Here is a 117,569-nt window from a genome sequence, read left to right as displayed (position 1 = left end):
ACAGCAAAAGCAAACCGCCTGGTCTTTTTTCTCCTCCTGGACCTGAGCATGTACTTTAGACAAGCGGTTTGCTCTCCACGGTCTTATTTTACCACCACATGACAAGTACCAAGCATATCAAATACAGTATTAGCATCGCATCATACAATCAAAGCATGAGTTAGAATTTACAAACTGTGATAAAAGTTATAAATGTAATAGAAATGCCACTCAGGCAATGCCAGAGTAAAATCTAAACCCTAATTAGCTTTAACTCCTGAGGGATCAAAAGGACAACACTGCCAAGCTATAGTATTTTATTTTATGCTAAGTTATGCTTTATTAATTGTAATAAAGGCTTGATAAAGATGATAATTAATATGGATAGACATCAAACATAAATCTGTGCTTATGAAATTACAATTACACTTTCTATGTATATGTCTATGTTCAGGGAACACCTGTAAACTGAAACGCTGTTAACTTCTCAGCAAAGTTTCTAAAGTTGTTTTGTCTTTAATGATCCTGGATAAGGTTAAGCAGGTCAGGTGGTCAAATAAACACTTAGTAACTAGTTCACCCTGCTGGCCTCACAAAGCTTTCACTGGCTTTATTGTAATGCTTGAGTCAACATATGCCTTTTATTGTTGCTGAGGTTTCAACTTTCAAGACCATCAGTCTCAGGTCACAGGGTGACACTTACTGGTATGTTTATTCCCATCTCACACTCAGAGGGTCTCTCCCTGTTCAGGCCTTGCCCATTTCAGGGTTATGAGGGAAAGCTGTCTGGGCTTGTCAATGTGAAATGTAATTTAACCCTATTGCAGGAAAGTTTAATCACCAGTAGACCAAAATATTTAGGCTTTTCCAATCTGCAGCAAGAAGATGAGTCAACAGATTGTATACCAGTTTAAATTATTCTTGTTTCGATGTTTGTTTATGCTTTAGATCAACACATATAGTGTCATTGGCAAAGACCTGCCACCTACAAGGATTAGGTTTAAATCCTGTGCTGTCAACTAGTGATTCAAATTCCACAGGCCACAATTTCAGATATCTTTTAATTGTCCAATAAATGCTAGATACCATTGGTCATATTACTTAAGGTCATCATTTTATTTAAAATGGCACAGCTCACTAAACTATGGGCAGAAAAGGAACGTGTGATCTTGCTGTAAAACTGCAAGAAATGGTGTATGTCTATGTTTTTTTTATTCTATATTTCTTTTTTTATTTAGCGGGATATGGTGTTAGTGCTCTAGTATTTGATAAATAAAAAAACACAATGTCTGGACAAAATATTGGTCTACATGTCCATTTATTGCTTCTTCTGAAATAAAGAGAATTAAAAAAAAAAGAGTTTATCTTGTTTTTATTGGAGAAGACTGTCTTTACTGTCCAGGGAAGGACAGTTTTTCAAAAATTTGGAACACAGTTGCAAGAATTTGATTGCATTTAGCATCAAGAGCCTTAGAGAGGCCAGGATGCTGCTCCACAGCTCAATACTAAGGGTTTTAAACCCCTTTAAGCCCATGCCTGGCATTAGGCATGGTGCCAATAGGTTATAATCTGATGGCAATATTTCTGCACAAGGACTAGACAAGCTGTATGTGCAAATGCACTTATGTGTCAACAATAGATGCAACATAAAGGAGCTGACTGCATTCATTAGAAGAGATCTTCACAAACATTTGGACCTGTAGTGCATCTGTATGATCATCTCTGGCAGCTCAAATTTTGCTTGCGTCTATTATTATGAAATATGAATATAGCTATGTGCAGGACCACCTCCCTAACGTAAGCCTCAACCAAATAAAATCCTTAAATGTTGCAGCTGATCGGCTCCACCGCCTATAGGGTTTCCATGCAGCCCACCAATATTTTATTCCTGTACAAGGAAGAGTCGCACTATACTCTGGAGTCCAGAGACGACAACCAAACAAAGAAGAATAGGATTTTAGGGTGAGTTATTTAAATAAATAATTTATTGTCTTTTAATTGTAGCATCCAGTGACAACTAGATAAATTAATCGTTTGTTCCTTCTCAGCTCTAAAAACTAAAATCTAAGAATATCTTTGTCATATATTCAGGAATATGGGGCATGTTAGGTGTTAGATAAGAGGTAAAGAAGAGAGTATAATACCTTAAGTGGCTTTAATACAACATGAGTAATGTTATGCCAAACTGAAATTATTGTAAATAAAATAAAACACTAATGTGACTATTCTGCATTTGACACATCATTTAATTGGGAAGTCTTTTCTTTTTCTTTTTACAAAACACCCAAGATAATATTCAGCATTAAGGGTTTGACATGCATTACGCAAGTTGTGGAGATACAATAACTGGTCTTTATGCTAAAAAAAAAAAAAAAAAAAGAAAACAAACCTTCATCGTATATTGTAGCATTTTCCACTGTTTATGTGATTTGCATTACTTTTTCTTTTCTTCACACACTACCAGAAGCTGTTGGATACAACCTATTTGCATGTTCAGGAATGTAAATTCATATTCACACAGAAGATGCCCAGTTTCAGTATATACTGTATATCAATTTTAATTTATTCTCTCATTGACGTCCATTTAGAATTTTCATTTATCTATAAATAAATCATAATCTGTAGATGACTTGTGATCGCTCTCCAGGCATATCTCGAATAGTTTTATGAGGTATGTGACCTATCAAAAGCAGAGGATAAGTAGCTGCCCCCCTACAGACTGAAAAACATTGCAAAGGATCCTATGAACCCTAGAATGCAATTAAAAGCTTTATTATCAGTCTTATATTACTCCACATGCAACATGTATCAAATCAAAAGCTTAAAATATCTTTACTGGCTCATTTTTTGAAGGTCACAGCTGAGAAAAGGCGCTACTTTCTGTTACTCATTAGGTTGTGGTTATAACAACAAGATGTTTCCATTTTTGGACCGTTTCACATAAATTATCTAAATCTCAGAAGGTGACACAAACACATGTTAACATTAACTTCCTGCAGAAGACAGATAGTCTTTAATTCATAATCTGGAGGCAGAAGAAGAAGCAGTTCATGATGTTATGTTAACATGGCTACTGAAGAAATATGGCCATCAGATTGAGTGTCATATTTCATGTCTTCGTACACAAGAGTCTGCCAACCCACAGGCAGCTCTTCTCTAAAGTGGCACAGACTTGCCATTGAGGTTTTAGACACATTGTCACTTAATGTGATTCACAAAAAAAAACATCTAAAATCTCCCTGCATCTCCCTGGTGTTTAGCTAAAATGTGGGGTTTTGTTTCATAGTCATAGTCATCCTGTAAACCACAATGACCAATTTAAGATTTCTCATAAACATGTTCAATTATACTTTAAAAATATTTTACTATTAACCAGACTTCTTCAGTTTCCCGGAAGTTGTTGGAGTCTACCGAATATCGATAACGGCTGCATGATGCCTACTAGTCACATAAAATCTCTCAGAATCTAGAACGAGCCACAAACACACAAGCAGGCAACACAGACTTCTTTACCCAATCGCATTTGTGAAAGAGAGGGAGAGCGAGAGAGGCGCATACAAAACAAAAAGGGTTCTGATTGGCCTGTTCTTTGCAAAGAGTTTGTAAGTCAGCCAATCAGTTTTTACTGTGGGTGGGCAATGTTTTTTCCCCTTCTGGATGGGATGCATTCAGGAGCATCATGGCTCCCATAAAAACTTATTTTACATCTCAATCAGGGGTGGGCGATATGGCTCTAAAATAATATCACAATATTTCAGGGTATTTTTGCGATAACGATACACTTGGCGATATAGGAAAACTAAAATAATTCATTCATTTCAGAAATATAGTATAATAGTATAACAGAATAATCAATGTGGGAAAATAAATAATATAGCATAAAATAATATATAATATTATAATATATATATAATATATAATAATATATAATGCAGCAAATAATATTGCAGAATATTTAGTGCATGCATATAAACTGCAAACTAAAACAATTATACAATAAATACACCTAAAGCTTCACAGTAAATAATAGACTACTTTTAAGACCGAACAGCCCTATTATCACGATATGCATTTTTAATATCATGATATTTCTGTGTCACGATATATTGTATACGATATAATATTGCCCACCCCTAATCTCAATATCCATGTCTGGTAAAAAATACAAAAACAAGGAAAGTCTTGCCCACTGTACAGTTTGTAATAGTGATTTCAGCATTGCCCGCGGGGAACTAAATGATTGCACTGAACATTGCTGTGAGGATTTGAGTGCATTCAGCAACAAGAATGTTAGTGAGTTCAGAATCCCTGACTCCCCAACTCAAACTCAAAAGTACTGAAATAGTGCTGTGTTCCATTCCAGAGAAGACAGGTCCACTGCTCCTTAGCTCAATGCTCAGGGGGTTTGTATGCCTGTAGCCCATTCATAGCTTTAGGCATGCTCCAGACAGCCCCATTCTATTGGAAATGTTACTTAACAGGGTCTGGACAGGCTGTGTGTGTGTGTGTGTGTGTGTGTGTCTTTGCACATCTGTGTCAGCAATTGGTGCAACTTAAAGTAGCCGAATATATTAATTTTAAAGTATGTCCACAACGATTTGGATGTATAGTGTATATCTAGACATGGACTTCTTAGTAATACCTATTCTGAACTCAGCAATGCTTAAAATATACATATGTTTTCTTACAGATCTAAAACACTTTGTGAATTGTGAAAAAAGGAAGGACTTTTCAAGATGCCCAAAGAAGGTGCTCCTATGGGGGAGGGTAAGTCTGTTATATTCGGCCAAACTCAGTTGATATGAACCAATACTATGGTAAAATACATTGAAAACAGTACCATCATCACAGTAATAAATGAAAATGTGTATTAATAAGCTGCTAACACATACACTTTACCTTGCTGACAAATGTTTAAAAGGATTTGGATATGATTAGTGATGAGGAAATAATCACAACATATTGAAAACCTTTTTAAAGAAATCAAGAACTTTACAGGGAATCATCCAGAGCTTTGAACATACTAAGTAGTTCAATAGGGGTTACAACATTGATACGTTTAATTTTTTCTATTATTTCTATTTCTTTTTTATTTATTTTCTTTTTGATTTTCTTTCAATTGTTATAGCCATTCTCATTTTATTTACCGTTTTTTTACTCATGGCATGGGAGCTAATGTTTCAGTTGTTACTGTTGTTGCATTAGGATGTTTTATTTTGTAGAAACTTTTACTTTTCATTCGGTGTGTGCTTATGTGTATAGTGATCACAAGAGATGTGCAATGCCTGTACTGCACTCAACTAATTCAACTGATACCAAACTATACCATAACACTGTCTGACTGTTGAGGTTGCAAAAATTTACATATAAAAAAAAAAAAAAAAATACAAATGCAAATAAAAAAAAATGCACTCAATATGATCATTAAGACAGTCATTTTATCTTACGTTGCTCAACACTTTTTTACTATTATTTTATTTATTTATTTATTTTTTCTATTAGTTTATTTATTGTTTTTTATATATTAATTTTATTTATTGTTTTTGTTGTTTTTTTATTAAAATTATTATTGTTGCTGCATATATACACACTGCCTGGGCAAAAAAAAAAAAAGTCGCCACCCAAGAAAAAGTCACACACACTACTATTTCACTGGACCGCCTTTAGCTTTGATTGCCACTCACATTCACTGTGGTATTGTTTCAATAAGCTTCTGCGATGTTACAAGATTTACTTCAATCCAGTGTTGCATTAAATTTTCACCAAGATCTTGTAGCAGCATTGATGATAGTAGGGTCTGACCTCTGCACAAAGCTTTCTCCAAAAAGATCAAATCCATTGATGGAATAACCTGGTCTATATTCAATATATTCAGGTAGTCAGTTGACCTCATTCTTTCAGCACATACTGTTGCTGAACCTAGACCTGCAGACCAACTGCAGCATCAACCCCACATCATTTACTTAATAAATCCAGGTGGCGACTTTTTTTTGGCCATGCAGTGTATTATACTACTGTATAAGACCTTATTTTTTCAGTCATATGAAAAACTATAATTTATAAGCATTTCTCTGTCAGTCTGTGTGTGTCTGTTTTCATCGTTTTGCAACTTTAACCTGTCGACATGTCTTTATTCAGCTTGCAGTGTCTCTATAGAAATGTTTGAATGTTTGTGAATTCTGTCTTCCCTGTCTCTGTTCACCATGTGCACCATGCCAAACATTTAGGTGATGATGACTTGCCACCTGGTTCAGGTAGGAGAAACCCTGATTTCTTTTTTTTTTTGCTTGTTTCTTTTAGATGACATACACTTGCAAAGGTCTGCACTCCTAGTCACATGATCACACATTTTTTCAATAGAAATAACTCAACAAATCTATAACAGAGAACCTGTCTCAACACAGTTTTATGCAAAATTACATTTTGTTTATTAACATACCAGAAACAATGAAACAACTTACTAATTATTATCAAATTACTTATTATTTGTTTTCACTTATTTGTTATACGCAGAGGTGAAAAGTAATGAATTACATTTACTCAAGTTACTGTGATTGAGTAGATTTTATGAGTAATTTGTAGTTTTTAAAATAGGTAATTTTACTCAAGTGCATTTTGACACAAGTAATTTACTTCGCTACATTGAAAAACTCCCAATTACTGAGTAAAAAAAAATGCTGAGGGGAAAAAAAAACAATTGTCTGAATTAAAAAAAAAAAATTGGCACGGATGCTCGCACGTGGAATAACGAGGCAATAACGTCCTCATGCAACGCAAAATGTGTCCCGCCGGACAGAGCTGTCAGCTTTCAAAACTTCCACACCAAACCTACTTTTATCATTAAACAATCTGCTTGAATGTTAAAAAAACCTGTAAGTAGCAGTTAAAGCATAGCAATGGCAAGTTAAAAAATAATAATGACCTGTAAAACTATCAAATTACAGTTTATAGTTTCCTATATTACCATAACTTTTTAATAGTAAAGAAAAAAAAATGGATCATAGAAACCTATACCACTTGTTTTATGGGGTGGTCTGAACAAATACTGCCTGAAAGGTCCAAATTATTATGTGGAGTAATAGTTTTTTTACATCAAATAATTAAAAGTAACTATGTAACTTTTACTCAAAGTACATTTTAAATTGAGTACTTTTTACTTTTACTCGAGTAGAGTTTTAGATGGGTACTTTTACTTTTACTTAAGTAGAATTTTAGCAAAGTAAAAGGTATTAATTACAATTTTCAGTACTTTTTCCACCTCTGGTTATACTTTTACTTGTACAACAGACATTTGAATGCTCCATTAAGGTTGTATGTACTTAGGTCTGCCTCTGTAGTGAGGTGCTGCTCTCTTGTGGCAGCAGTAAGTTATAATTTTTAATATGATACTGATGTCATTATGTGGTACAAAACTGTGAGAAAAAAAATAAAATGTGCGCCATAGATGAAGTGTAAACGTTGCAACATAATACAAATAATATGTTTAATTCATTATAATTTTTTTCCCTGATGTTACAAGTGGCAATCAAGAAGCGATCCAGAGTGCCAGGTGTTATGATCACACAGTATGTCAAAAACCTCCCACCTGGAAAAACTACCCCAGATTTCAGCAGAAAACCCATGGCCACGACTACACAGGAGGGTATTTATTAGCTCTTTCTGTTTGCATGACTCTGCAGCATAACATTAAAAACATTTTACCTAATAAATTAAACTTTTTATTCAATGAAATGTAACTCTCCAAAATATTATGGATATGCAGTACACTCTGATTATAATAAAAATTTAAATAGCATTTTATATAGAAGTACTGCATGGGAATTATGTTAAAGAAACTAGTTTTGGGTACACCAACAGCATAAAAAAAAAGTTCTAAACACAACATCAGCTCAAATATTTTCACAAATCAGGAATATAGCTTCCACATTAATAAAGCTATATTATATGCATGGTTTAATCCACCTTCAAGAAAAAAAAAATGTCCTACCTGATTGCAGGAAAATTGGCCTTCTTCAAAGCAGTACCAACAGGAGAGCCAACACCCACCGTAACCTGGGCACGAAACAAAGGGGACACCTCAGATCCAGAGAAATATAAAACAAGATTCGATGAAAAAACTGGAGAACATATTTTGGAGGTAAAAAAAATACAAATAATTATTTTTATAGACATACATACAGACATACTTATAAGGACATTTAATGACAATTTTTGATTTAAAATGTTATTCTCTCACAGCGGCTTTACTAGACAGTCACAAAATGTCTAAAATAATAGAAAAGCAACACATCTACATCCCACACCTCCCACAACCACAGCAACATTACCTCAGTAACGGACAGTAAATGTAAATGTACCCACACTTATCTAAACAGCCTGTGGTCTTTACTGGGCCTGTTTCCAAGAGCAGATTAAGTCTAATCTCACACTAAAAAAGCACTTCAGATAGAGCTATACCATTTGTACAGGACACTGGGCCTTTTAGTAGAGAGACTGATTGACCAATTAAGAAACTTGGAATTCTAAAACCTTCCCAGCTGGCACACAACTGAATTTCAATGTTGAAATGAGGTTAAAGTAGGGTTGAAATATGATCAAAGTAATGTCTGCTGTTGTTTCAGCGTTGAAACAACATTTATTGTAGAATGGTTGTGCAATTTGTTTTTATTTTAACATTGAATCAACATAAAGTCCTCAACCTTCAGCCTTTTGAATCAGTATTTTACACTTAATCACATGCAATTAAAAAAAAAACATGGTTGGATAGAGGGATAAAAAACGTGGTTTTGCTTCATTTGCAGTAATTGCTCTTAATTTGGCACCAATTATTCTGGGGGTATGTTCATGTGCTATGTGTTATACTGTTGTGTATTTAGGATCAAATGTTGAATTCATACTGTTTAGTAGGGGTGTGACAAGACACTAATATCACGAGACGAGCAACAATACTGGGTTCACGAGAACGAGACGAGACGAGATTTAAAAATAGAAAACGTTAAAAATGAAAAATTGAAAACTATATATATATATATATATTTTTTTTTTTTACAAAATCATATTACTCAAACTTAACAGACTGGCTTCTCTCACACATTGATTATATAAGAAATAGAAATAAAAATATGAATAAAAAATAACAATACAACTTTTCTAGGTCTTATATAGTGCAAACAATAAGTGCAAACCACAACCAGTCATATTAAGCCTATGGTTTGTGTGTTTTTTTTTTCTCCTAAATCTTTTGTAATTTAACGACGCATAACCACAACCAGTCATATTAAGACTATGCTTGAAGTGCAAATAGAGACAGAGTATAAAAATAAAATTGTTAGTTTTTCTTCATGGCATACACTTTTCCAGCAGGTGATGGTTTATTAAAGGTTGAACCTACGAAGTTGAAACAACGTTGCCATATCAATGTTGATTTTATTTTTCAGCATTAAACACCAAATCCAACATTGATTCAACATTGAAATGCCAGCTGGTTTAAATTAAGAGCAAAACATTGCATTCATCGTGCAGCAGGTGTGATAGATTAGCTTGTTCCCTCTTTGTTTTTAAGTAACTTAATGTCTACCATTGGTTAGACTTAGACAATAACACAAACGTTAAATTTGTGTGTGTGCGTGTCAACCAAATACAGTGTTTATAGCACAAATATCAGTGAAGTCAAAACATATTAAAGTCAAAACATATTAAATCCAATACATTCAAACTGCCTCCGAATCGAAATACCACACAGATATCAGGGGTCACTCTGCTCAAAGGTGGCAGACTGCTTCTTATAAACATTTTCTTTACAATATGGAACATTTTTAGATTAAGTATTGCACAGTTTCTTACCGTGAAAAAAACGCAGACTCACCTGGCTGCTTTCTAAAAACACGTTTTGCCACAGGAGCACGCCAAAACTAAACACAGGAGAACTAGCAATTCAATGCCAGAGAAACTCTACAGAGGAGAATACCCACTTGAAGAGAGTCCTGAATTTGATTAAGAAAAAAAAAACATTTTTGTTTTTATGGATTTTTGTATTATTTATTTTTTTGGAAAACCACAGCAATAAATACACATATATACATACATGTACATAAATATATATGATAACTGTAGTTTATTTTGAGTTAATACAGCTCTCTTTAAAACATGCTTTGTTACTGAAACTGTTAAAACATATTTACTTTTTAATATGTAATCAGAGTTTATAAATGCCTGGTGATTTTTTATACTGAAATATATACTTATGAACACAAGTCCCGTTATAAACCTTCAAAAAACTACAGCTGATACTTGATACCAGTGCTGTGCACCAACCAATCAGCTCACAGCATCAGTAATGCCAGCGTGTTTAATGCCCAAAATCTGAATATTGTAGAAAAATATAAATTTACAGGTAGGCTTTCTTTAGTTTTTAGGAAAAATACATAATTGTAATTTCTAAAATTAAAGGAATACTGGGAACAATTAGTTAATTACTATTTTTAATTAGAATTTTTAGCTTTCAGCTTCATTTGCCTACATTCATACAGGACTCACTCGCGAGCTCCCTCTAGAGTTATAGTAGCGGAAATTTTCTGATATTACATGGGAAACAGGAAGTGGTAAGACTCGCCATAAACAGCTCTGGCCATGCTAAAGATGCGTGATTTCATTGGCTGAGGTAGTTAAACCTGCTAAGTAGCATTAATTAAACTGTGCTAACTATATAATTTCTCTGTAAAGTTCCCAGGAGGCATAATTATTTTAATTTATCTATTTTCCTAGTGGACAGGTTTAAAAGGAGTTTTTTTCTCCAGATTGAGTTAATACTACTTGAATTGTCATTTATAAGGTAAAGCAGATTCTGTAAAGGTTATTGTAACTTAATCCTATACAAAAAATGAAATGTATAATTTTGTGAATGTATATGCCATTGTATATATATTTTTGTAATACTTGGATATACTAAAAATGTACATTTTGTGAACATGTTTTTTGTTACAAAATAACCATAGTAACCATAACAAACCATACATTAAGATGAACAGTGACACTACTGCAAGTTACTGTCACTCACACTCTCCACAAATCACTTCCAGTGTGTTGTTGGTCAGCACAGGCCGCTTTTAGCTGTTTTTTTAGAGCTGGGTGCTGCTTTATCCTCTGAGCGCTTTGGCTACCCAGTGATGTTACATCAGCTTCCTTTCTTTTTTTCTTTCTTTTAACTCACGACAGATACCAAATGTAACTGTAGACCACGCAGACACCTACAAATGTTTTGCCACAAACCAGTTTGGAAAAGCTGTTTCCACAGCTACTCTGAATGTTATTGAGGGTAAGAAATAAATTGCATTCACAGCAATAATAAAACAAAGTCTCACACCTGGTGTTTCCAAACGTATTATCATTCTCTTTTCTTTCAGTTGGATTCAAGAAAAAGAAACCAGGTACACCCAAATCACTGACATATAATTGAGCTGATTAGGTATTCAATCTTTGTTTATTAGCTTATTCTTTTTTTCAGCTCCACAGCAAAAAGAGCCTGAAGACTTCAGAAAGATGCTGAAGAAAACTGTGTACAGTATAACATATATTACCTTTAAGGGATCAATATGTTATGATGTTGTGTAATGTAGATAAATCTAATTCAGATTGTCTGTGTTTGTATATTGGATATATTTATTATCTTTATGCAGAATTGTGAAGAAGAGAAAAGAAAAACCCAAGAAAGAGGGAGAGGTTAACCCAAAGTTCTGGGAGGTGATGTTGAGCGCCCAGAAAAAGGACTATGAACGGATCTGCCGTGATTTTGGAGTGTTTGATTATCGTTGGATGTTAAAGAAACTTAACCAGATGAAAAAGGAGTTAGAGGAAGAACAGACAAAGGTATCAGCAGCTTTATATATAACGATTTTTAAAGAGCCATGGTTTCCATCATTGTTATACAGTTGCAGATTGTAGACTCTCTTTTATTGAAGGTTGTTGAAAAAGTAGAAAACGTGAAACAGATTGAAGTGAGGACCAGTGGAAATGCTGAATTTGAACTCGACATGAAGCTTAAGGATCCAAACAGCAAGATTTTTCTCTACAAGGTAAAGCTGTCCAGTGTCTCCAATGTACAAAATACAGTATTAAGTATGAAGCATACACTGTCTGAATAGATGTTAATGGCCATTTTAGCAAAGTGTTTCATATCCTTCAAAATATGCATTAATGCACATTGTGGGTATTTGTAGTGAGAAACCAAACCAGGTAAACCAAACCAGCTGCTATCAGATCATATCATATTATAGAAGATCCTTCTACCTGGAAGACAATACTGGCACCTAGGGGTCAATAGTCAGTCAATAGTCAGTGCATTCTGGGACAAAAGTGACCCAAATATGGCAGCCAGATTTAACAATTTTCCAGAGCTATTATATTTTAGTCATCATCAAGTGTAAGCATGGGCTAGAACTGGACAGGTACGTGTTGGGTACAGCACTTTCCACAAGCTTATACCAGCTCTACTGAAGCTAATATCACAAACAGCGGTGAAGTCATATGTTTCAAACATATGGTGCCTTAAAATTAATGGATGAATGAATGTAAAGTGGTGTAATTTTTAAATGACTAAACTAAAGCACCCTAAACATGTGGATTCTACCTATATATCAATTAAGTTTCTTAAATTAAAACTGTACCGAGGCAAGAAAAAAAGGAAAATTATATCTTATATGTCAGAGGGCCTCTAAACACAATTTACACGCACTGTTGTGGAAGGGTGTCTGTTGTCAATACCATTGTTTTTCTTTGAAATTGGGATGCATTTTGAAAGGGATGCATTTATTTTCCTTTTTATTCCATTTTTTACCCCAATTTAAGAGTTCAATTGTCCCACCCATTCAGCTGCTAGCCAGCTGTATATCCCCCATCACTAGTGATGCCACAGCACAAGGAGGGTGAGGAGTGGCACATGCCTCCTCCAACACGTGTGAAGTCAGGCAAAATGCTTCTGATGCAGCATTGCCAAGTAGCATTACAGCGCACTCGGAGTAAAGCGCAGCGACTCGGCTCCGATACATCAGCTCACAGATGCCTTGGGCTGATCAACATCACCCTAAGAGTGATGTGAGGAAAGAGGGCCATCTACCCACCGAGAGAGAGCAAGACAATCATGCTCTTTTGGGGCCTCAGCAGCTGATTGCAAGCTCTGCGCCAAGAGAAGTATTATTGTTATACACCAAATGTACTGATGAACAAATCTTAATATACTATTCTGTGATATTTTGCAGGATGGTGAAATGCTCGACTATGGTGATGGTGCTGACGATTCTTCCAAACACAATATGACGAAAGTTGGCGATAAATACAAATTCAGCATCAATAATGTTGGCCCAGATGATGCTGGCTTGTATCAGGTGGACGTTGAGGATACTAACATGTTCTCAACTGGCCTAGAAAGTAAGAATTCACCTAAAATGTACAGTCATGTCAGAATATTATGACCAGAATACTGTATTGTGACAGATACAGGACTACAGTCTGTAATTATAGAACTACTGTAAGTGCTTGCTATGCTTAGTGGAGCTGATAAGATAATAATATAATATAAATATATTATAATTGTGGAAAAAATAGGTGGTCATAATATTCTGACTGCATGGACAGTGTTCAAAGGTTCATATTTATCTTGTCTGAACACTTATTTGCTAAAATGTTAATTATAATACTGGTCAACATGTACCCCTCATATCTCTCCTCAGTTCCTGATGTGGAATTTAATGGTATGCTGAAAGACGCTAAAGCTGTTGAAGGAGAGGACGCTTCATTTGAGTGTGTTCTCTCTGGTCCTGTGTCAAAAATCACCTGGTATGCCAATGATGTCTCTGTTGAGCATGGAGATAAATATGACATCATTGTATCAGAGGACATGCTTACTCACAGATTGGTGGTGAAGAACTGTAAACCAGAAGACAAGGGCGTCTATGCAGCTATTGCTGGTGTCAAGTTAAGCAAAGCTTCTCTCTCTGTTAAAGGTAAAGGTTAAAGATTTATTTTTTTTAGGGTTCCAGTCATTCATAGCATTGTACACACAAATATGAAAAGTTAAATATATGAACACTATTAATCTTCTTTATTTTCTTTATACTTTTCTGTGTACCTACTGTAGATGATCCAAATGCCCGTGGGAAAGGACGCAGTGGTGCAGGTGATGCTGATGGCTTGGCTGCAGAACAGGCCAGACTGCAGAAGGAGAGGGAGGAGGCAGCTAGGAGAGCCAAAGCTAAAAAGGACAATGAAGCCAAATTAGCTGGAGGGGATGGTAGTTTAAGAGATGGAATCAATGGAGATGGAAGTGGACTGGATGGGAGTGGAAGAGATGGCTCAGGCCTAGGTAAAGATGGCTCAGGAAAAGATGGCTCAGGTAAAAATGGATTGGGAAAAGATGGCTCAGGCATGTATGGATCAGGTGTAGATGGATCAGGAAGAGATGGATCAGGAAAAGATGGATTAGGAAAAGATGGCCTAGGAGGAGATGGAAGTGGTGGAGATGGAACAGGTGGAGACGGGTCAGGTGGAGCTGGAGCTGGAGACAGTAAGCAAAAGAAGAGCATTAGAGATGGTCCACTGGTCCCGGACACTGTCAAAGGTGTGTAAAACCCCAGCAAAACTCAAGCCAAGCTCAACCAAGAATCATACACTGGGCAAGGTTCATCCAAAGCAGTCACCTCGTATTATGTTTTTTTTTTTTTTTTTTGTCCAGAGGCTGGAGTCTATTTTGTCGGTGGCTTGTCAGATACTACTGCAAACGTTGGGGAGTCTGCAGAACTGTCCTGCAAACTCAGCAATAAGGACTGTGTTGGAAATTGGTTCAAAGATGGTAAAAAGGTAAAGAATGATACATTTTAATATCCATATGTTGATTGCTACATCTGAATTGCTGTGAGTTACTGTGAGTCTATGTATGAGTCTGTTTTCATGCACGTTCATAATTGGAAACAGAATGCTCTTGACTGATACTTCTTAAACTGGAGTAAGGTCTAAAAATCTGGTTAAAAAATCAAGAGATAAAGAGATTGGGGTTTTAGATGAGTAATGGTATTTTTCAGTGAATGTAAACCCTTAACTGGAGTATTTTAATTTCTCAGTGTGCACATGAGTGAAAACAAACCATGGTACAAGAAATAAATGAGCAGAGTTTAACACATTACATACAAGATAGCGAGAAAACACTTTTGGTGCAACACAGAGACCTAAAATAACTGATAATATCTTCTATAGCTAATACTACAGAAGATGAATGCTATAGCTATGCCCAGCTATATCTATTGCTGTTTGGTGTGTTTAAATATACAAATTGGTGGCATTTGGTTTTTACATATTTTTTAAATGGTCTTATTCTGAGTTTATTGGCTGGTTGCAAAACAAAAATATGATAAATACTTGATTTATATAACTTATATATAATATATAAGGTATATAATGTAATATAAATGTATTGATTGGATTACAGAGGAACCCTGGTATTCTGCAGTAAGTGAAGGTGAACACACTCTATGCAGCACAACAAACAATATTGCTGTAACACTGTAACACCATAACTGAAACATGACTCTGAATATTGAATATGTTTTCTATGCTCATTCTTAGTTGGATTCTCAGAATGGGATTAACATTGTAAAAGATGGAGCCACTCATAAACTAATCATCGAGAAGTGTGAGGAGGAAAATTCAGGGACGTATAAATTTGAAGCAGATGGTCGTAAATCAGAAGCAACTTTAAGTGTGGAAGGTAAAAACACAGTAATCATTGTATTTAACTTTAAATCTAACCCTCCAAATCCTTTTGTTGTGTGATTTATTGGTACTCATCTCATTTAGGACTGTGATTGGTTTAATTCTGTCATTGTTTCAGATCCACCAAAAATCAATGCTGATGACCTGGGTAAGTTCTCAGAACCTGTCGTTGTGAAAGCGGGAGAAAATGCAGCTTTCAAGCTTCCGTTCTGTGGTAAAGAGCCAATCAAAATTCAGTGGTTCAAAGATGACGAGGAGCTTTTGCAAGGCCCTAATGTCAAGATCGAGAGCTCCTCAACGCACAGTCGGTTGCGTCTCACCAAATGCCAGCGTAAAAATACTGGTGAAATTAAAATTAAAATCAAGAACCAATTTGCCACCATAGAGGCAACATCAAAGCTCATCGTACTTGGTAAGTCTAGCGCTTTATTTCTAAAACATAGATAAACAGGATTTGATTTCCCTTTTTTATATGGAATTAAATTTCTTTAGATGTCATGTGGATTACTTCAATGCACTTCATAGATGCAGATATCAAAAGCAGTTTAATAAATAGGCTGCCTGATGCCTGAGATACTGTTTTACCATTGTTTTGTTGTCACATCAGTATAGCCCAAAACATATTTAGGCTATGTTCAGACTGCTTACCCTAGTCCCAATTTTAGTGTTTAACTAGATTATTCCCAGAATGATTTTTGAAAGTCTGGACAGCAAGAAACAACATGGAATTTAAATCTAAATGTGGTTACAGTTAATGCATTATTTCAGTCTGGACACTCCAGATTTCAAATTTGCACATCTCTTAAAATACCAAAAACCATGACTTTAACAAATCCAGAGTGGCAGAAGTGCAGGGGCTAAGATAGGCAGCAAAACATGAATAATGATGCTGACTAGATATGTTTGTGATGTCTAGACATGCAAATCCAATCTGATCACTTGCAAGTAACTAATGTATGCTGGAGAGGTAGATGTGAGGTGTTTCAGACAAAAAATACGCAGTGAACCTACCACACTACCACAATTTTACATTCATTAGAAAACAATAAATCAGCTACACTTGCACTGTAGACATTTGCAAATTCCTGTTTCCTGTCACCACCACAAATTAATTTTCTCAATGAACAAAAAAATAAATTATTAGACTTCCCTTTTAAACACTAAAAAATATAAAAATGTAATCTTGTTAAACTCTTCTTCTTTACTAACAGTATGAACGTTTGTTATTTTTAAGACAAACCAGCTCCTCCACAAGGGCCTGTAGAAGTAGTAGAGAGTTCCTTGTCTGCTATTGAGTTTAAATGGCGTCCACCAAAAGATGACGGTGGGTGTTCCGTGACGAACTACAACCTGGAGCGCCAGCAGCTGGGACGCAACACCTGGAATAAAATCGGAGATATCCCTGGGCAGCCCACCTACAGGGACACAGACATAGACCGTGGAAGGAAGTACTGCTACAGGATCAGAGCAAAGAACTCAGAAGGAATCAGTGACATGATGGAGACTGATGACATCGCAGCTGGAACATTAGGTGAATTTTTCATAGACACTTTGCTGATGATACAGTATTTCCTTCTACATTAAGCAGATAAAGCAGTGTTTTGTATACCTTTTGTTTTATTATTTGAGGCATCAAGCAGAATTTAGAATTAATTCCACTGAAAATGTGCATTAAGCATTTGTAAGTTATATTAAATGGTCTACCCTGGTGGAAAAAATTATATTTAATTGTAATTAAAACATATTGAAAAATGTCTAAGTATGCTGTAAATATACTAACAGATTTGTGTACTTATTCAAAATACATTAAAAGTACATTAATATTATGCTCAAATCAAATATTTATTATATTTATATTTATTATTTTTGAAAGTAAATTAAATTACTACTGCTGTTTTAAAAAATAAAATAAAGTAAATTTGTAAGACATTGTATTGTAGTACAGTATATTAAAATATATTTTTATACCCAATGAAGTATACTAAAAGTGTGCTACTTACAAAAGACAGGAAAAAAGCATATATGTACTCTAATGTAAATCAATTCTTAGTACATTTCTAATATACCTGGTGTTTATTAATAGTGATACAGTTGTAATACACATTAAATGTATTATAATTTTACTGTAAGCATATTTAAAATGTGGTTACGTACATGAAGTAGTATGTTTAAATGTTACTTAAGTAAATTTAAAATAGTTCAATTTTAGTACAGTTAAGTACACTGAGCACAGTTTAAGTAAGACTTTTGTACTATTTTTATACAATTAAAATATAATATGTTCAAAAAGTTGGCTAGGGTAATAGGCCTGTCACGATAATTACATTTTTAATTTATCATATATATATATATATATATATATATATATATATATATATATATTTCAAATCCAATGTCCAATATGAGTACTCTTAATAATTAACAGTTAATTGCTGTTTAAAGTGTGTAGCTACACTATTGTGCTAATATATTATCATTTTTATATTTATTTATATATTAACATAACAATTTTTTTTCAGCATTCCCTGGTCAGCCTGCTTCTCCAAAGGTGGTTAGTGCCTTCAAGGACTGCATTAATTTAACGTGGCTCCCACCCACAAATACCGGAGGGGGCAGTATCATAGGCTACAATGTGGAGAAACGCAAGAAGGGAAGCAACCTGTGGAGCCAAGTGAATCCTCCAGATGAACCCATCAAAGGTTAATGGGTAGCCTTACTCTTATGGACTCTTATCCTTCAGAGTAACTCAGATCTTACTCTGCTCTAAGCTTCACTGATACTGACAGTTTTCTGTTGTCCTTAGAGAAAAAGTATGCAGTGAAAGATGTAATGGAGGGAGCGGAGTATGAGTTCAGAGTGGTTGCCATCAGCACCTGTGGTCCCGGAGAACCAAGTGCCCCCTCTGACTGTGTGTTTGCAAGAGATCCAAAGAGTAAGAAAGAATTTCTTTCAAAATGTCAGAATAACTACGACAGTGTTTTAGAGCAACACCATAAAAAAAGGAAAAAGGCTGATTTTGAGAATAAAGTGCCATTATGACTATAAATTACTTTGTTCTTAATATATTATGACTTTAATCAGGAAATATTATGACTTTATTCTTTAAATAATTTGATTTTAAAACGAATAAAGCTTTTATTCGTGAAATATGAGTTTTTTTCTTAAAGTCAACTGTTTTTATTTTTTTAGAGTGATAATTGGTGTTGATCAAAAAAAAACCTTAATAAAAAGTTGATTTTGAGAATAGAGTGCCATTACAACTATAAATTACTTTGTCTTTAATATATTACAAATGTATTTACAAAATATTACAACTTTATACTTAAAATGTTATGACCTTATTCTAAAAAAATTTAATGCTTTTATTCATGATATATGAGTTTTCTTCTTGAAGTTTTTTTTAAAGAGTAATATATGGTGTTTACTTTATATAATTGTTTTTACAATACAGGATGGATTATGTGCTCAAAAATAATTTTGCATTGCTTTATCATGCTAAATTATTACTATAACTATAACTGTCCCGAGAAAATGTTTAAAGTTTGGAGAAATAGAAAGATTTAAAAGTGAGAAACTACCTAAAACAATTAGGTTTCTTACAAAGACCACTATGAGTTAAATGGGTGAACAACATGCTTTTAAAAGTTAAAATAAAATAAATAATTAAGTAAAAATTTTAAAAATTAAATGGTTAGCTAACATAAACATCTGCTCTACACAAAACAATAGCACAACACAAACTGCACACTACAGTCATTGTAAACATTATTTAAAATGCATTTTGTTCTGGGTTAATCTCAACTAGACATGGTTATGTGGATTCTGATGGTACTGTAGATGACACACTGTTATCTATAAAACATGAACAAAACAGAGAACATGCATTATGACTGCCTGTTGCTGCTTTAGCTAACATACTTTTGTTCTTTTTTTATAGAAGCAATACCTCATAAAGTGCCAGGCACACATAAGCTAGCTCAGCTTGATCCTATACGTGGTTTGTGGCAAGTGTGTAATGATTTAGGCATGCTAGCTGCTAGTCTTTATCAGTGAGGTAAGCTTCTATTACTACTAAGCAACATTAGACTGTTAAACTATGGATGGAAACTTCAGACACGTCCAAAACTCGTCCTGGATAACTGCCTATATTTGAGATTAAAAATAAAAAAATAGATTTTCCTGAAATATTATTATTGTTATTAAATATTAACACCATATTGTTATTGTTACCGCAGAGCCTCCTGGGAAGGTTAAAGATCTCAAAGTAACTGGCTCTAGTTACACCACACTATGTTTGGCTTGGACCAAGCCAAAGGTGCAGTATGGAGTGGAAGACGATGCAAAAGGATATTTTGTGGAAATCAGACCCACAGACCAGCTGGAGTGGAGTCAATGTAATATGAGCGCCGTCGTCCAGACGTCCTTCACCGTAGTGGGTCTGAAGTCTTTAGCCACGTACTGGGTAAGAGTTATTGCCACCAATGAAGGAGGAGAGGGTCTCCCACAAGGGTTCGACAACTACATCATCGCCATGCCTCCACCTGGTAAGAATCAACTTTTTAATGCATTTCTGTTAGTTAGATATTGTTGTTCATCTTTATTTAAACTGAAAACTAATCAAATAACTTGGCTTTTGTCTCTACAGTGAAACCAAAGTTCACTGACAAGAAGATGAAAAGTTTCATCGTTGTTAAATCTGGAAATACAGTGCGGGTCAACATACGATTTGAGGTACTGCTCTTCATAAACTGCTACCTATCATTACTTTAAGCTGATTAAGATGTTAATATAACCCACAACAGTCATTTTTATACTTATATTAATTATACAAACACCAACAACTTGCATGGCTTACATCAAATAGGCATCCATATGGAAATGTATTTAACTTCCTACTATTTTAGGACTTACTTTTTACATACAGTATATGAGACCAGAGACCCTTTCAGTTCAATCACAGTTTCTCTGATTTTGCTATTTATAGGTATATGTTTGAGTAAAATTAATATTGATGTTTTATTCTATAAACTACAAACAATATTTCTCCCAAATTTCAAATAGAAATATTGTCATTTAGAGCATTTATTTGCAGAAAATGAGAAATGGCTGAAATAACAAAAAAAAAATTATGCAAAAAAAAAAGTTTTTAAGAATTCGGAAATCAATATTTGGTAGAATAACCCTGTTTTTAATCACAGTTTTCATGCATCTTGGCATGTCTTGTCTTACACACTGCTTTTAGATAACTTTATGCCACTCCTAGTGCAAACAATTCAAGCAGTTCAGCTTGGTTTGATGGCTTATGATCAAAGTTTAAATTTGGTAAAATCAAAGAAACTGATGATTTTTAAGTGGTCTCAGTTTTTCTCCAGAGCTGTATTTGAAGATACAAGTAAAAGTTCATTACATTGCAGATTTTACATACAATATACAGACTTTACCTCTTTCTTTTTTTTTGCTTATATTGGCCATTTTTTTACTTGTATGTTTGTCTGCATAAGAATATTTATTTATTTAGTGACACGTTTTTAAAAAAATACAACATTTAAAAATATGTAACAAACCTTCGACCTTAAGTAAGAATTTACTAAACAATACAGATCTCCCAAACTATTACTAATCATATAGTACGTTAATAGCTTCTTTAAAAGGTATAATTATTTAATGATGCTTTTATTTTATTTATATATATATCAATGGCCTAATATGGTCTTAAAATGACAATAATATTAATTATTGCAATTCTTTATTGAGCAATACTGTATCTCACCCAAAGAAATGCAATTATTGTGACAGGACTATCTGAAAAAGTTTCTGGTTTTGTTCCGGCTCCAGTCTTCCTTTGTTTGCTGATCAAACTGTGATTGAACACTTAACTATATGTCATTTTTACCCGCAGGCTTCTCCTTTACCAGACATCACTTGGCTGAAGGACGGTACACCCGTGGCCAAACATGTGACAATTACCAATTCTGAAAAAGGCTCCCAGTTACTGATTCCATCATCTCAATGGTCAGATACTGGCATTTACACCATTATTGTAAAGAATGTGGTGGGTCAGGAGAGCTACAATGTTGAAATCAGAGTCACAGGTAATTGAAATAAGCATGCATTGGTAAAATTTATAATTTCTCTATACAACAATCTAATGCATGGATCAAACAACATGATGTTTACAAATCCACATTGATGCATTAATTTAATTCATGAATGAAACACCACATACTTTCAGATGATGCATACAAACAAGAGACAAGTCAGTGGTTCTGATCCACAAATCTCACTGCCACATCACACAGAAAAGGCCATGAAGAAGAAAAGAATGTGGGAATATGGTCTTAAAAGTTACAGGGTACTTTTGCGCTAAAAATATTCTTGTCAATATGAGAAAACTGTTTTATTTAATTAATATAAAATCCATATTACTGCAACGAAACAAATAATAAACTTTTATTTATAAATATAACAGTTCCATACATTAAATCTATAAACATTTTTCTAATTAGTAAATAACAGTAACTTACCAAGACCTGTGAAAAAAAGATTCTGTGAAAAATAATAATAGTGTGTCAAAATAAATAATGCAACAAAAATAAAGTATTGTAACAACAAAGAACGTCATATTTAATGCATACATATAAACTGCAAACTAACAATTAAAAGTAAATACAGTAAACAGCAAAACAAATACAAAATAAACTGCTTTAAATTGAAATTGAAATTGTAGAGTCAAAAATGTTTGCAATATTATCGTGTACATTACGATATGGCACATCCCTAATTCATGCATAAATATCTTAAAAGTACTCAGATTCAGTTAATATTAAACACGTCTCATATTTAAGATTCACAGTTGGGCTGGCCCCAACTGCTCTGGCGGAAGATTGGATGAGTAAAGATTGGATTATATCTGGGAAAATGAATGGGTTTAAAAATTAGCCTGATTATGCTGTATTGTGGGCCAGGTATAGCTAAGGACTTTTCAGATGGGTTCATTTGGTTTTAGGATCGTATATTAATTTGGCTTTACAGATATAAATGGTCATAATTCATTGACTGATTTGTTAACAGAGTTATCTGCAGAGTGATTTAGTGTAAAATGGGTCAATGAGAGATACTCATCAACTCAATAGAGCCTGGTGGTAAACACGAAGAGCATTCTAAAGATCTAAATATAAGAGCTATAATGAGACAAAGATGATTATAAAACACTTTAGCTTTTACAGGCATCATCTGACTGTTCAGGCATTTGGTTTCAAATTGGAGCAAATCCGTCAAATCCATCTTAAAATTTTTAATGATTAAATTAACAGACATTATGCTGTAAAAAGAGGGAATGGCCCATTTGGTATGCTCTTAAAATGATGATTGCAAAGAAGTACCTATACTATTCTAAGTAATTTAGTGGCTTACAATTTTCCAGATGATCCTAAGCCCCCAGGTGTTGTCCAACTTGAGAAGAATGTTGAGGGCACTGTAACTGTAACATGGACTCCATCTCCTGATGAGAAACGAGATGACCGGCTGCACTACATGGTGATGAAGCGGGATTCTTTCAAGCGTAACTGGCGGACAGTAGGAGACCGCCTGTTCAACCACAAATTTACTGTTGTTAACATCATGCCGGGGAGAGAGTACTACTTCCGTGTGTTCGCTAAGAATGATATGGGGCTCTCTGATCCATCTGAGTCTCCAGCATGGGGAAGCATTAAAAAGAAAGGTTTGGAATTCATATATTTTTATTATTATTATTATTATTATTATTTAGATTTTCTAAAGTGTTTTTGAGTGTTTATATTTTTGGTCCAATGAAAAACAAACACTTTATTGCCAAAATTATCCGCTCACCAGCCTTACGTTTGGTGATACAAGTCTTGAAAGCAGCAAACCCATTCTATTGAACTCTCTACACTTAATTTTTCTTAATCTAATCTCTAACTGCATGAAGTGTGTAGTGGAGGTGTGTAGTGATGAACTCTGAAGCTACATGAAGTTTGGAGGTGTTTAGTGATGAACTCTGAAGCTACATGAAGTTTGGAGGTGTGTAGTGATGAACTCTGAAGCTACATGAAGTTTGGAGGTGTGTAGTGATGAACTCTGAAGCTACATGAAGTTTGGAGGTGTGTAGTGATGATGAACTCTGAAGCTACATGAAGTTTGGAGGTGTGTAGTGATGAACTCTGAAGCTACATGAAGTTTGGAGGTGTGTAGTGATGAACTCTGAAGCTACATGAAGTTTGGAGGTGTGTAGTGATGAACTCTGAAGCTACATGAAGTTTGGAGGTGTGTAGTGATGAACTCTGAAGATACATGAAGTTTGGAGGTGTGTAGTGATGATGAACTCTGAAGCTACATGAAGTTTGGAGGTGTGTAGTGATGAACTCTGAAGCTACATGAAGTTTGCAGGTGTGTAGTGATTAACTCTGAAGCTACATGAAGTTTGGAGGTGTGTAGTGACTCTGCAGAAAGTTGGTGAACTCTGTGCACTATGCTCCTCAGCATCCGCTGACCCCGCTCTGTTATTTTACACTGACAGAGCACAGAGTCGCTGTCGTTCCCAGTCTCTTCCACTGTGTTATAATATCACTGACAGAGCACAGAGTCGCTGTCATTTCCAGTCTCTTCCACTCTGTTATAATATCACTGACAGTTGGCTGTGGAATATTTAGTAGTGAGTAAATTTCACGACTGGACTTGTTGTACAGGTGCTGCATTCTGTCACGGTACCACAGTGCACAGTTAACTGAGCTCCTGACAGCCTGAGACCCATTCTTTCACTAATGTTTGTAGAAGCAGTCTACATGACCAGGTACTTGGTTTTGTACACCTGTTTTCATGGAAGTGATTGGAACCTGAGTTCAGTGATTTGGATGGGCAATAAAGTATATTCCATTTTTAGTTTCCTCCACCAATTAAAGCATGTAGCTTCTCTCTACACCATATTAATAATCTGGATGCATGGACCAATAGAAATGCACTAAAATTATGTTGAAAAATCTTTATCTTACATTGACCTCCATATATGATATCCCTTTCATTTTAAAAAGTAACATTAAAGTATTTTTTTCCTAAACAACCAAATAAATCTTGATTGCTGAGACATCTGATATGGTTCTTTGTTGAGAAAATGAGTACATTCTTGTATGGAAATTGTTAAGCTCAGATTTGCTTCATTATCACTTGATGATATGAAAATGATACAATTACTGCAAAACCTTCATTTACCCAAGTTTATGTATTATCGTGCATTTTCCTTGTTACATAAATAACTGAAGTTTGTAACATTACCAGATATGTATTAGGCAGACACAGATAATGTTGATTTAAATAAAAAAATGATTAATGAACATTTATAAAAAATATCAACATAAAAATATTAATATTAAGTCATCCCATTTGACCCATAATTTCCTTTAATTCACCCTTAATTCCCTACCTCTATTTCTTTGGATAGCAACAATATACCCTTGATCATCAATAGTTTTCATATAGCATTTTCATCCACAAATGCTCAAAAGTTTCCTAATTTCTTACCATAAACCTCAGAAGAGCAATGAACAAAGCATGTACAGTACAATGTGCATAAATTCTGTATTTGTTCTGATCATCTGATATGGCACTAAATTAAATCCTGTTTTTCTCCTCAGAGAAATTTGTAGTGAATCTGCCAGAACCAAGGATCCTCAACCTTCAGTCACCCCCAAAATTTACCATCCCTCTGAAACTACACACAGCTCCAACGGGCTACGAGTGCTACATGAGCTGTGCTGTGGGAGGCAACCCCAAACCCCATGTCACCTGGTACCGCAACAACGTCAGCCTCAACACAGACACCAACTACTACATCACCAACACCTGTGGGGTCTGCTCCATGCTCATCCTGATGGTGGAGCCCAAAGACACAGGAGAATACAAAGTAGTGGCGGAGAACTGTCTGGGCAAGGCTGAATGTTCCACCAAGCTCATTGTCAGAGGTCTGTTCCTGCATTAAAGAACATGAAGAAAATCACAGCAAATGTGTTGTAATTGAGAGAGATGTCCACCAAAATATAAAATCTCATTATAAGAAATATAAACACTTGCTAAACTATAATATTGCACTGTGTAAGTAATGATATACCCATCTGATTTATTTTTACTTTCTTTTTTATTAAATTACAGAATAGTGGAAGCTTAGAAAAGATACTGGTGCTTCCCAAGAAGACAACTGGCTCCGAAGAAGATCTACAGCTTTTTGTGTTCTATATTTGCATTACTAGACTTTATGAATACTTTTTCTTCCTAAATATTACATGATCAGTGGAAATCTGCACAATGATCTGAGTGGATTTATTTGAGGGTGAACAGATGCCTAGTTCTTCTCAGAGGTGGAGAAAGAAGTCATTTTAATAGAAGAATCAACAATAAGAGAAACACTGTTACATTGGGGGAATATGAAATAAAGTAGCCACACACTGCCTCTGTTTGCCTTTTTCCTGGATGTGACAGTAATATTATAGGGAATGCAGGTATGTATATTGATGTATATGATCAAAGTTTTGTTTTTGGCACTTTATCTAGTTTAACTGGTGACTGTCTTATTTTTGTGATGGAAAATCATATTTCTCCTTTGTTCACCTGAGCTAAGATCTCAATAGGTAAGTATACAAGACAAGCTACATTTATATTACCACATTAGGTTACTCAAATACTCAAAACTAGGTATTTTAAATGAATAACACAGACATGTTCAATGCATTTTAACAACACAATGCTGCGTGAGAGCAATTGCTGTGTTTTAGGCTAGCATAAACCAGTAAAAACCAGCTTCCACCACTGTAGTTAAATATTATCACAATAATTTAGACCTACGATAGAAAACCTTACAGATAAAAAATGTGCAAGCACTGAAATGTAGAATTGATAGGGTTTATATACAAATTCCCAGTCAGGAACTCTGTATACTATACTTTATATATCTCATAATTCCAACTCCACATTAATTCATTATTAGAGAGTCGAAAGGGTCTAGGACAGGATTTGAGAATAGGGGATACTGTGCCATTATAAATTGCTCTCGATTGGTCACGCCCTTTTTCAGGACCCCAACCACAGCTGATTAATGGAGAGCCTACCCACTTCCCATTTTTCCCATTATAAATGTAAATAAGATAGAAGGCCGCTAGAGGGAGCCCGCGAGCGAGTAAATAGAGCTGAACAGCTAAAAACTCTACTGCAAATATATTTAATTATATTCCTTTAATTTTTTGAATGTAGAAAGCACACAAATAACCACACAAAAATAAAAAAATAATTAAATTCAGATTTTGCTGAATTACCATTTATAAAATTATAAACTTTCTGCAGACCCTTAATTTACCCATATGTACGTATTATCAGGCAATACAATATTATTCACAAATTGGATTTAAATAAATAAAAAAGGGAAATTATCATTTATAAAGACAAAAAAATTAACTTAAAATTTTTACAACTTCTGCAACATCTGGAATGGCGTTGCTTTGAGGCAACAAAACACTTTTTAAGTTATTATACTTTATTATACTATATTTAGTATAACACGTTGTGTTTTATTTATTTATGTTTTATTTGCAGCCAGTTCCCATTGTGCAGTCAGACCCCCTTTTGTAAGGGAATAATGCATATGTTTTCCTTAAAAAATATATATAATAATAAAATAAATAAAATTCATACCATAGAGGGTTTAGTGAATATATCTTACTCTCTAGAGAATTACTGTCCCTCAGTGGGGAACACATTACTACATAAACAATAAAAATAACATATATATATATATATATATATATATATATATATATATATATATATATATATATATATATATATATATATATAATACAAAAATCAAACACCATCAGAATTAGATTAAAAGGTCGGGTCTCTGATTGTGTAATTATATTATTATTATTATTTGTAAATTAAATAAAAACCCAAAACATAATATTTCAGACAGTCGGTTCTTCAAAGAGCCGAATCGTTCGTGTCACTGCTAAACGAAACGGCTTCGAAAGAATCGGTTCTGAAAACTGAATCAAACTTCCCATCATTACTGTCCCTACCTGAAATCAAGCTACCTGTGTGCCACGCCCTTTTTCTGCTCACGTGCGAGAAGTTCAGTAAGCGTCATTGGATGCCACAAACGATGATAACCCCCCAATCCCCCCTCCAGACTCTCTGCCCCCCTTCTTCAAACCCTCTTCTAAACATAACCGGCTGCTGTTATTCGGTTGAAGCGCTCTCTGGAGGCCGGGTGACCCGCAGCTGAGAGGAGAAGCATGGCGAGGCGCAGGGCGAAGAGCAGCAGTAAGCCGGACGACCCCCTGTTACTGCTGGAGCCCCCAGTAGTACAGCCGCGCGGAATCAAAGAGTATGCCCTCCCGTGCGCTGTCTTCATCTTCATCCTCCTCGCGGGGTCCACGCTGGCCTGGTTCTGCAGTCAGCAACAGCAGGCCATCGAGGAGCTGACTGAAGCCCTCGGCACCATGCAGACCAGAATCACCAAGCTGCAGCAGCAGTTGGGCTCTGGGAGCGCACAGGTAGACAGATCACAGCTGGTTATTTTAGCTTTAACTTTATCTGACTTTTATACATGTATCTAATTATCTAATGAAGTTAGACTAGTGTGAAGTTCTAAGCAAATGAAGGGCCAGCTGTATCAGCAAAACTTTTTTATTCACATTTGCAGTGTGCAGTGTCCAGTAGGGGTGGGCGATATGGCCCTAAATTAATTAATATCACGATATGTCTTGGTTATTTTTTGGGATAACGATACTCTTGAAGATATGACAAAACACTGAATAAAAAAAAAAAACAAATATCAAGAAAACACTACTGCAACAGAATATATATTTTTTATTTTATTATTGCATATGATTTGGCACACCCTTACTGAGATAAACTTACAAGAAAAATAGAAGAATTTTATCAAATTTGTAACAGAAAAGTCAATGATCCAGAATGTCATGATATTAATAATGCACTCCAAATATCTCCATATATCCAGGATTAAAGTAAAATAAATGATACTGGACAGATATAATCTGTCTATAGTAGATATAATAGGAAATGATAACAGTGATTTTTGCTAAAAAACGCAAAAAAGCACTACCCTGATGTGATAATTAGGGGTGGGTGATATGGCTTGATATGTTTAGGGTATAATAATATTCACGATATTCAAAAATGTTGAGGGTATTATTGGGTACAATACTATATGGCACATCCCAAGTGTCCAGAGTCTTAGAATAAGTATTCTTTTTCCAAAAGCAAATAAGATAAAGTAATATAAGATAAGAAAGCTCTATCATTTAAAATGTCATGTCTGTATGTTATAGGCTGTGCACACTGTGCATGACTTTCACTGTGCTGAGCTATGCAGTGCAGCCAGACCTCAGGCCATTAATAGTTGTGCTGTCAGTGAAGAGCACTATCATATTTCTTTTCACAACATTCATTTAGAAGTGTGCTGCAGATCCTGTATAGTGCTGCACTGATAGAAAGATTCAGTTCTTCTGGTATTTTCTTTCCACATGTGAACAAAGACATTTATGAGCTTAGTTTCATTTAATTTCATGTTACTTGTTTAATAAAGCAAATAAAATCAAACCAGTAGGTCCCAGTGAGTAACTTTGGGAGATACAGTACCAATCAAAATAAATTTTGGACACACTCCTTCTCATTTAATGTTTATGTTTATTATTTTCTACATTGTTGATTAATATGGAAGACATAATAACTATAAAGGAAGATATGTAGTAAACTTAACAAATTAGTATGTTTTATACTTTTAGATTCTTTAAATAATCCAGAATCTTTTGCTTTGATGCCAACTTAGCCCACTCAGACTTGGCTGATTCTCTCAGTCGCTTCATGAGTGAAAACCTGAACCAAAATTGGTTCTCCAACTGTATTAAAGGAGTTCTAGAGGTGCTGAGCTCTACCTAACTGCTTTTCCTTCACTCTGTGCTCCAACTCGTCCCAAAACACCTTGGCTGGGATTTTTTTGTCACAGGTCTGTGAAGCCAAACACTTTTTTTGTCTAATACCTAACTGTATCTGTGCTTCTTCATAGTTTTAGGTCTTAAATATTAATCTACAAGGTAGCAAATAATACAAATATAAAATAAATATTAATGAGAATTTGTGTGGTAGAGTATGCTCTAGAAATAAGGTGTAATGTTAACGCTAGTACTTTTGATTATGGGGTGGTGAAAACAGCTGCACCTTTATCTTGCCCTTATCAACTGTTGCATTAATTGTTCCCTATGCTAGCACGTAGGTCATTATTAGAACTTTTGGAGTCAGGACTTTTTGGAGTCTCATAACTAATAAAAAATGACAATTAATTTAAGACTCAGATTGATATAGATTGCACAAAAATAATGTTTTCCCAACTTTTGTACTTTTATTTCCTACAATCCTATCTGCATGACAGGGTGGACATTTTTATCTTCTTTTATTACCATGACTGAGTGGACAATATGCCAAATATTAAGTGGGATTTAAATTATTTTCTAAACGTTCAGCAGGTGTCCTCAGTTCATTGAAAATAAAACAGTGTGAAGGTTGGGATGTCACTGATGTCAAATTGTCTTTTCTAAAAGAGAAGATTGTTTCAAGATGGAATGGTGCAGAATTGTAAATTGTGTTATTAAACCACTTAAAAGAATCATTGCATTTAAACAGGCAGCAGCACAGACATGACCTTAACCCACCCACACATAAAAGAAAACTGTACAAAATGTACAAAAAGTACTTTAAAGTAAAGAAGTAATTTAGTGTAAGTCTTTAAATATTATTACAGTGTTCCTCCACATTTAAGCAACTATGCGACACAAAATATATATATTTTTTTTATATTGACAATTATGTTGGACTATCCATCTACTGTAACTGCTTACATAACAGTTATTAACAGTGTGGAGTTGCAGTGTCTGCTCACTGTATTAATGTTCTGTCCTCTTTCTCCAGCTTGCCAGTGTAGGAGGTTTTGAGGAGCGTCTGCTGGGACTGGAAGAAGCCTACGCCAAAGCTCAGAGACAGGCTGAGGTAGCGCTGGCCGCATCAGAGCAAATCAAGTCCAAAGACCTTCAGAACAAAGTCTGGGCCCTGCAGACGGAAATGAATGCCAAATTAGCTGAACTCCAGCAGAACAGCATCTCCATTGCATCTCTAAATGCCATCCTCAAGAACAAGAGCGAGGAGTTTGAGGCTGTGAAGCAGAGCGTCAGCGCCATCGTGAGCGCCAATACAGAGCTCGCCGTAAGCGTTTCTGGCCTCACCAGCACACTTTCACTCACCGAGACACATCTGGGTGAGCATGTCTTAGTTGTGGAAGGCCTGAAGTCTCAGGTGGAGGACCAAAAGTGGGAAATCGCTGAAATGAGGGAATACTTCACAAACAAGCAGGAAGCTCTTGTTACGAATGTGCAGGAGTTGATGGAACTCAGGTAAGTTGTGAAATGGAAAGCTTTAGCAGTTCATTTTTAGATAAAATATCTTGACTATTAAAAAATAAAAATGGCATATACTGCGTGACATTGCAAAGGGGGCGTGGATAAAAATCTGGATAAAAATCTACTGTAAATGGATGGAATAGATCTATGGATTTAAAGTTTATGGATGGGAATGAGATTTTTGTTTATTAAAACACTGTTGCGTTATTGACAACAGTTTATGTACCTTGTTCTGTACCATTAAATACAGGTTTTCCTATTGTGCATGTACCAGGCACCCCATTAAATCACATTACCCTTTGAGACACTTTCTAATAGGGTGGCATAGAAGGCTCTTTCTTAATCTAGAGGGCACAAAATCATAATTTATTGCAAAAAGCACCACTTTAGCAGGCACTGTGACCTGGTCACCATAAGACGTCAGTAGCCACAATACTATAGTAATGCTTTTTCAACCATGGGGGCAAAGAGAGGGGGGTGATTTTGTATTCATGTATTCTAACTGCAATGTTCTCTCCATCAGGCAGCAGATGGAATTGCAGCAGGTAAAACGAGCCCAAGTGTTTAAGGAACAGCTCAAGTCTCTGAACAAAAAGCTGGAGAATCATCAGAGCAGCACAGAGAGTCTTCATTCCCAACTCGCTGACCAGCTCAAAGCTGTCCAGACCCAGGTACAGCACCTTTGATGTAGATCACGGTTGGAAATTTCCAGCAGTGTAAACAACATTTCTGGTTTATTGTCTATCCACATTATTTTGCATGATTAAGAGGAGGCTGCCATATTTGTTTACTATGTGTCCGGGGCAGCAGCTGATTTATTGATCAAGATTACAACAACAGTGACGAAAATATACAATATGAAAAGTATGATATACTCAGTTAGTTATGGGGCACAACAGTATCATTATTTTCAGGTCTATTTTCATACACACTGTAAAACCCGATAAGTTGACTAAACTCAAAACTTTTGTTGTAACCGATTACCTAACAAATTTCATGTAAAGTTCATGTAATATAATTTTTAAGTACAGTGAACTTAACAAATACATATACATATATATTTAAAATGAATATTTTCCGGAACTTGAATTTAGTCTTCTTTCGGGTTTCATTCAACTATTTTTTTAAATACTGAGAACACAGCTAACACAGAGTTACTGCAGCTCAGTAAATGATGCTTGTTCTACAGCCAACAACACAAAGATCAAGTGTTTAATCATAATATGTGATCTACAAGTTTACCTAACCTAGCCTGGGAGGAATTACTACACACTGATAGTGAGTGTCTGAAACTGATGGACACACCTAGTATGCAAATAGATTGTGACAGAAGCCAATGGAAAAGAAGCTGCCAATGACAACAGATTAAACTCAGTTATTATAAGTTGGTTCAAATCAAAAATCTCTATTTGAATGTATATGTGCCCACAAATGTTCATCTAACTCAAAATAGTTGAGTAATGTTTAGAAATCTCCAATTTTAGGTAAAACAGACCATTTATTTTTTCTGGGTTTACAGTGCATAAGGTGCACCGGATTATAAGGTGCATTATGAGACAGGGATTTTGCTATGCTTTCCTTCTAATTCAGCAGGTCTTGCCGATGGGTGATGGTGATGTAATTAAGTTAAGTAAAGCTAAGTGAACAAACTGTAATTCTTAAAAAAAAGATGTTAACATCTGTGGATGTTAATCCACACAGATTTCCCACCCGAAAAGTGTTTATTTGTGTTAGTGAAGCGCTTCTATTTATTTACAGTAAGCTTAGATTTCCACTAAGGCTGGGTGCAGCAGCATTAGCATTAGCGATGATGATTTTTGGAAAAATTAAAGGATTTAAATGCACCATATAGTGCAAAAAATACAGTAAAAGGAAGTACAGGAGAATATGTGTTGAGCTCCGTTTAACTTTCATCCAGTACCTTTCAAAAAAAAGAGGATTATAAGAACTAAGAAGTAACTGTGGGTATAAGAACTAAACTTAAACTTAAAACATCCTCCCAAACCTCCATACGTCTGCTCTTACCATTACCAGAACATCCTAACCCACAGAAACGACTTGATTATGAATCTCAGGCTGAGCACATGGCTGGGCACGTGCTTGTAAACACACATGTTGAAAGCTGAGCACCTCAGTCCAGCACAGTTTCGCTCAGATATTTCCAGTTACAGCTGAATTCACACTTTTAATTCCAGAAAAAAACCCTTATTTATCTTTTAAAAATCCATTTAAATGCCTGATTTAAAGCTCTTGATTGGTCTGGACATAAGACAGCATTGGGGTGGGGGCCGGGCTGGTGACCTCATGGGCCCTGAATTGTTTTAATATCATGATATATACAGTTGAAAAAAGAACATTTGCAATGCAGCCCTAGTTAGCATAACTAGCTACATTATGATCAGGGTCCACAACAGTTGCTACTTCAGACTGCATTCATATTAAATATGATACAACTGTAATGAACTGAACTATGAATTCTAAGAGACAAATTCTTGAAATTGGCAGTGGCAAAATAAGGTGGATATCATGTTCTACAGCTTTTAAACCACATGTCACATGGGCTGTGAGGTCAAGCTGGTAAATAATGATGCATGCTTTTTGTTTTTGTTTATAGTTTTTGCCTGGAGCTCAAACAGAAGAGGTCCAGGACAAGGTAGAGGAGCAAGCAGAAAAAGCAGATGACGGGAAGCAAGTGGGCACAACTGATGACAAAAAGAAAGCCCGTAAAGAAGAACCAGAACCTACTGAACCTACTGAAGAGAAGGAACTTACAGTTCAAGCAGAAGCAAAAGAGGAGGAGAAAGTTACAAAAGAACAAGGAGTACAAGAGGACAACAAAGTGATTGAGAAAAAAGGAGTTGCTGAAGAACAGGATGCAGAAAAAGAAGACAATGTTTCTGGAGAACAAGAACAAGAAGGGAATGTTTCTGGAGAACAAGACAAAAAAGGGAGGAAAAGAGTAAAAGTAAAGGAACAAGAGTCAGAAGCAGAAGTGGAGGAAAATGTAACCAAGGAGGTACCAAGGAAAGAAGAGGAAGAATTAAACGAAAAACAAGGAGTAACTGCAGGAGAAGAGGAACACAGTGCTATTCCACTAGAAGTAAATGAGGAACATCAAAAGGAACGTGATGCAGAGAAGATTCAGACTTCTTCTGATTCAGAGGTCTCTGACCTGCCCTCAAATCAAACTGAGGACACTGACCTGACCCAAACTGAGAAAGATGAGCAAACAGAAGAGGTAGACACCATATCTGAGGAGGCTCTGAGTCTTCCAGAAGAGACAAAGATGAACTTGAATGAAATCGAGGAGACACTTGCTGAGGAACAAGTCGAGGAACATGCTGTAGCAGAGAGCTCGTCACTTTCAAATGATGTACAAGCGGAAAAAACTGAGACCGAGGATGTTGATGATGCTAAAGAACAAGATTCGAAAACTGCTGCAGAGGAGGATCACGCTGCTTCAGATCAGACAGACAGCAGCAGAACAAATGAGACCGAAAAAGAGGAGGGAGACAGTGCCCAGACTGAGCAGGTTGAGACTGAGCATGAACAAGAGGAGGAGCTTCCAGAAGAGTCTGCTAAAGAATAGTTTGTTAAAAGTATTTTAAAGGAACACAACTTGCAAAGGAGGCCATGGAAGCTTTTTTGAATACAAAGGGCTGTGATGCTTTTTTTTCAAGACTTTTTGCATGAATAATTGAAGTTTTTCACTGTGTTCTACATTATATAATTATATAAAGTGTCTACTTCAGGTTTATTGTGCATTTTTAGTCTTATTGTTGTATAATTGATTTAGAAGAAAAAAAAAACACTAGAGGAAGCTATGGAAACAGTAGCTTCCCACAACATTACTAAGGACACAGGACAGTATTTATTTTAAGTGTCATGTTCTCTCTAACATAAGGAACTTCTTTTTGTTTTGAGTCTTGGTTGGTGTACTTAATTTTTTCAATCATTTTTGCTACTCTCTTCTAGCCTTTTTAAATAAAGAGGTTTCTACAGTTTATATCTCGTACTTCAGCCCTCACCGTCTTTGTTGTGTGCAGTTGTCGTTTGAAATGGGACACCGCTCGTGTATTTGCAGCAGGAAGGTCATGGGTTTGTGCCTGCTGCACTGAGCCAGAGCTCTTGGTGCACGTGTGTTTCATGTGGGACCACACTAGTGATTAAAGCAGTTCTAATGCCTGAAATATAATAGTGGGTCTGAATGCTCTCAACAGCTCAACACAGACTTTATGTTGGATTGGCCATTTTGTTTAAATGTAAAATTTTATCTCAAAGAAAGATTTCCATTGAAAACGCTGTGTAGTCCAAGACATTCTTGGAAACTGTCCCTTTATGTTTGCATAAAGAATTAATCTAAAGCAGATATGTAAAGAAATCTTAGATAGATAGATAGATAGATAGATAGATAGATAGATAGATAGATAGATAGATAGATAGATAGATAGATAGATAGATAGATAGATAGATAGATAGATAGATAGATAGATAGATAGATTTACCATTTATATTTATAGATTTCAGGGTAAAACTGCTACATATGAAAAAGCATGGCATTTTAACAGAGCTGCTCAGTTACTGTTTATCAGTGTGCTCCTAGAACATGGTGTTCTCTAATGCTATGTGTGTGCAGTGTTTTCATCTGCCTTGTAGATGGTGCTATTGTTCAATCCAAAAGCATCTGAAGAGTACGTTTTTTTTGTGGCAGCATGACATGCTGAGATTAGATTTACATCTACATCGTGTTGTACCTGAATTTCTCAAATTCAAGTAGAAAATTTAAGAAAAAGCCGAAATCCACAGAATGTAGAAGATCAAATATTTAATAGTTTCTTATCTATAATTGAAAAATCATGTTATTAATTGTATACAACTGTATGTCTCTTTATCAAAGAACCTAAACATTTGAATGTGTTTACTTGCACAGGCCTTTACAAACTATTTTAAAGAAGAATAGTTTAGACCCCTCCAATCAAAATCAAAGCATATTGAAACCTGATGCATTAATCTATGTTTTATATCTGTGGATCTACATGGATCTTTATTAAACCAAAAATTAGAACTACAATAGAAGTAGCCAGAATGGCTTCACAGCGCTACAACCAGGCTCCAAACGGAGCGTATGTGTCCTCTACTCGACCACGACCTGCTTCAACGCGCCCCAAATACAAGGACCCTGCGGTGATTCAGTAAGACAGGAACTCACCTGACATAGTTTAACTCAGGGGTGTCAAACTCATTTTGGCCGAGGGCCACATTGGCATATTGGCTGTCCTCCGAGGGCCAGATGTAACTTATAAATGTAATAAAATGTAACCAAATGTAATATATGTAAATGAATGTAATTACTCCTTAATGTTAAATAACTCTCAATATATTATTTATTCAATCAAATATTACAGTTGCATGGAAAAAATGTTTGCTTGTTGCTCTAACATAAATCCTTTTAATTTGTCATGTCATGAAATCCAAAAACTCCATCAATCAAGAACCAAACTATTCAAGTGAATAGAAATGACATCAAGTTATATTAACTTTGACATTATTAACTGAAATAAGGCTTAATAAATATAAAATCAAAAATTGTGAGCTGTTAAGAACATAGCATTTCCTCAGATTTAGCAGTTCCTCATCCAACCACTAGTGGGAGCTGCAGCAGCAGCACCACAAGTCCGCAGTCTTTACTGAGTCAGAGCTACAGCCCAGCCACGGGCTACAGGGCTCAGCTCAGCCAGTCTGGAGCGTTTTTAAAATTTTTAAGTTCTTCTGTGTATGAAATAAAGATTTTTGTAACCGAATAATACAGCTCTCTACAGTTCATCTTTCAGCCCAATCAGCTAACAGCAGCCGTTTAGAGCATGAGTCACTGCTGGGATTACATTATAAACAGGTCAGTTATCGCGCTGCTAACCTCAGGATGTTTATAACTACGGAGTTTAGTGGACACACCACGGCTGCAAGGTTAGACTGTTGAAGGCTACTGAAGACTATTAAAGGCTATTGGAGGTTATTGAAAGGGTTATTGAGGGCAGAAATCAGTAAAGGCTGGTTAGATAAGTGATTCACGTCCTCGTACTTTGCTGCGGTGAAACTGCGACTAGCGCTGTCACAGTGATGTTTATTAACGTCATTAAAACAGATTTTGTCAGCTATTGTCTTATAAATGTTTACACAGAACTTATATCTCTCCTAAAAAGCGTTTATTTTGGTCAGTAACACTCTTCGTAACACAAAAGGCATACCGGTCTTTCGCCTTGAAGCACAGCCGTCCGTCTGCATCAACTTCTCTTTTTCTGGACATTATGGGATAAACATTTATATGTCTCAATTCCACCCGCGAAGTTACACCTTCCCTCCGGCAGGGTTTCCACATCAATGACTACACTGCCGTGTAGTGGCAGTAAGCCGTAACTTTGCGGGTAATACAATCGACAAGCATTGTGGGAAATGTATTTTTTGGTCAAAGAACGCTTCTGACTTATTTATTATAGACACTAAGATCTTACAAGCTCTCGCGGGCCACATAAAAAGACGTGGCGGGCCACATTTGGCCCGCGGGCCTTGTGTTTGACACATGTGGTTTAACTATTTACAGCAAGCAGAGTAAAACCAGCTAACCGTGACTTTATTTACTAAAGTAAAATCGGACTGAAATATCTGTAACTGTTACTGCATTTTACTATTAGAATCAGCTATGAAAGGTTTACTAGTTATAATATCCGCTAATTTTAGCTATATTTGACCAACATTCACTTATTGTTTTTCTATCTTTCGCTCTTTTTTTACTTTGTCTAATAGTGTATCTAGGGTAATAATAATAAAATGTAGCTAAAAAGTCAACTGACTTGCTAACTTAATAATATTTTACCATTCAGTAAATAAATATATAGATATAGATATAAATTTTCCTGTAAAAATATAGACATCTTTATTATTAGAAATATTTATTTATTTATACATAGTGGATATCTTATTGGACCCTTTAGTAAATTAATGGTAACATATTATTAGTGCAACTTACATTAAGGTCATGTATCTTTAAAACATGACTAGTCAGAGTGGGTTGTGGATCTAATAATAATAATAATAATAATAAACATTTAATTGATAATCTTTTAAATAAGAATGTGTACTAGAAATGAATGTTTCCTTCAGTTTGATTTGAATGGTAAAATAGCTTTTGACTTGTATCATTTATCAATAAGTGACATTAGTTTGTATAACTAATTGTATATATAGATATATATTTATTTTGTTTTTTTTATTGTATGCAGAAAGGAAGGATCACGTGTATATGGAAACATTATGTACGATCGGCGTGTTGTCAGAGGAAATACCTATGCAAAACACACTCTGACACTTCTAAGTGACATTATTTATCTGCTGTACAATATAGCTATATAAGGTGTCACTTTGTTTAAAATTACTGATTTAAAAACCTTTGTGTAACAGAGATCACAACCTGACCCTGCTGAGCTTAAAAAACAGCAAGAGGCCAGAAGGACAGCCCTGGCAAGAAAGAGGGCTAAAGAGCAGTTCCGCTTATTAACCCCAGAAGCACCTGAAGGGAGGAAACACAAGGATGTGCAGACTGGTGAGCTTTATGTGTTTTAGAAATAGACAATTACTGTGCTGCTGCTGTTTCTTGTTAATATTGGCAGGAAGAGGTTAGTCATCTACATCACACCCTTCCGGTGTATATTAATTTCCAACTCATGGAGTAGCTGAGCTGCAGTAGAAATTACAAGAACAGTACTTTCACTGTTGAAACATTGTACTTACCAGGCAAACTGGTTATAGAATGAAAGGGAATTGACCCAAAGCCTTCATGTTTCAATGAGTGTAATGAGTCAAAAAGTATTTTAATAAATAATTGTAATCTATATTTGATTTGTGGCTTAGAGCTGTACTTGGAGGAGCTGAGTGATTATCCTGAAGATGCCAGTGTGGGATGTCAGACTGATGCATTTCTAGACAGACCAGCCACTCCTCTCTTCATCCCTGCCAAGTCTGGAAAAGATGTAGCCACACAAATAGAAGAAGGAGAGGTACAGACCAAACACATTTATTGTTTTTTAAAATGTATTCAACATTACCAGAGCCTTACTTACACTGTATGTTAAGATGTTTGTGGACACCCCTTCAAATTAAAGCATTCAGCTACAATAAGTTAAACCCATAGCTTCTTGTAGAGAAGTACAGCCAATAGAATTTCACAGAATCCTTAATAATCTATAATGTACAATAGGCCTCTGAGACTTTTTAGAAAGGATTACACAGCTTTATGTTTACTCTTCATTAGACTAAATCTTTCCATTCTTGTTACAGCTGTTTGACTTTGACACAGAGGTGCAGCCTGTGTTAGAGGTGCTGATAGGAAAGACCGTGGAACAGGCTCTGCTGGAAGTTTTGGAAGAGGAAGAGCTGGCGTCTCTTAGGGCTCAACAGCGCGCTTTCCAGGAGCTGCGTAATGCTGAAATTGTGGAGGTGCAGCGACTGGAGGAACAGGAGAGGCGCCACCGAGAGGAGAAGGTAACCTCACCTGAATTATGAGCTTCTATGATTTAGTATCTTCCTAGTAGGCCAAGAACTACAGTTTTTGCTATTTAATTTTATTTATTCATTGCTTTATTATGTTTTATATGTGTTCATAATGTAGTGGATTAACCAGAGGATTTCTTCATTGCTTACACACAGACACACACACTACCCCCACTTTACGGCCTATAAGGAAACTTCGAACCCAGAACACTCTAAAAAAACCTTGGAGTAATCTTTTTTTCAAACAACCTTAAATTTCAAAATGACATTTACTGACTATTTCTTCACTCAGCCTCGCTCAAGAGCCCTAAATGCGAGTTTAGGGTAAAATTCTGTTTACATTCCTCCAAGTCATAAACCTCGGAGTTAATGTAAACATTTGGAACATTTGCAACACATTTGCAACACCATCACTAGGACGGGACTGCGGATTTAAGAGAGTGTCAAAACTTAATTAATGCCTTGGAAATTGTTAATTCACCAAATATTATACCAATTTAGGGGTTTGTGCCTAGTTATTTCTGCAATCACTTAGAAATAAGATTAATGAAATTAAGAGAAATGTTCTAAGCTTGGAAATTCCATTGACCGTTTGTAAGTGAGACTCTCTGCTCTCTGTTCACCAACCTCCCCCACCGTCGTAAATTCCGATGCCAGCCGCTTATCTACACTCAGCAGAGAAGAGGAATTTCTCACTGAGAAGATTTTGCTTAAAATACATATATATTGACTATATAAAAAAGGTGTTTTATAGAATGTTTACTAGATAATGGTATATGTGTCTGGTATATGGTATATGTGTTTGGATGTGTCCTGATTAAATTCTCCTACACATTCAAGTCTGAATCAACAAGGTTTAACTAGCATTTGATAATTTAGCTTTATTTGGTTATCAGTGGTTTAACCATGTATTATCTTTTAAGTGATTTAATTGGGTTTAAATAATAACATGACTCTTGATCTCTTTCTGACAGAGTACCATCCATCATTGTATTCCTAAGATTATCTTGAGTATTACAAAACTGTTTGTGGGCAAAATATATATATATTACATTTATTGTGATTCAATTGTAAGATTGTTTCCTGAATTTATCCTCACAAACTGGTATGCTGAAGAATGTATTTTGATCCACTGTTTAGTTGAGTTTTCTTTTGGTTTGGTCTATTAGAAAAATAGACCACTAGCTGAAGCATGTTGACCATGTGAGGAGGGGGGGGGTTTATGGCCCTTTGTGAATCCCCACCAAAGTTTGAAATTGCTCCTAGACCAATCAAAACACAGACATTTGGGCCACAGGGCCAATCATAGCTCAGGGGCCAAACAGGCCACAGAGACTAATAGTAAAACTGGGCAGACACAGTTCAGTTGCCAGTTTAGAGTTTCCAGTTCAGTTCGGAGGAGTTGGAGGAGAAGCAGTTGGAGTTAGAGAAGGAGTGGAAGAAGATGAGTTGAGGAAAACAGTTAGAGGAGAGAGGTTAGGGAGCCCAGAGATGGAGAAAGGATATACTATTAGTGTAGTCATCTTAAGTTAGTTTTCTTAGACTAGTGCATTTAATCTTCAAGTATATTAATATTAGCTATCCTAGTTTAAATAACTAGGCTATTTTATGATCTACAGAGTTCTCCTGCTTGCCAAGATAGTTAATATAGTTCAGTAAACCAACTAGACCAACCGACGGATCACCGAGAGGGTACGCCAGCCGAGCCAGCTCCAGGGAAGGCCTTCCCTGTGCAGAGACTAGAAGCGGGTGTCGTCCAGGTGCGCCGCTGGCCCACAGAGCACCATCTTTACCCTGCGGATGGGTCCACACCGGACCTTCTAGGGGTGCAGGATGTCAGCCGAACAAGAGGTTTAAACAGCGGACCGAACCGATGGGGACCCCCCTTTGTAGACGTCTCAGAGTAAGGCAGTTTGGGTATTTCTCTCAGCAATTGGTGTTTTGGTTGGTCAAGTCTAGTTTGGTTATTGTTCTTAACTCTCTTCGTAGTATAGATTAATTTTTAGTTATTTGGCGAAAGGGATGATCTTTGTAGGCCGTAAAATATCTTACTTATCTACTTATTTTAGTGTTCTCATTTGATTAGTTTGACCTCATTACATTTAGACCCTTATTTAGAAATATTCACTTAATAGTTCTATTAATCTTTATTCCTTTCATATCAGCATTATAACGTGTTTGTTGTTTATTTCTCATTTATCATTCTACACTATGATTTGATATCTAATGGCTACATTTATGACTTTTTAATGAATTATTTACTCATATATGTGTGATTTAATAAATACTTTTATTTTACAAAACCTGTCATTTCAGTGTGTTTTTCTGGATAACTTGGTTATGAAAATTTCTGTCACCTGTAGAAACCACACCCTGAGATGTCTTGTGTTATTAATTAATTTGATTAATTAATTAATTAATTAATTAATCTAATTAAATTAATTTAATAACTGGCGCCCAATTAAAAAATATTTCAACATCTCAATTAGCACCAGGTATTAAACCACTGAGCCCGCTACATAATTTGGCGCGCCAACGTGGGGCAGGATTATTATTGGCTCTCCGCCGCGAGACCAGAATATACACATTTCATAACCAGTTCCAGAAAATAGCGCTGTAAGTTGCAGAATAAAGTGTATTTTGTTTTTATTATTAAATGCGTTAGCTGCTGGCTAGCTGGCCTAGCTGGAGTTAACTGCATAAACCCAGCGTGTTAGAAACACACGCACAGGTTCTACACGTGCTTTTGTTTACAATTCAGGACTGGCCAGTCCCCCGCTGTGTGTGCGCGTCGCGCGCACAGTCCCCTGTGTGTCTGTATAACGTGTACAGTTGTGTGTGTGGTACGTGAGCGCTCTTGAAAACATTACGCTTATTTGTAAAATAAGCTTGGTTGACACACCGCCGTGTGGGTAACCTTAAACCCGGGTGTATATACGTGTATATACGTGTGTACTTACATGAAGTTCGGACTGTTTCCGGTAAAATAGACATATTTTGCCAGTGTTGATCTGATAAGGCCTTCGCGCAGCTATGAGTCGCGGATTTCCGGCTCATTGACTCCGCGCTCCAGTTAAAACTGCCGGTTTTTGCGCGAAATCCGTAAAATCCTGCAGTACTGGACACTTCCACGTGCGTAAAAGAGTAGCTAACTTTTACGTAACACCACCCTGAGTGGCAGGAAGTTTATTGTGTGCGTGATTAAACTAACCACGCCAGGATGTAAATCCTCTTTGCTCATCTTGTGAAGTGTGTTGCTGCTGTGTTAAACTTTCGGACAGCCGTGTCCTTCTCCTCTGCTATTCACAGTCGACTGAGTCAGTCAAATCTGCTGACCAGGTCCCAGACCCAAGGGGCGGTCCTTAACGTGGCATCATCAGTGGGCGTGACCACTCCCACCAGTCGGCCTCTGCCACCATCTGGTGGACAGCCTGACTATTTACACTCAAACTCAAAGGGTGTTTTACTACCCCTCACCACTAGGGGGGGTACACTGCCACATCGCCATCTGGTGTTTGATTTGGTTAACTGCATACAGTGCAGAAAGGTGCATTTCATTTGTTTGACCACCAGAGGGAGCCACTTAGCCACATAGCTGTGTCGCCACCTGGTGTTGTACTTGTGTAATTGCTATCATCCCGTAGAGTGCATTTAGAGTTTCTGTCGCCAGAGGGTGCAATTTCAAACAAACTTTTTGTTAAGTTAATAAAGGGAATTTGCATTGTGGTTGGGTTAAATGGTTTCTAAATAAGTGAACAAATAACTGCATTCATTTAATTGGTTTATATTAAATAGTTAAATTTAAGTTTCAGGTCTGCTCTCTCAAACATTACTCTTTATGTTACATTGAACCAAGCTAAATAGCTATCTCCATTGAGTAACTAATCACAACATAAAATAATTAACTGGTCATTTTAATCAATTTGATTAAGTAAAGTTAATTACATTTTTGTTAATTAATTATTTTCAATTTAATTCAACCATCTTCAAATAAATTAAGATTAATTCTTGATCGATTAAGATCAATTATTAATAACTGATTGAAATTAATTAATTAATTAACCATTAAAAAAAAAAAAAAAAAAAAAAAAAAAAACCTATCCAGTTATCAGTTACTCAACCATATACCCAGCACACCTGTGCTTAATACATAGTTAAATTCTCCCATCCTGTACATAGTTAATAACTATACTCATATTTAGACATACTGTGTATAGTGGCCTACAGTTACTAAACTGTTCACTAGCACCACTGACAACAAATCTAACTATTCTTTCAAAATTAATCTACTAATTGTAACCTTAGGTCGCCCACTTTTAACAGATTTTCTTCTTAGAAAAGGCACAATGCTAATTGACTCGAACATAAAGTAAACTTGTTTGTCATCAAAATTGTTTGATTCCACGTGCTTTACGTAAATCAAAATGTGTGTCACCGAAAAAGCTCTTTTAGAGCTTACAGCTGGTTTACCCCCAGGACTTACCGTCCCAGTCCAACAAATGGACAGTGGGGGTCTCCATGCACTAATTGCGAAAAGCCTCAATGAGTGTGTATCTAAAATCCTTGAGAGCAAGCAACAAGTGGATCCGATTTCCCTAATACTGTGGAAACAACTACTGTTGTCACAGGATCAACTTGCTGCTTCCTCCAAAACCATTCAAAATCTCCAAGCAGAGATTGTGACTTTAAATGATAGAGTTGCAGACCTAGAGAACAAAACTGTACAGTCTGAAATGAACCAAAGAGACCTCAAAACCGAAGTGCAGCTGCTTCAAAAGGAAGCCAACATAGCTACCCAACTTGCAGCTCAGTCACAGGAAAAACTAAAACATGCTATTGCAAGACAGGTTGAGCTACAAACTGAATTAGCACATGCTAACAATGCAGTCAAATTAACTCGAGACCAAACAGAGTTAACATTTGAGCTGATGATGGAGGGAGACTCCCCCATCAATCCAGCTGGTAAATCAGGAACCCCTGGGGTTCCGGATCTTAAGCAACAACCATCCACAAATACATTCCCTCTAGTCTCCCTTAAAGGTGCTGAAGCGCCAATAGAACCAAGGTTCACTCAGCGTTCCCAGCCACATGGGACCTCTGTGCAACCTCAAGCACCCTCTGATAGAGATTTGGACAAAATTGCGCGTAACATCCCACGCTTTGAACCAGAACCGGACGGTTCTAATGATGTCCACCAGTATCTTCGCGACATTGACTTCTTCTTACGCCGTTTCCCCAAGGCCACGGTAAATGATAAAATCTACCTCATTAGGGTGTCCTCTAGTCGGGAAGTTGGACGTTTCATTGAGCGCCAACCACCCCAGGTTAAGAGAGACTATCCTGCTCTTTGCAAGGCTTTGGAGAATGAGTTCTCCAACCACCTTGTTCAAACCGGCCTTGCTGCAGCTCTTGCAATAAAGCAGAGTCGCCAGGAAACACCCCTACAGTACTATCACCGCCTCAGGCACGCTTATTTCGGCTATAGAAATGAGCCTGGAATGGAGGAAGAGGAAGTTTTCAAAACATTGTTCGTGAGAAACCTCCATCCCTCCACCAGTCACTCTTTTGGAGTCGCAGCCTGCCCTCGTACGCTAACAAGCCGGCAGCTGCGTGATTTGGCTCTCAGAGGATTTGCTAAGTTCCAACAAAACATTAATAAAAAATCAGAGTCAAATGACGTCCTGATAATTAATGAGCAGTCCTCCCACGTCAAGCAAAAAGGGGCACACAAGGCTCCAATGCCACCTAAGACCCAGTTAAACCACAAAAACCAGAGAGTGTTCCACTCTTGGCGTCGCTCGTCCCTACATTGGGCCAAGCAAAGTGACCAAAAGCCCTCCTATCGAAGGAAAGGTAGGATAAAACGCAGTTGGAATGGCAAACATTCACAGCACCATGCTCGAGCACAGAGCTCCAGCAAACTTCAATCTCCGCTCAGGAGAAAGAGCCCAAAGCACCACAAACGTTGGTGTCCACCTAAAGGGCACAAGCATGAGACATATTCAACTAACCTGAGCACTAAAGACGGCAGTCTGCTCAGACAATTTCGTGACGAAATACGCAAGCAGGACAATGCTGAATCTGAATTCTTGCCAATTGTCCAAGCTCCAGATCAACCTGCTTGGGGGGGGTGCGAAATCCATCCACCCCAATGCAGCCTTGGTTGTACAGCCAGACGCTGAAAACAACCACACTGAGGAAGCTTCTTCCCTCAGCCTGGAGGATCCACCACCTAAACAATTCTTGGGTTTCTTAACCGAGAAAGGTTCAACACCAAAATTCTACCTAGCCACCTGGCTGGAAGATGTGTTCGGGTATGAAGCTCTTTTGGACACGGGGTCAGACATTTCTTTAATGTCAAATTCACTTTTTGACCAGGTGAGGGCGACAGCCCGCCGAAACAACAAAGAGATACCTCTGAAAAAGTGTGCTCTTCACCTTCAACCATATTCGCACACTGGTATCACTCTGCATTCTGCAGCCCTGGTGCACGTTGCCATCGGTCCAATGAGCCTCACCCATCCAATTCACATTTCTCCATTGGAGAACGTCCCATTGCTCTTTGGCAAAGACCTCCTTGACCGGTTCAAACCATTGATTGACTTTCAGCATCATAGAATCTGGGCACAGGTTTGCGAACCCCTGCCCTGTCCTAAGGCACAGGATAGAGTTCAATGCTATCATGTTGCTAGCAACATTGAGCCACACAAGCTCATTGAGCCTTCAAATTCCACGGAAATCAATGAGAAGCTCACAGTCAGGATTCTGAAACCACCATCTTCAGAGTCCCCTAGCATGACTCTAAAACAAAACACCTGTTCATGGGCATTGACTCCCTCTACGGCTGTAGATGAGTACAACCCAAAAGCTGGAAAGTCATTCACTCTTAACACAACGGTCAACGGTGAAATCTTTGTTCCATGGGCTGACAAGTCAGCTGTTCACAGAACACCTGCAGGTTCCTTGCCACGGACTAACTGTGATCCTCTGTTCGTGCACCAAAAGGATTGTTCTCTTCTTGTTCCTGCACCAGTGGTTCCAGACAAACACAGTCCCTTGGATTCTTATGAATGTAAAAACATTCCCACCATCTACACAGATGGATGTGCTTTTCGGAATGCTCAAATCAAATGGAAAGTTAACAAGTTAACAATTGGTGCATGTGGCAACACTTCTTTCAGAACACTGGCATTTCAACTTGATCCACTTGCCACTTACTGTGCGTCTTTCAGGATGCTCAAGGGCCTGTTTGTTTATGCCCCAGATACACACGCTTCATCTTCATTCGTGGTGCCTCAGCGCCATGGGGGGGAGAGCCTAGCCCAGGCCCTCGATCACCCATGGGTGGACCACAAAATGATGGGGGAAACACACCGAGCATTCCCACAATTGACATATCTGCCACTTGTTGGAAAAAGGCTAGTGTGTTTTCAGCCCCAATCTTCAGAAGATCTGTGTGGTATATGGCCAATTCCACAAATGGATTGGGTCGAAAGACTCATGAAATTTGTTCGAAGGAACAAACATCTCATCACTGTGGCAGGTGCATTTGCCAGATGGAGGGGACGTCCCCCAGACCCTATTGAAATGGCTCAGGCCACAACTTTTTCGCTGAACCACACTTTCTCAGGTGTTGGTATATCTCACCGTTCTAGCGGTGAACTGCGGAAACACCCAAAGCTGGGAAAAAGCACGCTTGGATACCAACCATTGTGCTACACTGCTGACAAGCTACTGGTGAGGTCCCAGCACAGCACTGGCAAAACAATTCGCGAGCTCAGGTCTCATTGGTTTGGTCCTCAGGCAAAGGCAGACAAACTGCCTCGCATCTGGAACCAAATCCCGCATCGTCAGTGTTTTATTAAACTGATTCTCAAACAAGTTCACTGTAACCCAATTAAACTATGCAAAAGCCCCATGGGACAAGTCGGGACCAATAATGCCCTAGGTTAAATCATAATACTGGGCCAAATACTTAGACACACTGAGTGTTCATTGTCCACCATATTCTGACCTGACGCAATTGTTAAATTGAGAAAGTACCACACATTCACTGTCTGGAACTCACCTATCCAAGTAGCATAACTCACAACAAATTGGATATTTTGTTAAACCTAGTGTTTGAATCACCATTTCAAACCATTAGCATAACAGTATAATAAATACGTGGAGAAGGGGGGGTGCCAATTTTTTTTTTTTCTTCTTCTCTCTCTTCAGGTGCCCAAAACATATTTTGTTTCCCTTCTGACTATGTTTGCTCCGCTATATTGTTCTCAATTGTTGACTAAGTAGTGGCTAATTATTGAAGCATACCTTATGGGTAGGTTGTCTTGATAAAGTTATAAAGGAACAAATAGCTAGCAAACTATTTGTGATCCTTTCATATGCTTGTTGCCACACTATCACATTAAATTAACTATTCTATTCAGAACCAAAAGCCAATAGCTACAACAAAAAAACTGATCATCAGAGAAATCTATTAGACCAAAAACTCTGTCAGCTACCTTGTAGTAGATTGTCTTAAGAAAGCATGACCAACAGGACACCAATTGCATGAAAGATGTACCCTAACATGCTCTGTCTACAGAAATCCACGTTGACATCGACCGATGACCCAACGTCCAGTGGCCCATCGATCGATGGGGGGGGAATGTAGTGGATTAACCAGAGGATTTCTTCATTGCTTACACACAGACACACACACTACCCCCACTTTACGGCCTATAAGGAAACTTCGAACCCAGAACACTCTAAAAAAACCTTGGAGTAATCTTTTTTTCAAACAACCTTAAATTTCAAAATGACATTTACTGACTATTTCTTCACTCAGCCTCGCTCAAGAGCCCTAAATGCGAGTTTAGGGTAAAATTCTGTTTACATTCCTCCAAGTCATAAACCTCGGAGTTAATGTAAACATTTGGAACATTTGCAACACATTTGCAACACCATCACTAGGACGGGACTGCGGATTTAAGAGAGTGTCAAAACTTAATTAATGCCTTGGAAATTGTTAATTCACCAAATATTATACCAATTTAGGGGTTTGTGCCTAGTTATTTCTGCAATCACTTAGAAATAAGATTAATGAAATTAAGAGAAATGTTCTAAGCTTGGAAATTCCATTGACCGTTTGTAAGTGAGACTCTCTGCTCTCTGTTCACCAACCTCCCCCACCGTCGTAAATTCCGATGCCAGCCGCTTATCTACACTCAGCAGAGAAGAGGAATTTCTCACTGAGAAGATTTTGCTTAAAATACATATATATTGACTATATAAAAAAGGTGTTTTATAGAATGTTTACTAGATAATGGTATATGTGTCTGGTATATGGTATATGTGTTTGGATGTGTCCTGATTAAATTCTCCTACACATTCAAGTCTGAATCAACAAGGTTTAACTAGCATTTGATAATTTAGCTTTATTTGGTTATCAGTGGTTTAACCATGTATTATCTTTTAAGTGATTTAATTGGGTTTAAATAATAACATGACTCTTGATCTCTTTCTGACAGAGTACCATCCATCATTGTATTCCTAAGATTATCTTGAGTATTACAAAACTGTTTGTGGGCAAAATATATATATATTACATTTATTGTGATTCAATTGTAAGATTGTTTCCTGAATTTATCCTCACAAACTGGTATGCTGAAGAATGTATTTTGATCCACTGTTTAGTTGAGTTTTCTTTTGGTTTGGTCTATTAGAAAAATAGACCACTAGCTGAAGCATGTTGACCATGTGAGGAGGGGGGGGGTTTATGGCCCTTTGTGAATCCCCACCAAAGTTTGAAATTGCTCCTAGACCAATCAAAACACAGACATTTGGGCCACAGGGCCAATCATAGCTCAGGGGCCAAACAGGCCACAGAGACTAATAGTAAAACTGGGCAGACACAGTTCAGTTGCCAGTTTAGAGTTTCCAGTTCAGTTCGGAGGAGTTGGAGGAGAAGCAGTTGGAGTTAGAGAAGGAGTGGAAGAAGATGAGTTGAGGAAAACAGTTAGAGGAGAGAGGTTAGGGAGCCCAGAGATGGAGAAAGGATATACTATTAGTGTAGTCATCTTAAGTTAGTTTTCTTAGACTAGTGCATTTAATCTTCAAGTATATTAATATTAGCTATCCTAGTTTAAATAACTAGGCTATTTTATGATCTACAGAGTTCTCCTGCTTGCCAAGATAGTTAATATAGTTCAGTAAACCAACTAGACCAACCGACGGATCACCGAGAGGGTACGCCAGCCGAGCCAGCTCCAGGGAAGGCCTTCCCTGTGCAGAGACTAGAAGCGGGTGTCGTCCAGGTGCGCCGCTGGCCCACAGAGCACCATCTTTACCCTGCGGATGGGTCCACACCGGACCTTCTAGGGGTGCAGGATGTCAGCCGAACAAGAGGTTTAAACAGCGGACCGAACCGATGGGGACCCCCCTTTGTAGACGTCTCAGAGTAAGGCAGTTTGGGTATTTCTCTCAGCAATTGGTGTTTTGGTTGGTCAAGTCTAGTTTGGTTATTGTTCTTAACTCTCTTCGTAGTATAGATTAATTTTTAGTTATTTGGCGAAAGGGATGATCTTTGTAGGCCGTAAAATATCTTACTTATCTACTTATTTTAGTGTTCTCATTTGATTAGTTTGACCTCATTACATTTAGACCCTTATTTAGAAATATTCACTTAATAGTTCTATTAATCTTTATTCCTTTCATATCAGCATTATAACGTGTTTGTTGTTTATTTCTCATTTATCATTCTACACTATGATTTGATATCTAATGGCTACATTTATGACTTTTTAATGAATTATTTACTCATATATGTGTGATTTAATAAATACTTTTATTTTACAAAACCTGTCATTTCAGTGTGTTTTTCTGGATAACTTGGTTATGAAAATTTCTGTCACCTGTAGAAACCACACCCTGAGATGTCTTGTGTTATTAATTAATTTGATTAATTAATTAATTAATTAATTAATCTAATTAAATTAATTTAATAACTGGCGCCCAATTAAAAAATATTTCAACATCTCAATTAGCACCAGGTATTAAACCACTGAGCCGCTACAATAATACTAACCAGTGCAACAGGTATGTTCCCATGGATGATTTTGTTGCCTGTGTGATGCCCCAGGAGGTCATAAATAGCCAATCAAAAAACATAAATTGGCAAAATATGGCCATAATATCATAATGCTTTGCTTTCCTGATGTAGGTTCGCAGACTTAAGCAGCAGAGAGAAGTCTTGGAGAATGAGAGAGTGATAGCAGAGAAAATAGCAGCTAGAGGATTTGCTCAGCAATACCTGGCTGACCTGCTGCCCTCCGTCTACAACACTCTGAGAGACCAGGGCTATTTCTACGACCCAGTGCAGAGAGGTGATTCATATGCTTTTAAAATATGGCATTTGAAGATTACACAGTTAAACATCTAATAAATCAGTCTGTTTTTAAATATTTATTTTTTTGTATATATTCTTTCCATTGTATCTCAGATATAGAGACAGGATTCCTCCCCTGGCTGATGGCAGAAGTGGACAGTGCTTTGGAGAAACAAGAGACTGCGCTTACAATGTTTGACAGTGAGTTTAGAATTTTGTGTTTTCCTTTAAACATAGACTATTTGTATTTTTACACTGTAAAAGTTAAGAATTAGCATAGAGAATAAGCTTCCAACTGGGTCCCAACACCTTACACTGTTTAACAATGTTGTGTATTGCTTCTCTGTTTACACTGTGTTGCAATATTTAAAACTCATCAAAACATAATCAGTTGTCCAGCTTATGCTGGAATAAATCTATATGTTTCTTCTCTTAATATTTTAGAGAAGTGAATCTGCTTAACCTTATCTTTACGGTTCTATTACAGCTCTCATCTATGATGTGGCCAACAGCAGACAGAAGACTTGAAAGATTAGATTTGGAATGCAGACCCTCTTCCCCTGTTGGAGTTATTTCAGCCATTTCTCATTTTCTGCAAATAAATGCTCTAAAAGACAATATTTGTATTTGTGATGTCTGTAGTTTATAGAATAAAACAACAATGTTTATTTTAATCAAACATATACCTATAAAAAGCAAAATCAGAGAAACTGTGTTTTTTTCTTCACTTGTGATGAGTAAAAATGCTGGGGTGGGGGGGCACAGCGAGGCACCTAAGGAGCCGGCTCCAATCTTTCACTCCAAAAGCCGGCTCCTAGAGCCGGATCGTTCGCGAACGACACCTCACTACTGGTGGCACCACTACATTCACATGACCAGGAGTGATGCTGCAGAAGGTTGGTGCTGTGAAGTGACCACCACTTTGCTGATTACCCAATAGAGATGGAGCAACTGAAAACAACATTAAGATGATACTTGTTGCTAAATTTAACTCCAGTCAGAAGTGATAAACCTTCTTAAGTGCCTGATTCTTAAGGAGACACACACGTTTTAAGGTTATGTTTTCTTTAGCTTAAGTGTTTTGTACAGCAGTTTGCAGACTTAATTTACATTCACAGATAAAGACAAATACAATTGTCTATACATAGTTTTTTAAAGTGTTTGGAAACACATTTTGTTAGTTTAACTTTATAACTAATTTAACTAGAAATTATTTTACAATCTCCTGTAATGTAATATGGTTATTGTAGTCTAGGAGTCACCAATCTTATCCACAAAGGGTCAGTGAGGCTGCAGGTTTTACTCTACCCAAGCAACAAAACACCAAGTACTACCAAGCTGAAATACATCTGTTTAGAAGCAAACTGCACAACACCAAAAACCTTAATGGGTATTAACTTCTAAGTTCATTGCAAAATGTAGAAAATAAAATAAATACATGGAAAAAATAGCACCTCCCCACTAAACATTAGACGTCTTATGGACGTGAAGATCATGTCTATATTGCGTCGGTCGGTCCAAGACCAATTCTGTACGTCTACACGACGTGCAAACTAGGTCCGCTATTTGGACGTCTAACTATGACCCCACTTGGACGTCAATATGCAGTTAAACATTTGAACGTCGGACTAGGTCACTTTTTTGGACGTCATGGGGACGTCTAATACAGGTGCAGGAAATTAACATTATTTAAGAATATATTTATTTTTAAATGTATGTCAAAATTGTTGTTATCAATATTGTTAATCACTATGAATATAGATTATTTATGATTAAGCATCATTTATTTCTAATTATTTATTTGAGTATTATATTTTTTATCTATTTAATTAATTAACGAATGTAGGTATTTATTTACGTATGTTTTTATTTTTATTTGGAAATGCAATTTATGTGAAAATTGTTAAGTTGATTTCAACCAGTCAACGCCACTCTGATTTGCTGAGACCGCACGTCATCATAAACTCCACTCTGATATGCCGAGGCAAAACACGCTCAACATTTTTTGGCTGCTGCAGTAGCTCAGCTCAGCTCAGCTCATTCAGTTCAGCTCGCTCAGCTCAGCTCCGCTCCAGACCGGACTCAGCTGCCAAGCTATAAGGTAAGACGATATGTATAAGTTAATGTATTTGTAGTGTTAGTTGTTTTAGCTCTGTGGTCTTAAATCATCTGAACCTGCTGGCGTTGCCTCTCTTCCCAGGCAGTTAGCTAACTAGCTAGCTAGCTAACGATAGCTAAACAGTGGCCATAGTTAAAATGGAATTGGAATTACTTTTGAGAACGACCGTATTGCCAATAATATTTACTGTAACCGAAGCTTTAACGTAGAAGCATTGTCCGGTCATTAAGTCAATGCACTAACCAGAGCTAGGCTGATAAGCCAATCTAAGCTAAATCAAAGAACCGTCTTTGGCTAAATTCGCTAAGCTAGCGTTAAGTTATATAAGTTTGTGGCACCCACAATTAACCTAGGCAACTGGGGGCAATATCAAGTGCATTTTGAATAGCCTGAAGAAGTAAGTTTATGTTAATATTACATAAATAAGGCAATTTAAAATAGTTTGTTGTGGGAAAACATTTATTAAAATAGCTTAATATGATGTGTGAGAATTAAAACGGCACGATAATTCTGGTCAGGTGTTAAATGTGTATTCCCGCCTTTAGCTTAGCGTTAGCTTAGCGTTAGCTAAGCCATAGCATGAAGAAGTAAGTTTATGTGAATATTACATAAATAAGGCTATTTAAAATAGTTTGTTGTGGGAAAAAAATTATTAAAATAGCTTAATATGATGTGTGAGAATTAAAACGGCACAATAATTCTCGTCAGGTGTTAAATGTGTATTCCCGCCGTTAGCTTAGCGTTAGCTAAGCCATAGTGTGAAGAAGTAAGTTTATGTGAATATTACATAAATAAGGCAATTTAAAATAGTTTGTTGTGGGAAAACATTTATTAAAATAGCTTAATATGATGTGTGAGAATTAAAACAGCACGATAATTCTGGTCAGGTGTTAAATGTGTATTCCCGCCTTTAGCTTAGCGTTAGCTAAGCCATAGCATGAAGAAGTAAGTTTGTTAATATTACATAAATAAGGCAATTTAAAATAGTTTGTTGTGGGAAAAAAATTAATTAAAATAGCTTAATATGAATGATGTGTGAGAATTAAAACGGCACGATAATTCTCGTCAGGTGTTAAATGTGTATTCCCGCCGTTAGCTTAGCGTTAGCTAAGCCATAGTGTGAAGAAGTAAGTTTATGTGAATATTACATAAATAAGGCAATTTAAAATAGTTTGTTGTGGGACAAAAATAAATGGCCATCTTCAACATTTTCTGAGATTTCTAATTTGTCTTTTTCTACTTGTGCAGATGGAGTCATGAAATGTGACGGGACAGCCACCGAGGACTTCATACTTCGGAGCATCTCAAACATGCACCACAAAGACGTGGAGGACACACCGCTGTCTCTCAGGACCTAGAATCTTAATGAAAGTATAATGATGTTAAGGGAAGGTGTAATGTAAAGTTGTAATGGTGTTAAGGGAAGGTGTAGTGGAAAGGTGTAATAGTGTTGAGGGAAGGTGTAATAGTGTTAAGGGAAGGTATAATATTGTTAAGGGAAGGTGTAATGCAGGGGTCTCAAACTCATTTTTGCCGAGGGCCACATTGACATATTGGCTGTCCTCTGAGGGCCAGATGTAACTTATAAATATGAGAAAATGTAACCAGATGTAATATAAAATGAATGTAATTACTCCTTAATGTTAAATAACTCTCAATATACTATTTATTCAATCAAATATTACAGTTGCATGGAAAAATGTTTGCTTGTTGCTCTATTAACATAAATCCTTTTAATTTGTCATGTTATGAAATCCAAAAACTCCATCAATCAAGAACCAAACTATTCAAGTGAATAGAAATTACATCAAGTACAAGTTATATTAACTTTGATCAAAACGTTTGATACTGAAATAAGGCTTAATAAATATAAAATCAAAAATTGTGAGCTGTGACAGATTTAGCATTTCCTCAGATTTAGCAGTTCCTCATCCAACCACTAGTCGGAGCTGCAGCTGCAGCACCACAAGCCCGCAGTCTTTGCTTAGTCAGAGCTACAGCCCAGCCACGGGCTACAGGACTCAGCTGAGGCAGTCTGGAGCGTTTTGAAATTTTTTAAGTTCTTCTGTGTATGAAATAAAATAACCCCACTAACCGGATAATACAGCTCTCTACAGTTCATCTTTCAGCCCAAGCAGCTAACAGCAGCAGTTTAGAGCAGCGTCACGGAGGCACTGCTCAGATTACATTATAAACAGGTCAGTTAGCGCGCTGCTAACCTCAGGATGTTTATAACTACGGAGTTTAGTGGACACAAGGTCTGCAAGGTTAGACTGTTGAAGGCTACTGAAGACTACTAAAGCAGGCAACGCAGCGTAAGCAAAAAAAAAAAACACACACACACACACACACACACACCAAAATACAAGTTAAGATAAAATATGAAAACGAACATAATAAAGCATAAATAATTAAATTGAATTGCGGGCCAGATGTATGTTTATTTTGTTAACCCGTGAGGGGCCGTATGAAACCGCGTGGGCCGGTACTTTGAGACACCTGGTGAAATGTAAAGGTGCAATAGTGTTGAGGGAAGGTATAATATTGTTTAGGGAAGGTGTAATGTAAAGCTGTAATAGTTTTAAGGGAAGGTAAATGTTTAGTGAAATTGTTATGGTGTGAATCTAAGGTGTATGTTATGTTGATGTAAAATAAAGGCATTAACCCCAAATGAGATTTACTCATTATGTTTATTATTATATTAATGTTTCCCCAAACAGAAAGGGTCAATTTAAAATCAACAGTGGTAAGATGGGGGTAATTAATTTATCCCTTGCTTTTACTGGTTCTTTGCAGGTTGACATGTTTTGGAAAAAGTGAGAGGGTTGAAATGCAATTTATTTGTAAAGCATATTGTGTATAACTAACGTGCATAACTAGTTCCAGAAGGTTGTGAACCTGTTCCAGTAATTGTTTGGCTTAGCTTTGTATGCGTTTCCAGTTATCTGCTGAAGCTGGAACAATGGAACAGTTGCCACCGTCTGAAATGGCACTACAGTTATGCAGGGAGCCTCAAAATAGTTGGTCTATAAAAACATATACATGTAAATTTCACGTAGAAAAGACGTCCACAACGACTTAATTTAAACTAGAATTAGCCCTTATCCGGAGGTCTGGGGGACGTCAATACTGGACGTGCAGAAGACGTCAGAAAAAAGACGTCGTCTGGCGTCACAGTCTGCACCTTCAGGAGACCAAAATTGGACGTGCAAAAATGACCTAGAAAAGACGTCGTTTCAACGTCTCTTTGTTTAGTGGGTCTTGTTTAGATGACAATTTTGCACATCTTTTCATTTTCTCAGTCACCTGAAATGGCTTTCAGTTAACAGCTGTGCTGAACTTAAGAGATAATTACTTGATTTTCTTGCCCTCTTAATGTGTTTCAAAAGCATCAGTTGTAAAGTTGTGAAGATGTTGAGTTGGTATAGAGTAATACGCCCTGTTTGGGACTACTCAACTAACAAAAAATAAATATTTTCATCAAAATATAATTTTCATTTTTATCTGCTGCTTTTATATTGTGGCCAAATCCTTCACTTTTTAATTGAGGAACAGTGTACATATTTCACTTTAACTAGTCTGTATTTTTAATTAACCCTGTCAAACGATATATATATTTTTGTTTTTGTATTAGGGTTTAAAACTAATATATATATATATATATATATATATATATATATATATATATATATATATATATATATATATATATATATATTTATATATATATTTAATATTTTATTGTTTTAAACTTGTAACTTTTATTTTGAAAAGTGGCGCTATTGGTGGGCATCGCTCGCATGGTGCATTCCATACTAAAATTACTGGAAGTTGCAAACTGTTTTCAAACATAGGCGCTTTGGCCGATAGCGTAATATTCAGTAATGTGATATTAAATGTGTAAAGGTTTTTAAATACGACACAAAAACTCGACGTTATCTACTTATCTAGTCAAATTAGCTCGCTTATAAACGTGTCGATAGAGCAGTAAAAGCAGCGTCCATTGCATATATATATGTATGTAACGCTGCATCAGTTTTACTCCCGGTGTTATGACAAATTGTGCTACCTTGTCAAACCGTGCTACCCTAGTGTTTCTGGTGTATATTTAAAGGCAAAAATACAAAAAAACAGAAAATGAGAAAATAATCCTGTCAGAAGTCTATGTAGAATATTCGGACAGGCTAAATTTCTGAATCAGGTAAAGTTATGGTCATATAGATGATTAGAAATCGTATTTTTTCATTATTATTTTACAGTTTTACAAAAAATATTTTTGCCATTATTTTTTATTAAATTGCAATTTACAGTTTTATAACAGATAAAATATCGTGGCATTATCATAAAATAACATCACAACATTTTTAAAAATGTGGGTCGGCGCATGCGCAGTGCCGTTACGAAGCACATATTTATGGGTAGCGTACCTCGGCAGGACACCCTGGCCTGTGGCGCGCTGCTTCACTGCGATATGAGCGCTGCTGTGGCTGTGTGATCATGTGGGACCGCTGGAGTAGGGGTTGCCCTTTCGTGTCACAGGTTTCCCTGCCATGAAAACTGCTAGCTAATGATATCAAGGGGGGCTCGTTTACTTTGGGGGGTTTCTGCACTCTTAAACGCGTGGGATTTCTATCTGTTGTTGGGGAATGAATGACGAGAAAAGCCCGGCTAGTAAGAGAAACTCTGGGTGTACCAGGTGAGCTGCTTCTGCTTCAGTGCTGGGCTGGTTAGCACACGCTGAGCTAGCATTATAACCCAGGCCTCTGCTCCTGATTTACTGCATTATATTCAGATACATTATTAGCCAGGGTTTAAGATTAGTGTTGTGCATAGTAGAGCTCATACCATGTGGTGATAGCATTTGATAATTGTCTGTTTTCAGGGTAGAATAGTGGCTAGACACGCTGGGTGTTGTGTCAGAGTTGTGCTACCCATAGATTTGTGCTTCTTAACCAGTGTTCTACCTTGTCAAACCGTACTACCATAGTGTAGTTATATTTAACTGTAAAAAAAAATACAACAGTAAGTAGCATATTAGAGCATGTTACCAGCAGAAGTCCCAGTAACATTAGATGTATGGATAGTTTGGATAGCATGAATCACTGTGTCAAGGTAAAGTTATGGCAATGAGAGGTCTTTACAAACTGCTTTTGTATATTTTTTGGATAATAATTGTTGTACTTATATTTTTTTATTAATTTCCATTTACTATTTTGTGCAATGACAGTGAGTCCAAGTTGTTTAATGCACAAAATATAGTTTTATTGTTAAAAGAAATCATTAAATAATCAATAAGTGTGGGTCAGCGCATGCGCAGTGTCTTTACGAAACACGTACCGATGAGTAGCATAATTCGACAGAACACCGCCACTGGGCATGCGCTTACTCACGTTTTTATGTTTTCATGTGTTTTTTTTTTCTTCCATTTTTTCTAATTCAGTTTATAAAATTAATCTTTTTGTGTGTCTTAAACAACCTGAACTCACTTTTATTATTTGCCTGAGTGAAACAAACTCTTAACCCTCTAGTGTATGGCATGATGTTGCCCTCAGGCAACAAACCATCTTTTTGTTCTTACGCCATTCCATACCAAACCTTATCTTTTATGTATTAATTTATGCTATTTTTAATATAATAGTACAATGCATATCTACTCTCAATTCAATGAGGCTTACAGCCAATTATAACCCAAAAAATGACAGACGAAGACCAATTGGTACTTTTAGCAGTGTGGGCAGTGTGCCAAGTCCTGCTGAAAAATGAAATCTGCATCTCCATAAAAGCCGTCAGCAGAGGGAAGCATGACGTGCTGTAAGATTTTCGGAGAAAACACTGCACTGACTTTGAACTTGGTATAACACTGTGGATCAACACCAGCTGAAGCATCTTGGCATTTATGTGTCTCCACTCCTCCTCCAGACTCTGGTCCCTTGATTTCCAAATGAAATGTAAAATTTACTGATGGTTTGGAGAGCCATGTCATCTGCTAGTGCATCAACAATAAAAGAAATAATCGCTTAATATAGATCACTCCATGTAATACATCTATATAATATGAATTTCTAATTTTGAACTGAATTAGTAATTTAAAGTAACTTTTCAATTATATTCTAATTGAATGAGGGACACTAGTATGTTAAAGTATATCTGGCTGTTTTTTTCTGTATTTTTCTTACATTCTTGTTGCCTTTGGTCAGCATTTGTAGATGACTTTTGTTTGTCCTATCATGGTAAAACATATTTGTGTATCTACTAGTGATTGGGGCATAGTGTTGCCCAAATACATTATTAGCTATTTTTACACCATTAGCAAGCTCAAGATCACCCCTGACACTCTTTTTCTGTTCTTAGTATTGAGCAAATGCTGGCTGTGAACCCCGGAAAGACACCCATCAGTCTGCTGCAGGAATATGGAACGCGGATAGGCAAGACACCAGTGTACGACCTGCTGAAGGCCGAGGGCCAGGCCCACCAGCCCAATTTCACCTTCCGCGTGTCTGTGGGAGAAATCAGCTGCACGGGCCAGGGCCCCAGCAAGAAGGCTGCTAAACACAAGGCTGCAGAAGCCGCGCTGAAGATGCTGAAAGGAGGGATGCTGGGAGGGTTAGGGGAGAACGGCATGGAGGGAGATGGGTTTGTTGGAATAGACATGTCCTTGGACGGAGATGGGTAAGAACTATACTAGTTGCCAGTTAACCTTAATGTGTAATGTTGTCTGAGCTACCTGATATGTTTTTTGATCTTCATATTCAGCCTAATCCTCGATATTATCTCTAAGGTTATGTGGAGATTGTAATAGGCACATCAGATCAGTTAAAATATGACTGTCCACACTGTTATTTGCAAGTAATCAGATTGCACTCTTTGATGAGGAGTTTGGCATTAGTAACTCTGGATTTAATCAGGTCACTGTTTGTCACATCGAATTGTAATCACATTTCAAACCACCTCCAAATGTAGCGTTATGTGTTGTCTTGCTACCCAGGCTGTTAAATATCAATCTGGATACAATCTAGGTATGCCAGAAATCAGTTTTGTGCTGGTAGTCCGAATAAAACCTTTTTTTTTTTAAATGAGCACAATCTTGGTTAAAATACATACTTGGGCATTGTGTCTTGTGCTATTTATTGACTGCATTGACTGGTTCCACAGCTCCCAGTCAGAGATAAAGTCTTCCAGTTCCAGCCAGCAAGCTGAGTGTAATCCAGTCGGTGCTCTGCAGGTGAGGGATTAATGGATTTTTATGTAAAGAACTTCAGAATAGCAGCGTCTCTTAATTCTATAAGTTTAATACAATAAATGTTGGTCTAAATTGAGGTATTTATGAATCTTCACTACTTTTTATAGGAGCTGGTGGTGCAGAAAGGCTGGCGTTTACCCGAATACACCGTCACACAAGAGTCTGGGCCTGCACACCGCAAAGAGTTCACCATGACCTGCAGAGTGGAGAGATTTGTTGAAATTGGTATGTATTTCTCATTAATATTGGTAAAACAGAGACAAAATACTAAAACGTAGCATACACTACAGCAAAGTACTGTTACATTGTGCCTTAATTGGGGCTGGATATCGTTTAAGAATTTTCAATACCGATTTTCGGTACCAATACAATACTTACAATACTGACTGATACCCAAACAATACTTTTTTCGATACCGTTTTTCTTAATTGTATTCAAAAAATACAAATATTTTTCGCATATTGCATTAGGCATTTCAGTTTTAATAGTTTTATATCAGCATAACATTGACCAAATTTAACATTTAAATTAAATTATATTAGTGGTGTCAATCACGTGTTGTGAGTGAGGGACAGACAGAGCATTTGAGAGAAAGACAACGCGAGTTAGCCAGAGACAGAGCCAGGGAGAGACAATCCAGAAAAAAACAGAATCCAGTTGATGTACACAATCAGATGTAGGGTTATCATGATGCCAGATTCAGTGGCTTCTTGCCTGATTTTGAAAAATATATAAAACCAAGTATTTATTAGGTAAAACATAACATAAATGTGTTTCCTTTATGGTTTAAGTACCATGTTAATTTTTCATTGTATACATAAAATACTTGAGCCAGGCAAATTTGTCATGTCATTATCATCCAAAGTTTTTAATATGAAAATACTGAACTTAAATAAACGTAAATAGCTTGCTGCACGCTGAACCTATTCTGTTTTGAGTTGTTTTGAAGGTTTACAGTTTCAGTACTGGTATGGTCCAGTTTATAAAAGTGTTTGCTTAAATTTCACAGGCAGCGGTACATCAAAGAAGCTAGCGAAGCGAAATGCAGCAGCCAAGATGCTGGCCCGGATCCACGACGTGCCTGTAGACCTGCGCAGCACTCATGAAGTGGAGGCAGAAGAGGACACCTTCAACGTGGTGAGAGGAGGTGGTCATATTCTACTTTTAAATATGATCATGTTATGGCATAATATATCCCACCTCATCTGATTTCTCTTCATGTGTTTCAGCACATGAGTGGCAGGTTAGAGGGCGGGAAGTGTAAGAGTTTTGGATGTACGTGGGATTCTTTGCGGAATTCAGCTGGGGAGAAGATTCTGCAGCTGAGGAGTCATCCTTTAGGCCTTCCCAACTCCAACTTCTGCTCTCTGCTTCACGACCTCTCTGAAGAGCAGCGCTTTGACGTCAGCTATCTGGATATAGGTAAATATTGTGTGTACTTCAGGTGGATGACTTCAGGCTCATGTTGTGTATATTTATAGCTTAGATAGAGGATCTGATTTCGAATGCGTTTCTTTAAAGATTTGTAGACAACTATGCCATTTTTTTTTATTTTAAGAACAATGTATGCCAATGATCATAATGATAATATAGTACCATAAAAACACAGTAACTTATTACTTTTAAAGGTCATTTTGCTAGAAATCATTTAGTACTTGTGCTTTTTTAAATACAGTAAGTCACTCTTGAGTTGTATATGCATGCTGTATTTAACACTGGTCATCTATTCCCATTGCCTGCATTAGCCAATAAAGGAAAATAGACAAAGAAAAAGACAGATAAAGATAGATAGATAAAGAATGACTGAATCAGGAAAAAGCTCAGTACTGACGTCAACCCGTAAATTTTCGTTAAAAAAAAAAAAAAAAAAAAAAAAAAAAATGCTTGCAACCGCCCACTGCAGAGAGAATCAGTTCATTCATGTTAACAGACTTTCCATGCTAACTATTACATAAAGTGTAAAGAAGTGGCTGCCAAACAACTGTCCATTCCAAAACTTTCACAGGCTACTCAGCACCATACCCTGCTCCCATTAGCTGAAACAACTATTTTAACTGCTCTCTAGTTGATGCATTACTTGTGTTAAAATATAAATGTAAGGTCTGTTAGAACTGCACAATTAAACTGAATGTGTTTTTGTACGTTTTTGATTCTCAGAGGAACGTAGTCTCAGCGGTCTGTACCAGTGTCTAGTGGAGTTGTCCACTCAGCCCATCACCGTGTGTCATGGTTTCGCCCCCAGTCAGGATGCAGCACGAGCCAGTGCAGCACACAACGCTCTCCAGTACCTCAAGATCATGGCCGGAGGAAAGTAAGGCCGTGCTTTTTGTGAGAAACATGAAGTAAAAAGTAAAAGTTAGACTACAGTGTTGTCTCCTGAGGACACCACCACGTTGGCCCACCCCTCTCCTTTTTCGTAAGGCCCTCAAAGATATTTCCCAGACATTCCCAGTGAGCTCTAAAGATGAACTGACAAAATCTTTGTCTCCCTGAAATGGACCCAAACCCCCACGTCTGTACTTCGAAAATGGCTGAAAATGAAAGTGATTTTAACTGGGAACATTTTGTTTTTGTTATTTAGCCCCAAATGAGGATTTTAGCAGTAGTGTTATACTGAAATTTTGTGATATTCTCTTAATATTTTAACTATTTTAATATTTTTGGTAAATTGTCCTCCCTTTTTATTTTATTTTTATTCATCTATTATGATTTTCTACCTCTTTATTGACTATTTTCTCCTATATAATTTTATCCTATATAATTGTGTTGTATATTTTAACTGAATTATTTTAAATACCCCTTTCAAACTATCCTGTTGGTGAAATTTTAAATTTTGCAGGCATATCCATATACGCCATCAAGCCCTGAACTTTATTTTTCATAAATTATAATTGTTTTTGATATTTCATCTACTGGGTCCATACATTGGGGAAATGCCCTATTTATTTCTTTTTAAATGTGTAACACTAACTGTGCCATGCAGTTATCCACTAATTTGGGTATTTTCATTTTGTGTGAAATGTTGATAAACATTTTTATTTTTTTTCGAAGGATAACATGAAATAAAGTTTGGTCCATTTGTCCATACAGTTGTCTACTTATACTGCCTGCTTTAATCCACACACTGCAACTCTGAATGGGCTTGATAAAGGGCTGATTAGTTAAATCCAGTATGATGGGAGAAGGCAAACATTAGCAGGGCAGGGGTGGAAGGCAGTGGTATTTGAGATTTGTGAATTATTGTGTTCTTTTTTTTATTTACATTTATCCACATTTTACACAGCATCTCAGCTTGTAAAATCATCAAACCGTACTTAAAGGTGTCTTTCTGCTAAAAGCCACTTTTTTTTGTTTTTTGTGAAATACAGTAGGTCTCTCTGAGTTGTATATGATGCTGCACATAAAACTGTTTCTCAATCTCCATTGTCTACAGTAGCTAGTAAAAGAAAATATTCACAAAAACGTGTCGATCAGGAAAAAGACTGTCTACGCCAACCAGTGAATTAGTATAAATGGCCTCACCTTCCTCAGCTCGCGACCGCCCACAGGAAGTGATAAAGCCAGGCAGTGACACAGCTAGACCAGTGGAGGGGCGGGACAGTGCTGTTAGTCCATCAGAGCTGATATGTTGGCATGTATGAATATTCATGAGCAAGATCCGAAATCCTGACGTTTTTCCCAGACCACTCCTCCACCGAACTAAAGCAGCGTTATTATTCATACTAGAGACTAGTGCTGGGTGGTATATCTGTTTATACAGTACACCTGAGGGGATATTAAAACTGGTATGCATTTTTGCATACGACCAGAGGTGCTGTACGAGGAAGTAACTTATAGCCCTATTCAAATATATAAATACTGCCGCTTGAAGGATCATTTTAATGCACACTGAATTTAATTTATTTGTTCACTGGAGAAAGAAGGGAATTGTTGCCAATTTTAATACTGTAATGCCTCTAATGGCTTCAATAATAACATATTGTAAATTGATATTAAACTTGTGCAATAGAACATGAAATGTCTCTTTAAATACCCAAACACTGAGCATTTTTGGTCTGTTTATTGTTTATGGAACTGTTTAAAATATTTAGTGTTGTAAAGAAAGTTGTTGCTCTTTTTAAAGTCTATTTTTAGTGTTCTTCAGCTGTTTTTCTGCTAATGAAGTCTGATTTCCTCATATATTGTATAATTTTGTAGGACAAAGTAAACGCAATACTAATCAAAGCCTTCATTTAAAGCCTTATATATATATACATATATATAACCCCATTCATGCAAACATAATGAATAATAATGAAATAAAATAAAAATACAGTGATATATGTTTCCAGCCCCCCAGCTAAAAGCCTTTCGGGGCCAGGGAAAGCATTGCAGCGATTGTCTGTGTGGGGAATCTAGAATTTTATTGCGAAGTGTTGCACCAAAATAGGCTGCAATTCAACACTGGCCCACCATAAGAAACACAAAAATGGCCTAAACACAGCACCTGCTTCAGAAGAATATGGACGCTAAAAGCTTACAATAGGCTGTCTGGAGAAGAGAATGTCGGACTGGAGAAAGCTTCACAGCAGGTGTTCATACAGAGAAGCCAGCGTATCATTTCCGCACCTTAGTTGTGAAAATGTCTGAAAACTAACCACCATAGCCTGCCATAAAAGTAAAACTGAGTGTTCCACTTTGAGGCATAGCAACAGCCTAAATGCAACACATACTTTAGGAGAATATGGAAGCTAAAAAGCTGAAAACTAGTGGTAAGCTGTCTGGAGAAGAGAGAGAGGGGCTGACTGAAGAAAGCTTCACTGCAGGTGTTCATACAGAAAAGTCAGTGGGGCATTTCAGAGCCTCACTCCTAAAAGCCAGGGTAAAAAAAAAAAATAAATAAATAAATAACCACCATATGCCAACATAAAATGAAAAAACAGCATGTTTTAATCTGAGGCAAACGATGATTTAAAATACTCAATTAATGCATTCTTTGGCACGTTTAATTCTGTGTGAAGAAACATTTTGCTTCTGTTCAGTATATAACAACACCTACAACAACCGTGTTTAGGTGTTAAATATTACAATATGTACAGTTGTGCTTTAAAGTCTGAACCCTAGAATTATTTAAAATTTTCGGCATGAATTTGACCTAAAACTAAAAGTAGATAAGGCGAACAAATCAAAAAGATATTTAAAAAAATATTAGTTCATCTCATTTATTTATTTATTGAGGATAATGTTCCAATATTGCATATTGGTGAGTTTAAAAATATTTGAATCTGTGCTTTCTGGCATCTGCCAAAATAGCAAATGTTTCCAGTAATGGTTGAGTCGTCTTGCTCTTCAGTTTAGATCATTTTTATTCATTGTTATTTACTTTAAAAAAACTTTACATCAGCCAATGTAAGAAGAGCCTTAAGTTGCTTAGAGGTTACCTGAATTTGTTTGTGACCTTGTAAACTACAGTTGCAAGAAAAAGTATGTCAACCCTTTAGGATTCCTTGGATTTCTGCATAAATTGAACATTAAATGTGTTCTGATCTTTAATTAAACCATGCAATTACATTTTTGTGTGGTATTAGTTCAAGCAGACTGTGTTTGTCTATTGTTGTGATTTAGATGAAGATCAGAACAAATTTAATGACCAATTTATGCAGAAATCCAAGTAATCCCAAAGGGTTCACACACTGTTTTGCAACTGAATTATACACCTTGCTCTTGGCATGATTTTTCTTGGTGGATCACTGCTGGGGAGGTCAATTATGGTAATGAATTTCATCCATTTGTACCCAATTTTTCTAAGTGTGGATTGGAGTCTTAATTCTTTAGAGATTTTTTTAAAAGTTTTGCAACCTTTTCCAGTCTGACGACCATCAACAACTCTTTTTCACAAATCCGCAGAAATTCTTCTTTGTTTACGTCATGATGCACTTCTACAATAATGTGCTGTAAAGGTCAATAAAACACTCGCAACTAATTATTTTCCCATTGATTGAAAATAAAATGGCTCTAAATCTCACCCTGAAATGACCTGCTAATCCTAAAGGTTTATCTATATTTGCCACTGACAGGTATGTGATATTGGATCATATTCCTCAAAACAATAAATGACCAAGTCTAAAAGGTTGGTTCTGCTTAAATATTTTTAGAACCTCAGAGGACGTTTAGGTCAAATGTATGCAGAAATATTGAAGTTTCAAATACCACTGTGTGTTCTGCTATGCTATTATCTGAAAAACACAGCAACATGGTAAAGATTGACAATTGATTGTAGCACTGCTATGCAAATAAATAATGAACCAGGAATAAATATTGGAAACACATCCAGGAAATCAAACATGCATAAAAAGAGGCAGGGCCCTTAGCACAAGGTTTAAGGCAGTCATACAGTACAACACCGAGTTATTACAATACATTCCAGTAGCCCAGGACCAAGAGATAGGAGAGAGGCTAACAAAGGGACAGGAATCAGGATACACAGCGACTTCCAGAACCTGATTATGTTGATTACAGTTCAGCCTTTTCACCCCACAAGAAGACAAATGACCTTGAGTAGAAGTAACTTTAAATGGCACTGCCACTGTGTTGACCTTTCTTTCTGTCATATGAGAAAGCTTGCTCTCTTTAGAGAAGCTAAACCCCAGATGAGCAGATAAGCAGGGATTCTCACGGAAGTGTGACAGTGGGTGTTTTTTTTTTTTGTCCTCAGCTGATCTCTCTGTTATGGGTAGCGAGAGAGTGCTGCTGCATGTCCTCTTCAGCATAGCCGCTGCTGTCGGACTGAAAACTATCCCCCCTCAAAGGTGAACCTGTAATATAGAAATATGGAATTTATTAGTTGCACCAAAATGTAATTTACACTGCCTGGCAAAAAAAAAAAAAATTCACCACCTGGATTTAAGTAAGTAAATGATGTGGGGTTGATGCTGCAGTTGGTCTGCAGGTCTAGGTTCAGCAACAGTATGTGCTGAAAGAATGAGGTCAGCTGACTACCTGAATATACTGAATATAGACCAGATTATTCCATTAATGGATTTTTTTCTTCTCTGATGATCATGGGCATATTCCAAGATGACAATGTCAGGATTCATGGGGCTGGAATTGTGAAAGAGTGATTCAGAGAGCATGAGATCATCATTTTCACACATGGATTGAAAGAGTTCACCACAGAGTCCAGATCTTAACCTCATTGAGAATCTTTGGGATGTGGTGGATGGAGAAGACTTTGTGCAGTGGTCAGACTCTACCATCATCAATGCTGCTGCAAGATCTTGGTGAAAAATGAATGCATCACTGGATTAATAAATAAATCTTGTGACATTGCAGAAGCTTGTGGAAACAATGCCACAGAGAATGTGTGCTGCAATCAAAGCTAAAGGCGGTCCAACCAAATATTAGAGTGTTTTTTTTGTGGCAACTTTTTTTTGGCCAGGTAGTTTATTATACCACTTCAACAACTGTATACATTAAACCGCCTAAATGTATTTACTAGTGCTATCAATGATAGCACATGATAAATCTGGAAACTCTGATTATTGTAACTTCCTTTTAACAAAGTTCCTCCTGTAATACATTCTTTTTACAACGCCTGGTGTCGCTACTGCTAAATTGAGAAGGCAGATTACTTTTTATTTATACAGAAATATGGATTAAATCTCATAACTAACCCTCAACACCTCTCCCAACACAAATAGCTGCTCCTGTTTCAACACTCTAAACCTTAAGGAGAATCTTTCCTTGTTCCCTTTCATATTTTGCATTGATGATGTTGGCCTTTTTTTTGGAAATTCAAATGGTACTTTAACAAAGGACAGTTCACAAAGGGAAATCTGTGTTCAAAGTTAAAAAAAAGATACAATTGAAGAAACATATTTGAATATAAATAAAATCCCAATGTGTTTATCTTACATGAATTCCTTTATTTTAATTATTCATTACTAAAAAGAAGGAAAAATGCCATTAAATGTGAATTAATTACAGCAATTATAATTAATATTTCGATTAATTGGGTAATTTATTTAAACAATCAACTCGAGTATGTTTGTTTTGTTTTTCAAAGAAAAAGCAATAATTTTTTTTATATTGCAATTAGAATATTTATTTACAATCCATGCCTTGCCCAAGCACTGAACAAGATGATGTCAGTGATGTGACATTTCTAATCATAAATGGTGGTGTTGAATTCAGCACCCCCGCCAGGAATAACACCTCCTCTCGAGAGCTCACATTACGTCGCTACGTATATAACCATGATGCGACTTTTGGCGCATATTTCTAAGTAAATTAAAGCAGATTATCTACACTTTAAACAAGAAGACTTGTACTCACTCCAGAGAAAGGGTGCTTTTAATGGCAAGGGTGCTAAATTCTGCACAACACTGGCAAGCCCACTGAGCAATGAGTAATGGCAAGCATGCTCGGGCACGGACTGTTTAAACACAGTGGAAGTGCAGGCCTTTGGAGGAGTGGGGAGGGGGCAGAACCAGGCTACAGCATGATTCAACCAAACTGTTCTCAGTGTGAGTACATCCTTTCTTAACTCTGAGGAAACTGCACTATGATCTACAATAAACTAAGTCATTGTTCGCTATAATGCCCTAGATTAGCATAAATACATGAAAATGAGTTCAATATAGTCTTCTATTTCACTGTGTGCTTTATTTCCTTCCCTTTCAGCAGTTTTCTGAGAAGGGAGTGTGGTTTACTTCAGGGTTTTCCTCAAGACTTCCTGTAATAGGCAGTTCTTTGAGAGTAGGTGGCAGAGTGTTGACGCTCGCAGTAGAGGGTGTGCTCTTGAGGAGCTAACCTCAGCTAACAGTTCTGACTAACACTTCCGTCTTTTACAGCTTAACGGGTTATTTCTGCTGTGTTTTATTACTGAAAATGCTGTGTTGTTCTGGGAAAGCGAGTATAAAACATGATCATTTCTTACTCAATATGCAGAACATTGTGTTTTATTTCATTTGCATTTGAAGAACAGAGGAAGTCTTGATTTTGTGCTTTGTGAAGTCTTTGTGTGGGTGCTAGAGAAAGTAACTGATATGACTCACTTTTCTGTGGACTTGCTGCTGCAACAGATAGTGTGTGTGCACCGCACTGCTCTGCTGATATGTTCTCTTCCTCCCCCGCACTCTGCACCTATATGGAAGCAACGTGTTGCTAATGGTTATTCAACACTCAGACCCAACCAAGAGAGCATGCACTAAAGAGAGCAGCAAGCAGTTCTGAAGCACTGTTACATCAACACCTGATATGATGGACATAAGAACAGCATTAGTTTGAATAACTTTGGCTGAAGCTTCATCAGACACAACACTGATTCTATTTCTCTGTATTGTATTGAATTGAGTAGCAGTGTAAACAATACATCAATATGGCAATGTATCACTATATTATGGTACAATACTGTTCAATTAAATTGAAAAACAAAATGTATTTATTTGATTAAACTACAAAGTGAATCTACAGTCATTTTGTGTCTTCAAATCCCACCATTCTGATTGCATAAAATGTACACTTTACTTTTACTCCGATTCTATGTACATAGTCATGTGTTTTTATACTAAAACAATTGATTAAAAAAATCTTGACAAAAAGCATGCTTACAGTTTTGCAATATACTAAAATACATTGGATCATAACCCCTGTATTGTATTACCAGCCCTACAACTGTAGCACATGCTATCAATAAAATGCCTCCAACCCTAGACAGAGGACCAGTACAGCCTGCCTGGTCTTAACTGGTTAATCCGCGTAAATACAGGCAAATAAACACAAAAGCAATATCTGAAGACTACCACATGCCTCCTCCGATACATGTGAAGTCAGACCCCTAGGCAGCCAATGTGCTCAGAGGAAAGCGCAGTAACCCAGCTCCAACACATCTAGCTAACAGACACCTGTGCTTACACTAGGAGTGATGAGGGAAGGAAATGCCATCAACCCACCCCTAAGAGGACAACACCAGTCATCCTCTGTGTTTATTATTATTATCATTATTGCTGTGGTCATTCTAACCATTTCACGTGAAGCTCCTACACCACACTATTTGCATAAACTCTTTTTTACTTGCTGCTTTTCTTTTTGCTCCCCCTTTTGTTTTCTGGTGATTTTGCTTGATTTCCCTGAATCACACTGTACAGTAGGGGTGTGAATCACAGGGCATCTCGTGATATATCACAATATGTTGCCTGCAATAATGATGCTATCATGATATTGTGATTCTTTGATACTTAATATCTCACAAGATCATTCTTTTATATCATACTTCACAGAATCTTTGTTACTGAAGAGGATAAAATACTCCTAAATAAGCAAATATGTTAATTAATTATGTATTTATATACAGTAAGTAATAACTTTAGTCATGGAGTAGTCTTAGGGAGTTTAATATTTGATGCTGTAAGCAAAAAAAACATTATGATATATCTCAATATCACTATTTTGTCCAACGCCTCCTGCGCACCTGTGCATGTGACTGGTTAAACAGCATGGACATTTTTTTAAGTAATAGCTTAAACGTGTTTTTTGAAGGCCCCCCTGCTGACGTCCAATCATCTGCATCTCACCGCTAACAGAGACACACTACTGCTGCTGCAGCTCAGCCAATCAGCTCTTCCTCCTGCCCTGCCTCTAAACCCATACATCACCCAATGCCCCTCCCTAACTACCCCCCGATTTTTTAAAACCTTTTTTCAAATTTGAGCTGAGGGTGAAGTCAGCTAAAATCAGGGGGTTTAGCGCCCCTTTAACAGTGAGCATGAGTCCAACACTCACTAACATTCTCATAATTCATAACCTGCTCTCACATGAGCCACAGTTCCTCATGATTTCACTCTCAGCCCAGATATTATTGTTGTTCTGTAATTAATGTGCTATCTGGTGTCACCCAAATGAGGAGGGGTTCCGCTTTTGAGTCTAGGTTTCTTCTTCTTGCTCTATGGGAGTTTTTCCATGCTTTGTTATAGTATTAGTTGTGCTATATTAATACATTTGATTTCCGATTTTGGCTTTTTACTTTTTGACAGTGTTAATCTGGAAGTTGTTTTTCATACTGTATGCATCTGAAATTACTTTTTAATATTGACTTTCATTGGCAGTTTTGTTTTTTGTTCTTTTTTTAAAGTTGGCTTGTTGGAGAAACAATGTTTCAAAGATATTACAATATGAACTACTGATGCATTCAAACAATTCTTCTGTGTTGTGACGGTCCTAATTCATAGAGCTTTAGTAATTTGCCACTGAAATAAAACTCTTTTTAAAAGTGTACAAACCTCCTCCATTTCAAAAGAGTTGGCCTGCTTGATCTGGCTGTCTGAAGACTTGATGCGGCTCAGGTACCTCTGGTTGTGCAATGAAGATAAATACGGGTGGGTGGTGTTCCCAGAATACATGAAAGATGTTGGGTCCTCAGATGAGTCTCTTTGGGGAATGGTGGTGGTGTCACCATCCCATCCAGTGACCGTGATCCTGCATGGTGACCTTTGTGAGACCCTAGGGTGGTAGGGGGTCGCAGGGTTATCATGAGAAAAATCTTGAGGTGTTTCTAACAGATGTCTATCGCTCTCTGCAGCTGACAAGCCCAACTGTGTTTCTGTGTCTTTGATACTTGGCATGTGGTCTTTTGGTTCAAGTGGTTCAAGTCTATGAGATAAAGATGCACTGTGAAATTTAATAACAGGTGATGAGCCCACGGCTGCTGTAATGTCTGTTTGTGGACGACGATACGGTGCCTGATGGACAGACTCCACTACTTGAGGGCAAACGGCATCATATGTAATAATAGCAACTGTTGGCTTGGTATTGGCAGGATTGTTCACGGTGGCAGAATGTGAAGAGGAAAATGTGGAACTTTCATCCACGACTGTTTCATTTTTCGAGTCTTGCTTAGGTTTAAACAAGCAGGCCTTTGCTCTAGGACCATCCCGCTGCCCTGACTGTGACCAGCGTTGGATTCTTTCCTTGTGTGGATTGGTCACTTTCTCAGCAGTCTTCACTTCTGCAGTCTGTGTTACTGTTTTGCCCTGTGTCTTCTGAGCCACATCCTGGAGCCATGCTCCTCTGCCCTGGTCAAGACCTTCTTCATGTTTTGCATTCTCCAGGACCATTCCGACCACGTCTGGCAGGCTGTTCCTCTTGCGAGGGGAATTGTTCGGAGAGGTGGAGTCAGAGCCACGGGAGCCTGTGTACAAGCACATCTTTGAGACTGTGTCTTTAAGTCGCTCCACAGGAGATCGTGGCTCACTGCGGATGCTGCCAAAGAAGCGTTGGCCAATGTTGCGCTCCACAGTGGGCGAGGAGAAGCTGAATTCAGGTGGAGCCAACTTCTGAAGTGGTGTACGTGACACATGGGAGTAGAGAGAGTAGAAGGCATTGGCCATAGCTGTCAACACCTCCACCTGACGAAAACGACCTGTACACAGAGGAGCCGAAAAAGGTCTTAAGTGAAGTATACTGGGCATATATGGGTTTATACAGAATTATAGCAGATTTTGTAAATGCTTCTTTTCAACAGTCTATTCTAACATGCAAATAACATTAATACTGTATGTCTTACAGTCTTATTAGATTATTGTAAACACACAGTACAGTCACAATATTATGTCCATTACCTTGTTTCTACACCCACTGTCCATTTTATCTGCTCAAGTATATTTGTATAATTACAGACTATAGGCTTTGTGTTTCTCTGAAAACTTCACAAGACAGGAGGTATTGTTTGGGTGTAGGGCTGGGGCGACGCGTCAACATAATCGACGTCATCGATTACGAAAATACATCGATTTGCATAACGTGCGTCGGCGCGTCGTAAACATGGCGGCGCCTGTGGAGAGCATTAGAGGTTAGATCGGGCCCAAAAATTCCAAACCGACCCAGCCCGAGCCCGTGCACGTTCTGCTCTAGCCCGACCCGACCTGAACCATAAACTGGCTGTTTTCGGGCTGTTTGAATGAGCGAAATATGATCAGAATTATGTTAATTAACACGGTAACATAGAAGCATAGAACTATTATTTAATTAAAATGATTTTTAAGAACAGCTAAACACAGTTCTGCAAGTCAAACGCGGAGGAGTTCACGTGCGAGAGAGAGAGAGAGAGAGACACACACACACAAACAGAGAGAGAGAGATTTGCGTGTTCTGGTGAGAGCTACTCACAGGTGAAGGTTTTCTTTTATCTCCTCGTGTTCATATTCTAGTCCCATACATAATTCTACAGCTCCCTCAGTGTTTTCTGTCGTATTTTGCGGCTAGCGCGAGCGCTTACAACTGACACCGCGGACCGCGGGGTGCTGCCGCGCTTGTGCCGAATCCGACTCCCTGCTGAATCCGACTCCCGCTTCGCGGACAGAATCGGCACAACACCCCCGCTGTAGAACTGCGGTAGTGAAAACATCGCTTATAAATAAATTAGTTTAGTTTCACTTTCAGTTTTCATTATTTTCGTTTTCTTTTTAAATAAAAATATAATTAAAAAACAGACGCCTACATCTCGGACTATTTTCTGGAGCCCGGGTCATGTCTGGTTCGGGCAGAGAATCTAAGCTCTAGAGAGCATGGACTCCGGAGAGCAATCTCCAGCTACAAAAAAAAACGCCAGCGGGCATCTAAAGTTTGGGAGCATTTCACGCAAAAGGGCAACAATGTGGTCCTCTGCCATATGTGCAAAAGGAGCACTTGAAGCGCAAACATCCAGGAGCACTATGTCAACAGTAAGTTACCGTTTACATCAGGGTCTCCGCGGGTGTCCTTAAAAAGACTTAAGGCTGTCTACCAAAGGTTTTAAACCTGCCACAGGCAGAAATTATACAGTTTTGGTTTATATTTGTGCATGGCATTTCTCAGTTTCCAGAAACAGTAGCATTATTCATAAGTTCAGGTGTTTAGCTAAGCTAGCTGCCTTAAGTTATTTTAGCTAGCGCCGTCGGCGCTGCGGTGTTACACCGTTTTCTGTCACCGTCGGAATTTTGTGACCAGTGCTCACGGTTATGAGCGTTCATTGGCAAAACGGAAGCTTTCTATACCTACACCTTACCCTCAGCCCTAAACTGAACCGTTTTGGCCAGTCGGGGTAAACATTAGAAACGAACACGTTTCGAATCGGCCAGTGCACCGGTCTGTTGAGAACTACTTGCCCGTGGTCACAAAATCTAGCGGTCACAGAAAACAGTGCAACACACGGTTGTGGTGTATGGGAGCTTATCCATTTTTAGCGTTATAGATCTAAACGTGTTGTACATGTAAGTGATTATAAGTGTGGGGTTTGGTTTAGTAGGCTTGTGTTGTTGTTGTTATTATATATACATATAGTAATTTATTGTTTGCTTTAAAACGTAAAATAATAATTATTTAAATATGTTTCTCAATAAATAGATTAGTCGACTAATCGAAAAAAATAATCGTTAGAATAATCGTTTAAAAAATAATCGTTAGGGACAGCCCTATTTGGGTGGTTGTCACGCTGGCGGAGAAAAGGAAGGACAGACGAGGAGAACAGACGCACACGCAAGTAATCTTTATTAAGAACAAAAACAAATAAACCTAATAAACTAAAAAAAAAACGGTACTTAGACCTAACAAACAGACATGCAGCCGAGACAGACGCATACACGCACAAGAACCGACAAACTAACACTGAAGACAAAGGAGCTTAAATAAACACACAAGGCAGGAAAGGAAACAGGTAACACCTGGAGATACTAATTGTGAGGGTCGGAGCTACAATTGAACACAGGTGACAACAGTTAGGGTAAAGAAATAGACGAACACAGGGGTGGAGCTACAGATCAACACAGACAGGGCAGGGATGTGACAGAGGTGGATCATTCTCAGGGGTGATATGGTTGTGGATCAGACACAGTTTAGTGTCACTACTACACTGAGAATAGTCCTCAAACCAGACATATACAACCAATAGTGTCCTGTGGGCAGCGTCCTTTAACCACTGATAGGACCACTAGAGGTCGAGATGACTGTGCAGCAACAGATGAGCTTCTGTCTTTGACTTTACATCTACAAGATGGAACAGCTAGGTAAGGGTGTCTAATAGAATGAGACAGTGGACAGTGAATGGTAACAGTGTTTAAAAACTCCAGCAGCACTGCTGTATCTGATCCACTTATACCAGCACCACACACACACTCAAAGCCAATGTATACTTCTGCGTTGAACCTATGCCATAGCCTGTGTGTACGCAGCGAGAGTGTGTTATGCAGTGGAGGATGTTTATGCTTCTGTGTGCACGCATCAGCGGCTTTGCATTGCTCTGCCCCTCTACCCCTACTCCCTCATTCATGTTGAACAGTTTAGGGACTTTAGGGATGGACTATTTCATTTAACTAAGTAACAAAACATTTGTTCATTTTCTTATCATTCATCATCAACCAACACAAGTGGTTGAGCCGTGTTTAAAGCCATTGTAATAATCTCCACACACACAAACTAAATTCTGGATTAAAGTTAGTAAAAGCATTGTTAAATAATCATTAAATAATCTTTGGCTATTACGTTGCTGAGCAGCCTACACCAGCTGATCACCAACTACATGGGAAAATATCTGAAATTCATGGTGTTCAGTGGCTCGTTACTATCACTAGCTGATACGTGCAAACAACATTGGTTTCATTTTGTTCCGCTGTCTGTTGTTTGATAACAAGACACACACTTTCAATGTGTATTCTGGTCCACATTCAGCTAATGTGGTAAGATTCAGTGTTTACTAAAAATTACCAGTGCATTGTGGAAGATTGTATTGCCCTCCAAAACACCCTATGCAAATAGGGATCCTTATTTGTCACAGCCATTGAGTCAGTGGTGGTGGCCTGCTTAGTGCTTTTATGCAAATGAACACAGGTGCTACATCCTAAACCCGCATTTACTGGCACCTGGAAACCCAAGTTTCCTCTTGTGGGTGTGTTCACGACTTTTCTTCCATGCTCCAAATTGTGCCTGTATTTGTTCAAAGAATCATTAAAAAAGAAAGCATCATATAAAACAGGAAAAACATAATCAGCAGCTATAAGCCTCTCTGTCATGTTTAGAAGCACACTGCTGGGGGTATGAAGAAAGTACAGAAGAAAAAAAAAGGGGCAGAAGGCAGGGACCTTGGACCCCCATATCTGTGACTGGTCCGAAGAATTTGTTTGACCAATTGGTGTAGAATGATGATTTTTTCATTTTTCCAACTTTTTCCAAGTTAATTGCATATAGTTGAAAAAAAATCTGGACTCGATTTAACGTTTGCCTCTTAAATTGCAGCTACAAATTATGTCCTTGAAGATTGCATCTGACATGATCTTCATGATGAATATCATGATGAAAAGAACAATAGAAATCCTCTAAAATTACTGCAAAAAAAAATTAAAAATTGGTCCATTTTTTTTCATTCTCCTGTAAAGTAGACATTTTGGAGAAACAAGGTTTGTGTTTGACAGCGATGAGCGGAGCAATTTAAACTCTCACATTTCTTATGTGAAAGACTGATTGCGTTAAATATGAGTTTCTGCCAAGACAACAATTTCTTTGCTTTTTTTTTTGTCTTGGCGAAGCAACACAAACAAATCCACGTGTGGAGACACTGTTGGCAAAAGTAAGCTTGTTAGATTGTTGTCACGTGTTGCACAACCAGTTTTGTACAATGCCAGATCATGTTTGATATAAATTACAGGCACAACCAGTAGCTCTACCCTTTCTGTACGCACACTCTGGTGCACTATTCCAACAGGTCAATGCTTGTCCACATGCTGCTGCTGTCTCAAGAGCTTTCATTTAAGAAACAGACGCTATGCTAAGGCCAGCTGCAAACCTACAAATCTTCAAGCCTATTACTGATTGAAAATGGGTGTGATGCTATTGAACACGCTATCATCCACCTATTATCTCAGCCACCTGTACCACAAAATCTGCTGTGTGAAACTGTGTGACAATATTCAAGCTGCTTGTCATGGATTATCACAGAACACAATTAGGAACCTCTACAACCCCATGCCAAGACTTCTGACATGCTGCGTTTCACACGTGTCCCATGCTGCTTCTGTATGTGTACCCTAATTTAAAGCTCTGGAAATAATTAAGAGGCTACTTCACTTTCTGAATCAGTTTCTCTGATTTTGCTATTCATAGGTAAATGTTTACATAAAATGAACATTGTTGTTTTATTCTATAGACCACTGACGACAATTGAAATAAAAATAGTCATTTAGAGTATTTATTTGCAGAAAATGAGAAATGGCTGAAATAACAAAAAAGATGCAGAGCTTTCAGATGTCAAATAATGTAAAGAAAAGTGTTCAGAAATTAATATTTGGTGGAATAACCCTGTTTTTTAATCACAGTTTTCATACATCTTAGTTTGTTCTCCTCCACCAGTCTTACACACTGCTTTTGGATAACTTTATTCCACTCCTGGTGCAAAAAAATAAGCAGTTCAGCTTAGTTTAATGGCTTGTGATCATCCATTTTTCTTTTGATTATATTCCAGAGGTTTTCAATTTGGTAAAATCAAAGAAACTCATAATTTTAAGTGGTCTCTTATTTTTGTTCCAGAGCTGTATATTTACCATAAAAGTCTATTTTTTAAATAATTTACTGTGCCTGGAGAGCTTCACCTGCCTTCATAATAGAATTGCAATCTGACATGTCCTTCTGTGTGCAACTATATTTTAATAAAGAGTGTATTATCAGTGTTGTTCCTTACTAGCAAGTGAAAGGCTGGGGTCCTCCTCCCGGATACGGCGGAGCTGAGACTCCAGGAACAGGCGGAAGTTGATGCCTTTGAGCTGGGACTGGAAAGTGAAGAAGCGGGCGGGGATACGAGCAGTGACCTGCGGCTCCTCACAACCAAACCCCAACTGATACAGAGTCTCCTCAGCATCCTCAGCACACATCTGTAGCACGTCAGACACACTGGTGTGTGTGCGCGGGCGAGTGAGGGAGAAATAGGGAGGTAAATAAAGAATGTGTGAGAAAGCCTGAAATAGCTTTGTAACACTGAAGCCTAAATATAAAACAGGATGAAGAACAAGCAGCTATGCTTCTTGTTTGTGTGAAGTGTAATTAGGCCCAGTTGCTGCTTCAAAAAGTTTTTTGCTCTGTGTTACATTAGTTGTGCTACATAAGGTGCATGCAGTCATTTAAAGAAACATCATGTAGGATTTTACATTCTACATAACCCTGCAATTTGTGTAAAATCACGCAATATTACCACACTGTGTCAGTTTACATGATTCTTTCACATGCCGCACAACCAGTTTTGTACAATCATTTTTTATATTAATCACAGGCACAACAAGTAGCTCTACATTTTCTGTACGCACACTCTGGTGCACTATGCCAATAAGACAATGCTTTAATATTAACCCTTGTGTGACGTTCATATTTTTGTTACTCGTTTACTTTGTAACTTGTATTTAATTCAGCAAAATTAAGAAATTTTACATTAAAATGCTTTACACATGCTTGCTTCACCTAAATTGCAAGCAATATAAACAGCTTACATGGTTAATATTTGCCCTTTATCTTTCTTATGTTACATTTCTTTCAAAAAGTGCTACTCTTTTTTTATTAGTTTTTTAATAAAATGTAAAAGAAAATGAATTTAACTCAAGATATGAGTAGAAAATTTAGTTTAGTTTCAAATTTACAAATGAAGCAATGTTTATTAGCCCTTGGGCAAACATACTGTATGTCATATAAATGGGTGGGGGGGGCAGGGGGGGGGGGTACAGTGTGTGTTTATCGAAAATGTGTTTTGATATATGTTTTTCACAAAAAATGAGCCAATGCCAATGAGTCTGAGTTAGAAAAAATATTTTTTTAGTGTCATTTGATGAAAAATGAAAACGAGTCCCACAGACCCGAACACCACACAAGGGTTAAGAAACAGAAGCTGTGCTAAGGCCAGCTGCAAGCCTATCACTGATTGAAAATAATGGGATGCTATTGAACAAGTTATCATCAATCTCATCCACCAGTTTACATGATTCTTTCACTTTCAGTTTCGACACTTATGTATCTCTTAGCTTGTCCAGAAATGCATGTATAAAGTGTGTCCTTTAGGGGTATCAATAAAAGGTTTAAGAACCTACAATGTGTAATTTTATCATTTTGTTTGAGGTTCAGGTTTGTGAACAAATACCAATGATATATATTTTTACATGATCATTAGGGAACCTCCCTCTTTTTATCCACTGCAAATAAACACACTGTTTTTGTTACTGTCACTTTCAGTGACAGTTATGTATCTCTTAGCTTGTCCAGAAATGCATGTATAAAGCGTGTCCTTTAGGGGTATCAATAAAAGTTTTTATAACCTACAATGTGTAATTTTATCATTTTGTTTGAGGTTCAGGTTTGTGAACAAATACCAATGATATATATTTTTACATGATCATTAGTGTACCTCCCTCTTTTTATCCACTGCAAATAAACACATTGTTTTTTTTTTACTATCACTTTTTAGCTGATATATTGCGTAAATATTAAGTATAGCAGGGGATTTTTAATAATATTTATATAACATTTTGCAAACCAAACACAATATTTTTTTAGTCACAATGAGGAAAATTTGTTTCTTTGATATGGGGCATGTAATGGAAAAAGGGCAGACTGTTTTGTTCTCACCTGACATGAAAATGTTTTTCCAGCTCACCTCTGCCCTTTTGGTACAGTTAAAAATGCAAACTAACACTACACAAATAATAAAAATAAATAAATAAAAATAATGCCAAATAATCATCCCTGATGTTCAACTAAGAGGAGCAGTAAAGAAATGCAATCTTTTAAGTAGATTAATCCCCCAACGTATTTAACTTAAATATTTAAAAATGTTAAAAGATATCCTACCTGGAAGCCGTCTTACTGGTGGCGGATGAGAAGGCACTGGAAGCCATACTGTGTCCCATGTTATACAAAGGCAGGCTAAGCTTCTGTTGGGGAGTGCTGCTTATATACACAAATAGAATAAAAATAAAATGTATGAGTAAAATATGAAACTGGAACTAAAAGCTATAAGTGTAGCAAATTGAGCAAAGAATAACGCAGAAGGCAAGGTGAAGTGGTTTATAACCTTGTGTTGAAGTCTTTCCGTGATTTAGGAGGAGGCAGGAGCAATGGGCAGTGCCTGCAGGGACATGAGGAGAAGTTATGAATTTGTAAACTCTGTAAACAAGTAATTTGGGCCTGAAGGGAAAGGTTTCAGCATATTTAACCGAATGTCAGAAAGCAAATATCTTACCCAAACTCTTCAGTAAGTGATCCATCACCTAGTGCAGTGGCTGTAAAAGAGTGACAGTTTTTTTTTTTATTCTAAAAAGATGCCAGTAAGATTGGTGTCAGCACAAATGGTATAGACCCATGTATTATTCACAATAAGACAGATGTTGAAAGAAAGATATTATTTCAAAAAAGTTTGGATACGGCAATAAAAGAGCTGAAATATAAGTGTTGCTAATACAGAAACAGCGTCAATATGAGCAATCTGCAACTAACTCACATAACTGTGTATAAAATGAGAATTTTAGAGAGAGAGAGAGTCTCTCAAAAACAAAGACTGGCAGAGGTTTACCAATCTACAAAAACTTTGGAACAAAGTCAGAAAATGTAATTTAAAGGTCTCATTGCATCATTTTTAAATTCATTTTAAAATGTCTAGTTGTGGTCTCTAGTATGAAGGAATGGCATGTGAAAAAGGTGTTTCTATTTAGCCCTGCTTTAGATCACTGCATTACTGGTCTCTGAGGAAAGACAGGTCTTGGGCTCTTGCTCATGAATATTCATACATGCAAATACATGCCTCTGATTAGCTAACAGCACTGCAGCAGAGAACGCCTACCCCCAATAACCCCCCACCACCCCCCACCCCCCCAACCACAGTCAGTTTGACAGCTTTAAAACTCAAAGTACAAAATGTTTTTAGAGATACAGCCTTAGGTTTACAGATATAGCACTGAGTGCTAGGTAAAGTTAACCCTTAAACTTCACTTAACGTCAGACTCGAGCGGCCCTGTGGACGAGAAATGTTATTTCTCCTTCGGTCAGCCTAATATCTGCGGATAACCATCTACAGCCCATAATATCATCAAACGATTCAGAAAATCTGGTTAAATTATTGTGTGCAAAGGACAAGGCTAATATTCAGTACTGGATGCTGGTGATCTTCAGGCCCTCAGGCAGAACTGCATTATAACAAATAACTGACATGATTCTGAGCTGGAAACACTGGATAAACGTAATAAGTGTTTCTGAGTATATTGTAATTATTGCCAGCATCTATAACCAACTGAATGTTTCCATACTAAAAACATTAATAACCCTGTTATACTAAAGTGCAGTAAGATTCTGAACACAAATCATTGTACTGAAAATGTGACAGTATTTTGTCAACTAGTTTTTAAAATATGCTGCTACTGATGCATTTTGTATTCTTGTCAAAATATTGGGATACGTATTGTTCTTCATATGTAAAATGATGAACTCATCAGCTATGAACAGTACATACATTACATTGTACCTAAATGTCAGAAAAATATGATTAAAAATCTACTAAAAATCTTTTAGTTACTTATAAATTAAATTAAAGGTTAAAGGTAAAAAAAATGAATTTAAAAAATCAATGCTCTGTGATTAACCTTAAAGGAGAACTTCAGCCGTCATATTTGTATTGATAATGTCATAGACATGTATATACATAGACTCTGCATAGCGTAGCAGCTGGCGCCGGGAGGCAGGCTATGGGGAGTCTATGTATATACATGTCTATGTTATTTTCAGTTCAGTGATGGTGGCGCTTGGAGTTGAAGTTAGCATTATGGGATGTAAACAGTGGTTTTTAATAAGCTTCTTGTGAACTTTTTAAGTTATTATTGCCTCGTTTCAAATGTCAGAGCTCTATGGATTCTAGCAAGGAGGCGTGGAGCTACTTTGAGCCTGGATAACAGTGGAAAAGGCAATTTATCAGGGCAAATTATGCCCCGTGTCACCCAGTCTGAAGGGTGTTCGGCCAAACTATTAAAGTTTCTGGATCTCGGAACGCTGTGGGAGAACGGAGGTGTGCTATTCATCAAAGGTAAGTACTTTTTATCACGTTTTACTACACCAAGAGTTCATTTTACACCAGAGTTCTCCTTTAGCATCAGTGAATTATGCCAACAATAACTATGTTGGTGTACTGTCTTGCTTGAAGAAACATTTCAAGCATTTCAAGCTGCTCAAACTTGAACGCAAAGGTGTCCTCAAACTTTTGAAGGCAGTGTGCTTATTTGGATACTCGATTAGATTACCTAATGCATGTCCGCGTTGCCAAGTTCTGAATGGGAGATGATCCATATCCAGTCACAGGCCTTTGCTTTGAGTATAATCGGCTATCGTGCATGAAGACTCGACGACAGGTACACGGATGTCACTCAAGAGGTTTTTGCTTTAAAGTTACAATGTGGCCATTGTTTCAAACGCATTCCATGACGCAGCGCTGACAAAAACACACCAATCTGCTCCAGCAAGCACCCAACAAGCTGAGACTTGTTAAAAGGGCTGCAGCACATGAGCTATCCTATGGAATTCAAGGGATAGGTCAGGAGGAAAAAACACCTGCCTGAATGTAACATTTACATATGTAACTGTATCGCCTGCGACGCTCTCTTCCTGTTTGTAAAGAACTGACACCTTTCATCTAACTGGTTCATGCAAACATCAACAGTTATAACAGTTATAGTACTGAACTGCTTTCACCTACCTTCAGCCCCGAGACTCAGGTCATCCTCAAAACTGCCCACATTCTTCAGCAAAGATTCTGCAAAATACAGATAAGCTGACTTTGAGAAGTGGACCTCTTTTATTACCCATAGTTCAATTCTTTTGAATCAGATGTTGGTCTCTGGATGTTGATGTCTCAGGAGATGTATTTGGAATTAATTTAGAGATATTTCTCCTAATATTGTTTAGGATAAATAGCATTAGACAAGAATAAGACACAAGATACTTCTGAGGTTAAATGGGTCAAAGCTGAGAAAGCTGGTTTTAGACACATAAGAGGTCTGGGGTGATCTATAGGCAGCCCAACAAACCTAGGTCAGGAACCCACAACAATGTCGTCAATTATGTGATGCTGTGATCCTCTAACCAGTGAGACACCACTGCAGCAAACTGCCAAGATGCCACTGCCATTGAGATCTATAGTAAACCTCAAGAGGAGACACATGTGAGATTATTAAGCTCTTTATCTCAGGACAGATATTTGAGTTTAAGGGACTTATGCTAAAATATTATTTGTCTTTTCATCTGAAACTACAGAGACATTAAGGAAATCTACTTTTTGATTTTGGGTAGTTTATAGGTATGGAGAGTAGAGGTGTGCTGTATCGTACACAATGATATCGCGATCATTTTTTTAATAATATGAACGATATTATACTCTGAAATATCATGCCACCTCACTCACCCCTAATTATTACATCAGGGTACTACTTTTTTGCTGTTTTTTGCAAAATAAAGAAATCACACTGTTCTCATTTTCCATTATACATCTACGAGAGACAGATTCTATCTGTCCAGTATAAATTATTTTATTTTAATTCTGGATATATGGAGTGCATAATTAATATTATTAGTATCATAACTTTCTGGATCACTGATTTTGATACAAGTCTAATAAAACTTGTATTTTTTTAACATCCCAATTAGGGGTATGCCATATTATATCATATGCAATAATAACATTTAATTTTCATTTTGTTGCAGTAGTGCATTCTTTATTTATTTTTTTAATTCAGTGTTTTGTCATATCGCCAAGACTATTGTTATCGCAAACATACCATGAAATATTGTGATATTATTTTAGGGCCATATCTCCCACCCCTAATGAATGAAGAGATTTAAATACTAATACCTGATATCATACTATTAAGATGATAAATGAGCTGTAAAAATCTGTACAGGCTGTATTATGTACAGCTTCACTGATACATTAGAAGGCTACAATATGCAAATGGGCTCACTACAGTAATTGTACATACTGTATATATACAGCATGAATTAAAGTGACTGTATTTAAAGTCAACAGCAGAACTGAACTGAACAGTTTTGTTTGATAGTTTCATATCTCATAATTCAGTTTGACTGACCTCCCTGATCATTTAGCTTTCACTTCCTCTAAATCATGTCCTGTGTGACATGCTTGTACAGTTGTGTCTATTTCTGATGTGAATGCATTGTTTTATAGTAATGTGAATATATCTTTTTATATTATGTGTGCTAGAATTAGCTGCACACTGTTCATTGCTGGTTTAGAAACCAAGAAAACCTCCTGAGAATGCTCACAGCTGCAGGCTGTGAATTATATCCGTTAACAGTGCCTTGAGGACACCAGATGGATAAAACAAAGAGTTGGAAAGGGATCTTGATTAAAAGAGGCAGAACCCAATCTATTAAAATATGTCTGGATCTGCCTGAATCCCAATCAGATTTAGAAAGCTCTAATAAAAATGCTGTCTAATCTTTAATCATACAGCTCTGGAAAAATATAAGAGACCACTTAAAAAATTGAGTTTCTTTTTTTTTTTACCAAATTAAAAATCTCTGGAATATAATCAAGAGGAAGGTGGATGATCACAAACCACCAAACTAAGCTTAACTGCTTGAATTTTTGCACCAGAAGTGGCATAAAGGTATCCAAAAGCAGTCTGTAAGACTGGTGGAGGAGAACATGCCAAGATGAATGAAAATGAGTTATTCCACCAAATTTTGATTTCTGAAATCTTACAACTTTATGAATATAAACTTGTTTTCTTTTCATTATTTGTTATACTTAAAGCTCTGCATCTTTTTTTGTTATTTCGCCATTTTTCATTTTCTGCAAATAAATGCTCTAAATGACAATACTTTTGTTTGGAATTTGGGAGAATTTGTTTATAGAATAAACTATATAGTTAATAGTTTATAGAATAAAACAACAAAGTTCATTTTATTCAAACATATACTTATAAATAGCAAAAACAGAGAAACTGATTCAGAAACTGATTTTTTTCCAGAGCTGTATAACTATACGGATTCAACTGAATCGAATTGGGACAGCTTTAAAATATATTTAGTGCTATCTTCAACCGTGCCTCTTTACTGATTTACCATATATCACATAATTGTATTGAATAATTTAATACACATCCATATAATCAACAGTAAATTATGAGTATTTGGTGTAATTGGTGTAATCATACAGCTTAAATGTAACTGGATAGACTGTTCCCTTCACTTACCCACAGTGAGTTGACTGTGGTTCTCAGGATTGGCTTCATTTCTGCAAATGTACAAAAACATATGAGAGAAAAAAAACACAGCAAGGGTGAAAAACACAGCAGCCACTTTCTATCTCATCTGATATGTGCGGACTGTGGGCGAATCGCAGGCATGCAGCCCTGATGCTCTGATAAAAAATACACACTTGCGCACAACCCCCTCTGGACTGCAGATGAATCATAATAAAGATGTATTTAAAATGGAAACACTTTAAAAAGCAACTGTTACAGCAACTGTTTATTTGTATGTGCTCAACTGACACAGCGAGATGACGGAGGGCGAGAGAAATTCGTCAGCATCTCTCAGAAACGTGCTTTCACACAATTGTAAAAAGCATCCGAGAACCCTGCCACCGTTCCTACCCGTCATAACACCCACAGGAACCGGACAAGACAAAACAGCCAGATCAAACAGCAGCAGTAAAGCCAGCTACACTTTTCTGCCTCTTCCCTCGCCCTGAGCCCTGCACAACAAAAACAGGAGGAAGTTTGGAAATAGAACTTTTCTAAATATAGAACTAAACTATTTGCCTTCATATCAAAGTTCATACTGTAATCTCTGTGATGCCATCACTCAATCTGTTCTTCATCCTCTTCAGAAATGCTGTGTTTGTTTTTATGACCATAACCTTTTTCCGGTGGCAGTTTCCATTCATCAGTTTTTATTGCTTTGCAACTGACAAACACAATGTTCAACCACAGCGTGCTACTTGCTCTTCTGCTGACGTCGATTACTATCTGCTCTCCCTTACAAGCTCATACACACACACACACACAAACACACACACACACTTACCCGCAGCCTTGGAGCCAGGTTTCAATCTTTCCTGTAGTGCATCCTGTGGAAAATACATTCAAGTGTTTAGCAACTCTGCAACTTTGTGTTTTTGCATCTGTATACACACGGTATGTGTGCGTGAGTGTGTGAACGTAAGATAACAGGGAGAATTTATAATTTCTATAGTTTAATAGAGTTATTCATTATTCAAGCAGTAAAAAAATAAACCAACTACCAATACTACTAGACCACTTCCAAAATTGCATTGCAACATTATGGAAACACAATGTGGAAAAAATGTGACAATTTGACAATGGATATCAAAAACAATTATTATAAAAAGTATGCATTTACAATAACAGCACAAAATAAACACAAAATAAACACAAAAAAAGCATTTACTGATATAAATGTCACTCCAAATGAATTTGCACACCCACTCTGAAAAAAACACTATAGGATGGTATTATTTACAGGTAATTGTAAAAAGTGGCCAATAGGAAAATATATTTTAGTATGAAAATCAACTGTATAATTTTGATAAACAGTGCAACATTTGTGCTGAGCATATCAAGGGTATCAACTTTTTAATACAATTCAGTGTACTAAGTATTGAATACTGTATAAACAAAAGTTTTTAAAACCTGACACTAAGGGTACATTTCGTCTGTCCTTCAAAATATTGCAATAAATATTATGTTTTGTAAAATCATATTTAAATATTGTGATAAAAATATTTTTACCATATCGTCCAAATCTGGCAAACTTATAATTTTCTGACAAAAGTATATAACATTCATATAAAGGGTCCTAAATACATGCAGTTGCTGTATCTATCAGCTTAATTTATTAAACAACATTCAAATCTAAAAATTATGAAGCAATTTTAGCTTAAAATATCAGATTCAAAATCACGTTGATGCTACACTGACTGTAATATGGAGGAACGAGGTCTGTTACATTATAGCTCTGGGCTAAAACAGCACAACTGCACTATGAAACTTTGGTTGAGCTGCATGAAACCTCTCTCCAGAACAGTTTACTGCTGCATAACCAGAGGCGTATTTATATTAAACTTACTGTAATATTACTTTACAACCTCAACATACTTTTGTTCACTTTAAATGACACTTCTACATCTCTACATCAGCTTGTCAACAAATGCATGTGTACAGTTGTCCAAGGGAGTGAAACTGAAATGGGAGTTCATTAGCAAAAACATAAGTTCTAGCATACTGCTCTTACTAAACATTCCCTACACAGCACCAATTTGCTTCTAGACAGACAGTCTGCCTCAAAAGATCTGTCAATCTGTCATTGATTACACAAAGTACAAACATAAAGATCAAGGTACTTTCATTCCTCCAGTATGCCAGCAGGATGGCATGTAGCTCAGTTCCAGTGAGCTTGAATTCTATTATTTGGAAATCTGAGAAGTATTGTGTTACACTGTAAAAACAAAAAGTGGATTGACAACATCTAAACCATTCTGTAGTACCATATCAGATCCTTCTTCCAGTCAGCTGCACGTGATGCACATTTCTGAATCAGGAAGGGAAATGAACCTGATTTTTATGAGATGAGCCCTGCACGTAATATTTTTTTTATAATTTGCATCTAGAGGCAGGCTACACATTTGCATTCAGGTGTCCAGGAAAAGCATGCTCGCTTGCATTTGAAAAATCCTCAAACTTCATGGGATAAAATGAAATAAATATGCCCATTTCAAAAAATGTTTAAAAAAGGCATGACAAAAGTATTAGGTTTCTTTATTTTGTTGCTGAGTATCTTTGTCTTGCACATTTCTGTATTCAGCATACACTAACACTGAGTGATGTGATGACATTAACACTGTGTTTTTTTGTTCGTTTGGTTGTTTTTTTTCCTGTGGGGAAGTGAAGTGTTTGATTGGTTTGATCATGATAGCTCACTTTTTAAGTGTTTTAAAGCAACACGACAAAGAAAGTTTACCTTAAATTATCAGCTTTTAAAAACATTTGATGTCCATTGGCCTGTAATAAGTAAAATTAAATTGGGTGTTTATTGCTGCTACTTTCAGCTCAGCACGCTTTTAACTGCACTATGGAACTTTGGTGAGGCTGGCAGCAATAACCCAACTGTCAGTAATGGTGCTTTCTCTCTCAGCTTGTCCAGAAATGCATGTGTAAAGTGTGTTCTTTAGAGGCGATGCAAAGCACATATTCCACTTTCTGACTGTAGGGGTAGCCCAGGAGCCAAAAATACTAATGCTTTCACAATGCTGCTAGCAAGTTTTTTTAAATACAGCCAGATTAGTATCAGCTGATACTCAATTGTTTTAATACCGGTAAGAGAGACAGGAAAATAATAACAGGTATTGCACCAGCTCAAATTCTCTTTGCACAACCAGACAAAAAATTGTTAAACAGAAGCAAAGTAAGGCAATATCAACGCAAGCATGCCAATAACTCTTTTTGAAAGATTGTCATCTGATCCATAAAATATATATATATATATATTTTTGCTGTCTACAGGCTTGCATATCCGAATATTTTTTTTACAGCACAAATCATCAACATTTCTAAAACTAGGTTTTAAAACACACACAGATTTTTAAGGGGCACAACTTTTTCTACTAAAACAACACAATCTGACTTCTAACAGCAAAGGTAAGCTGGCTATAAACAGCCAATTCTAAATAATTTTCATATAAAGCATGTATTTAATATATACAAAAAAATCTATATGTGGTGCATATTAATAAATGACAATTTATTTGAATATATGGACTTCCTTCAGTATTTTTTTAATATGGGTAGTCTACAAACTTCATGTAAAATCATGTAATTCTTTCACAGTTTAATGAATGGCAATGATCCGCTTAAAGACTATACTAAAGACGTCTTGCAAGGAGCAGCAGCAACAGTGTCTTACCCAAAGTTCCCTCCATTACAGACTAAGATGAAGCACGGTGGTTGATGATTTTACATATCCTTTACAGCTGACTGACCAACCAAAATGTTAAAGAAGAACATCCAGCCACAACACTGAGGCCCTGTCGATATGCAAACTATCTTATTTTAAAAAACACAAGGAGTACATTTAATACGCTGCTCCACCATATATAGTATAAACATGGCATGTGCAAAGTGTGTTCCTGCCTCAAGTCCTTCCCAATAGTGCACTGTAAAAGTAGCTGCCTTGAGTAGGCTCGTCACAATAACATATACATACGATATACTGTCACCAGAAATAATTGTGATTAATAATGATAATATTATAGCATTATAATCTAATCACACCATATGCAACATGTTTAATGGTCATTATTAGAATGCAGTGCCTTTTTGGTCTTCATGACTTTCAAAAAACAATTACTTTTTCATTCTTCTTACTATTCATCATATTTACTTCAGACTACACAAAAAATGTGTTTTCCCAACCTAATCACTTATGTGTGCATCCTGTAATGGAAAGCTGTATGACAGAGTGGACAATTTTGGAAGAATTTGGCATTTAACATTAAACTGCTCAAGCTTTTCCTCAGCTAAATATAGAGAACAAAAATATTAATATTAAGTAGAATTAATATTATTAATTGCTAAACGTCCCTTAAAAATAAACTTTGATGTTAAAAGTTACTTTCTTAAATCCTAAGGTAACATTCAATTTACTGTGAAGCTTTTATGGGTATTTTTTAGTATAACTGTTTATGTTTGCAGTTTATATGTAAGCATTGCATGTTATATTTCATTATTTATTTGTTAGATAATTTATTTCGTTATGTTATTATCAATGTCTATGTTACTGTTGTGTACAAAATATGCAACAATTTGCAGATTTGTTTTGGTTTTCATGGAATGTTTTTAAATTGTTATATTGTACCATCTTTAATTTTCTATTCTTTTCTGAGACAAACATTTTGGGGTTTTCATTGGATGTTAGTCATAATCATTAACAATAAAAATATAAATTACTAAACTAAAGTAAAAAAAAAAACATTTCAACGATAGCTATTTTTTGAGATGCATTAGTACACAAGTTTAACATTTATTTTGTACTAGTAGTAGTTATACTATATTACTGAAATATATAGTATAATTATATATTAAAAACCTATATATGTATATAGTATAAAGTGTAATATTGCACAATGCACATAAACACATAAACAGCTCAAATTTTGTGAGATTATTTAATTTAGGATCCTATTACCCACCCCTACTTGCCAACATCTCGCTCCATCAGCTTACCCTCTATGAAGACCTCGTCCTGCAGGGAGAGGGGCCGGGGCGGAGAGGTATACGAGGGCTTGGTGCCGGGTGGCTCTGTGTCCGACAGAGGGAGCCAGCGGCGGCTGCTGTGCGCCCACGCCTGCCGCCTGCCAAACGAAGACGGGCTCTCCATTGCTGTGAGGTCCAAAAACAGACGCCTGGAGAGAAAAAGATGTTAAACAGAGCCTGGGCGAGTTATATTCTCCCTGTTTACTGCAGAGGAATCATCCACCTTCTCCCTGTCAGAGTCTGCAACAAGAACAGTATAGCTACAAGCCCTCAGTCTGCTGACAGGTGGGCTTATTTCCTACAGTGAAGTGAAGTAAAAGTGAAAAACACCGGCTTAATCCATCAAAACAACGACTATCAAAGGTGCGCCATCCTCCGCCACCTGCAGCCCCTTAACTCCCCCCTCCGCAACTGTAACAATGTAACAATGTTACACTGTATCACTAACATTGCAACAATGTAACACTGTATCATTAACATTGCAACAATGTAACACTGTAACACTAACATTGCAACAATGTAACACCGTAACACTAACAATTAACATTGTAACAATGTAATACTGTAACTCCTCTTCCAGTAAAAGCGGCGCGCGAGTTAAGCGCGAGCGCAGCTGCGGAGGTTTTCTCAGGTCAGGTGGGCTCACCTTTCTTCAGCAGCACGCTCCCAAACACGGCTCGCTCACACCGCCGCACTACACCCCACCGCTCCCCGGTGTCGCTCCACACTCCTCAGGCGGGGGCCCGGTCCAGCCCCCCAGCGACGCCGAGCAGCAGAGCTCAAACACGGCCATCCTGAAGCAGCATCGCCGCTCCGCCCGCGCAAACTTCGCGCTGCTGCTCTTACTGACAGTTCAGCCTCGTGATGAACGCGATAAACGACGGAAGCTGCCGGAGGAAGAAGTGTGTGTGTGTGAGAGAGAGAGAGAGAGAGAGAGAGAGAGAGAGAGAGAGAGAGAGAGAGAGAGAGAGAGAGAGAGAGAGCAGCAACGCCTGTTTGAAACAAAAGGGAAACCCAACAGTTTCAGTGAAGTTAGTGTAGACTACCATACAGTTACATTATAAAGTGTACACCAGACATTGTACATTATTATTGAAGTCATTCAGACTATGAAGGAACAAAGACTGTATGTAGTAAACTTGTGTTAAACCACCCAAAATTCTTGTTCCTGTGCAACAGAGGTGACTCTTGGTCTTCATCTCCTTAGAGCCAGTTTATGAGACTGCATTTAAGGATACTTTACTAAGTTATAGAAATGTTTTTTTTTATTCATTTTTTCAGTCTTTACTTGAGTTGAGTAGTTTTGCCATAATATAGATTAGAACATTACTCAAATAGGGCTGTTCACTTTATACCAACTCTACCTCTTCACAACTTTAAACTTGATGCTCTCAAACTGAGCAAATGTCAAGATGTGCAAAGCTCTAATCTAAGCAAGAGGAGCTACTCTGATCGGCAAAAGAGCGAGTGCTGTGGCTAATGCTGCTGCACCCAGCCATAGTGCTGGAGAAACTTCACTGAAATCTCACCCTTGGATTTACACTCCTTAATACCTGACTGGTAGAATTCATACATAAGGTGCACTAGATTATAAGTCGCATTGTCCATTTCTGGTCAAAATTAAAGGATTTTAAGTGTGCCTTATAGTCCGAAAAATACATTAAGTGCTTTTGGGGATGGTGAACATCCAGCTCCTATGTATCTCTCTGTCTGTTTGTCTAAATATATGCAGTCTGTTTATCTTTACACATATTTATCTCCCTGACTGTCAGTCGTTCTATCTGTCTCAGCTATTATTGGACAATAAAAGTGTCAACATACCTTATTCAAACATATAGAAGTGTTGACCTCTGCTTCTATCTGACCTCAGTTTCTATCTGAACAGTATCTATCTGAGGCTTTCTGGATGTTTTTTTCTTTATTGCACTATTCTAAAAACCTCTATTGACTTATGAGATTATATCAGCAGTTTTAGAATTACCAAACCTGCTGTCACCATCAATTATGCCACTCTTTAGATCACTAAGATCATATTCTCCTCTTTATATGTGCCTAGTATGAAGTAAAATCTACTTTTAACCTTTAGGTACCACTTTAAACTTCATGTATTTGGATATGGAATTTTATTGTCACCCAGACTATAATAACTGCTACCTGTAAATGTCTCTGGCAATCACATAAAATTATTCCAATCACTTTATTTTTACTGTATGTTACATAATAATGTACCTGGTCAGAGAGGGCAGTATAATCACTATTATCTTGACAACCTGAAGCGAAGCAGATGGTACAGTTTGTACAGTTATATGCATCATTTAACAGGTACATGTGATGAAGGGAATTTACCCGCATGGATTGAGAACATTCCTGATAATACACACTTGCTGGCTGCTGTGTGGGGAAGGAAAGGCGTGCTTTGTTTGAACAGTACTGCATTTACTGCTCTGATCTGTTGACATTTACATCCTTGATAAAGATGTAAATCCTTTTTTTGTGTGCAGCAGGGGTATAATCTGTATGTGTGGTGACAGATTATGTAAAATGACCACTAGACTAGGTGTGTCAGGAACAGGGTGAGGTTTGACTCCCCAGTTCATACATGGTAAAAGTACTGAAATGACTGTGATTGGTGGTTGGATCTGGAGCATGATCAGTGATGATGCTGAGGTTAATATGAACTCTCCACCCATTCCTCTAGTGTTTAAAAAGTACATTCCTAAAAATACAATTGTTCTACATGGTTCTTTGAGAGATGCTATAGGATGAACACTTTTGGTTCCATGAAGAATCATGTTTGAAATAGAGACGTGCTAGTTTGAAGAATTTATCATTTTAGAGTGACAAATGAAGGTTTACATGAGGTGAGAATTCCTTAGAAATCTTAAATATCGCTCAGACTAATTTTTATCTATTATATATATTTTTATTTTTTGTAGTCCTGGCAGAATTTGACTAGTATTGCCCAGGTGAGCAGACAAATAACTCAGTCAAAAATTGCTTCCAAATTTAATGATTCGATGCGAGGCTTAACCCATATATCCCACAGGTCAGTGCAGCATTTCTCAGCGACCATGGCAAAAGTCATGGGACACAACGTGGCTACTAGTTCCTGTTACATAACTTATGGCTCATCAGTGTTTGGTGCCAGTAATGCCAGTAAACCTCTATATTGTGTCAATATTACAGCTTATAAAATCAGATCAGGTATACATATTAACATTAATACATAGAAAATTTGCCAGTGTTGATTTAGCACCGACAAATTAGCTGTGTTCCACATGCCTCATTGTGTAGATTACCACCTCTAGCCACCAAAATATCTCTGATCTGACGAGGTTTGGACTGTAAAGGTGTCCTGTAGTATCTGGCACCAAGACGCAGCAGATCTGTCCTATAATTTGTGGGGCGGGGCCTTCATAGATCATATTGATGAAACCTAGGGCCCTTAATTTTGCGTAGGTACTGAACACTGCATATAGGAACAGCCAATAAGACCTATTCTGGAAATGTTCAGACCCAGTTAACTAGCCATCTCAATTAAGCTCTTGTCATAATACTATGTACTGTATATCCCACCTCTTGACAGGTTCAATTGTAACCAGACAATCTATGTTATTCACTTAACCAGTCAGTGGTTTTAATGTTTTTCTTAAAAAGGCCTACACTACTCACTTCCAATGGTCTAACATGACATTTAGACTGTACTCACCTGCACTCCAGAAGGGATTGCAGCTGCTTTCAAACCGAAAGGAAACCCAACTCCTCTCTGAAGACAAAAAGCAACCCAATTTCTCATTACCTCGCTTTATTCATTTATTCCTCAGAGATTATTCCATTGTTTTCTCTGCTCTGTCTTCTTTGCTCTGTCTGTCAGTTCATGACTGAGATACTTTTACTTACTAAATGAGGTTAAGTGTATTATCTGTGATATAATGGCTGTGACATAACAGCCAATATGATAATGATCCAACCCTAACCCTAAGCCTACAGAGATACACACACCACAGATTACTTACAGCAGTGATAAAAATTGGTGCTGGAATGTTGGTAAACCTTGTAGCATTGTAGAACTTTCTGCATAAATTTGACGTAAAACAAATGTCCTAAATGTAGCTAAGGAGAACCAAAGCAAAGAAACAAAACAAAAATATGAGATTTGGAGAAATGATCTAATGTTATATATTTCTAAGAAAGCATTCTAAGCATTCTATTTGTAAGAGAACATTCTAAGGTTTCACAAACTTTCAGGAACCAGTGGAAATGAGTTCTATTCTTCTACAGCTCTTCTATATTTCTATTTATAAACCATGTTTGCTTTTTTGTTTATCTTTTGATCATTAAATGTGTGCTTTATTTTGCATACATTTCCCAATCAGTTGATCAATACAAATACTTTACAATTACTTGGAATTAAAACATATTACATTATCTTACATACTTGTTCTTGGCTTATCCTGGCATGGTTGCATTTTTTAGACATTTGTGGGGATATTTGGATGATTTTGATGGTAGTGACCTTTGAGTGGCTTTGAGAGTCTGTTGTCGTTTGAACCATATTGAGACCTTAATCAGATCAGAAATGTGTTGTACAGGTTACTCTGTTTTTTTAATGACTGTAGTCTTGTAGCACTGTGATATATGAATGCTACCGAACCGTAAGAGAGAGATTAAGCCTAGTCCTAGACTATTTTTCCCTATTAGGGAAAATAGTCTAGGACTAGGCTTAATCTCTCTCTGGGAAACCATAATGTTTGTAAATCATTTGACATATGTAAATGATTTGACACCAACTTTTTTAGTGATGTTCTACTCAAACACTAGGTGTCAGCAAAATACTATTCGGTAGTTACAGCCAGGGTACGTTATTGTGGGGCCTAAATGGCTGATGGTCATCAGCAACTCTTGATCTAAGCTGTGATACATGAAGTAGTCAGATCTCTAAGCAGAAGAAGAAATAAAATATTATGAAGTGAAATTTAAGCAGTTTAAAGTTGAAATCACTTCTACTGATCCTCATAAATAGTTATAAATAGTTATACATCTTAAACAATTTAATATCCAATGACTGGGTTTTGAATCAGTAGAAAACATTTGTTTGTCCAGAATCAGACGTATCATTCTACATCTTTTTTCTTCACATGAAAAAAGAACCACTTGTTGTTCCCTAAACACCCTTTCTTTTGTAAAAGGGATTTGTGAGTGCAAAGACCTTACATTTTAAGAACTTAACGTTTCTATAAAGAACTACTAAAGTATAGACTATATATGAGTATATTACACATTACACTTTCAAATGAAATAAACAAAGTTTTTGAGAAATCCCACACCCAAATCCTTCTCTCCCTTAATACACACCACGTAAAACCCCTCCTTTCCCTTCACCTTCACTTCCCTTAAACCAGAAGTCCAATACCAGTTCCCCTTCTTTGCCCTACTCTTTGCAAAAAGGTTAAATCTCTTTTTCAAACATGGTTCCTCAAAAAAGCAAAATTATTTCTTTGATAAAAAACTCAAATCACACCGTGCAGCACCTTTCTTATGAGAGTGTCCTCAGTCTAAAATACCACACATTTATGACAATGACTGAATGTAGAATTCTTTGAGTTGTCTGACGATCAGGTGACCTTTGATGCTTCAATTATTGTGCAGCTTTAACAGTGTGTTCTAACCATCTTGATTGAGGTGATTGGGGTGACTGCTGTGAACTTCTGCTGCCCTTGTGTTCAGCTATCAACTGTCTGTTCAAAAGTGCACCTTTTCCCTGGATCATTCGGGAGTTTCTATTTGACTGTAGATAGATTTTAGGGGTTTTTTTTACCTCGTCATTAATTTTTATTTAACTAAGGGTTAATTGTTTTATAACCCTAAAAGTAACATCAGAGAGTCACTGGACGACAGAGAGACAGATACAGGAAATTTAGGCCTCCAGCAGCAACAATTCAATAAGATAAATACACTCAGAGAATACAGAATAGAATAGATACATATGCAAAAGGTACAAAATCATTGGTATAACAGTTCATTAGATGTGCTAACAGCCAATAAATAATATATAGAGCAAAAGTTAAAGATGTTAATGACACTGATTATAAGATTATAAGACATGGTGTTCTTATATACATGTACCTATCTACAGCTCTGGAAAAAAAATAAGAGACCACTTCAGTTTCTGAATTAGTTCCTCTGATTTTGCTATTTATAGGTTTATGTTTGTGTAAAATGAACATTGTTGTTTTATTCTATAAATTGTTGTTTTATTCTGTAGTTTATTCTATAAACTACAGACAACATTTCTCCTAAATAAAAATGTTTTCATTTAGAGCATTTATTTGCAGAAAATGAGAAATGGCTGAAATAACAAAAAAGATGCAGAGCTTTCAGACCTCGAATAATGCAAAGAAAACAAGTTTATATTCATAAAGTTTTAAAAGTTCAGAAATCAATATTTTGTGGAATAACCTTGGTTGCTAATCATAGTTTTCATGCATATTGGTATGTTCTCCTCCACCAGTCTTACACACTGCTTTTGGATAACTTTATACCACTTCTGGTATAAAGCAGTTCAGCTTCAAGCAGTTCAGCTTGGTTTGATGGCTTGTGATCATTCATATTCCTCTTGATTATATTTTAGAGGTTTTCAATTAGCTAAAATCAAAGAAAAACATAATGATGGATGAGAACATGCCAAGATGCATAAAAATCAGGGTTGTTCCACCAAATATAGTCTTCTAAACTCTTAAAACTTTATGAATATGAACTTGTTTTCTTTGCATTATTTGAGGTCTGAAAGCTCTGCATCTTTTTTGTTATTTCAGCCATTTCTCATTTTCTGCAAATAAATGCTCTAAATGACAATATTTTTATTTGGAATTTGGGAGAAAAGTTGTGCGTAGTTTATAGAATAAAACAAGAATGTTTATTTTTCTCAATCATACACCTATAAATATCAAAATCAGAGAAACTAATTCAGATTCAATTAAAGTGGTCTCTTATTATTATTTTTTTTTTCAGAGCTGTATTTTTAAAATGTTAGCCTGAATGAGCTTTATGAATAAACAGGCCCCAGGTCTGTCTTTGTGGTGTTGATAAAAGCAAACTGAGCTATGCTCTTTAGAAACTGGATCTTTCTGTGAGTCATGTCTGTGCAGCTGTGATAGTATCTATATGAGGAGCCTAATAAAACTTGTAGGGGCCTACAGGCCTTTCCCACAGGCTCCAGTGTGACTGCACCTGTAGTTATACCACTGCTCCTCTCCAACCTCCTCTAGTTTGCTGTTATCACATTTCATAACTCACCTGCACCCCGTTTCCTCTACATCTGCTTTCATTTTCCCGAGTGAAATGATAGAAGCTGCTCAGAATTCCAACACAAACATGTTCGATTTCTTCTCCTCCTCTGATACAAATTTAATTTAAGGTCATTTCGACATCAGATCTCTTAAATTGATTTTTTTCTTATACAGCTAGCAATTCATTGTAGTGATTTCCCAATGGGGCTGCCAGTTTAGTGCTGGATTCATCATTGGGAGATCACAGGTTAAGACATCCCACCCTGCAAAACTCATTTCAGAGAGGTACCCTGCCACACACCACTGTTAGGATTTAAATCTCACTCCCAGTGCACAATGATAACACTACTCACAACACAATTTTAGCATTGAGTATCTTTGTTTTTGATGCAATATTTCACTTTTACACACATTATTCACAACCAGACACATTTCTGAAAGCATATTTCAGTCATTTCATGTCATTCAGTCATAAACAGCGAGAACAGTAAACACAGAATAAAAATCTCAGGGCAAAAAGGTTTGTGTGACAAAACTACAGTAAGGCCTCCAGTTCAATGCTGGTTATGACCAGTCACTGACACCACAACAATACAGAAGACAAGTCATTTTGCCCGTGTTTAGATGCATGGGTTTATCTGCCGTTTGAGAACTAAATTACATTAGTTTTTACACATGGCATTGAACTGGGTAATGTGTTACTGCCCCCTGCTGGGCTGGAATACTCACACAATCTTATATATATATATATATATATGTATTTTTTAAATATCTAAGATAGGGGAGGAAGGAACCTCAGTTAGTATCAGTTTCTGGATATTTTTGTACAGCTTTCCAACTTTCCTGCACTGTAACAATGGTACCAATATGTTAATTAATGCTGCAAAAACACCTCAAAACAAATAAACAAATTACTGGGCAGTTACTGAATTCTGTGATCAAACTTATTTAACACACATTGGACATTATACTTTGTCATATACTGTAAAAAGTAGATGGTTCATTTTTTTTTTATTTAAAAAACTAATAATTAGTCACTTACATACATCTAACCACAGGTGAATTTGAGGAAGGTCGACTTGAAGAAGGTGAGCAGAGGGTGCAACCGCTTCCATTGGTGCCCTTATGGTTGTAAAAGTGTAAAAGTTAAGTTAAAGTGCCCTCTAAAAAGGCAAAATTGAGACAAAGCATCCTACTGGATGCCCTTCTTTTGGGGGAAATAAACTCTGAATAAGTTTTTTCTTACCTTTCAGTAGATAATGGCGCAATTTTGAAGTGCCTTCTATAACAACCCTACTAGACAGTGTCCCAAATGTGCCTCTTGCACTAAAGTAAAATGGGACTATATAGGGTTCTCCTGTTTTCTGGGTTGTTCAGTTAGGTGCCACTCTGTTGGAGATATTACACAAGTGGAATAAATGTGATGTGTTGCCTTATATATGCCTATATATACAATAATAAACACTTTTGTACAGAAACAAAATGTGCCCTGAATGAGCTTGGACATTAACTTGGGAAAAAACACAGCATCGTTTATACAGCAATGAAAACATGGTAGAACACAGAACATGCTGGTCCTACAGGTCAAATACACTTTATGCTCAAAGGATTGTAAAAACCTTCTAATCCAGAGTTGCTTTAGAAATTATGGGTAATAAAACATTTACAAATAAAATGTTTGTTCTCTCTTTGCACTGGTAATAAACTCTACATTTGTGCAAATGGCTTGCCCTAGATTTTTGGAACACTGAAACAAAGGTTCTGACATTGAATAATTAGTTACAGATCAAAAATTCCAAATTCACTTATCCCAGAGATGTTGTCTTGAGCTCCAGCATGCTAGAAAGTGTCAGATAAAAACAAACTGTGCATGCGCAACTAAACACCTGTGTCAGTATCTCATTAAAAGAAGTGTCTGGATACTTATGGATACTTATATTGTATTTTACTATGTACTGCATGAACATGCATGGGTCATAACTCCACTAAAAACAGATTTAAAACAGCAAAAAACATATTTAATCAATATTTTCCTCTTGTTTTCCTACATTCATTCAGTGAAATTAATACTAGGGGGCCTGCAGACAAAATGTGTGCATGGTTTGTTTTTACAAATGAAGCACAAATGAATGGATCCTGAGAACATCTTCTTGTTCATTGTTCAGTTCAGTCCAAATGAGTATTAAATTACAGTTGATCTAAATAGATCTCTAGTTTATACTTTTGTGGAACTTTCTCCTCAGTTTTAGAGCTTCATTAGCAACATGTTGGACTCCTGCATTCTCCCTGTAGTGTAAATCTGCAGAGTGGTGTGTTATGTAGTGGTGGTCTGAGTCAAGCTCCTCTGACTGCAGGTGCTCTTCATCACAATGGCACCCGACTGGCTCTTTGGACTCTGCTGCTCCCCACAGCCGCAGTGTAATGCCATCATGCAGCTCCGCATCAAGTCCCGGAACAGGTGACCGGCGAAAAACATGTAGATCCAGGGGTTACAGCAGCTGTTTAGGCTAGCCAGAAGCATGGCAATGATGAACGCCATTGCTAGAAAGACAAGATGAGAAAACTGATTGTTTTAATACATATTATTAAACAGTAATCATGTAATATATATATCACAAGATCTATAATGCTATATTTATGAATTCCATCTTTTAAATGATGTACTTTACTAAATTATAAAATGTACTAAATTATAAATACTAAACAATACAATAGGCATATCTTTCAGCAGAACAGGAAAATTTGATTCCACAGCAACATGGCTGACTCTTCTTCTTCTTCTTTCAGGCTAATGGCGGATGGCAGACCAACTAAAGGTGCATTACCGCCACCTACTGAGCTGGAGTGTGAAGTGTGATTTCGGGCAAGTTAATTATGCAACAGAAGTGGAAGAAAAACTAAAATAACTAATAATAATAATCAAAATAATTAAGCAAAATAAATAAATAAAAATAAATTATATGATATCAAAAATTCCAACAGCTTTCAAAAAAAGAAAAACTTGCTTGTGTAACATGGCTGACTCAAAGTGGATTCCTTTTTTTTTAGACTCCCCAGGTGTCTCTACCTGCCCTCTTATATCTGTAGCTCCGCCTCTTCCTCAATTGGGCTAGACCACTACTACAGGGTGGGAGCACCTTAAAGGTATACACGCACATATATACAAACACACACACACAAATACATACATAAATGCCAACATTATTTACACCACATTTACATACAGATTTGTGGACATGTCACTAGATGGATTAAAACATTTGAATTTTTTTTTTAACAAATTAACACCTTTTTATTCTAACTTTTCTTTCCCCCAAGTGTTCAAGAGTTCCCCCCATCTGGTAGCACATCTGGAGCTCCAAGGATAGTACAAGAAGGGGAGTTAACATGGCCGCCATTCCTCAGGAAGCCCCTCAAAAACAACCACCAGGTAAGTGTATTTAGTCTATTTATACATCTAAAATGTTTAATTAATGTCCCCAGCAGTACTGGTAATGTGGCTAGGCCTCTGCCATCATGCCAAATGGCTGCCTCACATATCCAGCCTTACTTTAAGTTGGTTGTGCTCAACCACAAAAATTAACATAAGGTATATATACTGCTCTGGAAAAAAGTAAAGTGATCACTTCAGATTCTGAAGCTTCTCTAATTTTGCTATTTATAGGTTTATGTTTGAGTAAAATGAACAAAACGTTGTTTTATTCTGTAAACTAAAGACAACATTGCTCCCAAATTGCAAATAAAAATATTGTCATTTAGAACATTTATTTGCAGAAAATGAGAAATGGCAGAAATGCAGAGCTTTCAGACCTCTAATAATGCAAAGAAAACTAGTTCATATTCATAAAGTTTTAACAGTTTAGGTGAAATAATCCTGGTTTTTAATCACAGTTTTCATGCATCTTGGCATGCTCTCCTCCACCAGTCTTACACACTGCTTTTGAATAAAAGTGTATAATTACCTAAGATGTACATAAAACAATGGATGCATTGCATTGTACTAAAATAAGCTCTCTATTTAGCATGGCTTCAAATCATAAATCAATAATTAGCCTTCACTTTAGAAAAAACTCCAGTCTGAAGGACAGAATTGAAACTGAAGGACAGTGGCAAAACTGAAACGAAGTGCCCTATTGGCTGCCCTTCAGATGAGATAACGTGCTGAGTACCCTCTAGTGACCTTCCTTGCTTGCAATAACTTATGATAGCAGGAAAATTCAATAATGTTTCTTAATGAGTGCCCTTACATGGTTGCCCCTTCAATAGTAAAGGATGTGATATTAAGTGTCCTCTATTGACATTCTCTGTAGGTACATTTCTAATGAAAAAACTTATGAAGTGCCATCTTAGATGCCCTTTTAAGTGAGAAAACATGATGCAGTACCTGTGCCAACACACATATTGGGGCAGACTTTTTAAAAATATGTGCATTATGAAACAAATGTTAATAGTTTCAAGGATAATTAAGATTCAGGTTTGATCATACATGGTGCATCATAGGTTTTGCTAACTTGTGTGTCATGTACTAGGTTCCTTTGAATTTTTTGGGGGGGGATACATTTTTACTAGCTATTTACATATACAGTATCAGTCAAACGTTCGGACACACGTATTCATTCAATGTTTTTCTCAATTTCTTTGTTCAATTTATTTTCTACATTTTAAAATTAACATTAAAGAAATGAAAGCTATTAAGGGACACATATGGAATTATGTAGTTCCCTGAACTAAACATGATGAACTCAGATGGTGATTTGAGGTGATTTAGGATGAGCTGGAGCAGCAACTATTGTTCAGCACCTCCAGGAACCCCTTCCTTCGAAATGCTGAGAAAACTATTCCAGGTGACTCTCCCTCATGAAGACACTGAGATTAAAATACCAAGAGTGTGCAGATCTGTCCTCAAAGATAAATGTGCTACTTAGAAAAATCTTAAGTATAAAACATATTCTAATTTGTTTAACACTTTTGTTTACAGAATAATTCAGTATGTGTTCCTGTAAATCTTTAATATAGTCTTCAATATTAAATTTACAATGTATAAATATCATAAAAAGAAAGAAAACACATTGAATGAGAAGAGGTGTGTACAAACTTTTGACTGGTACTGTATAACAATATGAGTGGGTAAATAGAAGAGGCACAGGATAAGGAAAGTTTGCTTTGTTAAATTTGCTATTCAAACAATATTTTGAAAATAAGAGTTTAAAGGTACAAATATAATAGATAAATATAATAGCTAAATATAATACCTAAAAATAGAGCAGTTGTAAAATTGTTTTCTTGGTAGCTGTAAATGTAGCCTGCCTTTAACATCCTTGGCTTAATTATTTAGAAGACATAAATGTGGCAAGAATCATATGCTCAGATCAAGCAGTATAAATAATATATCTACTGTAGAAATCATCTGTTACGTAGGGGCATTACCAAAACACATGGTGCTGAGTTAAACATATTGCAAATATAACTGGAAATATGTTTCATTTCCTTTTCCTTTAGAAAGTTCTTTTTTCCACACAAAAGTCACATTTAAACTGTACTGTACATGAGGGAGCATGGCACTGAAGTAGTGTAGTGTAGCAAAACTGAATGAAAGATATTGCTCATTCACCACATTTTTTTAATCTGTTTTATCAAGTTGAGTTTTATCAGCCATTCAGAAGAGAGCAGTCTGTTAGTATGTGTGTTGTGTGTTAGAGCAGGGGAATCACCCATTCATACTGTACATCTGCATCCCAGGACACTCAAGACACTTTTATTTGATGTCCACCTACTTTTAATAACATGTACACCAAGTTTTTAGTGCAGCAGTGCTTTCCTTTAGAAGCTTTTCCTATACAAGAAAAAGCACATTTAAACTGTACTGTGAACTGTGGGATCATGGCACTGCTGTTCTTTAGCCAAACTGACCTGACCTGAACTGAATGAAAGGAAAAGTATTCACCGTTCACCACTTTACGATCGGCAGCTCGGCAGTCTTGTCAGTCAGTAGAGGGCAAATTCATACAAGTCAAAAGTCAGTCTGTGCGTTTGTGTGTTGTGTGTTGGAGCAGGGGAATCGCCAATTCATACTGGACTCACCTCTAACCTCGATCGCTCCTACTCTACAGTCTTTGGGGATTGAGTCACACTTTTCTAGAACAGTGTGCTAAAAGCCAAACAGTTCAATTCTGAACCAGCTTGACCCTTTTTTACCACTCCATCCCTGTCCCTTGATGTTACTGACCGAGGTTCAGACTTTCATAGCTACAATCTTTAAAAAACTCTCTATCTCTCTCTCTCTCTCTCTCTCTCTCTCTCTCACTTTTTGTTCCGCTCCCACTCACACACAAACACACACTCGCAATCACACAATTTTTCAAGGATAAATGCTATTTTCATGGCTCTGCAGTCCATCATGCCCCTGCGTCCAGATTGCTATCTGATGGTGCATGTACAGAGGAGGAAATATCTGCAGGCTAAGCGCACAGCATTAAAGGAAAACAGACATCCAAGTCAACCGTGTTGCAGTGCGAATGTATGACTCAGTCTCTGGAAGTGCATTACACAGCAAACAGGTTTTTGATGTCCAAATCATGACATCTGTATCGACCAACAAGTGGGCAGACTGAGAACAAAGGAAATGCACATCTACATCTAAAGCAATGTGTTCATGCAAATCACCACCATTACCATTATATGTAAATGAAGCACGCCCTGTGGAATCTGAAGATAAAAGTTATGCCCAGGAGAGAATAAAATATTCAGAGTAGAGAGCCTTACCAGACGGGAGACTACATCGTCTAATGAAGGAGCTTTATGGATAGGGGTTCGGAAAAGAACAAAAAGTAAAAAAAAAAAAACAACTATATGACACTCTTCTGGAAATCAAAGAGCCATTGCATTTCCTAGAAAAGTTCCGACCAAATGTGTCAAAGATGGTACATAATATATATTATATTGTGTATCTATAATAGAATATAAAAAAAAAGACTGTTTTTACCTAAATGTAGCAGATAAATGTATAACATTATTATAATAGTCATTTGCCTTCACATAATTAGCAGAAAACTAAAAAATAATGATGAACAGATCTTCTTCTAAAACAGATAAAGTAGTAAAGTAATAAACTACATTTTCCAAAGTAAACCAACATTCTTAGTGTTTCAATAATGATATGAAATGTGGAGATATTGAGTAAAACATCCACAAGAAATACATTTTGGTGCTTAGTATATAATAGGGATGAATAACATTTTCAGTATATTAAAGTGTTACAATATTAGTTTTTGAAATACTGAATTGATTCTCAAAAACAGTAATAAATTGTACAGTACCAAACAGTGGTTTATTTAGTGTTATGTTTAAACAATGACCACTAGAGGGCAGTGTTGTACGTCATGTTAAAATCTATTTATTATGCTTATGATGGTGTGTTTTGAATATTACTATTTACGATAGGTTTTCATTGTTTGTTATGAAATACACTGCCCTAGTTTCCAATATTTAAGTCTCATGAAGTTTTCAAATTTTAAAATTACCCATAAAACAGAAATGGATATCCAAGAACATACGAGCTGTAAAACTGATAGATAAGAAGCTCTAGTTAAACTCATGTAGTTAAAGTCATGCTGACATTTCTGTGCAAAGACTCTTTCTTTTCTCAATCTGAGCAAAAATTATTGGATGTCATATCATGGGAACATCCAACAAATAAATCAAACAATGAGATCTGTCTGAATATATTTGGGTCAGAGAGCAGTTTAACAGTGAACATTGCCTAAAACACACACACACACACACAATGTGCACACACACTGCTTGGGTTCCTTTTCACCTCCCCAGGGCACAAACCATACCACTCCACTCCACGACCTCATCCCAAACACAGTCAAGAACGATGACATCTGGAACCTTTTGAAACTCATGGAGCCGGAACCCCTTTAGGCTTTGGGCAAAAAAAGAAAACTAAAAACCAAACCTGAACTCTGGGGATGTGGGGGAGGCCGATGTGGCAATGGTCACGTAACTGGAAAATCAGTGAGGAAAGGCATTCTGATAACAATATGTTTGTCGTTTATCAGCTATCCAGAGGCTCTCCCATGTGTTTCCTCTGCCACAGATCCTAAATGAACTTGATTGTTTCTCTGTTGTATCTGCCCCAATGCAAATTATTTAATTTGAACAAAAGATAACCCTAATGATTTTAATATGACAAACATCTCCTTGCTCCTTGCATTGCATTTAGCATTTAGTAAGTTTTTTAAGGTTTATATCTGAGAATCTCTGTAATAACCTCAGTTTGCTGTATAAGATTCAAACTATACAACTGAAAATTCAAAAAACTTGAATTTTTGGGAAAATCTGTGTACATACTTTAAAAGGGTTTTTGAGTGATGTCATCATCGTACAATATCCAGCTCAGGACCAGCTGGTCATCCAGAAACAAATATACTGTATGCAGATCAAGAGCTAGTTAATGAGCTAGCCAACTAGCATAAAATATGTTTTTGGGGTGGCCAGCTCACCCTGAGCTGGATTTAAGCAGGGATAGAATAACCAATCGTTTAAAGAACTTTCTGTACAGTAAAGATCTAAACTAGTTTATAGGTTTAGGCACACTTTATTTAATGGGTTCCTACAATTGCTATGGGGCAGTTATGGCATAAAGTTTAGAGAAGTTTGGTCCCTGGACTGAAAGGAAGTGAAACAGTGATTTTACTTCTTCAGGATTTACTGCTGTGTATGAGTGTGTGGGGGTTAGGGTTAGTGAACTGTGTGAAGAACCCTGTCACAGTCACAGATTAGATTCACTCTGTGCACTCCTTTTCACTGGCATAAACTGTGATTTTAATCCTAACCTAAAACTTAATGTTTAACGATTACCACCTTACCTTATCCCAAACCCTTAACTCATCCCATCCCTAAAGGACTGTATGGAGCACAATCCTTCCAGAGAACACAGTTCCACTGCTCCACAGCTCAATACTGGGGGCTTCATACCCCTTTAGCCCACACCTGGCATTAGGCATGGTATGCATTAGAGTCTTATTCTATTGCTAATACTTCTCTACAGTGACTAGACATACATTTCAGCACTGGGTACAACTTAAAAGTTACTGAATGCATTTATTAGAAAGAATGTCCATATTTGGACATAGGGAATAAGCATAGTCATAGACTATATTTTCCTTTCAGTGGAAAACCCATATTAAATATTCTGTGTAGTCCAAGACCAGGCTAAATCTGGATGGGATTAGTTTCTCAGGGGGTCCTGGGGTATTTTTTTTATTGGGGGTGATTTTATTCCCGTCTGGAACAACCATATATATGGCTTTTTGTCAGACGTCCTCTGAGAAAATTACACACTTTGGGTATGCGTTTTCATGGAGATCCACGTAAACACAACAGCAAGTGGAAATGGAGGAGCTACTGAACGTGATATTCTGTGGCAGAAAAAGCCAAAAAAAACTCACTGGTCCTCCTGTTTTTTCAGTTGCAGTCTGGATGCAAGAGTTTTATCACTGAGTAAAAGTGTGAAATATTTTTCACAGACGTCCCCCTAAAAAAAACTAATCCCGTCCAGATACGGCTTTTGTGTAGTTATTCCGTAACATAATGCAAATAGCCCCTATGATATATGTCAATATAAGAGTGTACTCTCACTGAATATTTTATTTTAACCTGCCACCCTGTAACATGTAGAGAAAATCAGAATATTGGTGGAAAGATCAGAATAAAAAAAAGCCTTCAGCAAGCTGATTTAATTAGGCTAGACATAACATAATTTCATTAAATGAAAAAAATTAAGAGAAGTGAAAAGAGCACTGCATTCAATGTGTTTAACGCTTCACAAAAACATCCATAAAACAAATAGAACACCTGCAAAATAATTAGAATGTGCTATAAAAATGCACTCCAATTTCCTCTCCATTGCTAGCTCTATGCTATATTTTCAGAAATTAGGTGGAATGGAAGTCAGAATGGCCTCTAAAGCATAAGGACTCGCTCGTTTGGGCCCAGCAGACTATATAATCACACAAATCTCCTGACAAATGATGCTATGCTATTACAGGGAAATGACAATCTTCAAGATGTTGCCAGGATGAAGCCGGAGCCCTTTGATCTCATGCTACATTTACTGCAGCAAGCTCTCAGGACTTATACTGAGATACTGAGGCCTTCCAACTTCCATATCTTCAACAAGTGTTTATTTTTGAGTTAAGGTTGCAGATAGACATGAGCAGCCTAAAGTTATCCTAGCATGTTTATAAAGTCTAAAGCAGCTGAAGCAGCGTTAAAGCCTCAGGCAGAAGCGACCCAACAATGCTGTGCTGCCCCAGGACAAGCTCTGAGACTACAAAAGATACAAAAATAGTTTATGGTAAACATATTTCAGTGTATGAACTGTTGTTAAAACTAATTTTTGTTCTGTAGTGAAATATGACCAGGGCTGGCTTTCCCAAAAGCATCTAACTAATTTGTCATGGGTTAAGTAGCAGTTTGGTGTGTGTGTTTTCACTGTGTGGACCTCTACCTCGCTCTGCCTCCAGCTTTGTCATATCATATGTAATCACAGTCTGCCATGTAAAGAGCTCTATTGGTTGCTGCAATGCAATTTTAGTTTGCTGTTATCTGTTTATTGTAAAAAACAAACAAACAAACAAAAAGAATTGTTGTAAAGCCCTACAAAACACTTTCTCTACCAGTTAGTTAAGATTATCTTAAAATCAAGATGCTGTTGGGAAACTGAGCTAGGATAAATTGATAAGTGCAGCACTCTTCTAAATGGGCACACACAAATAGTACAGTACAATACACACAGTATATAAGCTGCATAAATGTGTGTGTGTGTGTGTGGGGGGGGGGGGGGGGGGGGTTAATGTATTAAATTGTTTAAGACAAAGATATATCTTCATTTGAAACATATAGCCATCAGAAATGCCTTTAACAAACTGGAACCAATGTAAACTTACTTCAGGTTAGCATGTTTGTCATGTTAGCTAGCAGTAAATTAGCTTCACTTTCACTCACTTTTCACAATTTTTTTTTCACAATGACATTATTTAAAAACTATTTGGTCACTGTTTGTGTTTAGTCTTCTGATAAAGTCTTCATTGAAGTCTGGTCTACAAGCCTAAACCTTTTATATTTCCTCAGTTCTTGTCAATTGAGGTCCCTCTTCGATTTGCTCTTGATTGTTGTTCTGAGTTCTGCTAGATCCGGGTTCTACACACACTGTGAGACTCACTGAGACTGAGTATCTAGTTAGCGTGCAATCCTTTGCTGTCCTGAGTGTGTTTAATCAGTGGAATCTAGAGCAGCAGCTGTAGGAAACCTTATTAGAAGTCAAATACATCCTGTGGTTGTTTTTCAAGGACAACAAGGGTCCTTAAAAATGGCAAGTGGTTTGAGTGAGTTTAACAGCCAGTGTGTTGGCAGCTCTGAAATAACATGTTTCCTTGCATCTCATACATTAAAAAAATATTTACATACATATAAAACAATTTTTTTATTTGGCGGTTCAATGCTAAAACGAAACCTGTCTGAATGAATTGGGTAAAATCTGCTGTACTCATCTAAAGTGTTAAATGCCCCAATACACTAAAAATGAAAAAAAAAAAATGTTGTACTGACTTTTGACTATCCTTTTTGCTACATAGATAATCAAGACAGACAGCTGAGTTTTCCTTTTTCTTGTATTCTTAAGGAAGGCAATTTATGCACATTTTTAACAAGACCACTCGAGCCTTTCTCAAAAGGTTTCTCAAAAGCAAGATATGTTATCAGAGGTTATTTTAAAGACTTCTTCACTGTAGGAGGTCTAAGAAGTCTAATCAAAAACATTTTTCTACCTGAAAAGCAGTGATCTGTTTAATTCACATTGCATTATTGGTCGGTTTTTGACCACAGGTATGTTGTCAATTAAATATTCTTTGCTTGAACTTCAACTTGATTTAACTAAGGTAATTTCAGCCAAGAGAAAATACCAACTACCTTTTCTTCTTTATAATAAATGTAAATTTTTCCCCGTTACATTTTACAACTGGATCTTTCTGTGACTCATAATGCTGTACAGTGGTGTCAGTATCTATAGGAGGCACCCTGTAAAAGTTTGAAGGGCTCCAGTCTGATCCCCCAGATAGTCATGCCATTAGAGGGAGTACTTTTAAAAATAAAGGTGACACAAATAGTTATTTTGACTTAAGTACATGATCTGCATCCTTTGTCAACCACTGATAGCAAACACTTAGCAACCATCCAACATGAAACATTATAGCAACCCTATCGCATGCACTTACCACACCAAGCAGATACCACGTGTCTATTTGGCAAAACATAGCAACCCCCTAAAACCCCATTGTGTCTAGGGCTTTCTGATATGATAAAAATATCACATCATAATATTTAACCTCCTAACAGGCCAGGATTTTTGTCAGTTTTCTGCCTGACATTACACCACTAAATCTTAAGGATTTCTATTCAAGCACTACATACAAGATTTCATGTTTGTTAAGGAACGTTACTGAAAATCATAATTGTAATTGTAATTGTATATTGTAATATAGTCAAGTAAATATGCTAATGTCAAAATTTGATGAATAAAATCATAAAATTGGCTCTTTCCTGAACTTCATTTTAAAATCAATACAAATCCTGAATACACCTTTCAAAACCTTTCGTTTCATTATGGTTGACTAGTTTTTACGTCTTTATGTTTTAAAGTGTAAATAACTTATTTTACTGCAGAGAATAAGGGTTTTGTATCACCTAAATACATTTTTATGATACATGATATGTATCGCAATACATTTGTACAGTCAGGTCAGTGTTAGTTAGTTAGTTAGTTTCTTTATTTATCTCCCAAGGAGAAATTTTTCTTGGATTGAGGGCATACTGCACTACAACACAAAACAGACACATACAGACAATCATGTGACCAAAACCATATCATTACAATACATTAAGGATTTAAAGTGCATTACATTACATACTTTCACAGAACCCCACAGCCCCTATACAACCAAATACAGTCAGACGTCCTTATTATTTAGAATCTTAATTGACAGTGGTACAAAAGAATGTTTAAACCTATTGTGCCTACACAAAGGGACCCTGTATCTTCTACCTGAGTTCATGAGCTGGTACTCCTGATGTAGCACATGTGTACTATCAGAAACAATATTCCTAGCCTGCCTAATTATAGCCTGCTGCCACAGCTCATGCGGGCCAAAAGGGGCAGGAATGCCCATAATTTTCCCAGCTGTCTTAACTAGGCTATTTAATTGTGTTTTGGATTGAACTGTTAGATTACCAAACCAACTTGTAATACCATATCTTAAAACTGATTCAATAGCTGCTCTGTAGAATATTAACATAATGTTCTTACAGACACCAAATAATCTGAGTCTGCGCAGAAAATGAAGGCGCTGATGGATCCTAGAGCACACCCTGGTCACCTGTGTTTTCCAACTCAGATCACAGTCTATGTAAACTCCAAGATATTTAAATGAGCTCACCTGCTCAATGGTTTGACCATGGATAGACACAGGGTCAGAAATTCCAACTTTTCGAGGATCCACCAGCATTTCCACAGTCTTACTTGTATTAATCTGCAGTTTGTGTACCCTACACCAGGCCACAAGATTTTCTACAGCTATATGATGCATATTTGGGTTAGAGGTTTTTGTTAACAAACTAAGCAAAACTGTGTCATCAGAAAATTTTATCAGGTGCTGGTTTGCGTCCATACTAACATATCTTCAGCACTTAAAGTGTTCTTTAAGTGCTGAAGATATCCTTGATATGCTTAAAAATATATTGTCAATAGAACAAAAAAATATATAATATATAATCAAATATTATCATTTTGCCAACCTCTCTAAGTGTAACCACCTGGAATACCACCTTCATTGCACCAGAAAAGCATCACTTGGAATGCCATAGCCAAAACCAGAAATACCACAGCTAATGCTTAACAACAAAAGCAACATAGCAACCACTGTGAACAGCATATCAACCACCTCTTATATTATAGCCTATTATACAATAATAGTCATTTGAAATATCATAGCTACTGCTAAGCAACTGGCAACCCATTTGCAGTCAATTGGGATTTACTTAAGCTGCACAATCATGCTGCTCATTCTTCAGGAAATATACTTTACAGTCTTCTAGTTAATGTTGGCTTTACCACTTAAACACTCACTTCCAATTCTCCTCTTTTTTGTCTGTCCTCTGCCTACAGGTACCTACAGAACCTGTTCATTATTCTGCCCAAGTGCTGCTGGGTAAAATAAAATACCCAATAGTTGGTTTCACACTATCCCAAAAGCTGAATAAAGGAGTGACAGAAAAAGAATGACTGATAGAAAGAGAGAAAAACAACCAACTCATTTTTTTTAGACTGCATGAGCTGCGATATTGAATTTAGCAAAATCTTTTGTTTATAAAGAACCTAAACATTGCACTTACTGTGTGTTAAAACATCTACTGTAAATAAATATGTTTGTAACCTTGATAAAGATCCCATTACCTTCACTCTTTAAAATAAAGCTGTTACAATGGGTTCTTTGAGCAATGCCCAAGAAGATCCATTAATGGGTTCCAAAAAGAGCCACTTTTGTGAAAAATATGTGAGTATGAAGGGCCTATAAACTGATTTCAAACCTTTATGTCAACTTGAAAAGTGAAAAAAAAAATGAAACAATGAAATAAACTTTTCTTTGCGTTCTTTATGAAACCACTCAAAGAATGTGAAGCACCTATATTTGTAAGAATTAATATAAGGGTTGTTTAATTTTTAACAAGGTTTTCAACTCCTTTACAAAAATGGTCCTTAGTAACACTAGATGGGTCCGTTGTTGACACCTCATAGATGCTCAAATAACATTCAACTAAGATTCAACTGAATGTCAATTAAATGTTACTGAATTCTATTAAAAATATAAAAAGGATTCTTTGTTTGCATCCTGTGAGGCTAGCTTCAGCTGTGAGTGCCACCATATTTGTATTAATAATGTCATAGACATAGTGTAGCGTAGCAGCCAGCACCAGGAGGCAGGCTGTGCAGAGACTATGTATATTTATGTCTATGACATTATCAATACAAATATGGCTGCGCTCGGAGCTGAAGCATAATGGGATGTAAACAGTGTTTTTTAATAAACTTCTTGTGCACTTTTTAAGTTATTAATGCCTCGTTTTAAATGTCAGGGCTCTCCGGTTTCTACCAAGGAGGTGTGGAGCTACTTTAAGCTGGATAAAGGTGGGAAAGGCAATTTATCGGGGTAAATTATGCCCTGTGTCACCCAGGGTGTTTGGACAAACTGTTAATTTTTTTGTATCTTGAAATTCTGCTATTCATTGCAAAATTAAGTACATTTTATCATGTTTTACTACACCAAAAGTCCATTTTACACCGGAGTTCTCCTTTAACAGATCTCTAATGGCTATTTTTGAAACCATTAATACGTCTTCAGTGGTGCATCTCAAAAAACTTTTTGAGGAACCCCAGACCCCAGAGAAACACTGCTCTATCTTGAGCTTTTAGACCAGAGACATTTCTAGATATTAGGTTATAGAGCCATATTTATAATATTTTACCCTCTCTGGGCGCCAAGGGGTCCCACGCTGCCCACATCTGCACAAAGAAGAAGGGCGTCCAGCACACGATGTAGGCCACCACGATCACCAGCGTCATCTTCACCGTCCTCATCTTGGCTTCGGAGATGAGGCGCACGCTGCTGACCCGCGCGAGCGCACCAGCTCCGACCCCGGCCCCCGCCGTGACCTCGGCGCCGTTGGGCGCGCGCTTGCTCCGCCCGGTCTTCAGCCTGAAGTTCTGCCACACCTTCCAGCTGATGAGGCCATAGCACACGCTGAGCACGGTCACCGGGATGACGTAGACGGCCAGGCTGATCCACGTGACGTAGGCCTTGGCGCCCCACGGCTGCACGAAGTCGCCCCAGCAGTCGTACACGCCGTCGCCCACTTCCTTCAGCTTGAAGATGCAGGCCTGCGGCGCGCTCAGCACGAGGCTCAGCGCCCACGAGGCCAGCACGTAGGTGCGCTCGGCGCGGTGGTGGCGCAGCGTGCGCAGCGGCCGCCACACGGCCAGGCAGCGGTCCACGGACATCAGCACGAGGACGTAGGTGGAGGCGAACATGCCCACCACCTGCAGGTACTTAACGAGGCGGCACAGCGCGTCCGGCCCGTAGAAGCGGAAGGTGATGTCCCAGATGAGCTGCGGCAGAACCTGGAACACGGCCACCACCAGGTCCGCGATGCTCAGGTGCTTCATGAAGAAGTGCATGCGGGACGTGCCGCGTTTGCGCGCGCCCGCCACCGCCACGGCCGCCAGCACGCACGCGTTGCCCACCACCGCTAGCAGCAGGACGAGCACGAGCACGGCCACCTCCACCTTGGCCACTTCTTCATCGCGCTTCAGAGGGTTTGGCGCGCGGCTCGCGTTGCGCGACGCGTTCAGCGCCCAGGATCCAGGGCTCTCCATGGGAGCGAAGCGCGTAAAGGCGCACTGCGGTCTCAGTGCTCAGCCGGCGGTCATTGGAGGCGCTGGAGCGCGGCTGGGAGACTGCTGAGTGCTTGTTTTTTCCTGGAGCGCATTTTTCTGGTTTGGTGTTTTTTTTTAAATGCGTGATGGATGATGGATTGTACACTCTTAGAGGCTGGAGAGCAGCGCGCGCAGTTCTGCAGAATGAAAACAGAATGAAAGAGGTGGGTTGGGGCTGAGGGATTCAGGTGGCTATGGTGCATCATGAAATATGGAACAGACAGATTGGAACATACAGCTCTGGAAAAAAACAGACCACTTCAGTTTCTGATTCAGTTTTCCTTAATGGTGCTATTTACAAATAATAATAAATAATATATAATGATGCAAAGAAAACACGTTCATGTTTTAAGAGTTCAGAAATCAATGTTTAATGAAACAATCTTGTTTTTAATCATAGTTTTCTCCTCCACCAGTCTTACACACTGCTTTTGAATAACTTTATGCCACTCCTGGTGCAAAAATTCAAGCAGTTCAGCTTGGTTTGATGGCTTGTGATCATCCATATTCCTCTTAATTATATTCCAGTGGTTTTCAATTTGGTTAAATCAAAGAAACTGGTCATTTGTAAGTGTTTTTTTCCAGAGCTGTATATATACAATTAGAGTCTACAGTGCTAGATGTTCTAAGAGTGTACTTTGTCACCACATGTCTCAGAACCTCGTTTTCTTCAAATAATACTTTTAGTTTTTTCCTATTAATATTACACCAAATACATTATTATCCTGGGAACATTTGAAAAAAAAAAAGTTTAAACTTTAGAAGAAAGTCTTACTTCACAGTTTCACTTAAAGAACCCCAAAAATTACCTGAAGGAACTTATACCTTTATTTACCACAGCAAAATTGGCAGTGTTCAATCAACCTAACACTAACTTTTACTACTGTGAAACTACAACTAACGCCCAAAGAAAACTTGATAGAATTGGATAACTTCTCACAAAATCCGGGTTAAGGTAATGCTTAAAAACGTTGAATAGAATTTAGTGGAAAATAAGTGCTTATCCCCAGTAATTTCAGAGCATTTCTATTGGTTTATTCATCCAGAATTATCTACATAAGTTAGCATAACTAGCAAAGAAAAAATAAATGATTAAATTATAGAAAAAGAAAAAAACGGAAAACATTGACATACGTTTTTTAGACATATTAGCAATAAACTTTCTTTAGTATTTGCTATAAATATAAAGATATAAAAAACATAACTTTGACTAGCCTATGCACCGATGTCTGATAGTAATTATATTAAATATTAAAGAGTTATCACATATTATTACCAGCTATAAAGTAGCCTATTAAATATAGCATATTAATCTGTGAAGATAAATTACATTAATATCATCAGACCTACCTAAATCTGATCCATCCACCCGCCGAACGGGGGGCCGTTACTGGTGTTCCGGTGCTGTACAGCACTTCTCTCTGTCTCTGAAAGCTTGAAGTGTATCTCAGCTTTATGTGTGTGCGCGCGTGTGTGTGTGTGTATGAGAGAGTGTTTGGGTGTTTTTAGCGAGCCGCCGCACGAGCACATTTCCACCGCTAGATGGAACATGGGACATGGCGATTAATGCGTAATGAAGCTGTGCACTAAATCGAGCATTGAGAAAACGTAGCCCAAACCCTGACAGTAAAGAACATTGAATAAACGTTGTATTTTGTTTGCATTAAATCGTTTAAAACTGATGATGGAAAACCACAATTTAAGTAACCTTAATTTAACCTCCTAGTCTTGTTCAGAAGCAAAATACATAATGATCGGTGGTTCTTTCTAAAAATATTGTACCACTGATAGAGACTACAGGTGGGCGATACCGGGAATTTTGTTATCCATCCGATAACAAGTAAATACAGGGCCAGTGTTGCCGATATCGTTACTTTTTAATATTTAAGCTTCATAGATAAACATACATAAACACATAATGCCCCCCCACACACATATACCTACACAGACACAAATAACATATAGCCCTTTAAATAACTCCAACAACAGAAAAAGAGCTGTTGCTGGGCATGCTGGGAGCTCTGCCATAAGTTAGTACTGCTACAATCACATATCCCTGTTGATTTATATCATTTTAAAGAACAATTAATGTTTTTTGTTAAGAATAACCAGACATTGGGATTTAAAAAAATATACAACAGGTAATATTGGTCAGCAAAAAAAACTTGAGGTCATGTACATATATTAAATAATAAATTGGGAATGTAATTACTATGACAGGTCTACATCCAGTGCATGTGTTCCTCACAAACAGTGTGACATTGTTCAATTAGACCTTAATTAGACAATTACAGATAGTAATTAGGAAAGTGGGGGGTTTATTTATCAAGCTGATTAGAGTCAGAAGCCAGATTAACTTTTTCACCCTTGCAATTTTTTTATCTAGTCAACATTAAATGAAGCTGTAGAGTACGCCAGGACTTCTGTGTGCAAACATGAAATCACATTTCCTGACATATTGTTGTCAAAAACTCCTGTGACTGAGCCTTACTGTGACTGCCATGTTTTACTAAGAATTATGTAACAGTAGGAAAGGAAAATGCATTATGATTACTGGTTATAAGAAAACCAGCTTGTGTAACTTTTAACACTCAGAATATGTAGTCAGCAGAACTGTCAATTTCCCATATTTACATGTAGATTCATATCAACTTCAGTGTAATTTCTCTTCTTTAATTTCTCCATCACACTATGCCCTATTATTTTCAACCTCTCATTCTCATTTTTCAGTACAACTCAGCATCCCCACTTTCCCCTGCCTCTCCCTTCCCTCCTCCTACCCCCTTTTTTCACCAGCTTGCTCCTCATGACTTACTGCACCACCAGCTTTATGTGCATTTCTCGGTTGGAGAGAAAGTCCCTCTGGGTGAATATCAATGAGCTGTTCTGGAGGTCGGGTTTCCTGATAAGGGTCTCTGGACGCTGCAGAGTG

The 117,569-nt window shown here is 37.1% G+C and overlaps 6 protein-coding genes across 6 annotated transcripts; 4 read left to right on the top strand and 2 right to left on the bottom strand.

Moving 5' to 3' along the window:
• The first annotated feature begins 1,855 nt into the window (after positions 1 to 1,855).
• On the top strand, positions 1,856 to 26,197 carry LOC103031843 (immunoglobulin-like and fibronectin type III domain-containing protein 1). Its single transcript, XM_049479169.1, has 24 exons — positions 1,856 to 1,941; positions 4,670 to 4,746; positions 6,207 to 6,233; positions 7,499 to 7,621; positions 7,977 to 8,116; positions 11,194 to 11,293; positions 11,382 to 11,405; positions 11,483 to 11,534; positions 11,655 to 11,844; positions 11,937 to 12,050; positions 13,233 to 13,401; positions 13,704 to 13,976; positions 14,705 to 14,829; positions 15,592 to 15,733; positions 15,857 to 16,150; positions 16,973 to 17,269; positions 18,258 to 18,437; positions 18,542 to 18,670; positions 19,974 to 20,282; positions 20,384 to 20,469; positions 21,638 to 21,830; positions 23,162 to 23,458; positions 25,386 to 25,712; positions 25,900 to 26,197. Exons 2-24 carry the CDS (start codon positions 4,716 to 4,718, stop codon positions 25,902 to 25,904), a joined length of 3,627 nt encoding a protein of 1,208 aa, XP_049335126.1. The 5' UTR covers positions 1,856 to 1,941; positions 4,670 to 4,715; the 3' UTR covers positions 25,905 to 26,197.
• A 1,736-nt stretch (positions 26,198 to 27,933) lies between these two features.
• zgc:66479 (uncharacterized protein LOC327541 homolog) lies at positions 27,934 to 35,229 on the top strand. The gene is made up of 4 exons (XM_007253369.4): positions 27,934 to 28,295; positions 30,730 to 31,208; positions 31,738 to 31,885; positions 33,829 to 35,229. The coding sequence occupies exons 1-4, from the start codon at positions 28,035 to 28,037 to the stop codon at positions 34,801 to 34,803; spliced, it is 1,863 nt and encodes a 620-aa protein (XP_007253431.3). The 5' UTR covers positions 27,934 to 28,034; the 3' UTR covers positions 34,804 to 35,229.
• A 1,070-nt stretch (positions 35,230 to 36,299) lies between these two features.
• LOC111193670 (radial spoke head protein 3 homolog B-like) lies at positions 36,300 to 51,744 on the top strand. The gene is made up of 7 exons (XM_049479626.1): positions 36,300 to 36,398; positions 38,670 to 38,811; positions 39,120 to 39,265; positions 39,546 to 39,749; positions 50,962 to 51,124; positions 51,241 to 51,327; positions 51,614 to 51,744. Exons 1-7 carry the CDS (start codon positions 36,300 to 36,302, stop codon positions 51,652 to 51,654), a joined length of 882 nt encoding a protein of 293 aa, XP_049335583.1. The 3' UTR covers positions 51,655 to 51,744.
• A 5,940-nt stretch (positions 51,745 to 57,684) lies between these two features.
• Positions 57,685 to 63,572, top strand: tarbp2 (TAR (HIV) RNA binding protein 2). Its single transcript, XM_007253373.4, has 7 exons — positions 57,685 to 57,941; positions 59,597 to 59,914; positions 60,398 to 60,467; positions 60,593 to 60,710; positions 61,495 to 61,622; positions 61,715 to 61,907; positions 62,643 to 63,572. Exons 1-7 carry the CDS (start codon positions 57,892 to 57,894, stop codon positions 62,798 to 62,800), a joined length of 1,035 nt encoding a protein of 344 aa, XP_007253435.3. The 5' UTR covers positions 57,685 to 57,891; the 3' UTR covers positions 62,801 to 63,572.
• A 1,819-nt stretch (positions 63,573 to 65,391) lies between these two features.
• Positions 65,392 to 91,789, bottom strand: tespa1 (thymocyte expressed, positive selection associated 1). The gene is made up of 12 exons (XM_007253371.4): positions 91,443 to 91,789; positions 90,767 to 90,945; positions 86,553 to 86,595; positions 85,718 to 85,758; positions 83,200 to 83,256; positions 80,704 to 80,743; positions 80,536 to 80,589; positions 80,313 to 80,408; positions 78,166 to 78,374; positions 71,744 to 72,882; positions 69,521 to 69,608; positions 65,392 to 67,279 (listed from the first exon to the last, which is right to left on the bottom strand). Exons 2-12 carry the CDS (start codon positions 90,918 to 90,920, stop codon positions 67,176 to 67,178), a joined length of 2,025 nt encoding a protein of 674 aa, XP_007253433.3. The 5' UTR covers positions 90,921 to 90,945; positions 91,443 to 91,789; the 3' UTR covers positions 65,392 to 67,175.
• Positions 91,790 to 98,445: 6,656 nt separating this feature from the next.
• oxtrb (oxytocin receptor b) lies at positions 98,446 to 116,145 on the bottom strand. Its single transcript, XM_007253370.4, has 3 exons — positions 115,988 to 116,145; positions 113,671 to 114,774; positions 98,446 to 100,626 (listed from the first exon to the last, which is right to left on the bottom strand). The coding sequence occupies exons 2-3, from the start codon at positions 114,575 to 114,577 to the stop codon at positions 100,400 to 100,402; spliced, it is 1,134 nt and encodes a 377-aa protein (XP_007253432.1). The 5' UTR covers positions 114,578 to 114,774; positions 115,988 to 116,145; the 3' UTR covers positions 98,446 to 100,399.
• Between the last annotated feature and the right edge of the window lie 1,424 nt (positions 116,146 to 117,569).

The sequence above is a fragment of the Astyanax mexicanus genome, chromosome 5 (genome assembly GCF_023375975.1).
Source record: "Astyanax mexicanus isolate ESR-SI-001 chromosome 5, AstMex3_surface, whole genome shotgun sequence".
Classification (NCBI taxonomy): Eukaryota; Metazoa; Chordata; class Actinopteri; order Characiformes; family Acestrorhamphidae; genus Astyanax; species Astyanax mexicanus.
Note: the sequence above shows the minus strand (reverse complement) of the source record. Positions and strands in the feature narration are given on the sequence as shown.

Bases quoted from the DNA above. Each gene is read 5' to 3' on its own strand.
- LOC103031843 (XM_049479169.1), top strand. From the start codon at position 4,716: ATGCCCAAAGAAGGTGCTCCTATGGGGGAGG. The intron at 13,977-14,704 runs GTAAAGGTTAAA...TTTTTTGTCCAG, and splicing joins AGCTTCTCTCTCTGTTAAAG to AGGCTGGAGTCTATTTTGTC. The intron at 20,470-21,637 runs GTACTGCTCTTC...TTTTACCCGCAG, and splicing joins GGGTCAACATACGATTTGAG to GCTTCTCCTTTACCAGACAT.
- zgc:66479 (XM_007253369.4), top strand. From the start codon at position 28,035: ATGGCGAGGCGCAGGGCGAAGAGCAGCAGTAAGCCGGACGACCCCCTG. The intron at 28,296-30,729 runs GTAGACAGATCA...CTCTTTCTCCAG, and splicing joins TGGGCTCTGGGAGCGCACAG to CTTGCCAGTGTAGGAGGTTT. The intron at 31,886-33,828 runs GTACAGCACCTT...TTTTGTTTATAG, and splicing joins TCAAAGCTGTCCAGACCCAG to TTTTTGCCTGGAGCTCAAAC.
- LOC111193670 (XM_049479626.1), top strand. From the start codon at position 36,300: ATGGCTTCACAGCGCTACAACCAGGCTCCAAACGGAGCGTATGTGTCC. The intron at 38,812-39,119 runs GTGAGCTTTATG...TTTGTGGCTTAG, and splicing joins ACACAAGGATGTGCAGACTG to AGCTGTACTTGGAGGAGCTG. The intron at 51,328-51,613 runs GTGAGTTTAGAA...GTTCTATTACAG, and splicing joins TGCGCTTACAATGTTTGACA to CTCTCATCTATGATGTGGCC.
- tarbp2 (XM_007253373.4), top strand. From the start codon at position 57,892: ATGAATGACGAGAAAAGCCCGGCTAGTAAGAGAAACTCTGGGTGTACC. The intron at 60,468-60,592 runs GTGAGGGATTAA...TACTTTTTATAG, and splicing joins ATCCAGTCGGTGCTCTGCAG to GAGCTGGTGGTGCAGAAAGG. The intron at 60,711-61,494 runs GTATGTATTTCT...TAAATTTCACAG, and splicing joins GGAGAGATTTGTTGAAATTG to GCAGCGGTACATCAAAGAAG.
- tespa1 (XM_007253371.4), bottom strand. From the start codon at position 90,920: ATGGAGAGCCCGTCTTCGTTTGGCAGGCGGCAGGCGTGGGCGCACAGC. The intron at 83,257-85,717 runs GTAAGTGAAGGG...TGTATTTTGCAG, and splicing joins CCACAGTCAACTCACTGTGG to AATCTTTGCTGAAGAATGTG. The intron at 67,280-69,520 runs GTGAGTCATATC...TCTATATTACAG, and splicing joins AGCAGCAAGTCCACAGAAAA to GTTCACCTTTGAGGGGGGAT.
- oxtrb (XM_007253370.4), bottom strand. From the start codon at position 114,577: ATGGAGAGCCCTGGATCCTGGGCGCTGAACGCGTCGCGCAACGCGAGC. The intron at 100,627-113,670 runs GTAAAATATTAT...TTGTCTTTCTAG, and splicing joins CCCCTTGGCGCCCAGAGAGG to CAATGGCGTTCATCATTGCC.